This window comes from Delphinus delphis, chromosome 7, assembly GCF_949987515.2.
Source record: "Delphinus delphis chromosome 7, mDelDel1.2, whole genome shotgun sequence".
Lineage (NCBI taxonomy): Eukaryota > Metazoa > Chordata > Mammalia > Artiodactyla > Delphinidae > Delphinus > Delphinus delphis.
In genome coordinates this window covers 35,606,105-35,750,283 of record NC_082689.1, presented here as the reverse complement: position 1 = coordinate 35,750,283, position 144,179 = coordinate 35,606,105, and the positions used below count along the sequence as shown (strand labels likewise).

General features: G+C 40.3%; 1 protein-coding gene across 4 annotated transcripts; it reads right to left on the bottom strand.

Moving 5' to 3' along the window:
• Window positions 1-79,682: 79,682 nt before the first annotated feature.
• Window positions 79,683-143,782, bottom strand: FTCDNL1 (formiminotransferase cyclodeaminase N-terminal like). 4 transcript variants are annotated; one of them, XM_060016356.1, is made up of 7 exons: window positions 143,715-143,782; window positions 141,461-141,587; window positions 141,220-141,324; window positions 138,701-138,796; window positions 137,010-137,162; window positions 107,604-107,789; window positions 79,683-91,635 (listed from the first exon to the last, which is right to left on the bottom strand). In XM_060016356.1, exons 2-7 carry the CDS (start codon window positions 141,573-141,575, stop codon window positions 91,370-91,372), a joined length of 921 nt encoding a protein of 306 aa, XP_059872339.1. In that variant the 5' UTR covers window positions 141,576-141,587; window positions 143,715-143,782; the 3' UTR covers window positions 79,683-91,369. The 4 variants fall into 4 exon arrangements, with proteins under 4 accessions (XP_059872339.1, XP_059872336.1, XP_059872337.1 ...); XM_060016353.1 differs by lacking the exon at window positions 79,683-91,635 and adding an exon at window positions 91,729-97,081; XM_060016357.1 differs by lacking the exon at window positions 79,683-91,635 and adding an exon at window positions 96,972-97,081 and having other exon boundaries at window positions 107,597-107,789.
• Between the last annotated feature and the right edge of the window lie 397 nt (window positions 143,783-144,179).

The window sequence follows — 144,179 nt, the reverse complement described above, 5'->3', positions numbered from 1 at the left end:
AGTTAATAACTGAAACCTAGTGTGGAGTAGGCCAGAATAGCTGGGGAGGTATCCCAAACTTCCTGCAAATCCCAAAGGCAGGCGGTGGGCTATCTCCACTGCTCATCAGGAGTGTGAACAGATATATGATCATGCTGGTAAAAACCAATTGGTTTTCTAAAAGGAAACTCCTGGTAGTCAAATTTATTTTTCTTTGTCATGCGCCATGAATAAAATGATACTCACACCACTGCATAGTTTAAATTATTTCCTGGAGTGCAGTGGGCTTTGGAACTCAGTGATCCCAATTTTAAACTAACTCTTGGGGGGCAAAAGGAGTTGGCACTGCACAGTGAAGTATTTCATCACCTACACTCCCTTACCCCCTGCCCCCCCCCAAATTCTTTATATTTTAGGTACAAAAATTCCATTACTTTAGCTTGAGATCGAGTTTCCTCATGCCATAGGTTCAGTCAACACACTCCAAATGAAAGAATCCAAACAGACACTTGATAAGCTATCTATCATGTATCAAGTTCATGCCAGTTGATTAGAAGAATATATTCTGAAATGATTGACAGTTCTTTGACAATACCAATTTATTACCTGTCAAGCTGCAAGGTATGCTTTTGATATACAGAAGTGAAATAATATGGAAATAAAGCTAACTCTAAGTTAAAACAGGAGTTATGCTACTCCAAATGGATCCCAGATGACTATGAAAACCATATTTGTCTGGATAATAACAATTATATAAGTGATACATGGTTATTACATTGATGACAAACTTCAATGCAGTATACTATGTAAGTGCTCCTACACTATTAAAATAACAATACTGAACGCAATAACTTGAATGGAACTGGAATTTGGAATTATCAATTTAGACAGCAATATATGGCAAAAGTTTGGTCATTAGTATTAAGGACATGACTTATTTCCTATAAGTCAGTGGGCTTACCTCTGGGCTTCAGACCCATACATTAGAGGAAATGTGTTATAATTGGTTCACTTTGGGTTAAATGATTGATATTTTTAACATATGAAACCTGTTATTTTGTAGCTGAAGTTTACCCTGTTTTCCCATAGCTTCACAAACTTTCCATTTTAAATTATAGAACTTCCATGCTAATTATAAACTTTTATCTTTAAAAGTGGTTCTGCCTTTTAATCATTTTCTGTAGTTGAATTTTTTTTTTCTAAAACCTTATAGAAGATGGCACTGTTCTTAATTTTGACCAAGGAAGATTTTACTTATCTAGCAGAAGCTCAAGGTTTTATTAGTACTCCAAGAAGTTTTGGTCAAAGGCACAACTTAACGCAAGGCCAAATGTTTAAACAAGAATTTATACTTAAAACATACAAATGTTTATCTACGTTAGCAAAGGAAATAAAAGTTCTTATTTTTTCCTTACCTGTGGAATATATTGAGTGCTATTTCTCCCTTTTCAAAATTAGCCACAGCCAGGTTGGCTCAGGTGGTAAAGCTAGAGTCCGCTCCTGGGCAAGCTGGTTAGCACGATTCTCTTCTCTATCGTCATTGTCTGTGCTGTAACCTTGGAACTCTGTGCCCTGGAGGTGGAAGGTGGAGCGGTAAGTGCAAATGTATCTCAAGAGGTCCCTAAACTGCTAAATATATGTGGCCCAGGGATGGTCATTCAGTAGCCTTAACCTCAAGTGATAAAGAAACCCAGGAATGGGAGGGGCCGTGGGAGGTGCCTTAACTCTGGTCATTAAAGTACCAGTAAGTGTAAATAATAATAACAATAAGAACTATGATTTATTTAGTGTTCCTTCAGACCAGGCATGGTGCTATGTACTTCCTTCTCTGCATGATGTAAGTGTTTTCATCTACATTTTACAGAGGCTCAAAGAGTTTATATAGCTTACGCAATAATTAGTGATGGAGCTATGATTCGAAACAGGCATAGCTCATCCCAAAGCCCACGCTTATAATCCAGATGTTTTCAAACCTTGATCTCTACAACATGAGAGTCACCTGAGAAGTTTCTTAAGAGCCTATTTCCTGGCTCCAGGAGTCAAAGAATTTGATTCTGTGAACCCGGGAGCAGCCTGAGAATCTGGTGCCTTTTTTTTTTTTTAACATTTCCCCCAAGTGATGCTGACCCTGACCCAGATTTAGAAACCATCGCTCCAACCAGTGCTTCCTAGTCCTGTTCACATCGAGTTGCATAGATAACGATACTATGTGCATGGTTCACAGGGAAGTAGACAAAGCTGCTCCCGGGCAGAAGTGATGGGTCTGGAGCCTCCAGCCAGCCCTGGTCTTACTCAAGCCTGAGGGGTCAACACCCCAGCATACAGGTAAGCCAGTCCCAGAACATTAGTGGGATTGGTATTGCCTCAGTTAGAACTCCCCGATCTGATATCCTAAGCTGGACTGTGAGAGCCCTACATGCTCAGTGTTTTGATACTGTTACATAGAGAAACACTCGTATGAGACACTGAAAGGACCGAACTTCTGAAATGGCTTCACACAGTTTCTGAATCCCCAGCGGGCTCCTGTACTAAGAGGTATCTTACTCATTGGTCACAATACTGGCCAAGAAGCAAATTACCTTTTGGGCAGAACATAAGGAGCTCAGGCTTAGAAGTGGAAGGTTGGAGAGGAGAAGAAGGGAGAGAACTTTTCTTCCTTTGGTCCATGAAGGTGATTTTTCTAATCTTGATAATAGAATTAGCCCATAAGCTAGCAAATACTCAACAGATGTTTGGGTTTCTTTGTTGTGGGGATGACAGAAAAATCAACTTATAACTATAGTGGGAGGGGCATGCAGCATGGAGCCACTTGAAGGCAGCCCAAAGGGCATCACCTCAGAGGACTGGGGCAGGGGAGGCAGGGAAAGCTCCTCCTCCCAGAAGGTGAACTCTGAAGGGTCAGTTGGAGTTTGCCAGTCACCGAAAGGCAGGGGGGATCCCAGCGAGAGGGCCCAGCATGAGCAAAGACACAATACGGTGTCTGCAAAAGCAGGGACCAGATCTTGGTCTCCCCTGAATCAAGCACTGAAGCAGGAACATTATAGAGAGTCCAAAAATATGTGTCGGAATGAAACAAATGACAGAAATTGAAAAGAGGAATTTCAGCTTCCCATGCATTTTAGGTAGTTATGCTTCAAGCTCTCAGCCTACTTTATCTACTTTACTCTAGGTTCTGAAATCTTGGACCCAATGAAACTTGCATGCCCAAACTGTACAAGCTTAAGCACCTTTCAAAGTAGCTAATTTCCATCAGATGAACTTCTTAAAACAGTAAAATGATCCACATATACAATGTCAAGAAATAAAAAAGAATAGTTTCATTGCTATGAATAAAATGGTTTTGAGGTTTATATAAAGAAAAAAGTGTGGTATTTGTTATGGTGCATTGGTTTTAGTTAAATGTTTTGGTAAAAAATAAATATGGCCAATTTTATCAATGCTAAATAATTACAGTTGACATAATAGCCACACTTTTTAGGATGATATTTTTCTATGTAAATACTTTCCTCCTAAACTAAAAATTACTTTAGTCATGCCAATATTACAGATGGTAAAGTAAGTCCAAGAATATCGTGAAACTGTAAATTTGCTTTTAGTTTGATCCCTTTATGAGAATTTCTCAAATTTGGGTTTGAAATATCATTTGCATTTACAAAACTGTTTTATGCTGTTCTTTTGTCACATTATTATAATGTAGATGGTTCTGCCTTGAATGCAAATTATATTTAGGGTCACTCATTATCATTTTAACATATAGCTCTGTGTTTTCAAGTTTCTCTCTCTTTTTATAAAAAAAAATTTATTTATTTATTTTGGCTGTGCCAGCTCTTAGCTGTGGCACACGGGATCTTCGATGCAGCATGAGGGATCTTTTAGTTGCAGCATGCAGGCTTCTTAGTTGTGGCATGCAAACTCCTAGTTGCAGCACACATACGGGATATAGTTCCCAGACCAGAGATCGAACCCGGGCCCCCTACATTGGGAGCGTGGAGTCTTACCCACTGGACAACCAGGGAAGTCCCAAGTCTCTCTTCTTCTATACCACATGCGTACATAACTTTATGAGATTGGTATTTAATGGATAACTATCTCATAATTTTATAAGAGCAAATTATTAACCAATCAACAGCAGAGCAAGAGACAAAAAATGTTTTTATTAATGACATACTGGGCTGACTCAAAAATTTCTCCAGTCATGCATCTGTATTCTTGAAACAGCTTCTATTAAAATATAACAACACTCAAAAGGTACATTCTATGCTATTGCCTTAAAATTTAGGGCAAGCTAGTGAAGGCAACAGAAGAAAATGTGTGAGACCAAGAATGGCAAAAGATGACATTATCTAGATTTTTTTTGATGTAACAAAAATCAGACTAACTTCATTCTTCTAAGGCCTCAATGATACTCTACCAGGCATTAATTTGAAAGCCTCAAGCCACCTTGAGTCACTCAATAGAAACAAAAATCTAAGCAGGGGGCAGAGAAGACTAGTAATTTTTTAAAAAAGAAATGCAACTGGAGAAAATAAGATGTGTTTTGTTCCACTAGAAATATGACTCTTCACTTTCCCAATCTAACCAGGGCTTGTTCTTATACTATGAATAATATAGCTGTAACTCATCAGAATTGTCTACATTTTAATTTGAAAAATTGTTCCTATGTTAATCTTTAATAGCCTGTCTTCTGGAGCAACAGAAAGAGTTACAAAAGAACTCATTTACGGTGGCGTAATTAAGGCCTATGCGAAGCATATTTAGTAATGTGGTGCCGTTCCCCTTTTCATCCAATGGCCTCGCTGGTATATAGATCCACCATTTGATCAGTGTATCTGGCCCCAGGGGCTTCATGGTCTGCAAGCCACAACCTACTAATAAGCACCCTCCAGCTTGTTTGCTAAACAGATCAGTCCTGGCAGGCACCCAAAAACTCCAGCCCTTGAAACTTGGAGCTCTTTAACTCGCACGGCCTATTGTGTGGCAAGCGAGAGAATAAACTATGTACCTCATAAATGCAGAGCAATTATGGATCAGTTAGTAATACAGCTGGCTCAAAAGATTGCTTACCTAAACCAAATCGAGGCCTAATTTATTTTTGTATTGTCTTTGTTAAAAACCAAACAAACAGCTCTGCAGAACTTGTATACACAGTAAAGAAAATGGCTGTATTTTCACTGTAAACAAGATGGCAACCATTGGCTAAATGAAATCATCCTCAGTAGCTGAAGGTTTTCCTTTAGAACCAAGCCATGGCTTGTTGTAGATTCCTTACGTTGTTAAAGGAAACATGGTAGGTAGAATGCTTTCACTGATAGAAGTTCAATGTGCTCGGGGTAAAGGGGGTTGCACAGTGCCGTTCCTCGTTGTAGATACCAGATAAGATACCATCAACTTCAAGCATAGAGAAGTAAAAATGAAGTAACCTTCATTTACAAAGAAATGGTAAAGTAGCATGAGTTCGTGTGCATTAATGAGTCAACAATTATGATGTATGCAGATAAACCTCTTTGGAAAAGCCCTGCTATAATCAAATTAAAACTTGCCAACTTATAAATCCATATGATACAAAAAAACAAAACAAACAAACTAAAACACATTAGGTTCATAGAGCTATTAATATTAAAGTACCTGGAAATGGCTAGTGGAGCATCAGCACAGACTTTTTATTCCATAACTAATGTTTTTCCTACTGTTTGAGCATCTACAGTATGCTAAGTACATCAACTAACAAACCTTAGACCCTTGGGAAGGTGTTGTGAGAAGACAGTGATCTTCATTTTAGGAAATCTATAATTTTTAAAATGTCTACACAGATAATAATAGATAATAAAAACACAGTAAGGCTGGTTTGAAAGAGAGAGGATCTAGACTTGGTTTCACTATTTATTAACCATGTGACCTTAAGCAAGCAACATACCTTACTGAACCTCAGTCTTCTCATCTGTAAAATGGGGCATAACCTATTCTGCCTATCTTGGAGGGATGTTGAACAGAAGTAAGTTAATGGAGTGGAAGTACTTAATAATGTGCAGGCATCTAAAAATGTAAACTCGTTATTGTTGCTAAATAGAAACAAACTTAGAGAACTATCAGGTACATATTTGTGAACCACTGGACAGATTTCTTTGGGACCAACTTTTAATGACACTAATTACCTTGATTTAGAATATTGGAATATTGGTTTGGGATGTGTAGAGAATGTTATATGATCTCATCTTACCTTTTGATTTGCTATTTTTAAAAAAATTCCTGATTTTTGCTACAAGTGTGGATATTTGAGATAAATTGATGACTAGATGCTCCAGTTATTAGCCCCAACTCTTGGGATACCCAATCTGATATGCATAAGTTGGCATTTAGTGGACATTTTAGGACTTTTCCCTGACAGATGGTCAGTATTTGCTCTCCTGCTTCTATTTTAGGTAATGTATTAGTCAGCTACTGCTTCAATAATGCTATGTAACAAACCACTGCAAAAATCCAATGGCTTGAAACAGCAAGCAGTTATTTCCCACTCACAGATCTGCAGGTTGACTGCAACTTGGCCTGGCTAAGGTGGACTTCAGGCTCTGGGATCTGGTCCTTGGATTCCAGGATCTAGGCTGCAGGCTGGGTGTAGGTCTGTTCCACATGACTTTTATCTTCCTTGGATCAGTGACTACCCAGGAAATGTTCTTTTCATATCAAGGGAAGAGGCTTAAAGTATATTTCATTTCAATGGGATGAACTTCAAAATTACAGGGCAAGGGACTTCCCTGGTGGTGCAGTGGTTAAGGAGCCACCTGCCAATGCAGGGGACAACAGTTTGAGCCCTGGTCTGGGAAGATCCCACATGCCATGGAGCAACTAAGCCCGTGCACCACAACTACTGAGCCCATGAGCCACAGCTACTGAGCCCTTGTGCCACAGCTACTGAAGCCCTTGGGCCTAGAGTTCATGCTCTAAAACAAGAGAAGCGACCACAATGAGAAGCCCGTGCACTGCAACAAAGAGCAGCCACCACTCGCCACAACTAGAGAAAGCCTGCGCACAGCAACGAAGACCCAATGCAGCCAAAAATAAATTTATTTAGAAAAAAAATGACAGGGCAAGAGCCCTTGGTGAGTAGTTCTAATACAAGGGAAGCATGACAAATTGGAACAGTCCAATCTACTACACGTGTTTCTATAAGTGAGCTTATATTTTAGTTTTATATATTTTAAACATTACTAACTTTTGATTACACTCTTAAATCACCCATAACTTAACCCATGCGGCTATTTAGCACTTGGAATATGCCTATAGCCCAAACTAAGAGGTGCTAAAGTTGTAAAATACACATCAGATGTTGATGATTTTGCAAAAAAAAGTGTAAAATATCTCATAATAATCTTTGTACACAAAGGTATTTCCAGTGAACTCTTAAACCAGAATCAGAGCCATGACACGGCAACATAAATAAGCAAGAGGAAACACTGGCAAACCCTCTCCTCCCTGAAGAACTCTTGCTGCCTTTATTGGGACATGGGAATTCTATTCTAAACCAGCCCCCCAAAATAAAAAATATCAGAATGGAAATCCTCAACATACTCAATAGATACTTTCCCAAATGTTTATCTCAATTTTTGGTAAATGGATATTAGCAGATCACCAATAGTATGGATTCTGAAATGATCCTGAATCAGTCCTGATTTTATAGGACTCTTTTTCTCGTGGCCCCTCAGAGGTCAATTGAATCCTACCTCTAGCAGAATACAATTCTTCCTGGAAAGAACTTTTTATTCACAATGTTGCCCAAATTTTGAAAGGTGAGGAACTAAGAAATTCTATAACCGAGGTAATTGTTGCTGTGTCAGTTCATATCTCCCAACACATGCCTCCAAAAAATAATAGTAATAACAGAGAAAACTACATAAAAGCATGCCCTTGGCATGAATAAAAGACAGTGTCTAAACTTCAAATTATCGGAGGTAAAAAGGTAAACCCACATCCCAGCAAGCTACCCTCACGCTCCTGCTGCCCAAGTCTCCATGGGGAGAAGGGCAGTCTGGGGAAGACTGCAGGGAAGAGAGAAGCAGGAAAAGGCCATAGACTGATCTAAAATCACAGGAAGGGAAAGTCCACTCTACATGGAAAATGCCAGGAAAGAGTCTTTGTGGATCAGAGCAAGATGATGGAAGAGACTTAAAGTGTGTACAGGGGCTTCCCTGGTGGCGCAGTGGTTGAGAGTCCGCCTGCCGATGCAGGGGACACAGGTTCGTGCCCCGGTCCGGGAAGATCTCACATGCCGCGGAGCGGCTAGGCCCGTGAGCCATGGCCGCTGAGCCTGCGCGTCCAGAGCCTGTGCTGCACAACGGGAAGGGCCACAACAGTGAGAGGCCTGCGAACCCAAAGGAAAAAAAAAAAAAGTGTGTACAGGACTCTTGGTGGTGTCTTGAGAAGACAACTTTCCAGGCAAAGGAGAGGTGGCTTTAATGAGAATGGAAAAGTGCCTTTAGAAAACTGCACAGTGAGATTATGGATAAACACCCAGGCTGCTGGCTAAGGGCATCCAACTCTCTGCTTGGGATCTCAGCATCTCTCCCAACTCCAGGACATTGCTCCAGCACCTCTCCTCTCTCCTTCCTTTAGCATCAACTTCTTGGTCTCCCAGATCTTTCCTGCCTGCATGCAGAAATACAGGTGATTCTCCCATGTAAAAACAACTTACTCCCTCATACCCATTAGAATGGCAAATATAAAAAGAAAGAAAGAAAGAAAGAGAGAGGGAAGGAGGGAGGGAGGGAAGAAAGGAAGGAGGGAGGGAAAGAAAGAAAGAAAGGAAGGAAGGAAGGAAAAAGAGAAAAACAGGAAAAAGAAAGAGAAAGAAAGAAAAAAAAAAGGAAGGAAGGAAGCGTTGGTGAAGACATAGAGAAACTGGAACCCTTTTGCATTGCTAGTGGGAAAGTAAAATGGTGCAGATGCTATGGAATACAGTATGGTGGTTTCTCAGAGAAATTAAATATGGAATTGCCATATTAAAAAAAAGAAAACTGCACAGTGAAACGTAAAGAATGGACTTGAGGACACGGGGAGGGGGAAGGGTAGGCTGGGACAAAGTGAGAGAGTGGCATGGACTTAAATGTACTATCAAATGTAAAATAGATAGCTAGTGGGAAGCAGCCACATAGCACAGGGAGATCAGCTCGGTGCTTTGTGACCACCTAGTGGGGTGGGATAGGGAGGGTGGGAGAAAGACGCAAGATGGAGGGGATATGGGGATATATGTACACGTATAGCTGATTCACTTTGTTATACAGCAGAAACTAACACACCATTGTAAAGCAATTATACTCCAATAAAGATGTTAAGAAAAAAACAAGAAAGAAAACTGCACAGTGAAGGGGGAAAAAGCAAGAGAGGAAAGTTAGGATTCTTTAACATAATATTAAAAAAAAAAATTAAAGAACAACTTCCTCCCCTCAATGCCCTGAACACACACGCAGACACACACACAAATACACACAGTTAAAAAAAAAAAAAAAAAAAAAAAAACCCACACTATGCTACACTGACAACAGAGGGAGCTCTTGAACCAGGAATCTTGTAAACCACCCCAATCACCCCCTATCCACAGAAATGCAGAGACGCAGCAATCTTTATTTAAGCAAAAAATACTAAGACAAAGATTAAAACAATTATGCTGATGAAAATTACTACCTCCTCTCCCACTATTCCCTACCATGTCCTGGCAAGTCAGAGAACTGAGGTTCCATGGAGGCCTTTACTCAGGAGTCAGGACTGATCTGCTAGGACACCCTGCTCAGATAAATGTTTGCCTGTGAGGTCACAGCCACAGAAACAACAACAAATGCACAGAGGCCAATTAGAAGATCATGAAAGGGAGATAGTGATGGATTGCTCTAAGAAAGGTGGTTAAAGTAATAGGATTCTAGAAATATTTTAAGAGTATACCAGAATTGTTGATGGACTGAATATGTGGTGAGGAGGAGAAAAGTAAAGAATAGATCCTAGAGGGCTTCCCTGATGGTGCAGTGGTTGAGAGTCTGCCTGCCGATGCAGGGGACACGGGTTCATGCCCCGGTCCGGGAAGATCCCACATGCCACGGAGCGGCTGGGCCCGTGAGCCATGGCCGCTGAGCCTGCACGCCCGGAGCCTGTGCTCCACAACGGGAGAGGCCACAGCAGTGGGAGGGCCGCGTACCACAAAAAAAAAAAAAAAAGAATAGATCCTAGGACTTTGGTCTAGACAGCTAACAGAATGTAGGTACTATGGACTGAGATAGTACTGGGGGAAGTGAGTGAGAATTAAGAATTTGGTCATGTTAAGTTTCAAGTGACTTCTAAATACACATTTTTGAATTTCATGGGTTTTGATGCTATTATAAACTATACTGTTTTTTAATTGCAATTTCCCATTGTTTAGTTCTGTAATTTAGAATTCTACGTTAGCTTCATACATTGGCCTTGTATCCTACTACCTTGCTAAACTCACTAAATAGTTCTAGTAAGTTTTTTATAGATCCCTTAGGATTTTCTACATAGATAATCATGTATCTGTGAGTAAAAGCAGTTTTATTTTGTTCAGTCTAATAGGTATGCTTTCTATTTCTTTTTTCTTGCCTTATTGCTCTGCCTAGGACCTCCAAAATGATGTTGAATTGGAGTACTATGAGTGTACTTGCCTTGTTCCCTACCTTAAAGGGAGAGCATGCAGTGTAATATTGTAGCTACTGTGTAGATGCCCTCTGTCAGGTTTATCAAGTTCCCTTCTGTGTCAGTTTGGCTCCTCAAAGAAGTAGATGCCAAAGTGGGATTAGATGTGCAAGGGATTTACTGGAGGAAATTCCTGCAAAGGATAAAGGGGGAGGAAGTGAAGTATTCAGGAGAGACTTCATATCTGCTGCAGATCTGACACCTGTGAAAGGAGAGCAGAAAGTCTTGGTGGATAACCAGGTGGTATAAGCCTAACCTTTATACTTGAGGGGTCTGAGCTCATGGTAGTAAAACTCTCTTCAGGCTGGGATTGCTGCACATGTGCATTCACAGTTACAGCCGCGCAAATGAGTACTGGGGGATGGGGGTGCCCAAATGGATCACCTGGGTTCCACATGTTTTCTACCTGTCCCCATTGTATAACAGCTGCCCTAACTCCTCCTGTCGATTAGAGTCAATAGTCCCTGCTGAGAGAGTGATTCCTCTTCTTGTTTGTCATTCCCTGGACACAAAAGTGCCCTGAGGGTAACTGTAAGTCATAGTTCAATGTAATTTTGCTGTGTCCCCTGGTAAGAGTGCACCCTGTTTGAGTATCAGAACACTGCAGAACAAAGAGATGCAGGAATGGGAAACACAAAGTCCCAGTGGGTAAGTGAGGTTGGATGTTCAGAGGTGGGGGTAATTAGATTTGCCTTGGAAGTAGAAGTTCATGCTGGTGAGGTCATGGATAGCCTTCATCTCTGCCACTCTGGTACCCTGTTAATATTCCAAGCATGCCAGTTCAGTGGACACCAATATTGAAAACTGTTAATGACAACTGGCCAACCCATTTTATCTGCTGATTGAGACTTTTTGTTAATGTATGATATAAAAACCTTCATACTTACTGTCAACTCTCATATGTTCATTCAGATGCCTTCATCCTAGATCTCTTATTTTCCAATTTTTCCCTTCCAGGTCCCTGACAAGATGGCAAGGCCATTGACTACTGTCCTAGGATATTGATATATTCTCACCTTGGGCCATGTCTCTTTCCACAAAATGGATGACCAGGTGCACCACTCACAGATCTGTCCATTGAGAAGGTTTTGTCTTTTTATCGACCTTCAAGGCGACTCCTGAATGTGTCTAATGCAGTTTCTATCCATTTTTAACTTGTTCCCACATACTAAGCTGATCCATCTGAAAACCAAACTCAGGCTTTTCCCTCCTTCTTCACTTGATGTTATGGGACACCTCCATATGGCTACCGTTGCAAGCTTAAGGAAGGAGAGCTCTGAGCTAGGTGACATGGGGGTCTGGGCTACCTGCTCATGCCCAGCTTATTCATGCCCTCTGGTAATATTTGGGCTTTATCCTACATGAAACATTTCCATCTTAGTACAGGCTACCACTTCAAATAGTCAGAATTGATCACTTGGTACGTTCAATAAAACCCAGATGATAATGAACACATGGTTATCTGATGCCATGATCAAGTGTTTCTAGCACGTTACTAGATCCTAGTAGAGACAAAACACTCGACCATGGAGCAACAGGTTGGAATGTCCTCCGGCCTCCTCGATCTTCTGAAAGAATTTTTATGGTACTGGCAATTCCTTTTGAATGTTTGATAAAATTCGACAGTGAAGCCAACTGGGCCTGGCAATTTCATTCTTGTAAAGTTTTAAATTGTGAATTCAATTTCTTTCATAGAAATAGGACTATTTATATTTTCTACTTTTTCTTAAGTTTTTATAAATTTGTGTCTTTCAAAAAATTTGTCCATTTCATCTAAGTCATTGGATTTATTTGCACAAAGTTGGGCTTAATAGTCCCTTATCATTTTCCTAATGTTTGTCAGGTCTTTAGTGATGCTCGTTCTTTCATTCCCAACGTCAATAATTTGACTTTTTTATTTATGTTTTTTGCTCACTTTGTAAAGTTTTCCTCCCATTTTAAAATATCTTGTAGAGCAGTTCTTCTGGCAACAAATCATCTCAGCTTTTGTTTGACTGAAAGTTTTTATTTCTCCTTCATTTAAAAAAAAATTCCTAATTAAGGATAGAATTAGGTTGACAGTTTCTTTCAACACTTTACCGATACCCTCCCATTGTCTTTTGGCTTAGAGAGCATAAGAAAATAACTCTTAATACAGTAATTTTGATCTTTGTTTCTCTATATACGATGCATCTTTTTCCTCAATGCTTTAAAACTTTTATTTTTAGTTTTTAGAATTTTTGTTATGATGTATCTTGATGTGTTTTTCATTGTGTTTGTCCTGCTTGGGGTTTGTTGAGTATCTTGGATCTGTGGTTTTATAGTTTTTGTCAAATTTTGACAATGTTTGGACATTATTTCTTCAAATATTTTTTCTGTTTCTCTAGCTTCATGTATATTAGACTGTTTAATATTGTCCATAAATCACAGAGATTCTGGGGGATTTTTCAGTCTTTTTTTTTGTCTGTTTCATTTTGGATAAGTCTATTGTTTTATCTTCAGGTTCACTACTCTTTTCTTTTCCAATGTCTAATTTGATGTTAATTGCATCCAGAGAATTTTTCATTTGGATATTGTGATTTTCAACACCAGAAGTTCCACATGGTTCTTTTTCAGATCAATTGATTTCTTTCCTCACTATGTGCATTTTTCGATTAGTCATTTTAATATGCATGTCTGCTAATACCATCACTGCTATCATTTCTGGGCCTATTTCTATTGACAGCTATTTATCCTAGTATGGGTCACATTTTCTTGCTTCTTGGAATGTGTAATAATCTTTTATTGGGTGCTGGACATTGTGGATTTTATAATGTTGAGTGTCTGGATTTTATTGTCTTTAAAGAAAAATTAGGTTTTGTTTTAGTAGGCAGTTATGTTACTTATGGGTGAGGTCAATCTTTTCAAGGCTGGTTTTCAGTCTTTGTTGGGTGGGTCTATGTAGCCTTTATTCTAGGACAAAGTTAGCCTCACTATGAAGGCATAATTTTCTGCTGTCTTAATTTCTGACTTCTTGATGTATTCAACCAGGATTCTCCACTCTGGCTGGCAAAAGCTTCAACAGTTCTCAGAAGACTTCTGTGAGTTTGGAAACCGTTCAGTTGCCTGGTTTCCTCTTTGCTCAACCTCATGAAGTTTACTATTATGCAGGAGTGCCTTAGTATTTAGTAAGAACTCAATGGGATCCCTAAGTATATTTCTGGAGCTCTATTTTTGTGTGTGTAGTCCCTCCTCTCTGGAGCTCTGCTTTATGACTTCTAGGTGCCTCCATACCGTGAGCAGTAATCTGTCTCCAAGACTCAGAGAAACCAAAGCTGCCACCCTCTCCTTGGGATCTCCTCCTTGTTCCTCCCACTGAAAGGTGTGGTAATTGTAGTTTGTTTTTTTTCAAACACAGAGACTTTTATTTATTTATTTTTTATACAGCAGGTTCTTATTAGTTGCCTATTTTGTACATATTAGTGTATACATGTCAATCCCAATCTCCCAATTCATCCCACCACCACCACCACCCCCGCCACTTTCTCCCCTTGGTGTCCATACGTTTGTTCTCTACATCTGTATCTCTATTTCTGCCCTGCAAACCGGTTCATCTGTACGTAATTGTAGTTTTGACTACAATGGTTTCCCTTCTCTTGAGGATCACAGAATTGTACTTCCTATTGTTCCAAGTCTTAAAACATCTGCATCAAATCTTTTCTCCAGTATTCGTGTTGTTTAAAGTGGAAGGTAAATTCATGTTACTCCATTATGACTGGATACAGCATTTCCTAGGCAGTTGAACATCTGAATCTGACTCTGACACTCACAGAAGTCTAGTCTGAAGCTATAAATCTGGGAGTCATGTAGTACAAGTGTTTCTCCAGACTTGATTACGCTGTGTGGAGATAGTGCTCCTTTCAGCCCCTAAGGCAGCTGGGTGGTAAGTGCAGGCTGGGCTCAGCCCCTGGCTGCCACCCCAGTATGAAAAAACATTTAAATATATATTATTTCTACTTGCTCTACTTGAAATTAATATGGAGAATAGAGCAAAGGGTTAAGCTCTGGGCATTCTGAAACTTAGAGATGGGGGTAGGGGTTGGGAGAGGAATATCCATCAAGGAGATTGAGAAGTAGTGCTCATGGAGTAGGAGAAAACCACAAGAACATGCTGCATTGGAAGCGAAGTGAGAAGACCTTTCAAGAGGGCTGGAGTGATCAGATGGTGTTAGAGGTGAAGTAAGATGAAGAATGAGATTTGAACACTGGATTAGGCAAGATTATGAGTGTTGGTAATCTAGCAGGAGCATTTTCAGTGCAATGGGGAGGGAAGCAGACAGCTGTCATGACAAGGAGCAGAGAAGGTACCTTGAGCAAAATAAGGAAAGTAGGACAGAACTTTTTTTTAAAGACAAGTATCCTTTACAGAGAAATTCTATTTATTTCTATAATAAAATGTTCCAGTGTTGTCACAATATCTCTTTTGTATTCTAATTTGTCCCATTCATAGATTTGTTGGGGGTTGTTTTCTTTTTCTTCTTTTTTTTTTTTTTTCCGACTGTGCCACGTGGCTTGCAGGATCTACAAGAGACCCCGGGCCCCCTGCAGTGGCAGCGCAGAGTCCTAAGCACTGGGCAGCCAGGGAACTCCCCCATCCATAGATTTGTTAATCACCTTTTCCATATACAGTTGATCCTCATTATTGTGGATTTCATATTTTCAAATTCATCTAATCACTAAAATTTATCTGAAACCCCCAAATCAGTACTCGTGACCCTTTCGAGATCATTTGCAGACATCTGCGGGGTGATTTGACTTTGATTTGCTCCACATGCACATTCCTAGCTGAGGTGAAAAAGGCAGCACTCTGCCTCTGGTTTCAGCTCCGAAATTGTAAACAAGTATCTTTTTGTCATGGTCTATGTAGTGCCAATTTTTTCACATTTTTGTGCTTTTCTTTGGTGATTTCACTGTTTAAGATGTCCCTCAAGTGTAGTGCTGAAGTGCTGTCTAGTGTTCCCAAGAGAAAGAAGGTTGTGATGTACCTTATGGAGAAAGTATGTGTGGTAGATAAGCTTCATTCAGGCATGAGTTATAGTGCTGTTGGCCATGAGTTCAATGTTAATGAACCAACAATGTATATCACATAAAACTTCTTTAAACAGGAATACACATACAACAAGGTTGTGCATTGACCAGTGACAAAAATGTTGTGACCATAGGCTCACAGGACCCTAACCCTGTTTCACCCTAGGAGCAGTGGTTCAGTAGCTGCTATTCAGTCTTTGCAGTGACTTGATGGAACATAACTGTTGCAAATGAATGAGAATTGACTGTATAATGTTTTTCTTTAAAAAAAAAAACAAAAACGTAAGGCGTGGTACAAAAAGCACTAGACCAAGAATTCTGGGAACTTGTTTCTAGTTCTCATTCTTCCAATAACCAGTTGTGCATCCTTCAGTGAGCACTCCGGCCTCATTTGGTTTCTTCATCTATAAATGGAGCTGTTTCAATTAGATTATTGCTAAGGCCCCCAGAGCTCTAGCATTCTCTGACCTTGTATCATCACTAAGGGAAATTCCCAGCGATAGTCTCTTCCCAAGAAAGTCTCTTCTGCTTTATTTCACACCACCTCATTTCATAAGGGGGGTGAGGGAGGAAAGGATGATCTTACAATAAGACAAGTAAGCACCATGTTCTAGAGAGTGCCATAGAGATGAAATAAAATGCACTGATTTTTTTAAATCTGGGAAGTTTTCCCAGGAAAAGAGTTGCTTATGACTTTGGAAGTCATATCAAAATAACCCCCACATGTTAACAGTACATGTCACATTAAGAAATAGATATTAATGAGGGATTGTAAAAGAAAACAGCTACAGTAGGTTTAAATAGGGTATAGCCTTCTGATGACAACTTTGAATATAGAGTGCTAAAATGCAGGCATACTGAGTAAGGTGTGGGCACGTTATCAAAAATACAAGCAATACAGAGAGTACGGTCAGGTGGCAACCTGAATTCACACTCAGGGTTTTTAATATCAGAAGGAAGAAAGCCATTTGCAACTCTTTGCTAAAGGATGAAGCTCTGCCGAGTGTTAAGAATACAGGCCCACATGTGTAATGACAGAAGGTGAATATCTTATGGGGGGTGTGAGGGGGCAAGGAGGGGATTGAAAAATGAAATAAATTCTCCATGTAATTTGGCTTTTTTTCTTATTAGAAAAATATTAATAGTAACTTAAAAATGAGTCGAATTTTTTTTAATCCTTTTAATGTGTTGTTGGATTCTGTCTGCTAGTATTTTGTTGAGGATTTTTGCATCTATATTCAACAGTGATATTGGTCTGTAATTTTCTTTTTTTGTAGTATCTTTGTCTGGTTTTGGTATTAGGGTAATGGTGGCCACATAGAATGAGTTTGGGAGTGTTCCTTCCTCTGCAATTTTTTGGAAGAGTTTGAGAAGGGTGGGTGTTAGCTCGTCTCTAAATGTTTGATAGAATTCACCTGTGAAGCCATCTGGTCCTGGACTTTTGTTTGCTGGAAGATTTTTAATCACAGTTTCAATTTCATTACTTGTGATTGGTCTGTTCACATTTTCTATTTCTTCCTGGTTCAGTCATGGAAGGTTATACCTTTCTAAGAATTTGTCCATTTCTTCCAGGTTGTCCACTTTATTGGCATAGAGTTGCTTGTAGTAGCCTCTTAGGATGCTTTGTATTTCTGCAGTGTCTGTTTTAACTTCTCCTTTTTCATTTCTAATTTTATTGATTTGAGTCCTCTCCCTCTTTTTTCTTGATGAGTTTGGCTAATGGTTTATCAATTTTGTTTATCTTCTCAAAGAACCAGCCATTAGTTTTATTCATCTTTGCTATTGTTTTCTTTGTTTCTATTTCATTTATTTCTGCTCTGATCTTTATGATTTCTTTCCTTCTACTAACTTGGGTTTTGTTTGTTCTTCTTTCTCTAGTTCCCTTAGGTGTAAGGTTAGATTGTTTACTTGAGATTTTTCTTGTTTCTTGAGGTAGGCTTGTATTGCTATAAACTTCCCTCTTAGAACTGCTTTTGCTGCATCTCATAGGTTTTGAATTGTTGTGTTTTCATTGTCATTTGTCTCTAGGTATTTTTTGATTTCTTCAGGGATCTCTTGGTTATTTAGTAACGTATGGTTTAGCCTCCATGTGTTTGTGTTTTTTATGTTTTTTTCCCTGTAATTGTTTCTAATCTCATAGCATTGTGGTCAGAAAAATGCTTGATATGATTTCAATTTTCTTAAATTTACTGAGGCTTGATTTGTGACCCAAGATGTGATCTATCCTGGAGAATGTTCCATGTGCGCTTGAGAAGAAAGTGTAATCTGCTGGTTTTGGATGGAATGTCCTATAAATATCAATTAAATCTATCTGGTCTATTGTGTCATTTAAAGCTTGTGTTTCCTTATTAATTTTCTGTTTGGATGATCTGTCCCTTGGTGAAAGTGGGGTGTTAAAGTCCCCCACTATTATTGTTTTACTGTTGATTTCCTCTTTTATAGCTGTTAGCAGTTGCCTTATGTATTGAGGAGCTCTTATGTTGGGTGCACATATATTTATAATTGTTATATCTTCTTCTTGGATTGATCCCTTGATCATTATGTAGTGTCCTTCCTTGTCTCTTGTAACATTCTTTATTTTAAAGTCTATTTTATCTGATATGAGTATTGTTACTCCAGCTTTCTTTTGATTTCCATTTGCATGGAATATCTTTTTCCATCCCCTCACTTTCAGTCTGTATGTGTCCCTGGGTCTGAAGTGGGTCTCTTGTAGACAGTATATATATGGGTCTTGTTTTTGTATCCATTCAGCGAGCCTGTGTCTTTTGGTTAGAGCATTTAATTCATTCACATTTAAGGTAATTATCGATATGTATGTTCCTACTAAAATTTTCTTTTCTTTTTTTTTTTTTTTTTTGCGGAATGCAGGCCTCTCACTGTTGTGGCCTCTCCCGTTGCGGAGCACAGGCTCCGGGCGCACAGACTCAGCAGCCATGGCTCACGGGCCCAGCCACTCTGCAGCACGTGGGATCTTCCTGGACCGGGGCACGAACCCGTGTCCCCTGCATCAGCAGGTGGACTCAACCACTATGCCACCAGGGAAGCCCTACTATTTTCTTAATTGTTGTGGGTTTGTTTTTGTAGGACCTTTTCTTCTCCTGTGTTTCCCACTTAGAGAAGTTCCATTAGCGTTTGTTGTAGAGCTGGCTTGGTGGTGCTGAATTCTCTTAGCTTTTGCTTGCCTGTAAAGCTTTTCATTTCTCCATTGAATCTGAATGAGATCCTTGCCGGGTAGAGTAATCTTGGTCATAGGTTCTTCCCTTTCATCACTTTAAATATATCATGTCACTCCCTTCTGCCTTGTAGAGTTTCTGCTGAGAAATCAGCTGTTAACCTTATGGGAGTTCCCTTGTATGTTATTTGTCGTTTTTCCCTTGTTGCTTTCAATAATTTTTCTTTGTCTTTAATTTTTGCCAATTTGATTACTATGTGTCTCAGTGTGTTTCTCCTTGGGTTTATCCTGCCTGGGACTCTCTGTGCTTCCTGGACCTGGGTGGCTATTTCCGTTCCTATGTTAGGGAAGTTTTCAACTATAATCTCTTCAAATCTTTTCTCAGTTCCTTTCTCTCTCTCTTCTCCTTCTGGGACCACTATAATGCGAATGTTGTTGTGTTTAATGTTGTCCCAGAGGTCTCTTAGGCTGTCTTCATTTCTTTTCATTCTTTTCTCTTTATTCTCTTCTGTGGCAGTGAATTCCACCATTCTGTCTTCCAGGTTACTTAACCGTTCTTCTGCCTCAGTTATTCTGCTATTGATTCCTTCTAGTGTATTTTTCATTTCAGTTATTGTTCATCTCTGTTTGTTTGTTCTTTAACTCTTCTAGGTGTTTGTTCTTTAATTCTTCTAGATCTTTGTTAAACACTTCTTGCATCTTCTTGATCTTTGCCTCCATTCTTTTTCCGAGGTCCTGGATCATCTTCACTATCATTCTGAATTCTTTTTCTGGAAGGTTTCCTATCTGCACTTCATTTATTATTATTTTCTGGGGTTTTACCTTGTTCCTTCATCTGGTACATAGCCCTCTGCCTTTTCATCTTGTCTATCTTTCTGTGAATGTTGTTTTTGCTCCACAGGCTGCAGGATTGTAGTTCTTCTTGCTTCTGCTGTCTGCCCTCTGGTCAGAAGCCGAATTTTTAAAATAGTTTTTCCCTGAGTAGTCTTTGGTGCTTCACATGGACTTTGATGCTGGGTGGTTGGAGAGCTACATCCCATCACGGGTCTTTGGTTGTACAGGATTATGTCATTTTGCAGCACTGGAAGGGAGGTTTACCAACTGGTCTGTGTCAATCAGAATCCTAGCAGGAAATCGGTGGCAAAAATCAAATTGGGACAATCCCAGGAGGGTTTTTAAAGGAACCTTTTAAACAATGGCATAGGGAAACCAAAAGGAACAGGGCAGTCCCCTAGGACTAGTAACGGTGGAGCTGTTACCATCCCTGTCTGGAAGGGATGAGAGAAGGGATAGGTTTCCAGATCCTAGGTTTCCAACCTTGGAATTAGAGAGTCGTGATGAGGAGTTCACCTGGAGAGGAGCGGTGACATTTTCAATCATCAGTCAGCCCAAGTCTACAGGAAGGGAACTAAACAAATAACGACCTCAGTCTTACCCACCTCCCATCTCCTGATGGCTTGTCTCTGTTCCTCACTGCACAACCAGAAGCCAATGAGTAAGAGGCCCTGATGGTGTTGCCCAGACAGGAGGATCCAAAAAGATTCCAAACAGAAGTAGTAGATTACTTTCAAGGTAGAAGTACTCTGCATACACAATTGGTCCAAAATTTTTTAAATGACCAAGAATGAAAATCTGTATCCAACCAAAGCTAAAAATCATCACCATCGAGTGAAACTTAGGGATGCAAAAATAAAACTGAAATTTTATTCAAAATTACTTAATGTTCAAATTTTGTATTGATCAAATTTTAATAGGACAAGATAAACAATTTTTCAGAACTCTTAGCTACTAACTTGCTCCTGCTGTCACCACACCATTTGGGGTATTAAATCAATTCACTTCAACTGGCACTTTTACTAATATCACTAATCTTTTATATGCAAAAAAGATATAGTTTGGAAGAATATTTTGAGAAGCACGTTTTCTAGAAGAAACTTATGCCTAGAATGTACTGTTATCCTTCATCTTCAAAAACTTAACAAATGGTTAGCAAACTATAGCAATTATTTCAATAACTTTAAAAAAAATTCATAGTTCCTATATTAGATTTCCAGGGTTGCCATAGCAAAGTACCACAGACTAGGTGGCTTAAAACAGCACAAATTTATTCAAGACACTGAATACCAGGCAACAAAGAACAATGACCATTAAGAGATGGAAAACAAAACGGGTGAGCCCTACAATTTATCCAGCTTAGAGCCTAGAGAGAGTTTCCAAGACCTCACATTTCCTAGATCTAAATATACATGTTACCATGTAGATTGTGGAAAAGATTTTAAAAGCCCCCTGGATCTCATTTTCAGTGTCCCTTATTTTAACCTCAAAATTTCCAAATATTTGCTAAATCTCTAAAACAGATCATTTGTAAAAATGCACAAGTAAACATTACTAAGCAGTTTGACCATCATTGTAAGCAACCTTTATGTCAGGAAGATCATCTCTTTGCCAAACACACTCACTATCAATTCCCAAATCTCACTTTTAAAGCAAAATTCTTGTGAACTGAGCAGTAAAAATACAAATCCAATAAGCCTATAAACCTTCCCTATCTAAGGGTAAATTGAATTCTCCTTCTTTCCAAATGGACAATTCAAAGTTGATAATGGGAAGAAAGTCCCCAGGTGAAAGAAAATTTGGCTGAGGAGCACTGGGCCACCCAAGTGGCACAGAAATGCTGGAGGGCCAAGGAGGATGTGACCATCAGAGGACAGGAAGGGCCACAGATACAGAAAGAGCCAGGCTCTGCTTGTACAGGGACAGTAGAACAGAAACACAGATGCCATTGAAGCTATCGTGCCTGCCCTGGGTACCTTCCTTCAACATTTTTTTTTTTTTTTTTTACCTAAATGAGAAATATATTTTACCTTGTTTGAGTCACCATTATTTTGCGTTGTATCACATGGGAAGCCAAACCTGCTCCTATATTATACATGAAAAATTATCTCATTTAATCATCCCAGCAACCCTTCGAGGTGTGTCATATCATTACCTTTACTTTATAGAGGAGCAAACGGAGACACAAAGAGGTTAAGTTACTTGCCCAGGGTAACATAATTGGTAAGAGGGTTTGCCAACAGGGCAAGGATAAAGGAAAAGAGTAGAAGAGGGCTGGCAACATGGCAATCAGAGTAAGGTCACAGTAAAGGGTCCTTAAACCAGTGGATTAATCCTTGCCCAAAAAGTGTTGTCTCTATATTTCATCCATGGGAATATTAGTCTTTAGAATTACCTGAAGTCTTTAGAAATTTATACCACACATAAAATGGGATTCTTAACTGTAGAGACTCTACTAAAAAAAAAAAAAGTAAGAAACACACATAAGAGAATTTAGAGCAGAGATGTAGCAGCCTTGAGACGTTCTGGATAATTGACAGCTCTCTTTTGATTCAAGATTGAGCAGAAAATGCTCTGTTTTCATTCTCCTTTCAAAAATTGATCAATTAATTCTTCTTCTTTACTAAATGTAATGAAGATAGTGGAACTTTCATTTGACAAGTGATGATCTAGAAACTGCTGTAAGCCGTTGTACCAAATCAAACAACCATTTTGGGTATTGAGGCTTGCGTTCTAGTCCATCTCGGCCCCTGATGAGCTCCTGGTTTGAAACATTGCGACTGACATCCTGGCTCCCTGTTTCCTCATTTATTCAAAAAAGATGGCCTTAGAAGAAGATCACATTTTCTAAGGCCTTTTGTAGTCATAATTCTCAATGATTCTGAATATGACTATATCACATACAAATGAAGAAAATACAGAAGGTGTGTTCTATATTTATTTCTATAAAATATAGAAAATATAGAAGGTGTGTCCTAGAAGGTTTTTTTCTCTTTGTAACTCCCTGTGATGAAGTTATTTAATTGACTCTGTTACCCGACCCCAGCTCCTCCAAAACAACAGAGTGCAGTAAGAACACTTCAGATTGACAGAGGCCCCTGATTATCTAGGAGCTGCTTTAGTAGGACTTGACTGTAATACTATTTACCATGAGGCCTGAGAAAATTGGTGGGATTCGAGTTACAGCCCTAATAATTTGCCTTTATAGATTTAACCTGAAATAACAGGCTGAAGGGACAAATAAAATTAGCAGTTTCCTAGATAATTCCTGGATAAATGTAAGTATAAAATCCTGTTTGAAGGAAAGCAACAAGTAGGTAGCTATGGTTCAAAAGAGGCAGAAAAGAGAAATGGCTAAGGTCACTCTGACCCTAATTAAGGGCTCTGCAAAGTTCTGGCTCCTGTAGTTTGCTGTGCCTTGGAACAGCTCTGCTCTTTCTCTGGCGTGAGGTGTCAGAGGGACGAGTGTCTTTTCTTGTGGGCAATCTTCCTTGTGTGGAAACTTGCCAGGAATCCAGAAATAAGCGAAAAGGAAAGGAAGGAAGGAAGGGAGGGAGGGAGGGAAGGAAGGAAGGAAGGATGGAAGGGAGGGAGGAAGGAAGGGAGGGAGGGAGGGAGGAAAGGAAGGGAGGGAGGGAAGGAAGGAAGGGAGGGAGGAAGGGAGGGAAAGACGGGAGGGAGGGAAAGAAAGAAGGGAGGGAGGGAGGGAGGGAAAGAAGGAAGGAAGAACAAACCTCTTAGCACAAAGAGCAACAGAGAATATAAATTTAGTTTGTGTCCTTAATATCAATACATTCTCATTCATTCATTCATCCACTCATTCGTTCAAGTGCCTCATTAGTCTAGGGGCTGTGGAACACAAAATGATTTAGAAGCTATAGAAGAAACTATCTCAGTTATCAAAGAAATGACAATCTGTATCACAAATATTTCAACTTCCCATTGACAGGAAGGTGTTTTTATAAAGTTGTTTTTGTATATCCTGTACCTTTGCTTCCCAAACTTCTATCCTTATGGGTTTGTTTTTTTTTTCTCATCTTTATCCAATATTTCTTTAGAATTGTTCAAAAGCCATAGACTCTCCGAAGAGCAAATGGTCACATTACAAGGAGAGATGTTTTTGCTTCCTTGGACATGCCAAAGCCTTTGCTGTTTTCATCGAAAAATATTACAACCAACAAAGACTACTTCCAAGTCTTCATAAAAGCACATTTCTACTAAGAGAAAATTTAAATTTCAGGGGGAATGCAGGCACAACTGATTAGCAGAGCTCCTTCCTATGAGATAATGAGGGCAAGGAGGACAAGACTTGATTTAGAGCTATTCAAAGAGGAACCTGTACTTCCACGGCCTGACGAATTACACCGTCTTTATTCCTTCCAGCACTTGTCATCATCAGCGCATAAATACCTCTGTCCAATCATTTTCAAAGAACAAGATCCCAGTTACAAATGCAGCCCAGAAGATCCACGACTTGCTTCTCCTATGTTCCTCTGCCAACTCTGCCATGGGAAATAGGCGGGCGACAAAGGCTGCGACAACACCATCATCCCTGCATTCATTGCTCAAAACATTCTCTTAGGGGCTTCCCTGGCTTTAGTGGTTAAGAATTCGCCTACCAATGCAGGGGACATGGGTTTGAGCCCTGATCCGGGAAGATCCCACATGCCGCAGAGCAACTAAGCCCGTGAGCCACAACTACTGAGCCTGCGCTCTAGAGCCCGCGAGCCACAACTACGGGGCCCGCATGCCACAACTACTGAAGCCCACGCGCCTAGAGCCCATGCTCGCAACAAGAGAAGCCACCGCAATGAGAAGCCCGCGCACCGCAACAAAGAGTAGCCCCCGCTCGCCGCAACTAGAGAAAGCCTGCGTGCAGCAACGAAGACCCAATGCAGTCAAAAATAAATTAATTTAAAAAAATTTCTCTTAATTCTCCTGCAAAAATGGCCTAACGTTTCCAAGGAATTGTTGAGTTATGTGATGCCAGTGAAGCTGTCCTTGAGTACTTGATTCCTTTGCAGGAAAAATTAGGCAAGATTGATGAGGAGGAGAACTTTATAGGACAATACAAAATTGAATCTAGTTGGTGACTTACTATGGGTATTAGTTTCCTAGGGCTGCCATAACAAATTACCACAAACTGTGTGGCTTAATACAGCAGAAATTTATTCTCTTATTATCCTGGAGGGGAGCAATCCAAAAGAAAGGTGTTGGCAGAGCTGCAATCCCTCCAAAGACTCTAGGGGAGAATCCTCCTTTGCCTCTTCTACTTCTGGTGGCTCCAGGTGCTTCACAGCTTGTGGTGGCATCCCTCCAATCTCTACTTCTGTCTTCACATGGCTTCTCCTCTGTATCTTTCCCCATCTCTCCTCATATGTCATTGGATTTAGGATCCAATGTAATTTAGGTTGATCTCATCTTGAGATTGCTAACTTAGTTACATCTGCAAAGACCCTTTTTCTAAACAAGGTTATATTTATGGCTTCAGGTAGATATATCTTTTGGGGGGTGGTGGTCACGACTCAACGGCATACACTATGTTATTCCTTTAATTGGATCTTATCTATTTCAGAAAGCTTTGTACTACGTAGTATAAACAATTGTAACCTGGATTGAAGTCTTCCTGTTCTTTAAGATAAAGATATAATTTGCTAGAATCCCAATTCCATGTCCTGGGGAATCCAATCCCTCCTCAGGGCTTCTGCAAATTCTTAGAATGGGGTGAGAGAGCTGGGTAAGCTGCACTGAATTAATTCAGTTCATGAATTCTCACTGCTTGTTCTTTCCCTTATACCTTGTGGATCCAGAAACAAAATTTGGCCTAGTTCTTCAATCAAAAACAATCACTCTCACAAAGTTCTAACATAAGTAACAGATTTTATTGGATTATCAATAATGGTGGGGGTGGCGTTGAACATAGGAGGGAAATTCCTTTAAATTGAATATGAGAAATTCTTTTTCTCTCTTTTTTTAAATTGGGATATAGCTGTTTTTCAGTGTTGTGTTAGTTTCTACTGCACAGCGAAGTGGAGTTCCCTGTGCTATACAGCAGGTTCTTATTAGTTATCTATTTTGTACATATTGGTGTATATATGTCAATCCCAATCTCCCAATTCATCCCACCAGCCCCCTTTTCCCCCCTTGGTGTCCATATGTTTGTTCTCTACATCTGTGTCTCCAGAGAAATTCCTTTTCTTAAATTCTTCAGCCACATTCTCATGTGGCTTGGCCATCATATCTCTCTTTTCCCTTTAATACCTTCTCATTCCTATTTTTTCTTAGTAGGACAGTTTCATTATCTACTTTCCTCCTTCAGCAAGCCCTGCCCTTAGGGGCTTACCTTTTACCCTGGAATCTTATTTAAACTAGTTTCCTTTTGGGGATAGTCTCAACCTGAGAAGAATTCTCACGTCAACTATCAAGATTCTAATCCCCTCTTCCCTGCTTACTATAAACCATTTACAATCTATTAGAAAAGATCTTTAAGATAATTTTTTTTTAAGTTGCATAACAACCAAGAATCAAAACCTTTGTGGTAACATTGCTTCTAAGGGAAAAGTCATAAAGAACTTTACTACTTTTATCTATAAAATGTGTTCCAGGCTGCTATTTAAACAATAAAAACGGGAGAGGGAAAGCACACAAGAAGAGTAGGTATTAGAGACACGAGGAATTACTGCCATGATCATGATTGAATCTGATCTATAATTTGATCACGTTGAAGGTGTACTGAACCCCTCATTTAATAATATGGAGCCACAAGTCGCTTTCTACTGCAAAAGAAAATTTAAGCCTGAATCATAACTTATCAGTTTTAATACTCAGGGTGACAATAAATGAACAGCAGGACATGACTGATTAATGTGTTCTGATTTCCCAGTTTCTAACAGCCCTACACTAACAATTGCTAAAAGTACAAACCCTAGCATTCAGTTTGTCTCTTCAGATGATCAGGGAAGGACTAAAAAGAGAAAGGCGTTAAGAAGCAGCTATTGTTAAAAAGGAGGGTAGATTTTACAACACTGACGGCTAAGGCGACCAGTCAAGGCCACTGAGGAAACAAGCTTCACTTCTGCCTAGTCAGCTACTCTGGGTTGAAATGATGCAATACGTGGTGTTTGGAAAATGAAAATTTGAATATACAGGGAATAACTTAAATGATCCTATTAAAGGACACAGGTCTGACACATGAATATGTATTTCCAGAATTAGGTCTACATTCAAAGTCCATCCATGACTCAGTTCATGATCTACTGACGCTGATGGAATTGTAGCCTAAATGAAGATGAAAGACTTAAAAGGCAAACTTCAACCACCAACCTACCTGAAAGAATTTATTTCCAGAGAAAGACAATTAAAAGGTGAAGGAAAAAATGTTAGGAACAATGCAATTAAATAGATGACTTGGACCCTCACATTTTCCCCAGTCATTAACCCAAAAATAGTGCCCCCTAGGAATTTTGAATTTGCTAAACCAATTATAATAGCATAAGCTAAGGGCTTAAAGATAATTATTAACTTAGTTCTCCATCAGGAAATATCCTGACAAGTCATCTATTCCAGCCCCTTGCTATTAGACAAGACCACTGCCATACTCTTCCTAGAGAGGAGAAACAGATTGCTCTCACAAGTCTCCAGGAGGGGGAATCTACTTATCCTGATCTAAGAATTCTCATGCTAAATCAGCTTAACGTGTTCACAGTCCTCTCCTGCTTCTGTCTTTGTAGCGAGGGAACAATGATCTTCACGTAGGAAGACTATTCTCAAGTTCACTGTCAGCCTCATTTTAGCCTTTCTTCCTCGCCCTTATTTTCTACTTCTCTAATCTTCATTAGCTTTATTGAAACCCTCCTTTACGTTTTTCACATTTCACCCTAATTGTGAAGTCCAAATATGAATTGTCCTCAAGGAAATTCCTTTAGCCTGCCTCAAGTGGTTATTATTCCTAATCTCTTAAATGAAATGTTAACAGGTCAAAGGAATTTAGGAACTCCTCGGTTTGGTCAATTCCACAAATATTTATCAAGTACTCACATGTGCAAGGCACTGTGCTAGGTTCTAGAAAAGAGAGTCACAGGTATTTGTAATAACAGAAAAGTAAACATCCATTCCTATTATGCTGTGGGGCAGTTACCAAGTGAGATAGATCTCTGGGTACTGACATGACTGGGCCTCCAAGACAGATTACTGAATGAAAAGGACAAACCACAGAGCAAAAGTAATAACAGCTAACACTTAACATAGGTCTTGGCATGTACACAAAAAATAAAGCTACTGCAACTGTCATATAATATCTAAATACATAAAAAATTGAAAGGTCTTAAAAAAGGCACTCCAAATGACCAAACACATGATCATGGTTACCCAAGAAACTGAGTAGGTATTAAGGGAAAATTAACCGTCTTCATGATGGTTGACCTTTTATTTTTGTGGCAAAGGGAATTTATGTGTTACTCAGTAATTGATAACTTTTTAATTTAGAAGATTAAGAAGGCCTGGCCCTCACTTCAAATTGTCCATAATTGTGTTAGGGTTGGGGAGAGCAGAGGGAAGTTGTTCAATCTAATCCACAAAACTGTGCTGGGCAAAACAGTATCTGTGTCAGGTGAGGGGTATAGGCTGTCCACAGGGAAGGACAGAGCACACCCACCAGCAATGGCATCTCGGGGAAGATGGTGTTTGGTGTAAGCTTGGAAAGATGGGCAGGATGCAAGTGTCAGGATTTTGGAGCTGGGGGCTATTTTAAGCTAAGAGGGCAGCTTGAGAAGAGGCTAAAAGGCAGGAAAGAGTAAGACAGGCAGTGTTTAATTTGACAAACAACAGGGAGCCTTAGAAGGTTTGTGAGCAAGGGATTGATCTTATTAAGGATGTAGCTGAGGAATGAGTGTGAAGGGGACCTTAGACTGTACAGAGGCTGGTAATGGTCTGAGAAGGAGACCTGCCCAGGAGGGTAGCCATAGGAAGAGAGAAGAGAAAAGAGATGTCTCAGAAGTAAAAGTCATGGGAACGAGATAAGGGAAATGGCAGAATCAAAGAGGTTGCCAAAGCATGAAGCCAAAAGATCATCACTGAAAATTTTAATGTGAAATACTGCTCAGAAATATGTCTGGTAAATGGAGCAACTTTACCTAGGAAAGCAGGAAGAGAAGTTGTAATTCAAAACCACAACATGACATGAAGTTAGGAACCATCACTGTTGGGTGCTGAAAGAAGCACGCCCCTAGAACAATAATGACAGGCAGATTCTCCCTGCTCTGTTTGCCAAAGCACAGATACTCTAAGTGTGGTCCATGGACCAATGCTAGGCTATGAGCTGTTTGTTACCCCATGTGATGAGATAGGAATTGAAATCAAGAGAAAGAATTTAGAAAGTTTTATACCAATTTAACAAGAGTAATTTTCTGTTTATGGGGCAAATATTTCTTACGATTGTGCTTATATTTTTCTATGTCTTTTTTATTTCATTTACTTTTATACCAGTTTAATAGAGTAATTATATGTTTATTGGATCTAGTAGTTCTTACAATTGCACTTATATTTTTGCATGGTTTTTTTTTTTTTTTTTTTTTTTTTTTTTGCGGTACGCGGGCCTCTTACTCTTGTGACCTCTCCCGTTGCGGAGCACAGGCTCTGGAAGCGCAGGCTCAGCGGCCATGGCTCACGGGCCCAGCTGCTCTGCGGCATGTGGGATCTTCTCAGACCGGGGCACGAACCCATGCCCCCTGCCTCAGCAGGCGGACTCTCAACCACTGCGCCACCAGGGAAGCCCTTGCATGGTTTTTATTTCACTTTTCTAGCAATTCATTTTTATTGTATTTTATAAAAGTTTCAACCCACAATGGACTGAAGGAAAAAAACTGTCTTTCACCAAGAATAGTTTAAGTACCATTGTAGAGTATGCTTCATATTTAAAGATTTTAAAGTACTTCTTATTTATTATTTCATTTTATCCTGAAAAATATCTTCAAATAAGTAGTGCAAGCCTGGTTCCCAGGCTTGTGTAAATGTGCAATTTTACACGGGGAAACCCAATTCTAGAGGAGTTTTATATATTTAAAAAAAACTTTATGGAGGCATATTTGACATATAACATTATATTGGTTTCAGGAGTACAAAGTAATGATTCAATATTTGTATATATTGTGAAATGATCAGCACAATAAGTCTAGGTAACATCCATCACCCTACACCGTTTCCCTTCTAGAGGGGTTTTACAAATTATCCCCAAATCACACAAAGATGTTGGGGGTCGGGGGTGGAGAAGCATGTGTGGAAAGCCAGGTTTCTTATTCAAAGCCAAAGAGTCTCCAGTAGCTCTTACTGGTGCATGCTGAAATTGCTTTTTAGGACTCAGATTAGCAATTTTGCTTCCTTAAAACATGCAACATTTACTGCAGAGGTTCTCAGAAGCAAATTTAAGGTACCCTTAGATAGAGGCAAAAAGCTTCCAAATTTTTAATTCCTTTAACTCTAGGATTCAAATGAATCACAAATGATTCCAGCTAGACTGGCATCAACCAATATTTTTAATCAATTACTAATGATTATATATTAGGTGGGATATTGGAGAGTATCACACTTCCCCAAATATCCCTTTTCAGAAAATCTCCTTTTAGAGTTGATACTTGTCTTAAAAGTTACCTTATCCTAAAATCAAATTATTTTTCTTATTTTTACTCTGAGCCCAACAAAGTTAGATGACACACCATCATCAAAGGCTGTGAATACATTGGTATTTCAAACAGCACCCAGAATGATTGGTTCCTGAGAATACAGAATTGTAAAGTTCAAATTTTGCTTATTCTCAGAAATTGTGACAGAAAAAGAGATAGAGTTTGCTGGAGGATTCACCAACCTCCTAGATAATGAAAGATCTCCAGTAAAATAACATTCTGATGACCTAAGTGTAAATGAACCAGCGATATGTAGATTAAATTTCTTTTGAAATACACATGGTTTTTAAAAATTATGGGGAAAGTACTTGGCAAAATGTACTAAAAGAATTTGCCAAACCCCAAATGTTTGATAGACAGCTGGAGAAATGAGGCCAATACAAAATCTCTGCCTGGTCATTCATCCTCTCCAGGTACTAAGTACAAAGGTGTCTTAGACTTCCATCAAGGCTAACAAGCAACTGGAATGTTCTTAAACTTAGTTAAATAGTCAATTACACAAAACCACTAACTTTTGAAAAACGGATTACTTCTCAGGGAAATCAGTCCTACATATGAGATTATCCTAGTGGTTAGCAACACAGAAACTCTAAGAAAAGCTTGACTTTTAAAGGACAATTGGCTCAAGGGATGAAAAACGTAATCCCAACTTTGACCTGTCAATCCATCGAACGTTGGGAAAGGTGTGGAGGAAACCCACGTGCCGCATCAATTACGCTGTGCTTTGGTGCAAGCCCGCCAACATTCACGAAATAGACTAAGTGTTCAGCTTTATGAGATCCTTTGTACACAAACGTATTTTACAGAGTAAACGGTTGGTTTGACTTATCCAACAGTGAATGTGACTCTGCTTTTTTTTTTTAAACGTGTGTACAACAAATTAATGATTACAGCTTAATTATAGGAGCCTATTCCATGCTTCCTTGGTTTTTCCCTAAAAAACACATCTTCCCTAAAAGACACATCTTTAGTGATGCGCAGGAAGCATTTGCATCTGCCCCTCAGGTAAAAGCTTCTTTCATAGAAATGGGCTAAGAACATTGAAAATTTACAAGTGAAAGGGTTCTTGTTTGTTAGTGAAAATGTATGTATCCAGATACCATATTTGTGTGTTCTTCTCTTACCAAAATTGAAGCTTTGTGTAGGCACCATTCTTGTCTGCCACATTCACAGCTTCATTGTGGTTCCTAGCATAGCTCTAGACAGAAAGAAGGCACTCAATAAATATCTGTTTCATATTTATGAATGAATAAAGCAACCTCGGAATAACTGGCATCTATTTTTCTCTCAAACAGAGACTCACCTGTGACAGTGGACAAATCTATTATTTGACTATGCACACTACCTTCTAACAGCCTTTCCTTTCACAGCTTTGAATTCATTCAGAATGAATGGTCTAAGATTTCCTGCCCAGCAAAATCATTGGAATAGCCAGCGCCAACCCGGAAGAGCTTTGAGACTATTGGGAAGCAAATGGGACAGATGGCATTTTCATCCTTCCACCAGCTCCAGTGTTAACTGCCTTTTAAAAAGTGATTTTTGATAAGTAAAGCTCCCCAAGCCCGCAGGCACTCAAACATTGATCTGTAAATATTTAACAGTGATAAAGAGATACATGCATGTAAGTGAAATCATCCTGCAGATCTTTACAGAGCAAGGAGACTATCCACCCGACACTTAAAAACATTCCTCAGGTTTTCAGTGTTCTGCTATGCTTCCATGAGCCTCCTTGGGTCATTTACCTGCCTTAGTCAACCTTAAACAAATACCAGCTTGCCCTCTGGCCTCCAACTTGTTCTTCCAGAACCGTGCGGGATACCTGATTTGCTCACTGGCTTTAGAATTTACAAATGTGGATACTAAGCTTGACTTTCTAAATAGAAGAAAATCTTTCCAGTATTATCAGCAGCATTCTTCCATAAAGGTATAAACAGCAGTATGCCTTTTGTTCTTTATTTTGTCTTTACCTCTGTTTTACTAATTCAGTCCATTATTTAATCCATCTAGCTGCCTTCACAGAGGAATAACAACATTTTTACTTGCTTAGATTTGATTAGGAAAGAAGCAAATGCCCTTTCCACAGAGTCAAGCCCGGTAATGTTGATTTTTACAGGAAGAACTTGACTAGTGTCACTCAGCATCACAGCAGTGGCATCACTTCAATCAAAGGTTGTGTCTACACTGCCCCAAAAGACTCAGCTGCCCATTCACCCAATTCAGACAACCAATCAACCAAGTCAAATAAACAGTCAGTGAAATTGGTTATTTGACTAAGTTGAATCATTGTTTGATTAAATTGATTATTTCAGTTCAGTCGTCCTAGGGGCCCTGTGTTGTCTGCCTGTACAGCCCTACAGTGGAACGAATGCTCACCACCGTGGACACAGAGAAATAGGACTGCCTGGCAGAAGGTAATTGGCTGCAGGATTGCGGAAGCACAGTGCCTGAATTGTCATGGAACAAACTTCCAAAACAGTAACTTCACTCTCCATGTCCTCCACTCCACTCCACTCCAAGAGCTGTGATATAGTGGTTAAGGGTATGGACTTTGGAAACATGAAATCGCAGCTCTGTCACTTACCATCTTTGTGACCTAGAGTGAGCTACTTAACTGCTCTCTGTCACCAATCCAAAATTTGGACATAATACTACCCATCTTAAGGGGTGGCTTGTTTGGTGGAGTAATGGATGAATATATGTAAAGCACCTAGTAATCACTCAAAGAATATTTGCCATCATTATTTTGTTACTACGACTTAACAGAAAGACACTTCAGATAGGAGCCTTCATGGTACGACCAGAAGTTCCCAGTGCCCCAGATGCTTTTAAATTTGAAACAATATATCTCCCAGCAAAGACATTTTCATTTGTCAATGAATATTTTATTTTTCCAGAGCTCTCCAAATACTCACAGTTTATACTAGATATAACATCAAAAGGAAGGTTATCTGGAATTATCCTATCGAAAATTCCATATTGGTTCTACAATGACCAGACTTCTTGTACTGACTAAAACATATTACCTCCTAGGGAGATGGACAATGTAAGAGAAATAAATTCTGTGTGGAGGACAAGGGACTATTGTCTGCCCGGTGCAGAGGCAGCTTCATGAAGGTCAACCTGGGCAGTTTCACGGGCCTCACACTTACATGGTTTTATGCTCTGTTGTCATCTTCTTGAAATTCTTAATAACTTTTGAACAAAGGGTCCCGAGTTTTCATTTTTCCATGGGCCCTGTAAAGCAAAGCCTGGGTGTGACCTATTACCAGTAGCTAAGATCCTAGGGTAAGGCACGTTCCACAGACTGGAGCCTTTCTGTTAGAAGATTTTAATAAAATGTTGATTAGCTCAGCTGGCATGATACTTGTAACTGAAACAGAAGTTTTCCTGTGCTTATGGTCCATGAAGGAGTTGCCTCAGAAGGCAGCAGCTGCCTCAGAATACAGACTCACAGGACGGGCCACAGGCCGGCTCCACTTAGCACCTCCCTCGATCTCATAGGTCAGGGGGATATGATGAGCAAGGGAGATTCGGAGCTGTTTCCCTCATCCGTGATTCCACTGATGTCGGCTCCTTAGTCAAAAACATATTTTGAATAATCTTAAGAGCCTGAAAGTATCTTGATTCCAAACACTGAAATAAGGATTTGGAGTCTTCTGTTCTCCGTCCCAGCCTTCTTTAGTTCACGTCTCATTCTTAAGCCCTTGACATGGTCTCTATTGTTTTTCTACAGCAGGAGATAAAAACCACTATTTTACTTGTTTGATTTTTACTGTGTGATTAGTCTAGGCATGATGGAGAGAAAAGCACGTGAAGCACTATTTTATTTGAAAGCCAGAAGCACATAATGTTTATTAATAAAGAGCCTGGTTTACATAGATTTTATTATTATTGAGCATAAAATGGTTTATATTATGGGCAAGGGTGAAATTACTAATTAGCCTGTGAAGATCGTGTTTAATGGAATATATAAATCTAGGGTGTTGCTTTTTTTGTAAACCTTAAGGGTCTTATTCATTAAACATGTACATATGCAGCCTTTATGCTGAAACAGGGGATTGTCATGTATAATTCAAGGTCAAATGATTCAATCTGTGTTTCTCAAAGTCCAAAAATCTCAGAGCTTTAAATTCCTTAACTCTTATGGAAATTGGTTTCAACACACAGCTGCCTTAGTGTACACATTGAGTTCAACTATAAATGATGGCAACTGAGAAAAGCAAAAGTGAAGAATTGAAGGGCTAAATTCTCTGTCTGTCTGTCTGTCTGTCTCTCTCTCTCTGGATACTGTAGCTTAAAACCCACTTAACTCTTCCAAAGGAACTTTGTTTCTATTAATTTAGAGGATTGCACAGTCTTTGTAAACACACCCTTCTCAACGGGTTTGCATGGCAGAAATAGAGACACAGATGTAGAGAACAAACGTATGGACACCAAGTGGGGAAAGCTGTGGGGGCGTGGTGGTGGTGGGATGAATTGGGAGACAGGGATTGACATGTATACACTGATGGGTATAGAATGGATAACTAATATAAAAAAATAAAATTCAAAATTTTATAAAAAATTTTGCTGTATAAAAAATAAAATTCAAGCAACAACAACAAAAACACACCATTCTCATATATCTCAGTTAAATTTTGTAATAGCACCATAAAATGTGTCAGGCATTGCAATAAACTATCAGTCACAGGAAGCACAAATTGTATGAGAAAATTACTAGAAGCCATGTCTTAGAAGGTAGAAAAAAGCAAAATTCTTCAAGACCTTGGAAAAATAATCCTTAATGTTTCCTTAAAATGTGTGTTTCTTCTTTAAATAAAAATAGAGACTATGTGTTTTAAGTAAGGTATCGGGATTTGAAGCAGTGTGGCTACTTTAACCCTTTGACTTCACCCACCTTCTTCAACGCTAGTTCCTCAAGGCCACTAGAGAGCAGATAAGCTTCCCTCTTTACCTACCCCCTACCACTTCGGAGTCGCAGAGTTATCAGGGGCTAAAGCAGGGAGAGGCAGACATATGCATGCTGCCAGTTTTTACTTTCAGAGGAGGTTTTATGGGCAAGACTTTTATTGGGTTTGTCATATATTATATAATTGGTTGAAAGTTGACTTGCAACTATCCTGATTCTAGTCCTTTCATTCAAAATCCAAGTTACCGCAGGTGATCGATTCACTTCTGCTCTGAGACACTAGAATATGCTTCTTTGCAAGAATAAAGAGGCCTCAGCTGAGGGCTTGGACTGGCTGAACGGTAGCAAGTTGTTTCGTTTGTCTCTTGCTTATTTGAACAGCCTCGGGGTGACTACAATAAACAAAATCAAGCCCAAACAGAAAACCCAGTTTAGCTACCACGGTAATACTAGAATGATTTTCAGTTACTCTGGGACCATCTCAACAACTCCAAATGATGAAAATATTATTCACAATGGATAAGGCTGCATGTTGTCATAAAGGCTTTGACGTTCCGTTTTATGGAAGTGCTTTTGTTTTAATCTCAGAACTCAGAATGAATCTAGACCTACCAAACCATAAGATTTGTATTTAGGAAATTTGTGTTTGGGAAGAACCTCGAATGTTTGCTCTGGAGGGCGTGGAATTCTTGGACACGGGGGTTTGAGGGCTCTGAGGGCTGGGCTGGCCATGAACACATCATTTAAAGATGAACACTGCCCCCTGCTGGGCAGAGACCACATTACCTCCCGAAGGTACGTCTGAGGGTGGAAAAACCACTGCTATATAAGAGGGAAATGCATTTTGATTCTTTCACTTTTTTTTTTCACTTCTTAGCTTGACAGCTAAGTTCAGAAATATTATAACTGCCAAGCATCACTATTGCATTTCAAGACAACTTGGTTTATTTTATTATTCTCAGCCCATTATTATGACCTACCGCCCCTGGCAGAAATCCATCTAAATGAAAAGATAAGAGAAACAAAGGCAGCCACTGTGGTGACTGGGGGGCTTTTGAGATGGAACAGGGCATGGAAAAGAGAAAACTCTGTAAAAGGTTTTGATAGTTTATAATTCGACCATAGCCAGTCACAACATCAAACGTTAGAGAGAGAACTCGAGCTTACAGTGCTCGGGGAGCTTGTAAAAGCATCTGAATCATCTGATTTTCTGTCCATACCTTTTCCCCTAAACTGATCACCACGACAGAGCTGCCCAGAGAAGGTCATGGAGACCAGGGCTGGGGACCCAGACCCCTTCTTCTAGCCTCAAGAAGGGGTTAGAGCACTACAAAGACACTCCAAGGTGTGCCCTCACCCCAACTTCCTTCCTGCCTCCTAGGGTGAACTGCAGTTAAGGTGAACTCCAAGAGCAAGGGCTCTTTTCATGAGGAGAATTTGTGGGCAGGTTGCTGAGGGAACCCCTGGAAGCACAGGTCAGATTGCGTTACTAGTGCCCACTGTGCACCATCTTCCTACAGTGTTTACTAATTATTCACATAGATTGTCCTTTTAACACTGTCCTATCAACACAACAACTTCCTGAGGAAGGAATTACCCCAGTCCTCTACAAGTTAGGAAATTTGGAATTAAAAAAGATAAAATAGCTCGTTCATGGCCATGCAGTTAGTAGGTGGAACAGACCCTGTGCTCATCCTGCCTTATACATCTTTAGAGTTGACATGAAGCTCTGCTTTCCAAAGTTGCTCTATCAACCTGTATAAATATGTATAGCAATGGGCTGCATGGGGTAATCAAAGAATTCTATTAAATATTCATCCACTTCATTGATGAATTTCCTACAGGAAGTAATTCTGGCCTCCAAAGCACCACCATGCTTTATAAATAAGAATTAATTCAGTATTAAGTGACATATTGTTGTGCCCAACATCAGAATAATTATATACTTAAAGAACAAATTATATATTCCCTCAAAACACCTTCCCCCCTCATAGATACTAACCCTAGATGAAATATGATCACATGTCACTCCCCTCCTCAAAATTCTTCATTGTTCTCTGAAACTGGATATTAATAGTTGCTCAGTATGAAAAGTATTCTAAAATCAAATCAGTTTAGAGAAAGCTTCATTTTATGTCCTCCTATGGGTATACCAATAGCTCTAGAAAATCCTACTGTAAGAAAAACTGTTTAATGTTTTTGGACCAAACATTTCTCCAACTTATTGGGCCAAAGAATTGTATTAATGGAATATCTATTAACAGATCGAGGAATCTGGGGAATGGAGTTTAGGGAATATTGGCTTACATGGTAAAATCTAGACTCTTCAGCTTGGCAATAAGCCTTTCATAAACCAATTCTTGCCCAACACCTCCAGCTTCATTTCTAACAGTTCTCCTCCATGCAGCCTAAAATTGAACCAAATATTTGCTGTTTCCTGATTTTATCTTGTTATTTCATGCCTGCATGTCTTTAAACACACTGGTCCTTCTGCTGGAGCATCCTTGGACCTCCTTATCCACCTGGCCACCTCCTAACCATTCTTTCAAACCTCAAGTCAGCTCTTTCCCTGTGAAAACGCTTCCTTCCCTAACTTCCTCCAGGAAGGTTTAGCCACTGCTCCATCTATATCTGGGTATATCTTTCCACTTAACACATCATTGTGTATTTTCTTCCCTTCTCTTTCTGCATTAGCTCTTCCAGAAACCCAAAGTATCCCTATTCCCCAGGATTTATTGATGCCTGGAGTGTTCATGGATCAATGACTGGGGAATTTGTCCTGAGATTTCTTTCCTTAACTTCCTTCTTTATTCAAAGCAGTCCTATACAAAGTAATTTCATCTCCTCCTAAAAATCTTGATAATACTAATAATGATGATAATGGCTAATATTTGAGTGCATCCTATGTGCCAGGCTCCGCACTATTTTTCACAGACTAGCTTGTTCACTCTTCATAACCAAATGATACAAATATATGATTGTTTCCATTTTACAGATAGGGAAATAAAGGCACATGGAAGTCAAGTAATTTGTTCAAGTTCACAGAACAGGTGAATGCAGACCTAGGATTTGTATCCAAGGATCCTCTATGTATTCTCTATATTGTCCCATAACATTGTAATATAGGAGCTCTATTATAATATTCAAACATGAAAAAAGTTCATTACAATAGAAATAGAAAAACAAGGTATAAGCTTTCTCCCAATACACCAAGGAAGGGGAAGAATTAGATATTTATGGTGCAGTGTAGGAGGATCACAGAAGAACCACAAACAGGTCTTGAAAAAAATCCACCTGTCAAGTTCTCGGGGAAAATAAGAGCATTATAAAGAAGGCTGGAAATGTTCGTTACTCCTCAGTAATGAACCGGCCTTCTGAGGTTACCTGGAGGGCCCGATGGAGGCTAACCTCTGAGTAAAGCTTCGGCTGTGCTGTCACTGGGGGCAGTGGGCTATCAGTGGCAGATGTGGTTCCAGCTGCAGTCACGTGGTCACCACAGCCACAGCGACTCCCACAGCTGAAATGCATCTGTCCCTCGCCCTGCAGCTTCCTCTTTACAGATGGGAAACTGAGGCTCTGTAAGACCAGTGACTGCTCCAGCTTACCCAGTTAGTAACAAAGTTGAGCTCAACTCCAGATCTCACCCCGGAGGCCCTCCAAAGACTCCCCGGAAAGGAAGCCGTCTTTAAACTACCATATGACCCAGCAATCCCACTACTGGGTATATACCCTGAGAAAACCATAATTCAAAAAGAGTCATGTACCGAAATGTTCACTGCAGCTCTATTTACAATAGCCAGGACATGGAAGCAACCTAAGTGTCCATCTTCAGATGAATGGATAAAGAAGATGTGGCACATATATACAATGGAATATTACTCAGCCATAAAAAGAAATGAAATTGAGTTATTTGTAGTGAGGTGGATGGACCTAGAGTCTGTAATACAGAGTGAAGTAAGTCAGAAAGAGAAAGACAAATACCATATGCTAACACATATATATGGAATCTAAGAAAAAAAAAATCATGAAGAACCTAGGGGTAAGATGGGAATAAAGACACGACCTACTAGAGAATGGACTTGAGGATATGGGGAGGGGGAAGGGTAAGCTGGGACAAAGTGAGAGAGTGGCATGGACATATATACACTACCAAACGTAAGGTAGATAGCTAGTGGGAAGCAGCCGCACAGCACAGGGAGATCAGCTCGGTGCTTTGTGACCACCTAGAGGGGTGGGATAGGGAGGGTGGGAGGGAGGGAGATGCAAAAGGGAAGAGATATGGGAACATATGTATATGTATAACTGATTTACTTTGTTATAAAGCAGAAACTAACACACCATTATAAAGCAATTATACTCCAATAAAGATGTAAAAAAAAAGCCCATTAGCATTTTAGTTGCTTCTGTGAAATTTGTATTTGCTCTTGTATTTTCTTCTTGAATTTTAGTCTGGTCATCCAAAACCAGATTGGATATATCTTGAGACAGACTGTTATGCTTTTGTCTGTTGCAGTGGAGTGCAAAGTACATCTTCATTGAACACTTGTCCACCGATTAATTAAATGAGGCCCAAGACCAAATGTGCAGGTCAAATGGGTGGACATTTTCCATGACTCTCAGGCAGCTGCCAAAGTCAGCCCATCAGAAGGCTGCAGACGTTTTTACATCACTACATGCGGAACCCAGCCGCTCTGCCTCTCACTAGCTGCAAACCATTCATTAAGTCTCTTGATTTCTCTGTGTCTGCAGTGCCTCATTAATAAAAATGAGGATATAGATTTCTCTGAGGGTCCGTCTAGCTCTAAATTTCTAGGGTGAGATTTTCAACATTGAAGAGAGTGGAAATTCCCCCAAGAATGCTGACATTACTGGTAAATAATTTGCATTTGCGTGGTTTGCAGAAAAATTTGAAAGCCTAAGTACTATGTTTCCAGTATATAGCTTGCCTTTAAAAATAAATGAATAGGGCTTCCCTGGTGGCGCGGTGGTTGAGAGTCTGCCTGCCGATGCAGGGGACATGGGTTTGTGCCCCGGTCCGGGAAGATCCCACATGCCGTGGAGCAGCTGGGCCCGTGAGCCATGGCGGCTGAGCCTGCGTGTCCGGAGCCTGTGCTCCACAACAGGAGAGGCCACAACAGTGAGAGGCCCGCGTACCGCAAAAATAAAAAATAAAAAAAATAAATGAATAAAGAAATAGACGGGCTCTTTTCCTAGTTCACATCCTCTTGCCTAGGCTTTCCAACCATAAAGCAAGACGTAGGCTTTACATATATTTTGTGGTATGGCCGATGCCACAATTCAGTAGTAGTAACGGTGCTTCAAATAGGAGCCAGAGATCATAGCACATGCCTTGCATTGCCACCGCATTAACGCATGGGAAAATCCTTACTTTTCATGACTCTGGCTGCTTTACGAAAATGGTTGGGAGGACCTCAGAGGTGCCCCTGGCTGCTGGCACCTCCACTTTAACCTGAGAATGGACTCTGTTATGGAGTGAATTTTGTCCCCCCAAATTTAGACATTGAAACCCTAATTTCCAATGTGACTGTACTTGAGGCAGAGCCTTTGGCAGGGAGCGGGGGTTAATTAAGGTTAAATGAGGTCATAAGGGTGAGGCTCTCATTCAATAGAACTGATGTCCTCATGAGAAGAGGAAGAGACGCACCAGAGATCTCTCTCTCTCTCTCCACCAATACAGAGGAAAGGTCATGTGAGGACACAGTGAGAAGGTGACCATCTGAAAGCCAGGAAGAAAGGCCACAGAAGAAACCAAACTTGCCAACACCTTGATCTTGGACCTCCAGCCTCCAGAACTGTAAGAAAATAAATTTCTGTTGTTTAAGCCACATGGTCTGTGGTACTTTGTTATGACAGCCCTAGCAAAATAATACACCCCCTAAAACCAACGTTATGATAGCCCCTAAATTAACTTTTTTATTTAGTGACTAAATCGCAGCCTCTGAGACTTAGCCAAAGGCCACAGGCCAAGAGATGGGAAAATGCCACACAAGGGCCTCTCCATTTTGTCCTTAGAGAACTGGTGACTTCATGCCTGCCTCTCAGCTCGCAGCATGGAAGCATGGCCACCCAGGGTAGCAAGTTCCAGGATTTTGTACTATTCTATCTGCCATGTTCGCCACCTGTCAGTCTACTGCTTTGCTTGAGGACAAAAAAAGAATGCAGGCCATCACTCCCCTGCTGTGCTAGTTTTACTAATATTCATCCATCCATTCTGTCATTCAACAAATATTTATTGAATGCCTACAATATGCCAGGCACTGTTTCAGGGACTTGGGATATTGCAGTGAGAAAAATAAGTAAAAATTCCCATCTTCATGGAACTTACATTCTAATGAAATAACTTCTAATGGAGCATGAATTCTTGTTTTTTTTTTTTCTCTGATTTTAACACTGCTCTTTATTTTCCACAAGTTACCTTATCCTACACTACAACAGGTTTCCATCTTTAACCATTTTCTTGATCTGCTTTCCCATGTCCTTAAGAAAGTGAATAACATTACCTTTAGTCCATTTTACCAATAGGGACGTTGAAGGGCAAAAGGTAATTGAGACTACTTTTTCCTAAAGCACTGACACACCTCATATCAGTGCAAGGGTTGGAAACTGGGATTTCTCAAGTCTGGAGTACAGATTAACCATCAGAAAGCAAAGCACAAGTGCTTCATATTCTTAGTTTCCACTAAAGCCCTGTACTGGCAGTAAAAATACAAACAAAATTCCCCATAACTTCTCCATGGGGACCCTTCTTGGCTGATTTCTTGTAACTCCATTGCACTGGTTCAGACAAAATCAACCAAGGTCGTGACAGTGAAATTCATATTGCACGCTGATCCGAGAATTTGGATAGGAGTTACAAGCATGAACTCAAAGCCAGAATACAGAATTTACCCTGTAATTATTTTATTTTTGACTATAGCAAGTCTCAATCAAATGGCTATCCTGGGTTCAAAGCACTGTTTTTTGAAAACATCTAAAAGCCAACTTATACTTATGTGTAAAATGTACACATTAAATATAAATGATTCAGCAACGTGGGTCAGATTTTACACAGTATAAAAATCTCTTCTTTAAAGCCAGCCACTCCAGAAATTAGCTTTATCGTATTTATAAATCTGTTTGAAGATTAAATCTTTTTTCCCCTTTACCAAAATCAGTAAACAATTACCAGCGTCCCAAGGTTTTATGTTAAAGCACGAGAATTTCTCTAGGTTGTGGTTAACCACCCTTTGTATCTTGTGTTTTTTTTTTTCTTAATTCCTTTGACAGTTTTGTCACACTGGAAGCTCATCCTCTCCAAAATTAAGACAGTGACCACAGTACTACTGGCGAGTAGGGTATGGGGGAGGATGTGTTTGGGTCAAAAAAATAGAATGGGGTTTCATTCCAGGAAACTTATCTTAGGGAAGCTGCCTAGACTTGACCTTCTGCCATAGGGGAACAAGTTAGAAATCAGCTCTTGGAATGGTTGTATAGAGTCAAGGCAATCTGATCATCAAGGCAAAGCTTAATAACCATGCCACAGATCACCAGGGAAATCCAAGTCCTTGCCCTCGGACCGCTATGAGGAAGTCAGCATCTAATGTACAGATGAAGCCGAGCCTGCGAGACATTAAAAAAAATAGGCGTTGCTTAAAATCACTGGTATTTGGCCACCATACATCAAGCTGGTTTTGAAAATAAATTATAATCTTTCTACTCAGGGCACGGATCTTCTTAAGACCAGCAGAAGCCCTGAACCCTCATGACAGAGAAGGGAAAACAACCTCCATCGAGAATCACAAACAGATGATTACGACCTCCCCTGGACAAGGTGTTCTCTGCATTTATTTTTCTTTGGGAAATTAAATAAAAAGACCCCACTGCCTGGGCCTGGGTTCAATCCCTGGTCAGGGAACTGAGATCCCACAAGCCGCGGGCTTCTCGTTACGGTGGCTTCTCTTGTTGCGGAGCACGGGCTCTGGGTGTGCGGGCTTCAGTAGTTGTGGCTCATGGGCTCTAGAGCGCAGGCTCAGTAGTTGTGGCGCATGGGCTTAGTTGTTCCGCGGCATGTGGAATCTTCCCGGACCAGGGCTCAAACCCGTGTCCCCTGCATTGGCAGGCGGATTCTTAACCACTGCGCCACCAGGGAAGTCCCGAGAGTGTGTTCCTTGTGTTCTGCCAAACCGAGGTCTTTCTTAACTCCTCTTCCCTCCCTCACCTCCACTAACCTCCAACCTGTCAGGTCACGAGGTCAGCTTCAGACTGACGTTCTTCTGCATTTTGTCGTCAGTGTTGGCATAAGCAACATCCTGTTTCAAATAAGAAGGTTTAAAAAAAACCCTCATAAAGCTCCTTGGACATCAAATGACTCTTACACAACAACAATTTGATAAATTAAGTGTAAATGAATCAGAAACATGTGGATCAAGTTTCCCTCAGAATACGCATGGGCTTAAGTATTCAGAGGGAAAGCGCTCGGGAAAATGCATTCTGAACGCAGAATGTTTGAACAATAAGCTCAGACTTACTTGACAGTTTCCCCACCCCGGGTCAACCCGAGTGATAAATATGCGTGTGTAGGTACGGCGCAGGGTCACGGGGTGCTTGCAGCCCTGCCGCCCCACTAATAACTATGGTATATGGAGTGAGCCGTGAAGAGGGGCTGCGAGGCTGAGGCCTCAGGCTCATCTGTGCTCCCACTTACCCAGGGTTTGTTTTTGTTTGGTTTTTCATATGAGAGCAGAACGTTGTAATGATTTCCACTGCCACTCACCCACCCCCTCCCCATCATTTTATTCCCATCGCAGAAACCCTCGGGGAGAATCTACTGTGTGTGACAAAGAAATATGTCTTTTCTCTGTGTTACAGACCTTGGATCGCATCCAGGGCCCCCCTTTTCCCCGGAGGCCAGCTCTGCTCGTTTATGATTTGCATTTCATTGCTGTACACTGAACCCAGCGAGAAGTTGTCTGAACCAGCAGAATGGTGAGAGCTAAAAGTAGCAAGCAAGAAGCCTCCATTCTCCCGCTCATTCTGCACAGAGTCTGCGCTGCCAGAAATCCAAAGCCAAATTTGATCTAAAATTTATACAAGCAAAGAACGTCAACATGAGTACACTCAGTCTCTCTTCTCTTCCCCTTTCCCAAGACCCTTCTTGGCCTGGGAACCTCTATTTTATGTTTAATTTAATTTTGGATTGCTAATTATTATCTTTGTCTCTTCCCCCACTTTTTCTGATCTTGTCATTCACTTTCACAAGGTCCTTATTTTATTTTCTTAAACTATTTTACCCATGAATCTTTAATTTGCAGAACTGAACAAAGTCAACTTTTGGAATACGAACAATATGAACTTGAAAGAGGAAGGAGTAGCCTCAAGAAGAGGAGTCTAATATTTGGAGGGGAAAATTCAATTAAGAAGGCATTAAAATATACAGAATATACTCTATATAGGGAAAGAAGATCCATTCATCCTGTCCTGTACATTAGCATTTTATAAATGCTAACGAAAGAGTTATAGGAAAGTTTTTTTTTTTTTAATGAAGTCATCTCTGATATTCAGATTAGTTTGCTGGGACTACAAAACAAAAGTACTGATTTTAAGACAGAGCTCTGTCCTAAACTACACACCCAATTTTTGGAAGTGATATTGAAATGTATTCATGAGGAAGTCTTACCAGCACCTCAAAATAACAAGTAAACTGCTTCCCCTTCTGTATCCCTACCTTTGTTAAGGATAAAGGATGAAGCTACCTCTTCTCACACTCCATGTCCAAGAGGCCATAAAGAGTGATTATTTTCTAAATGCTTCCAATTTCATTCACACCTGAGCCCCTGTGTCAGTCCATCACCCACACTGCAATCCTAGTGATTTTCTAGTATGCACCCCTGAGTGTGACCCTTCCCTGCTGAAATCCTTCTATGTCTTCCATTCCTGGGGAAGGTGGTTCTCAAGGGTCAAGGGATGGAGGGAAGAGAACTGACTCAAATCTCCCCAGGGAGCTTTTATACTCTGCACCATTTCTACAATAACTGCCCTTCCTCGCTCTTGACTGGGACATGTGCAAGGGTTTGAAGGGGAACTGGAAAGGAGTCTGGTTCATTGTGAGATAGTCTCTCTTCCCCTCCCTGCTCACCTCCCCTTCTCCTCCACCCCTCAAAACCTTCTGGTCTTGAAGATGAAGTCTAAACTCCCCAGGGCATAGGAGGCCTTGCAGAAGCAGGGACCAGGAACCCTTCCCTGCCCCCTGCCCTGCATATATGCTACTTGACCATCCAGACTCTCCCTTTCCATATTGGTAGTGCCTGTTTTTTTCTCAGTCTGAAATGCCCTTTCTTTCCTGGCTAACTCCACTTCTCCATCAAGCCTCAACTCAAACATTTCTTCCTAATCACCTGGGGCACACTGGGCCCTTCACACAAGGACCTGGTATGTGTTACCTGTCTGTCTCTTTCCCAGCGCAGGACTTCCTGAGGGATGAAGCCAGATTTTATGAGTCTTTGTTCCCCCTAGAAGATGCTTAATGGTTTTTGAATGACTAGATGCAGTCATGTGTAAATAAATAAATGGGTGAAAGAAATCACAGTGGTCAGGTCTATATGAGCTGACTCGTATATGTTTTGCAAACAGTTTGTAGTAATATCTTATTATTACACAATTTATCCAATCTGGCCACTAAGCTACGAGCAATAACCAGACTATGGTACAGGTGAACTAGTTATTTTGGTCATCTTAACATGCAAATGAGACTTAGCCATTTGCTGATCGACTCACATATGAAATAAACTTTCCCCCTAAAAAAGAGTATATAGCAACTCTTACGAATTTTAAAATGCTAACGTTTATTTCTTGAGTACTTACTATGTACCAGGCAGTGACTTACATGTTTTATGTGCATCGATTCATTTAGTCCTCACAGAAACTCTAGAAAGAACATGCCTTTATGGTGCCCACTTTACAGATGAGAAAGATACCCACAGGCACCAGCAGAACACGCACAGCCCATGTTCTCACCCAGTAGGTTATCCTGTCTCTCAGGAAACAAATGGGCAATGTATGGTTTCTACTAGAAACAGCAAACAATATTTTCCAAAGGAGAACCATAATTAAACTATATACAGCTTCCATCTTATATTCAGATCAAAAAGGCACCACAAATCCCAGTTGTTCTTGTAGTTAGATCCTGTCACTTCTGTTGGTCAATTCATTCATGATACGTAACACACCAGAAGTCGGGGAGGTAAAGTTTTTTCTGACTTTACTGAACTGATTTTTGCCCCCTTCCCCATAAAACTGGTTCTGAGATGACTTTAACTTAACCATTCCCTGGAGAGCAAAAAATATGGGTGCCCTGCAGTTTCTAGGACACTGGATTCCAGAAAGGGCCAAAGAAGTGTAAACCAGGGGAGGGGACACAGAAGCCAGAGTGACCATGAGAGGCAGGGAGGGGCTCAAGGTCTCTGAAGTGGATGCCGTTCCACATGGCTGACTGTCCACATGGCCTGCTCTCCTCTCAAGATTCTGAACTTTTAAATAAAAGCAACCACAGTACTTGCCTGTCAATACTCTGTTTATCCAAGACAGGAAACGAGGCTTAATTAAAGAAGGTGAAAAACATACTTGTAGCCATGTCATCTTTCACTATATCCTTTTGTAATCCTGTGCTATAATTACTATAAAATAACAATAAAAATTAAATCAATAATGGTTCCTCTTTCATAAAAGGTAGGCAGGAGGCTCTGACTCCCCATCCTCACCTCCACAGCCCCTTCCCACTTCCCAGAGAACCACAGCTGAGACTTCTGGTCTACCAGGAGTTCCCGTAACCTTGTGTACCTGACACTGAATTCTGTGCCCAGCTCCTCAGTGGAAAGCAGACCATTTAACCTCCCTTCGCCTCTATCTCTCCATCTGTAAAAGGTCTGAAAAAATGCAGGCCACCTGCTTTCTTCACAGGAGAGTGACGAGAATTAATGATATTAGGTTAATGCTGTCAGCTTCCTGAAGGGCTCAGGGAATTTGGAATGAGAGACCCTGTATGGATATCAGATATGATTCCCTAATCAAAGGACTTTGGGCTGTCCATATATCTTTAGAACCAGGGGCACTGGAACGCCAGCTTTTCTATTTGTTATTTGAAATGGTACCCAAAAGAGAAGAGGACAAGACATGACTGAAGGATATGACTGAGACAACCCTTCTGGTGACCGTCCATTCAACATCTGTCCGAGGGGAGGTGATTACGGGCCTCAGATTGCCAAGTCCATTATCATTAGCACATTATTTGGTGCTGAACGCATTGAAAGGACAGGTCGGGCCACAAATGTCTTTGTTAAATGCAGAGCAACCACCCTCCTCCTGCCCACTCCAGGCCTGTGTAAAGTGAGCCGTGGGGTGCCTTTCTCCCCTCCCCACTACCCTGCCTGCACTACCACCCCACCCCTGGACCCCACCCCTCATTTAAGAGTTCACAAACTGCTCCTGCCAGTTTAAGCAAAAAATGTTCCAAGAGGTAACAGGGCCACGGTAATTAATTTTGCTCCTTGACTGGAAGGTGAAAAGCTTTTTATTATGTAAATTATAAATGTCCTGAAGGGAAATTTTATCTCCCTCTCACCAATGAGCCCATCAGGCTGCCTGAATCAGGATTTTTTTTTTATGTTTATTAGTCTAGGGGGGCCAGTTAGGACGTTTCATATCTTCTAAGTGCTGACATTTATCTATTGCTTCCAAATAAGCTTAGTGGCAGGGAGCCACAGGCAGACCACTAAGTAGGGAGGGGTGGGGGGAGTCTGTCTACAAACAGGCAGAGCACAAAGGGAGCAACCCCTGGGCGTGAAAGATGGGTGGAAGCCCACTGTTCCCCATGTTGATGGCTTTTGTCTCTCCCTCGTGTTCCCCCTTCAGCCCATCTTCCTCCCCTGTGATTCCTTCTCACCTGTCTCATCTCTGCCTTGGCTAATGATACCTTGGGGCTCTGGGCACAGCAAACCCTCCCTGGGGCTGAGGATGCTCTGCTCCTCCCTCCACAGCCATCAGCATTCCCAGCCATACTCTTTGGGCTCTTCCTCGGGGGAACTCCTTGCTCTCAAAAGAACATTAGTGTTTTTTCTTCCCTCAGAGGAGCAAGCTTATACGCTATGATGCTTGCATTTTATATATCACCTTGACTGGGCCCCAGTGCCCAGATATGTGGGCAAATGTTTTTCTGAATGTTTCTGTGTTTTTGGATGAGATTAAAATTTAAATTGGTGGACTCTGAGTAAAGCAGATTGTTCTTCATAATGTCGGTGGGCCTCATCTAATCAGTAGAAGGCCGGAATAGAGCAAAAGACTGACCTCCCCTAAGCAAGAGGGGATTCTGCAGCAGACAATTTTGGACTTGAATTGCAACATCCACGCTTCCCTGGGTCTCCAGCCTGATGACTCACCCTACAGGTTCAGGGCTTGCAGCCTACATAATTGCAGAAGCCAATTCCTTAAAATCTTTCTCTATAGATATAGATATTGATATATCCTATTGGTTCTGTTTCTCTGGAGAACGTTAATACATACGCCACTGAGAATATAGACTACAAACACCACTCTACTCCAAAAGGTTAGGATATATGATAGTGACTGGGACCTAACAAACCTTGAGAAAGGGTAAGCTTTGGTGTTCTTATTTTACACAATAACATCTCTTTTTCTTTTTTTTTTCAACATCTTTATTGGAGTATAATTGCTTTACAATGGTGTGTTAGTTTCTGCTTTATAAGAAAGTGAATCAGCTATACATATACATATGTTCCCATATCTCTTCCCTTTTGCGTCTCCCTCCCTCCCACCCTCCCTATCCCACCCCTCTAGGTGGTCACAAAGCACCGAGCTGATCTCCCTGTGCTATGCGGCTGCTTCCCACTAGCTATCTATTTTACGTTTGGTAGTGTATATATGTCCATGCCACTCTCTCACTTCGTCCCAGCTTACCCTTCCCCCTCCCCGTGTCCTCAAATAGGGAAGGGGGAAGGGTAATCCTACCAGAGGATTCTCTAGCAGGTCTGTGTCTTTATTCCCATCCTGCCCCTAGGTTCTTCATAACCATTTTTTTTTTAGATTCCATACATATGTGTTAGCATATGGTATTTGTTTTTCTCTTTCTGACTTACTTCACTCTGTATGACAGACTCTAGGTCCATCCACCTCACTACAAATAACTCAATTTCATTTCTTTTTATGGCTGAGTAATATTCCATTGTATATATGTGCCACATCTTCTTTATCCATTCATCTGTTAATGGACACTTAGGTTGCTTCCATGTCCTGGCTATTGTAAATAGAGCTGCAAGGAACACTGTGGTATATGACTCTTTTTGAATTATGGTTTTCTCAGGGTATATGCCCAGTAGTGGGATTGCTGGGTCGTATGGTAGTTCTATTTTTAGTTTTTTAAGGAACCTCCATACTGTTCTCCATAGTGGCTGTATCAATTTACATTCCCACCAACAGTGCAAGAGGGTTCCCTTTTCTCCACACCCTCTCCAGCATTTATTGTTTGTAGATTTTTTGATGATAGCCATTCTGACTGGTGTGAGATGGTATCTCATTGTAGTTTTGATCTGCATTTCTCTAATGATTAATGATGTTGAGCATTCTTTCGTGTTACACAATAACATCTCTTGATCTGTAGCTGGGCTGTTGGGTAACACGTCCTAGGCTTCAGAATAGAGCAGAAAGCTGATGGAAAAGAAGCAGGGAGAGGTGAGATGAGTGTTCCTAACCAGCCCAGATTTGAGGGCAGCCTCTGCATCCTCTGTTTAAAAAGTAATAAATCATAGCCAGGACATGGAAGCAACCTAAATGTCCATCAACAGAGGAAAGGATAAAGAAGATGTGGTACATATATATACAATGGAATATTACTCAGCCATAGAAAGGAACAAAATTGTGCCATTTGCAGAGACATGGATGGGCCTAGAGACTGTCATACAGAGTGAAGTAAGCCAGAAAGAGAAAAATAGATATTGTATAATATCGTTTATATGTGGAATCTAGAAAATTGATACAAATGAACTTATTTGCAAAGCAGAAATAGAGACTCTGACGCAGAGAACAAACATATGGATACCAAGGGGCGAAGGAGGATGGGATGAATTGGGAGATTGGGATTGACTTGTATACACTACTATGTATAAGATAGACAACTAATGAGAACCTACTGTATAGCACAGGGACCTCTACTCAGTGCTCTGTGGTGACCTAAATGGGAAGGAAATCCAAAAAAGAGGGGATATATGTATATGTATAGCTGATTCACTTTGCTGTACAGCAGAAACTAACACAACATTGTAAAGCAACTATACTCCAATAAAAATTAGTTTAAAAAAAAGTAATAGGGCTTCCTTGGTGGCACAGTGGTTGAGAGTCCGCCTGCCGATGCAGGGGACACGGGTTCGTGGCCCGGTCCGGGAAGATCCCACATGCCGCGGAGCAGCTAGGCCCATGCGCCATGGCCGCTGAGCCTGCGCGTCCAGAGCCTGTGTCCCGCAACGGGAGAGGCCACAACAGTGAGAGGCCCGCGTACAGCAAAAAAAAAAAAAAAAAAAAAAGTAATAAATCTATCTCATTGATGGACAGATGGCACAATTTCATAAGAAGCTTATAGGGAGAATTTCATCCTCCAATACTACAAAGCCCTGGGTACATGGTGGGGGTGAAACAGTGCCTTGTTTTCCTGGAACTTATAATCTAGTGAAGGATTCAGGTATTAAACAGATAAAGTCACATATAAATGCATGTCATGATACCTGCTGAATCCCATTAGAGGAAATAAACCTGTTCTGTTATAGACTGAAAGGTTAGGAAAGGCATCTCTGAAGAGACAACAGTTTAGAGAAACTGAAAAACAAATAGGAGTTGCCCAAGTTGGGGGAGAGCATTTCAAGTGAGGCAGTAGCAGGTGTGGAGCTTTTAGGCAGCAAAGATCTTGATGAAAAGCAAAGGGGAGGGGGCCTGGAGTGAGGAAGGGTAGGCACAGCCATGCACACAGGAGCCTGTCTGCCCTGCAGAGGAAGCTGTGTCTTTTCCAAGTATAGTGAGAAGCTAGTGAAGTATTTTAAGCAGAGGAGTGACATTATCCTAATTTATATTTGTAAAAATTATTTTGGCTACCTCTGTGTGGAAAATGGATTGGAGAATACATATTGCAAGACCAACATGATGGGCATTCTCTTTTTACTCTCCTCTCCAACTGGACAAGGAAAAACCTGTATTGACTATTCCTCCCTTGGCTTGTTACCTTTCAAGTGGAGAGATTCTTGTTTACATGGGGATTGAAATATATAATTGAAAAATGGAGCAATGAGAGAGAGAGAAAGAGAAAACCCATCTGGGGTTAAATATCCAGAGGGGTTTTTATTTTTGACGTGGGTGAGGGAGGGGTTGGAGGGAAGGAGTTGTAGTAAATAAGAAGCTTATTTGAGGTGTCCTTCTTTTTCTGGCAGAAACTTTCAAGTATAGAAAACCAGGGGGAAGGGAAAGGGAAATTTAATCTGTTACTGTGGATTATGATGAGATCTTTCTATATCTATCAAGAAAAGTAAGTTAAGGATAGGAGTCCTTTATTAATTGCTATTGGTTGTTAGATGGTGCTTCCTTGGATCTTCCACTGCTCCACGACTGGAGTATGTAGGTTTTGTTTGTTTGTTTTTGTGGTACGCGGGCCTCTCACTGTTGTGGCCTCTCCCATTGCGGAGTACAGGCTCCGGACGTGCAGGCCCAGCGGCCATGGCTCACGGGCCCAGCCGCTCCGTGGCATGTGGGATCTTCCCGGACCGGGGCACGAACCCGTATCCCCTGCATCAGCAGGCGGACTCTCAACCACTGCGCCACCAGGGAAGCCCAATATGTAGGTTTTTACAAAAGGGTTTCACTTTACAAAAGGGATGCTCAAACACCCAAAAGACAAGAGCAATGGACTTGGCTGTGATAGAGCAGGGCCTCGGGACCTTCCTGAGGTGGTGGAGGCATAAACAGAAGAGCAAGCAGAGCTGATACTGTCCCCCAATATCTCTCTCCTCTTCTTCCCTTCTTCCACAGTAAAAACATTTAATCTCAGCATTTAGACACCCAGAGTACAGACTCTAATTCCCAGCCTCTTTTGGAGTTGAATATGAATGACCTTGTGGTCACATTATGGCTAATGGGATGAGTGCAATTTCCAGAACATGCCCCCAGAAGAAAGTGTTGTCCCCTCTCCCAGCCCCTTTTCTCCATTTCCAGGGGCTGGACTGTGGTGTGTGGTAAGGCATCTTGGATGACAGGGCAAAGGCAGCATACCGGGGGCGGTGGAGCTCAAGATGGAAGGCTCCTGGGGCTTTGACACCTTACAGTCCCCACACCCCACCAGGTCAGGATGGCTAACGCCTGGACTCATATGTAAGGAAGAAATAACCTTATTTAAGCCATTATTTTAACCATATCCTAACTAATACAAGTTATTTCCTAGAGGGCCTCCAGTGCTTTCCAAAATTTCCCTCTCTTTCCCACTAGAGATATGGAGGTAAAAAACAAGGGTAGAATCTTCCCACTACCCTGTTCATAGACTCGGGGACTCAGGAATCTCATGACTGTACCCTGAAGTTTAGATAAGCAGAGATTTACAAACTGAATCAATGCTGTTCTGTAACCACTTCCTTAGCTGTGGTTAATTAAAAATTTAAACACACAACTGAAAAAAATTTTTTCCCAGTATTTCTTTTAAAAAAAAACAGTTTCAACACTTAGAGTGGTAGAAAGTTCCAGTCAGGCTTTGGAAATCTCTGCAAAAGACATTCCCACATAGTCGAAACTGTGAAATCCATCATATAGAACATGAAATCTGAGTAAAAGACTCTAGTTTTACTATCAGCCCCACAAGTGACATCACAGGCAGGCTGCCTGAGCACTTTAATGCTCTGTACCTCTATTTTACATTTCAGAAAGAGCAGCTCTCCTGAAGAAATATTGTGAGGATTAGCATCATAGAGACTCAGGGTGAAAGAGGACATCCCTGGGCACCTGGTTGAAATACCCATCCAATGCCTGTTTCCCTGTCATTACTTCCTTGATAAGAAGACTGCCATCCATTCTGCTCACGGTCTATGTTTCCAGGTGATAAAGACCTCACTAGTATTCAACTTTGTATAGTTGAATCATAAAGCAGTGAACATTTGCTAAAAACACCACTTACAGGAGTTCCCTGGTGGTCCAGTGGTTAGGACTTGGTGCTTTCACTGCCAGGGCCTAGGTTCAATCCCTGGTCAGGGAACTAAGATCTCGCAAGCCGCGCAGCATGGCCAAAAATAAAAATAAAAAATAAAACACCACTTTTACTTTGTTATACTGCTTTTTTGTAGAGACGACACAAAAAGGAAAGAGCAGGGAGGACAGGCTCTGAAGTCAGACGGATCTGGCCTTAAACTCAGTTCACCATTTATGTGACCTGGGGCAAATCACTTAATGTCTTTAAGCTTCAGCTTCCTAAGTTATTGTAATACATATTTTAGGGACCACAAATGGTGAAATATAAAGTGATACATAATTCCTGTACATAGCAATTACTTAATAATTACGTGGTTGTTGTTTTGCTGTTATTATTTTTATAATTATCAGTCTTATAGTCATTCTAGGAATGGTCCCAGCTTTGCCACTCACCAACTGTGTGACCTTGGGTAAGGTTCTTAATTTTTCTGTGCCTCCATTTCCCCATCTGTAAATGAGGAGTGATAGTAATACATCACAAGTTTGCTGTGAGGGTTAAGTGTGTAAAAGAATACAAAGCGCTTTGAACAGAGCTTTAGTAATTGTAAGCATTATAGAATATAAATGTCAGCTTCTGTAATTATTAAGGAGTAAAACTCTTAACTGTATGGTAAAATGAAAAGATCATGAATGGGATATTTTGGAACAGTGCCTAAAAGAAAAACCTCTTAGGGGACTTCCCTGGTGGCGCAGTGGATAAGACTCCGAGCTCCCAATGCAGGGGGCCCGGGTTCGATCCCTGATCAGGGAACTAGATCCCACGTGCATGCCGCAACTGAGGAGCCCACCTGCCGCAACTAAGGAGCCCACATGCTGCAACTAAGGAGCCAGTGAGCCACAACTAAGATGTGGTGCAACCAAATAAATAAATAAATAAATATTTTTTTTAAAAGAAGAAAAACCTCTTATATTTGTCCTTTATAGTAAATTTGCTTCTCTAAATATGCTTTTCATTTTGATAATATTAAGTGTTCTCAACGTGAAGCAGTAAGTAGTACAGGGAATAGGAAACAATCTGGGGTTTAAAGCAGGCAGATGGAAGTCTAATACGTTTAAAGTTTTCAGAAATATTTTAAAAATGACAGAAAATTTGCATTTGAGACCCTTCTCTTATCTTATTCCCAGCACTAGCTGAGCTGAAAAACTCAGGAGAAAGCACGGTTGACAGAGCATGGGAGTAGCCTGGCTTCTTCCGGGCTGGGCCAGGTCTTTCCACCAACCAGCTGGCTGACATACAGTGTTGTCACTTAACATCTCTGAGCCTCAATTTCCTTATGCAAAATGAGAGGCCTAATTAGAAGAGCTCTAAGATGCTTGCAATTTCTCACAGTCTAAGATCCCATGTGAACCTGGTCAGATACACATTAGCAGGCAAGCAGCCCTGCCTGGTTTTAGGGATAACTTTCCTAGATGTCTTATTCCGTGTTCTACTAAGTAATCTCAACATGTTAGAGTGGTTTTTTTTGCTTTGTTTTTTTGTTTTTTGTAGAGACCTACAAATGAAATGGTATTGTTATCAGTCACAGTAGGTTAGGTTAGGTTATGCTGCATGGCTTTCAATAACTCAGTTTTGTTTTTACTAATGCTACATGTCCGTCAAGGGTCAGCTGTTGCACTGCTCTACGTCTTCATTCCAGGACCTAGGCTGAAGGAGCAGTCTCTATCTGGGTGTTGCTGTTCTTCTGGCAAAGGGGAAAGAGACATTTCAAACAACCAGTTGGCTCTTAAAACTGCTGCATGTAAGTTATACACATCACTTTTGCCTATATTTTATTGGCCAAAGCAAATCACATGGTTTCTCCTGACCTCAGCAAAGAGGGGATGAAAAATCAATCCACTCATGGGAAAAAACACAATGGGGGAAGAAAATAGAATATTTGGTGAACACTAGTACAATCTACTACAGATGTCAATGGAGAAGGAAGAAGGAAGGAAGGAAGGAAGAAGAACTCTCTCTTTGTTGAGGGGAAACATCCGTACAGGAGTGTTTGCAACCCAAGATCATAAATGTAAGAACACTTCTAGGAAAACTACTAGCAGAGGAAACAGTTTCTTTTTGCTACTTTGTGAGAAAATAAATGCCAAACAAATAAGGGGGGGAAACAAGGAAAGGGGTGCTGTTAGGGATGGGGAGAGAGAAGAGGAGCTGGGGAAACCCAGCCTTGGAGAGATGACACCATTTTCTGCAGCTCCAGGCAGCTCCAGCTAATGACTGTGTGCAAGCAGAATGTGAATGCTAAGGGTGCCAGCAAGTACATAAAAGGCAGAGGAAGAAGGATCAACATGTTTTGCTGCCATTTCCAGGAAAGGGATGGTGTCCCCAGCAGCCTCCCACAGTAGATGACCAGAAAAAAAAGCAAACACAAATAACAACTCATTGAAAATCCGAGTCGTGACTACTGTGTTTCACAGCACATCCTCCCTCAAATCCTGGCTGCAAACCAGCCCAGCCACTTAAAGCAGCGCTGGCAGCTTGCTCTCTCTTGGCACCGGGTATGCATGGCAGCTGGATGGCTTGTAGTCAGTGCAGTTTTGCAGCTGGTGGTGGTAGCAGTTGGCAAAAACTAACTGTCCAGATGGGCATTAAATTTTCTTTAATGTTTATAATATGTCAAAAGAGAATAATCCTATGTCAAAGTGGCTTAGAAGAACTTTTACTCAGGAGCTTACAGAAATTCCTTTTTGACAAGATGGAGGTTGCTTTATTTCAACTACATATGTGAGTCTTACTCCCTTAAATTAGGTCGAGGCGCTCCTCCGCAATGGAATCTCCTTTAGTTAAAAGGGCTTGGAGAGTCTCCAACCTATTCTCTTTCTCAGGTTCTCCACAATTTGTTGATCATTAGCCAGCATTTAGCAGTATGGTCACAGGATTTGAACTGAGGACCCAAAAGGAAAATAATGTTTGATTCTGGAATTGTTATGTTCCTCAGAGGGACCAGTACCATTCAGGTAATGTTATAAAATTAGGAGTAAAGTAATAACCATGTTGTATAGAAAAAAGAGCATTGCGCAAAACATCTTCAGACACATAAAACAGGCAAGGAATTAATATCTGAAATATATATTTTAAAATCACTATAAATCTATGAGAAAAACAAACCAACAACAACCTATTTTAAAAATGTGCTTACGGTACAGTATGCAACTCACAGAAGAGGAGATTATGATGGCTTGTATTGAACGCATTATGAAATGGTGATCAGCCTCATTAGTTTAGTGATCAGGGACAAGCAAGATGCCATTCTCACCAAACGTACTGAGGACGAACTAAAGATTGTTTACAGGAAACGTCGTGAGTTTGTGAGGAAACAAGTGCCCTCGTACTTCATGCACTGCTGGGGGGTACAGCCAAGTAGACAAAGCAGCGTGACCACTTTGGAGGATAACTTCTCAGTATCTATAGAATGTAAATGCAAACGTCCTATGTCCCAGCAATCCCTTCCTCACATCTATCTCCTTCTCCCACCCTCATGCAACAACATTCACAAGTGTGCACAGGAAGTCTATGCATTGATATTCATTACAGCAGTGTAACTCAAAGGATGGTCCTTGGACCACCAGCATCAGAATTCCCTGAGAATGTTTACGTTAGCATTTCTAATCGTTTTTAGAAATGGGACCATTATTCCATCCCAGAACTACTGAATCAGAGTATGTGTGGGTAAGGCCAGGAGTGTATTTTAACAAGCCCCTCTGGTGATTCTGACGCTAACTAAACTTTCAGCAGCACTGTGTCGTAACATTGTTTGTAATGGAGGAAAAATGGAAACAATCTAAGTGCCCATCATACACTTATTAATATTTTAGAAAAGTAGCCAGCAGTTTAAAAGAAGAGGTAGATATGTGCTGATCTAGGAAAATATCCGAGACAGACAATATTGTAGAACCGAATGTAAAGTATAATAGTAGCTATGGTTTTTAAAAGTTACAGAACAATATCATATATCTCTATACACACATTTGTACATATATGTGTACGTTGTATGTATACATGTAAACATTCAGCAAAACGTCTGGAGGATACATATCAATTGATAACAGTGGTTATTCTGGAAAGGATTTGGTATTACAACAGCAGTCAAGAGAGACTGTAGCTTTTGGGGAACTACACTCAACATCTTGTAATAACCTATAATGGAAAATAATCTAAAAAAGAATATATATATATATACACATACATGTATGTATGTATCACTGAATCACTCTGCTGTATACCTGAAACTAACACATTACAACACTGTAAATCAACTATATTTCAATAAAAATCTTTTTAAAAAAAGAAAGACTGTAGCTTTTTGTTTGTCATTTCGTATTTTGGCAAGAGCTTATATGTGTACTATTTGTAAAACTGTATTTTTACCTGGAGATCTGGGTTCTAGACCCAACCTGGGCTCCATCCAGCTGCGTCACCTTGAGCACAGGCCAGCTTCCCTAGACTTCAGCTTCCTAACCTGCCAAACCAGGAATTAGACCAGTCAAGCCCAGAGTCATTTTACCCAGCTTTATCTTGCTACAATTTTTGCCAGAATTGTTTATGAAAATTAGGTTGTGTAATAAATCTGACCAAAGAAATAAAGAGAAACATGCATATCTATCTATGCCCCTTGAGGAACTCATTAATAATTACTTCCACATGTCATCTTAAGACAAATGACTTACATGAGACTTCCTGTGTTTAAATATCACTGTGGCTATATGAAGCTTTTTATATTTAAAGTTTAGAGACCTGATAAAACAAATTTCTCCTCAAACTTTTTCCAAGGGCTTGAATATAAGTGAATCTTTAGGACCCTGGTTCCAATAGCATCACGTGTGAAAATAAATAATGACTGGCCTGTCCTAGCAGAACACATTTGCTCAGAGAATAATCACTCATGTGGTGAGCATATAATTACTTTAGAACACATAGATGGTGTCAGATTGAAGAGCTGCAGTGATAGTATCATGCTTTCATTCTAACAGAAAAACTAGAGATTTGTTTTCTATTTCTTCAATTTTATATAGCATCTTTTAAAAATTAAGAAAGAGAAGCAGCTTGTATCATGTATGAATCTAGATCGGTTTTGACTAAGATATAAAGAAATCTGAATAAACCAGAATTCCCTTGGGGACAGATAGAAGAACCTTGATTAAATAAGAATTAAAAAGAAAATAATATTTATACTAGAAAGCGAAGAGTAAGGCAAAAAAGCTAAGTACAAAGTTCAGTCAACTCTGCCCCATAAGAGGAAGTCCTGCTTTCCTGATCAAATGCAGTATTTAAACACAGCAGTGAGCCAGAAGGAGCCTTACAGACCATTAACCACCACCCCATTATTTTATAACCAATTAATGATAAATTTGAGACTAGAATCCAGCCTTCCTGTCTTTTAGACCAGGGCTTCTTTCTGAGTGTTAATAGGACAAACGCAAATGCCTTTAGCACCTTGAATACGAGTGGATGAGTCAGCCCAATTTTATAAAGAAATTATTTTTGAAAATAGAGTTAAACGCTTTTCATCATATATATATATATATATATATATTTTTTTTTTGGCGGTACGCGGGCCTCTCACTGCTGTGGCCTCTCCCGTTGCGGAGCACAGGCTCCGGACGCGCAGGCTCAGCGGCCATGGCTCACGGGCCCAGCCGCTTCGCGGCATGTGGGATCTTCCCGGACCAGGTCACGAACCCGCGTCCCCTGCATCGGCAGGCGGACTCTCAACCACTGCGCCACCAGAGAAGCCCCATCATATATCTTTAAAGTGAATTTAAAGAATATTTATGGGGGAAGCCTTTTATAAATGTAAATACAGTATACCTTTTATTAGAGTTTAGTAATTCTGGATATGGAGTCATTTCTACTAATCTTTTTTAAAAAAGAATGAAATTTTAACAGTGAGTCGGTTATTTTCTATGTGCCACCCCAGATCCATTCTCCAACTTTCCCAGCCCTGCTCTGGCTCCTGGAAGCTGATTTCCACATTGGGCTCCTTGCCTCCAGCCTTCTGCTGAGTTTGTCCAGTGGGAAATAAGGCAGAGATTAGTATTTGGAGGAGAAAGTGAGGTTAGGGCATTATCCCTCTGCACCCCAGTGCCCATTCCTGTGCTGTCTCCTCACTGCCTTGCTGGCAGTGGCTAGCTGGCAATCCCCCTCCCAAGCCTCTGAGCTCTCTCTGGTCACAGTGGTCCCTGAGTCCCTCATCACCTTTTACTGGTGTCCTTGACCTAGCTCCACACCTCTGTAACTAGTCCCTTCACGAAACCCTTTTCTGGTTAGTCCCATAAGTGTACCATCAATTTCCTGCCAGGACCCTAACTGCTTACTACACAGAGTAATCAAAAGCCTATAGGTATCTGTGAATACTGGTGTAAAGCCAGCAACCGGTAAATGAAGTCTCAAGCCATCCCTGAATAAATCCCGGCCAGGACCAGATCCAGTCCTGTACAACTGGAGTCTGCACGCTCCACCCTCCTGTTAGGAGAGGCCACCTGCCGTAGACCTGAGCATCGTGTGAGTTCTCACTCAGTGTGCTGAGAGTGCAAGGCCCAGGCTGCTCTCCACCCAGGTAGTTGGATGAGATGATGTCTCTTTCCAGGACAAAGAGCAGTCTTGCTTACCACTTGCTGTAAATAAAGCAGTAGGTTCCCAAGCTCAGTGCTCCTTGGCTGGACACAAACCCACTGAGCATGCAGCAGCCACCCGGCCCATCTATAACGCCCTCGTGGGTCTCCAGGAACAAAGGGAACTGACACAAACATGATGTTCCTACTGCTGGTTGTGCTGAGTCTGACCTGGAACCCACATGTCTTCTTCATCCATGACATAGGAACAGGCTAATTTATGAGCTTGTAAGTGGGGTAAAATCTCAGACTCCAGCATCTTCAGCCTCTGACTCTAGCCACTCTGGCCTCTTCCTTCGCCAGGCACACAGCTGAGTCCAGTCTTTAGGATCCTGCACTTTCTCTTCCCTTCAGGTGGAATGCTCAGTCCCAAGGTCTTCACACAGCCAATTGCAACTGTTCTCAAGCCTCAGATCCCTGTGTGTCATCTCCTCAGAGAGGCCTTCTGTCACCATCCCAATCAACAGTCACTCTCTCCCATCACGCATTTTATTTTCTTCTTAACATTTTTTACTCTCATATTATCTCAGTTGTTTGTTTAATGCTTCTTTCCCCCACTAAAATGTAAGCTCCAGGAGAAGTGGAGTCTTTGGGGTCTTGGTCTCTGTCTCCCCAGAACTTAGAATAGTTCCTGCCCAGTGAAGTAGCACAATGGATATTTGATGAATAGATGAATAACCAAATGAATGAATGAGTTTTTACAACGCTACCCTTTACTGTGTGATATTATATACTCATTGAATTTCAGGTACCTCGTCTGTATAATAAAAGTAAGAAAATAATCTGCCTTGTGGCAGATATGTATTATATTGTATTATATTATATTATAATTGTATTTGCATATAGTTATAAATGTCATCTTATATGTTATATATAACAATAAAATAACACGATATTCTGAAAACTGTAAAGTACAATATCATTCCTGTAAAATGCAAGGCTCAGTTTTAATATAAAAGTACACACTTGAGGTCAATCTTAATATTTTCTGCTTTGTCATAATATCATTTAGAGAGGTCACATAATAGTCACTAGATGCATGTTCAATGCATGCTTAATTCATTCCACTCAAAAAGGGGCTGTTAGAAAGTGCAGGAGTGAGAGGCATTTTTCAACACATCTAGTCCTAAGTAATAACACGTCAGCGTCTTCCAACCAAAAAGCACTGCTAAGAGCCTATCCAGTTCTATGTCAGCACAGTTATGGAGACCTCATGCAGAGATGACAACACTCCAGTGATTTCCAGGGCTTCACCCTCACTCATTAGGTGGATTCCACCAACCCTACAGGAAAACCAGGCTCATTGCTGGGTGCTCCAGCTGGGGTTTGGAATGTTCACACTCTCCTCTCCCCCAGCATGACTTACAGTTTGTAGTGAGTTTAGCAGTGCCTCCTGCAAGGTCGTTGATTTGCAACCTTATGCTACAAAATAAGTCTGATACAATATTACAAGGCAGTGGGGGGACAGGAGGCTCCTTGCTTTACCTATTTTTAGGTAGCATCCTCCAACTGAAGATTCACTGGAGATCTTTATAGAAGAAATAATGGTGCCTTCCTCAGCCTCATTCCAGCTCCCTCCTTGCCTTTCCCCAGCCCTCCACTTGTCCACTTCTGTTCCCTGTCTGCTGTCATTGATCTTATTCAGGGATGGGGCAACCTGTGGATTTGAACAGAGAGACCACTCCATAGGAAAGAACCTCATGCAATGCTGAGAAGTAATTAGAAAAATCTCAAAATTTCTGACACCAGTGACTTCATGAATACAAGGTATTATGGTCAGACTGGAGAAATCTCTTCGAAAATTTGAAGTAAATTATGTCTAAGAGAATTTCCTCATGTGTGAAATGACAAGGTTGGAGTATTTATTTAACATACACTGCCAGAGTACACACTATATACCACGCAATGTCCAATAGGATCGCCACTACTAAAACACTGCTAAATTACTAAAACATTACTTTGTTTAACCCTCACAAAAACCCTTTGAGGCAAGCACTCTTATTATCCCCATTCTACAGATGAAAAAGTTGAGGCACGCAGAAGTTAAGTAAACTGCCCAAAGTCACGCAGACGACAAAGCAGCAGAGCCGGGTTCTGATCCCGGGCAGCCTGGCCTTAGAGGCCATCTCTCAGCCATGGTTGCCACGATAGCACTTAGATTCTCACCAAAGTCTTGTACTGTGCTAATGCTCGTGATTCTATTCTCTCAGGGCCTAGTTTCCAACACATTCTAACATGTCTAATATTCATATGATAGATGGATTATTTGGCCAGAATTTCTATCTTATAAGCCATCTTATAAGATGGTGAGGGATTTCTACTGCCATTCGGTATTCAGAGGTATTGAAAGCTACTTCTTTCTAGGGCCCAGAGAAGCCAGCCTGCCCTTTATTTTACTGGAGTAGAACTTATACTATGGATGCCGTAAAGAAAGTGTCCTCAGTGGACCCAGGCATGTGAAACCTGGAATCTAGATGTGCCTTCTGTCGTAACAGCTCTGACCTGGATACACTGACCCTGTGACGCTCTCTCATGTCATCTAAGTATCTTGAGTCATCTCAGACCATCTAAGTGGGTGGTCTGAGGCCCAACAATATGCCTCTGTGTTCTTCATGGTTAAACAGCCCACACCGAGAACCTGAATACGTCTAGGTCTTCTTTCTCCTGTCTCGACACCCAGATCAGCAAGATTCAGTCCCGCAATACTCAACAGCAAAAGCAGTGAGTAGTAACATGAGTGATGAATAGGCAGAGCACAGAGGATGTTTAGGGCCGTGAAATGACTCTGAATAATATGTATAATACCATAAGGCTGGATACCTGACATCACATACTTGTCCAAACCCGTAGGATATATAGGACCAAGAGTAAACCCTAATGTAGAGTATGGACGCTGGGGGACAGGGTCGTGTCCGTGGGGGTTAACTGACTGTCACAAAGGTACCCCTCTGGTGGGGGATGTTCAGAGTCAGGGAGGCTGTGGGTCTGCTGGGGCAGGGGGTATATGGGAACTCTGTGCTTTCCACTCAATTTGGCCGTGAACCTAAAACTTTTCTTAAAAAATAAAATCTATAATAACATGAGTTTTTACCTCAGTCTCTTGAAACGGAGACAAAAAGGAAATCCCACCCTGGAACCGCACCCATATGGCATCTCTCTTCTGTCTTCCCTGAGACTTCAGCTGCTGCGGTTATCCCGCCTCGCCCTTGGGTCTCTTCCTCATTCTCTATCCCTCCCCATTTACTTCTCTTTCTACTTACAGGTCCACACAACGTAAGCACACATACACCACTCACATGCACACACACACGCACACACACACAGCAGCCGAACTTTTCTCATGTAAGTTAAGTTAGCTTCCCTCGCTGCCATTCTCCTCCTGCCCTTAGCCCCATCACTCACCTGCCAGGGCCTACATGGAAACCCCCATACATTGTCCAGTACGTGGAAATGCTGTTAACGCAATAAGGTAGTATTGTAAGTACAAACTTAAAACTGCATGCAATACAAAATTATGTGATTTTGAAACAGCACAATTTTAACAATATTAAGAGCTTTATGCACGAATTTTGAAATGTGTATCTCCCACAAATAAACATTTGTACAGACGACGCAACTTAAAGCTGACAAGCTGAATAAACTGTAAACGGAATTTAGCCGTTACCACGGCCTTACCACATTAGCCTGTGAACAGAAACCCTCACCATAGTTCGCTTGTCACAAACTATGGCCTTGAACTCAGGCAGATTAGAACTCCATAAGGACTTCAGGGTGTATCTTTTGATTAAATGAGAAGGAGTGTCATTACACTTTAATAATTTTGTTTCTGCTATATAATTTAGGTAAATATGTAGATAATGACAACGTACTAAACTGTAGGTTTAATAGGAATTTTCTGCATAAAGCGTTAAGCATTTTCCAAAGAAAGATAATGTATTCATATATAAAACAGTGCTTTTTCAGCATATGTGGCCCTGAACTGGAGCACTGACTTGATGGTTAATGATGCATCTGCTAAGTGTGCAGATTGTAAAGAAAGTACTTTCTATTGTTCAATAATATGCCCTATTTAATTGCTCTATTATTGAATAAAAATCCCTAAAGAATTTTCACTTCCAGCAATGGTTTCTGACTTTCTTTTGGTGTCTAGACAATAATGATTTACTGAAATGTGTGGGGAGCAACATAAGAAAAGGCCTTAAAATATTTAATATTTGTAGTTATTGGAGTAGGGGGAGGGGAGAAAAGACAAAGCAATATTACAGGTTACTACTAAGTTTCCAGATCAAAACAGTTTTGATATAACTATTGAAAAATTTTAATGATCCAAAACCTCAATGTAAAATAGAAGGGGTGAGTGATGTAAGAGCTTGTCCCTCCAAAAAGAGAAGGTCGGAATGGCTGGGCATGGTGAGCACTCTCACGGCGGCCAGGAGATGCTCAGAAGTGTTCTCCCAGCTCTTTCACACCCCCCCAAACTCTTCGAGCAAGTCTACAGTGGTCCTGCACTCAAGGGACGGACACTGCTCAGTGGCCATATGTGTGCAATTCCCTTCCTGCCTTCCAAGACTTTTGATGGATGGAGAGTTCTCCACCATGCCTTTTGCTTTCTACTTGTGCATCTGGGAGTGTTCATGGTCTCCTGCTCTGCTGATATCTTCTATTTGCTTCTATAGATCGACTTTTCATCCTTTCCCACCTGTGCCCCAGGAGGCTGAACTTCATCAATCTTCCAGTTGAATTTAGCCAGGCACAGCCTCCAGAAGGAAACTGAAGGCAGGAGGAGAATGAGATTTGGGTATCTTCCCCCACCCCCAGCTCCTGCTGGCAGAGTTGCAATGGGTTGGCTTCCATCAGCCCCTCTACTGAAGGCTTTCCTTCCTCTCAGACACGCATGTCCTGTTATGACGACCACTCCAAACTCTTGCTCCTTCAGGTCTAGAGTGGTAACGGCTCCTTTCTTTTGCCAGCCCGGGACATTGCATCATCTCCAGTCGTTTACCTAAGCCTTGGCTACACCTGTGTAAATGTCCTCTTTATTAAACTCTTCTCAATTACCCAATTTGATTGAGTCATCTATTTCCTGCCAGGAGCATGACTTCACCCTCAAACCAGGAATGACCTATTAGCCCTTCTCCACCTACCCCAATCCTTCCCATCCTTTAGAGCCCAGCTCCCATTTTAGTTCAAATCTCACTTCCTTACTTGTGCATTCTACATTGATATCTTTCATCTGAGGTGCCTTAGACTTATCATCCACAGCACGCAATGTGTCCCCTGTTTCAGTCTCTTTTTTATCTCCTCAGCATCGCCAGTACAGCTGATAACGTTCTTGGCTTATATCCTTACAACTCAGTACTGTGTTGGCTGAGTATTAAGTACTCAGTAAAAGTCTTTCTTGGGCTGTAGAGGTCATTCCCTCCTTTAAAGGACTGCATGTTCATCCAAAATCTTCAGAGCATGTCACAGGATCATAGATGGAGTAAGAAGGAACTAGGGAGATAATTTGGCCCAATCTCCCCATTGTGGTGATGAGAAAACTGAGTCTCGGAGAGGTGACCTAACAGTCCAACATCTCAGAATCGGGAGGTGGCAAGCTGGAGGGGAGCCCAAAGCAGAATTTTTCTATCATTCTTTGCCACTCAGATACTAGTTTTAGTGTCTCTGTCTTATTACCAAAAAAGTCACCTCTTCATACCTGGATCCTTAGTATATTCCTTCCCTTTCAAAGACAGCATACATTTGTTTCTCCTAGTGAAATACCATTTCCTGAGTCCCCCAGAGCTGTTATCTATTCATGCATTATCCCTGCACCTACCACTTTAAAAATTCACCACCCAGACAAAGGCTGGATTCTATTCTTCCCTGCATATCTGGGAAGGGGAGAATAGAGAGCCCTTTGGCACTTTACTTCAATATTCTCAGATAAATTCAGGCTAGCACAAAGAGGATTCTGGCCATTGTCTGCAGCTTCACTCACAGCTACATGCTGAATAGGAAAGGGATCAACTACCCACATTTAAAATATTCATAATTACACACTCTGTCCTCCAAGGGGCATCTGCCTGCCGGCGGACGCGCACACACACGGAGACCTGCACAGGGCTGGGAGCTCTCACTCTGCCGCAGAATCCAGCCCCTTTAGAGGCGGAACGCTGCAGTTCTGAATATTCAGACCAAGTGCAAGCTGGCAGCGCTTCCTCTCAATCCTCTGATTGCCATGTGCTGGGGATCCTGGACACGCGGGGGGCGACTTTACTCCCCGCTCTGATGGAGAATGGGAGGCATGTGCATCAGCCACCTGACGTTTAACTGGACTCGAATGTCGAGACTAGCACTTTATTACACCATTCCGTTTAGTCACCCAAGTCAACTTCAGCAGAGAAGATGAGAACAATGGGCGGTGGCCCACGGCGTGACCCGGAACATCCCAGCGTGGGTCTCAGACAATGGGCGTGCCACTTTTCCCGTGTTAGACGTATCATTTAGTGCAACACTTTTATCACGTTAAAGGAGGTTCCACATAAAAATGTCAGCAGCGTCCAGTTGACTCATGGAATTGAGAACTGTGCATTAGCTGCCGATTTAAATTGATTTTGCTTCTTGAACCATGGAAAATCATTCTTTGAACAAGAATTCATGATAAATACACATGTGTAAAAGGCCTTTAATCATAGTTATTTTAAATACATAAAACATGATTTAAGCTTCTCAGCCTCATTAATTTCTTATGGTATAAAAGAACAAAAACAACCGGTAAATGAGAAAAGTATAAGTCATAATTTAAATGTGTTATGCATGGTCATTTAGCTCATTAAATGAAAAGATTCTTTGTAAACTCTGGGCCATAGAACATTTCTGTGTTACCCAATGATGGAAGCAATGTTACAAATTTTTTTTGCAGAGAACAAATTTTTTTTATCATTTAGGTCTTAAAAGAATATCACCAACAATTAAAACAGCAGAATTAGGATAATGAAATCATCTTGTAACACCGTGGAAACCCTCTTTTAGAGCACTTAACTCTTGTTTTCCCTGCAGAGGACTAAAGAGCAGGGGTCACATTCTCAAGGTTTGGCACATAGTAAGGGCTTAGTAAACATCAACTGGACTGACTCCGTGCTGGGCAGTATGCTCTATATTTATACAAGTGTACCCAAATCTTCCCCACGACCCCATGATCCGAATCATGGTAGGGTTTAATCTTCCATTCTCTGCAGCACACGTGTCTTCCCAAGGCTTCCAATACACCTGCCACTTCTGGTCATCCAATCTGATTAGCATGTCTTCATTAATATGGTGGGCCAATAAGATGTTCTTCAGGACATCCAGATGACCCAGGTCCCTTCAGACTAGATTGTGACAGAGGGTGGGATTGTGACAGAGGGTGGGACAGTTAACATAGCCCTGAGGTAAGACCTTAAATGTACACTGTTGTCTGTTCCACCTGAGTGTAAACTGCTTCTGCTCCCACTTCCTGACAAAGATGGGACAGAACACATGTGCCAGATCTGTGGCTGCACACCACGTAGTAATAATCGCCGTGTCAATCTGCTAGGTAAAAGACTAACCTGGCTCAGTAACTGCAATCGGGGCTACGACGTGGCTGAGTTTGGAGAAGTCCACTGTCATCCTCTAAGATCTGTTTGGTTTTTGAAGGGGACAGAAACAGATTCATTTAATGGGGATGTGATTCACTACCCCTGAGTCCTTTAGGTCTTAAGGATGGCACTAATTCCCGCCATTTTCCTTAGATACAATGTTGTTTTTTATTTATTATTTGGTTGTGATGGGGGTGGGGGGAGTTTCAAACGCTTCCACTTGAAAGCGTTTGAAACTTCCCCACTACGATAGCTCTTAACACTCAAGCCCACTACTCAACGTAGGGGTTTTGCTAACTACCAAGTATGAATATTCCAATTATGAATTTGAGCACCAGAAAATGACCATTGGGTGGTGAGTTCACGGACCCAGTAGAACCATCATGAACTGGGCCTAAGCCAAGATACCATTTTATTACCAGTCCTCAAGGGCCCCCCAGTCTAACCAGGGGCCCGGATAACAATTTCACTCCCCAAGAATCAGTGCTCCTGTGGGCCCTGCATCCAGCAGCACTCACAAATGTCTGAGTACTACCCAGTCCCCAGTGTATAGTTACCTGAGTAAATGGTCATAGGTCCCTTTGGGAAAAATACGGATAAGCCATTGTATTGTATATACTGCTATGTATACCTGTCACAGTGATGTGGGCCGTTCCCCCTAGAGACCTGGCCTTTCCTTCTAGATCTGAGAACTGGCTAAAGTCCAGACACCGGTTTGGGATTGTGACTTTTTTTTTTTTGCAGGGGAGGAGAGGCCTGCTTTTAGCCTACTTGATCTCTTTCCCATTGTACAGACTGAGAGATTCCCTTGCTGAGATTTCCTTGCTGTGTTTTATTAACCATCTCCGTGGCCCTATGTGTGTCACATCACTCTGACTATTACCATGACCTTGTTGCTATGATAAATGCATCACACCTTGCTTCTGATGTTTAAAACCACCACCTGGCCTCTACTATTTTGGGATCCCATCATCCTCGTGGCAGTGAGGGAGCCCAGTTCTCTAATAGCATGTCCCTGGCTTACAGAGGACACCATTGCTCTTCTTAGTGTTGCTGGTCCCTCTCTGACCAGTGAATTCCTTATTACTTTTGTTGGTGGAATGGCCTCTGGGTTGTCCTTGGAATGTAGTCAGCTGGTGGCTTTTCTAGTCTTATACAATATATCCATTCTTGCATGTCCTCATGTCTGAGCCTTTTGGTCCTTCCACCATCTGTCCCACCAGTTCGGGCTTTTCTACATCACTTAGTGTGGGTCATAACCTTTTCCAGTCATCCAGGAGCCAGCTTATCATTGTGTTATCTTGTGTAAATATAACCAGTGCCCATTTCAGAGTGTTACATTCTATAGACTAGGACAGTGCTTCATTATCAATATACTCTCCCTTACCCAACTTCACGTTCTGCCCTTATAAATCCAGCATCTTCAGGATCCAGTCCCATATATTTTCTCCCAGATTGTGTAGCCAACTCTTCCAGCTTTTTTGTTGTTTTGTCCCTTTCCTCCCTCTGCAGGCCCAGCAATTCCCTGGATAGGTTACTTGGACTCGACTCTCTGTTTGCCTAGAGGCCAGAGGACTGGTGGGGGTAGATCCTGAAGGGTACATATTGTCTTGCAAAGCACAGGCCTCTGCAGTTTTCCATCCAGGAAGGGGCAATGCTAGCCTTTAATAGGGAGAAGTAGACCACATTTGCCAACTAAGAGATTTCAAGGGAATGGGGGCAGGGTGTTAAGGTTTTTTTAGGGCATCAATTCATATATCCCCTTTTTTAGACTCAGGGCTCAATTCTTTCCCAACCAGGGCCCTAGTCTTGATATAACACACTTTCTGGAGCTGAAAATCCAACCTTCTCTGGGGCTCTGCTGGCCTTAGAATTATGGCTTAGAAATGACCCTCAGGTTCTTCTGTCCTTGATCATAGGAGATAAGAGTTTCTTTATATGTTCCCAAAGAGTTCCTCTGACATGCACAATACCTCTTACATTGGTGATTAATCACTCAAACCCTTCCACTGTCTTTATCCAATGCATGCGATAGCTCTCAACAACAGCCGTTCCATTCCATCATCCTTACTACCTCCCTCAGAATCTCACAAACTCTTGAGATATTTGAGTGCCTTCCCTCCTACCATTATTCTATCCCTGTTCACAATGGATAAAACTGAAACAATTGCAATTGCTCAACTTTGCACCAGCAATAGTTTCTCACTGCCAGCTGGCCAGAGAGTAAGGCAGCTCCAAAATCACATTTCATCGTCTGCTTTCTTAAACCACTCCTGACACCAACTGCCTTAGGTCCAATTCTCCAAGAAATAGATTCTAAGGTTACGTTTCCTGTTGTGGACAAAGTGTTTTGGAGCATGCTCTCAGGAATGACACACAGAAGAGAGTAAAGAAAGTAAAATTAAGCAGAAGGAAGGGTTGAAGGCAATGGTGCTGCAACAAAGAACTGAGCTGATCCCCCAGGGAGTTCTTGAGACGAAATGCCCCTTCAGAGTTGGCCCAGAACTGGTCTTTGTTTCCTTGCATTGACCAGTCATTTCCCTGGTAATGGATGTAAACTTGAGTGAGGTAATTCCATTAAGGCCAAGAGCAATTCCAGTAGGGACTTCATTGCAAGCTCTCAGTAACCAACACTTCTTGGCACCATGGGAACTGAATGACTTGATTTTGAACCAACCACAGAGTCCTTTATTTCCCCATTTTGAAGATCAGAAAACGGAGACAGAGAGTAAAATTAATTTTCCCATAGACACACAGCCCTAGGGCAAGTTTAAGTCCAAATATTTGAATGCAGGTGTATATAGGTCTAAATCCTAAACCATAACTAAACCATAACTTCCACTAAACCAAAAACAGTACAGCTATGTCTCTGATTGTTCTCCCACCAATTCTGGGGTAACTTCAGCTTTGCGCACATTCTTCCCAAAGAGTTATCAAAGTTCCTGGTTGGGGGAAAGAGTGGAGGTGGTATCCAAACAGCAGACGCTAGTGGACACGTCTTGCTTTTCTGCTCCAGACAGCTGCACTCATGTGTCTGGTTGCTGCCAATAATGATAGCACTGAGTAAAATCTCTCCATCCTCCATTTCTCCCCCTCTTCCCACAATCTACTTTAGAAAATAAAGAAAGGAACTGAAGAAGGAAAGGTGGGCAGGAAAGAAGGAAGAGAAAGCAAATGAAACTAATATGCCTTGAGAACCTAATATGTACCAGGCTCGGTACTAATTTCTTTAGTTTGTTTCCCGATTTGCCCCTCACAACAATCCAATGAAACAAGGATAGCTTCCAGTTTATAACGAAACCAAGGCTCAGAGTAGATTATTACAGTAGCAGTGTCCCTTTTTAAGTGGCCATGACTCCTTGGAATCATGATATAATGTAGGAAATCCAGAAACTGATCTTGCCCAAAGAATCTTAGATTTTTAGGGCTATATCTGTCATGTAATGAGAGCGGTCTGTCACCCAGCTCTAATGAGCATCTACTAACCAAAGCTTACATTTGTCACAAAACATCTCACAACATCCTTCTCAGTTTTAACCATGCTCCTCTACCTTACTCGCATTGCCAGCCCCATCATCCTAACAGCCTAAGTCCTGTGACAGATGGCAGGGACACTACCTGTTAGCCAATGACATATAATCCTGAGCACTGGAAGTTTCCCATGCAAGTATGGGATTTAATTAAACATCTTGGCCTCATGAGCGTCACTTTGGTCTCTCTCTGTGTCCCTCTCTGTGTCTCACGTTACCAAAACTGCACACAACCCAAGAGTCAACTGGGCAAGGTGAGGTTGGGAAATAAAAACAAAATATTCTACCATTAAAGATGTTGTGGACACTGTTGTAGATACAGGGTGAACCCCACCCACTATTTGGTTCAGATATTAAGATATTATAATGCCACACACACACCAAAAGTAAATGAAAAAGATTATTCACTGTATTAGGGTTCTCCAGAGAAATAGAACCAATAGGATGTGTGTGTGGGGGGGGGGGGAGGGTGTTTAGAGAGAGAGACAGACAGAGAGAGAGAGATTTATTTTAAGGATCAGACAATTATGGAGACTGGAAAGTCCAAAATCTGCAAGGTAGGCTGGCAGCTTGGAAACCCAGGGAAGAGCTGATGCTACAGTTCAAGTCTGAAGGTGGGTCCTGGCAGAATTCCCTCTTCTTCAAGAGAAGTCAGTCTTTTTCTGTTAAGACCTTCACCTGATTGGATGAGGCCCACCCACATTACAGAGGGTAATCTGATGAGGCCCACCCACATTACAGAGGGTAATCTGCTTTATTCAAAGTCTACTGATTTAAATATTAATCTCATTTTTAAAATACCTTCACAGAAACATCTGTAATAATGTTTGCCAAAATATCTGGATACTGTGGCCTAGCTATGTTGATGCAAAAAACAAAATAAAATGGCCATCGTACTCACAGGCTGTCTGGGGAGAGCAGGGCAACTCCAAAGCAGATCTGAAAATGGCTCAAGAGAATTTGGAAATGGGACTGGCTTGGGGTTTTTATGGTGGTGAGAGGCCAGGGTGAGGGTTCCCACAAAGGCAGGGGTTTGCATGTTTTGAACCTCCCTCCAGCAGCGAAGCATCTGGATGTGTAGATGTGGGGTGCAAGTGGGTGAAGGAGGATTGAGGCTTAAAAGTTGTCAGCAACCAAAGATCAAAAATTGGAGTCAGACTCTGTTGCAAAAGGGTATGCAGACTTTAGTCAGTTTAGTGGATATAAAAAAATATAATGATAGAACCAGTGAAGCAAGAAGAAGAAATATTAACCAAAGTAGGTATAAATCCTATTGGATTAAAATTGCTGACACCTGCACTTAAACAGGAAGTCCATTTGAAGTCATCACCATTCACAGTGGACACTGACCCAGGACAGCACAGCCAGCAACTGGAATGTGGCCAGCGGGTGCATTTCTAGGTCTAGAGAGGAGCTAGGCCTTATCTCCTAACACATGAATAATTCTTTTTCTCTCCATATTAAGAGCACATTTGAAGAAATTACCACCTGGAAGCCAGTATGTTTCTAGGTGGGGAGGAATAGAAAATTGGGAACACAGTAGAAATGCATAAAAATAGAGACACTCTCCATCAAGTGGGATGACCCAGAAAGTTCCCATAGAGTCTAACTTTGCAGAGAACCTTTCTGCACTGCACATTACTAACAGGAAAATACCAGTGTCAAAATTCAGTGCCCTCCATTCTGAGTGTCTAAGGGCATCTGAGAGCACTTTAGGCCCCTTTAAGCCATCATGAGACTTTAATTCCTCCTTCCAGGGAGCCAGGAGGGTGGTGAACTCAACAAGCTTATAAATTAAGTCCTGAGTCTTATTTTCCCAGCAAAGCAAGTTCAGAATGTACCATATAATTCTACAGGCTTGACATATCTCCATTAAAGGGGATGCCCACTGAGTGTGGGAGTACAAAAAAGAAATTACAGATTTTCTAATAAATGCCTCAAACTGCCAAGAAAATCTGGTTCTCAGGATATTTTTTTTCCTTTGTGGCTGAAAGTAAACATGTTCATTGCTTTATAGTTTCCTGAAATGATGACATTCTAGTGTAATTGCAAATTCCTGTGAGAGGCAAACAATTTCTACCAACTCCAGTGATCTATGAGTGCATTTCTAATGGCTAAGGAAGCCTCTATCACTGGACACACGTATCAAGTGATCAGCACGAGGCCTTTTTTTTTTTACCAAGAAGGAGCACTTGCTCAAGTACTTTTCCATCAGATTACAACTGAAACCTTCACTCATTCTTAAAAGGCACCTCTCCAAGTTCATGAGTACAAAGATTGACTGCAAAACAAAGATTTCACACAGCACTGCTTTCCTTAATTTAAGTAAAGAGAAAGCCAACTGAAATATCTCCTGCTATTTTCAAATCATAGTTACACAGAGAGTCAATTTTTTTGTAAGTTGGCTACATCATCTGAGCAAAAGACTTTATTAATGTCCGTTCAAGTAAAATTTCAAGACTAGAACTAGAAAGCTGAAGTGAAACATATTCTAGAAGGGTTATTTGGTATGCCAAGGAATCTAAACTTCTCAAATTTACTGGAAAATATTAGTGTTCTTGCCAATTATCTAGGCCTGGTGTAATCATTTCATAGAGAAAATCCATCCATTGCCCACATGCACACTCATAATTCCAATCTGTGTGTCTCTGTTGGACCAAACAGAGGCTGGAGCCCTAGGGCTCTGCTACATATTAGTGGAACAACTGCCCAAACACATGAACTGGGTCCTGCAGCACCTTCTGGATACAATTCCTCTCCTTCCTTAGCAGGTCTATCCATTCTCTAGCCAAGTTATACTGTAAATCACCGAGTTATTGGTCTGGTAGCCTGCAGGCAGGTTGGGTATATTCTGATTGAGGTGCATATTGTGCTGAAAAAAAGAAGACTTTGCAAACAAGGAAGGGAATGCCAGCCTTTGACAGGGAGGAGTGGGCCACTTCTGCAGACCTAAAGAGTTCAGATAAATCTGCAGATTCAAGATTTTCAAGGGTATCATCCCACGTGTCCCCATTGCAAGTCTCAGGGTCCCACTCCATCCCAACTGCGGCCTTAAATTCAATGTAGCCAAACTCTCAGGGTTGAGAATTAAATCGGTGTTGATGCTCCATTGCCCTTGTTTAGCCTTTTCTGCCTTCCAATGACTGGAAATGAGAATGTCATTATATGCTACCAAGTAGGCCCACTCGGTGAGTAACTACCCTCCAACTTGCCTTGCCCTGATCTATCAATGGTTGTCAGCAACAGCAGTCTGATTCCAAAATTCTTATAATTCCTACCCTCAAATGCCTGCAGTATTCCTCCATCAGGGCATTCCAGTCTACACATATCAATTCCCTGCTCACCACTAGGTAAAGTTTATGATTTGCACCCAAACTGTATGCCAGGGGCTACTGGCACTCCATCTAACACCAGGGATGGGAGTCCTCGCTGCCAGTCACTGGCATGTGATTCAGCTCCAAAATCCCCATTGTAGATTGTGTTGCTTGGGAAACAGACTCAGACCTGGGATTTGCATGCTAGAAGTTGATTGAGGGTACCTGTCAGGGGTAAAGGGAGCAGCATTAGGCCAAGGAAGTTTAAAGGCAATGCAGTTGCAATAGAGGCCTCAGCCAATCCACTGGGGGCCATTGGACCTGGGAAACTCCCTCAGAGTTGCTGAGATTGAGGCAAGGAGGCTGGGGCTCTGTACCACACATCAACCAGTTATGATGTAGGCTCTTTCCAGGGAGGAAGCGTGACTTGGGCAAGCCATCTCCCTTTGTCTGGGGGCAATTCCTGGGAGAAACTCATCTGTGAGCTGTCAGCAACCAACTGTCTCAGAAGCTGGGAACTGAGGGTTTTTGGAAAGAGGGATCTGAGTTGTTCAAAACAGCATCTACACCACCACTGAAGAGTGATTTGTAGCCAAAGAATAGTTAGAACACATGCCCAGCTAATTAGAAATGCTGGGCAAGTTTGATATTCATGTGAACAAAAATAAGAAGAGGAAGAATACTTGATGCTACTCATCTGAAGCTAAAAATTAGGATTTCCCAACCATATGATGAAGTGGAAATATCTGCTCTCACCACTATTTGTTCTTTCATCTTCCCTAACTTGACTTATCTATCCTGCTTCACTCACTGTTTGGTTAGAGCATATTCTTAAGTATTTTCACAGATCTCAAATGTGAGTGACCTGAATTATTATATAACATCAGATACTTTTCTTTCTATAAGGGTCTCTGAAACCTTACAGATTCTTAAACTGTAGTGCTTTTTACTCATAACCTGTAGATATTATTTCAAATTACATCTTTATAAAGTTTTAGCTATGACTGGCAGTAATTCACGATTGGATTTCACGCTGCTTAGTCACCAACAGAACAATAATGTTGTCCTAAACAATTTTGTGTCACACCCTTGATTGTGAGGTTGTTGCAATGACCACAGGCGTGAACATTGTCCCAATTCTTGTCTGGGACAATAGGTTGCCTCCAGAATTGTTTACAGTGTATAATGGGGGGGGGGGCTCCAGAACTTTAATTTAGAGCGTTACACTCAGCCCGTATCCCAGTTACCACATCACTTGATTAATTTACTCTTATTTTCTTGGCTCTTATAGTATCTACATATAACCCCACCTAGCCCTAAAGACCTTTAACTTGATGGAGTGCCACTTCTTTCCATATTTTTCTGATTTGGCAGCGACACAATTACCTCAGATATTAAAATGATGTCTAACTGGATTCTGAGTATCACAAGACCATCTTAAGTCCACAGTCACAATTGCTAAGATGACCCTTCCTATGACACCTGTTTAATATACATTTACCATATTTCATCAATTTCAAGGTACATATTTTTCACATTTTAATGTCTCAGGGTATGTTTTCAAATTGCCGTCAGCCAGGGGTCAGTGTTGAAATATTTTCATTGCTTGCACACTGTTTTAGTCTTCTATTGCTGCTCAACAAATCCACAAAAATAGTGCCTTAGAACAATACAAATTTATTATCTTACCATTCTGGGGTCCAGAAGTTTGAAATGGGTCTCACTGGGCTACAATCAAGGCGTCGGCAGGGCTGCGTTCCTTTAGGGAAGCTCTGGGGGAGTTCCGTGCCGTTCCCAGTCCTGAGACGCCGCCCTCTTTCCTTGGCTCACACACGGCCTTCTTCCTTCACCTTCAAGGCCAGTGATGGTGGGCCAAGTTCTTCTCACACTGCACCACTCTCACCTCCTATTCTGCCTCCCTCTTCCGCATTTAAGGATCTTTGTGATTAGGTCGGACGCACACAGATAATCAAGGATAATCTCAATATTTTTAAGGTTGGCAGATTGCCAACCTAATTCCAACTGCAACCTTAATTCCCTTTTGCCATGTAATCTAGTCGCAGCTTCCAGGGATTAGGATACAGATATCTTTGGGGGCCATTATTCTGCCTACCACATGCATTTTTTTAAAATTGATATATAGTTGATATAACAAATTGGCTTCAGGTGTACAACATGATGATTCATTATTTACCACATGCATGTTTACCAAAACTTGTAGAACTGGTGTCAGAGGTTTGGGAGGAAATCTCAGAGATAATAGTGAAGCATTCTTTTAAAATATTTTGCATCTTAATGTCATAGAGGATATTTTGTGATAAAAACATATATGACTATCAATGACTATGATTTCAAAGTGACTCAGAAAAGCCAGACTCTGAATGTGAAAGAAGTTTGGGGAATACTTCACCTAATTTATTCCACTTATACATTCAATTTTATCTATGCAAGAGTAATACATGATTAAAAATCAGTCTGTCATACTAAGTGAAATAAGTCAGAGAAAGACAAATATCATATGATATCACTTATATGTGGAATCTAAAAAATGATACAAATGAACTTATTTACAAAACAGAAACAGATTCACAGACAGAAAAGAAACTAGTGGTTACCAAAGGGGATAGTAGGGGGGTGAGGGGGAGAGATAAATCAGGAGTTTTGGATTAACAGATACACACCACTATATATAACACAGATAAACAACAAGGACCTAGTGTATATACAGAACAGGGAACTATATTCAATATCTTGTAATAACCTATAATGGAAAAGAATCTGGAAAAGAATATATATATATGTGTAACTGAATCACTTTGCTGTACACCTGAAACTAACACAACATTGTAGACCAACTATACTTCAATTAAAAAATTCTATGTCTAAAGAAGTCTAAAAGCAATCTTTAAGTACAAGATTTTAAGTGCTAAGAAGCATGAGTCATTGAGTTATCCAAGCAGCAGAAATTCTTCTTTCTCAATTGTAAAAAAAAAAAAAAAAATGATACGACCTAGAGTCAATGGATCTTAGATTTAATAAAACACAGTACATATTCACAGATAGCCAATTTTAATATTTTCATATTTAAATAAAAGTATAAATTATACAAATATGTATGAATACATATGTTTTCCAAGGACATAACTTTGTTCTGTATTCCTGTGGTGACGGTGCCATTACCACTAAATGCAAAATTGGAGTTGTAAGCATTGCATGTTTTTATTCCATGCAAGGAATTTGACTTCTGCATTAGAGAATAACAGCCAAAACGTTATGAATAGGTAATGAGAACAGGAGTGCTGAAGGGAAGGGAAAGAAAGGAATTCTATGGAAAAGGACTATTTTTAAGTAGAAATTTTAACAGGGCATACTCTATGATCACAATCTAATAATATTAAAAATAAATAATAAAAGGATGACCAAACTCATCACAGCAACTTGGAAATCTAAAAACACTCTTTTAAATAAACCCTGAAGACGAAGTAAAAAGAGAAATTATTAGATTACAGAAATGTTTAGATTTTAAAACTTAAAAAAGATACAGCAAGATCTTTGCAGAGGAAAATTTATGGCCTTAAATTATTTGTTTTTATAGAAAAAAGGCTAAAAATTAAAGAATTAAGTGCTGTCTCTCAAAAAACTGGGGAAATAACCACAAAATAAACCTAAAGAAACTAGGAAGCAAGAATTAATAATAACAAGAGATAAAAGTAATAAAATAGAACACACAAAAAAATGGAAAGGATAAATATATCATAAACAGTTAATCCTTTGAAAAGACCTATAAAGTTATTTTTAAAAAATACTCAAAAGCCTGATAGTGATAAAAGTGAAACAGGACGCATTTTAACCACAGATATAAAAGAGATTTAAAATTATGAAAATACTATATGTAACTTCATAGCAAACAATTTGAAAATCTAGAGGAAATGGATGATTTCCTAAGTGAATACAAATCACCAAAATCGACCTAAAAAGTAAAAAGTTAAATATGATAATTACCACAGAGAGAGCTATCATTTTGAAAAAGTCAACAGGGCAATATGGTTTTATCCCATCTTTCAACAATTAGAGTTGCAAACACACTTAAATTATTCCAGACTATAGCAAAAGATGGAAAGCTCTTGAATTTATTTCAAGCATAACTTTAATGTCAAAATCTACTAAAGATGGTAACACAAAAAAGAAAAAAAAATAGATCAATTTCACTATAAATATAGGTAAAATTCTAAACATAATATTAGCAAAAATAGAACCAATGTGCCAAAGGAGTAGTTAATACAACTAAGGGCAGTTTATTTAAGGAATGTAAAGTGGTTTAATGTCAGAAAATCTATCACATAATTACTTACAACCACACATGTAAGAAAAAAAATCACTGAAAATATTAATAAATGCCAAAATGATATTTGATATGATTCAGCAGGCATCTCCAATTATAAAAACTCTAAGAATAATAGCAACAGAAGAAAACAACCTACAATAGAATATTTACTAAAAATCAAGAGTATATATTATCCTAAATGGAAAAACATGGCAAGTATCTTAATTATAATTAGGAACTTAGCAGATATGCTCAGTATCTTCATTATTATTTAATCCTGTCTTGAGGATTTTTGAAGAAAATAAAACATCTAGTATAAAAATTAGAAAAGAAGATATAAAACTACGTATTTTCTGTCGGTAATATGAATGCATGACCAGGAAGCCTATGAGAAATGCAAGTTTAAAAAAAAACAAAACCGGGCTTCCCTGGTGGCACAGTGGTTGAGAGTCCGCCTGCCAATGCAGGGGACACAGGTCCGTGCTCCGGTCCGGGAAGATCCCACATGCCGCGGAGCGGCTGGGCCCGTGAGCCATGGCCGCTGAGCCTGCGCATCCAGAGCCTGTGCTCCGCAACGGGAGAGGCCACAACAGTGAGAGGCCTGCGTACCACAAAAAAAAAAAAAAAAAAAAAACTTTAGAATTAAAAATTGTTAAGATAGCTGGATATAAGATAAACATCTAAATATCAACATCTTTTCTCCATTTAGGTACCTATAAATGATAAATATATTTATAGTAGCAACAATAAAATACTTAGAATAAATTTTCCAAGAAAGATACAGGACCTTTTTGAAAAGGACCATAACACTATTGAAAAATGTCAAATAACATCTGGCTAGTGGAAGGACATACCAGGTTCTTGACTGAGAGGATGTAATTTCATAAAAATGTCAATTATTAAATGTAATGCCATTCCAATTAGAATTTCAACAGGATTTTGTTTTGGGGAGGTAGGAAAAGAATTAGATAATTTTATCTTAAAATACTTTTTGAAGGGCTATGTAAAAAACAAATTTTAGGGACTTCCCTGGCAGTCCAGTGGTTAAGACTGTGCTTCTACTGCAGGGGGCATGGGTTCGATCCCTGGTTGGGGAACTAAGATCCTGCATGCAGCGTGGTATGGGCAAAAGAAAAAAAATTTTTTTTAACTTATGTATTGCATAAAACATCTGCAAGGCAAGAAAGAAACAATAGATATAGAAAAAACATATTTGCATCAGAGATGATATACAAAGGGGTATGTTTGTAATATACAAAGAGATCTCACAATTTGATTTTTTTTAAAAGGTAGAATCTAATAAATGGGTGAGGATATGAATAGGCAATTCTTATATAGATACAATTTCTCAATAAACATATTCTTTAAACTCATCCAAATTGTCTGCCAACAAATTCACTAACACTCAGGAAGAGGCAAATTAAAGCAACAATAAAATTTTACTTTACACCTATCAGAGTAGCAAAAACTAAAGAGAATTATAACACTTATTGCGGTAGGGACAAAGAGAAAACATGCTCCCAGGTATTGCTAGGTATGAATATAACATATTACTGTCCTTTGGGAAAGTAACATGGTAACTTCTATGAAAATTTAAAATACATAATAAATTCCTTGACCCTGCAATCCCAACTTCTTGGACTCTAGCCCATAGAAATAAAAAAAACACCAGCAGTGAGGACAAATTACAATGATGTTTATTGAAGCATTATTTATAGTAGAAAAATAGAAATGAAGTGGTTAAATAAATTATGGCCTATTTACCACATGGAATATTAAGTAGCCATTAAAAGGAATAAATAGGAACTATTGTATATCAATTAATTTGGAAGGATTTCCATGAAATACTGCTTTATTTTTGTAAATGCATATATAGGTCTGTATACAGTTGTATGGAAACAGAGGGGAAAAATGAAAGGATACTTATCATTTGTTAACACTGCCTACTGGGGGAAGGAAGAAGAGAAGTGAGATGTGGGGACCCAGCAAAAAGAGGAAGAGAAAAAGGAGATTTTACTTTAAGTGTGTGAACATGATCAAATTATACATTTATGTAAAGTTATAAACCTATATGTGAGTATACAAAAAATATTTTTTTTGAATAGGAAAATCTAAACGTCACCTATTGGATTGTGATTGAAAAAACATGAAACTGAAGTAAGACCCAGGGGAAGGACAACACCATAAAGCACTACAATTTAGTCACTATGGTAACCTGCAAAGTATTTTTGCAGAGCTGCTCTCATAGTTCCCACGCGTACAATCAAAACAAATATGCTAAACATTAAAAGTTAAAGAGAATTGGTCATTTTATGTGTTGTATTAACACATTTAATAGTGTCATTGTACATAATGTGAAATTTATGTTAAATCCGTATAATATTATACAGTAAAGGCCATCTACTTTGTTTACTCTGATGACTGTGGTTTCCAAAGGACTAAGAGTATAAAGAAAAAATTTTGATGCTACAGTACAGGTGATGAGAGAGGCTACATGCAAATATAAGGTGTCCTTTTCAAACATATATATGCACGCAGGTATACCTATATACCTATTCATATATACTATATGCTACACTGTATTTGTATATGCTATCAGATTTGAAAATTCACATCACTTATGTGAGTTCATTTTCATAGTGGTACTAGAAGAACTAACTATATTACCCCCTTTAGAAGATAAAAACACATAGATAAATAATGTGGAGGGTTTTCCATTATGAATTTTGTCTTTTCTCTCCTTACAATTTTATGTATAAAAAACAATTCACTGTGAATTTTGTTAAAAAGAAAAAAACCTAAAAACCTAAAAAATGATGGAAGATGCAATTTGGGGAAAATTATAATTTTTCCATTATGCTTGATGAATTAACAATTTTCACAAATATGAAGTCCCAAAGCAATTGTGCAAGAAGGTCTCACAAAGTAGTAGGTCTTTCGTTAAATTTAGAAATAATTGATACTAGATTTTAAAGTGCATGGAAGATTGTTTCTCACTAGAGATCTCACTTCTATCCAACCAAATCTGGTATTCCTTTTGTTGAAAGTGCCTGTCCCGTTCTTCAAACTTTACTTCCTTCTTCAAGAAGCCTGCCCAGACTCCCTCCAGCAGCACAGGATTTTTTACTCTTACCATCTATTCTCACTTACTGTTGCTATATTAGGTGGCTTGCATACTCTTCTCCCTGCTGACTATGAGCTAGCTCCTTGAGGGCAAAAACCAAGGCCTGGGACTTTCTCGACCTTTAGTGTTGACCGCATACATGCCTACCACCAGCCCATTTAGGTACCGTTTATTTCCTATTTCTGTGCTCTTGCTTATGTTATCTCATTCTTCAATATTCTCACCCTTCTCAATAATTTGTGTTTCCTGAAAAACTGATTGAATTTCCTCTGATGATTTCTTATTTCTACAGGCCATTTATGCCCAGCATAGAGATTTATCTCCTTCTTGTGTCCATGCACTGCTTCAAACTGCTCTCTAATTACTCCATATGTGCATACTCTGTATCCAAAGCTAGATCCTAGACAAAAACCATGGGGACTGTTTTTTAAATTTTCAAACATCCTAGTACCAAGCACAAGTAATTTAATCATCAATTCTGGTTCAATTAAGGAAGACATCTTTTTTTCTCTCTCTAGATTCTCATTGTACTCTCAAATATGTTATTAAATTTAGAATTCTTTGATTTGTATTTAATGGATGGATTCAGGGGCACACACACAAACAGAGTGACCTCAAAATGCTTCTGGAATCACACAATGGCCAGAGGAGACCCTGGGAAAACGATGAAATGAGGCTTTCTTCATGTCCCTGAAAGAGGACTCAAGTTCCTTTCTCTTATTGGAGACAGGCCTTGATCCTAATCGCCACACTTGTACATGTGAAATTAACATCTCAAACTGCCTGCAAGTATCTCTCTGTCCAAAGTTCCCTCAGAAACATAATAAGACTGTTGGAAATGTAAATAACACATGAGGTTGAAAAGTAATAATAAATTAGGTGAGATAGGAATAAAGGACATATAACCCAAGGCATCGTTCTTGTCTGGTTTTCCATATAAACCCTCTGGAGGTTAATGCAAGTTGCCTGGGAATAGATTGAGGAGGGGGATATTTACTTGAGAAGCAACTGACAGAAACATAAAACATATATGAACTTTCATCGTCCATTTAAAAAGTAATAAAATTACCAAAAACAAACTAGAGAACAAAGGAAGGGATAAAAGTATTTTTGAAGTTTGGTGAAGTACATTTATACAGTCATTTTGCCCTTGTGAATCTTTACCACAAAATCTTATCCATTCTTCAAAGCTAACCATGATTTGATTACAAAGACAGTTAAAACTCTAAGCCAATTTTTGATCTAGACCTTTTCGTTTAAAAAAAGCAGAATCCAGTATTAAAATAAATGCATAGCGTACATGAATGAAGAGAGGGTCTAAATGGCTGTTGGAGTGATATTTCCCCCTAAACATATGGCATTGACATCAAGAACACACAACCACTTGGGCCAAGACCTAAAACCAGCTGTAATGTGAATCTGCTAAAGAAGAAGAGAAAATTCCTGTGTTGCATTAAACTTCAGTTGCTTTCCAGAGCTATTATTTTAACAGATACTCATTATATGTGCAGTTCACTTTGCTATCATTGTTTTTTCTCTGCAAGGTTAGTACAAAGAGTAGGACCAAAACCTTACAGAAAGGAGAGGCATGAAGAGGAAAATCTGCATCGCTAATCGTCCCAGTTGAAGATCACTTTTCCATACACTGATGTTCAAATGAATCAGTACCCCACCTGACATGTCTTAGATGGACAGAAATCCCTAAACTTCATCACTGAAAATACAGATGCCCTAAAAAGTGTATAATTCCAGATGAATAGTAATGGATATTAATCTCATTAATATTATCTGTTTGAGTACAGACTGGTAGAAAAGGTGGGAGCTGGAAAATTTTTATTTTCTCATAGATTTTTTATATTTTCAAGTGTGCCTAAAGAAAATTTCCGACTTGGACTGTTGCAAAATGCCCGACCCAACACCTGCCACACAGGCATTCAATAAATAGTAGAGGGCAAAATTATTTTTCTAGAATGGTATTTACTGGAGAATCAGGGACCCTTTGACCTGAATACTCTTGTAAGTTGTCTCTTTCCCACTTGTGATGCTGTGTCAAACACGATCACTCAATACAAGGTAACTAGAGAGGAGGGTTTTGTCTGGTTTATTCCAGCTGTCCTACTGCCTTGCCTTTCCTCCATACAAGTACACTGTGTTCTTTCTGTCCTATCTCAGCGCAAAAGGCACCTATCAAATAGGCCTTCTCTGACCATCTTACAAAAATGCAAACGCACCCTAGACTCTCACATCCTCCTTATTCTGCTTTTTACTTCTATGTAGTAATTAGCATCATATGACAGCTTTTCTATTTACTTGCTTATTTGTAGACTATCACTAGAAAGCAAGTTCCCTGAGGGCAGGGGCCTTGTCTCATTCACAGCTCCATGTCCTAGAACAAACACTGCCTGATGCACAGAAGATCCTCAATAAGTAGTTATTGAATAAATTCTTTTCTGAGAAGAATAAGCTGCCACCTGCCAGGTAATGGCCCGAAAGCACCAATAGACTGGCACCTCTTCCAAACCCACTGCAGGATTTCCTTCAAGGAGGGGATCTCTGTGCTCACTTTCAGGTTGAAAACGACAATGCAGAGTTTGGGGAATGCTTGCCCCTCTGATTTGTCTATAGCATACACGGGCCTCTCACTGTTATGGCCTCTCGCGTTGCGAAGCACAGGCTCCGGATGCGCAGGCTCAGCGGCCATGGCTCACGGGCCCAGCCGCTCCGCGGTGTGTGGGATCTTCCCGGACGGGGGCACGAACCCCTGTCCCCTGCATCGGCAGGCGGACTCTCAACCACTGCGCCACCAGGGAAGCCCTCTGTCTCTCTTAATTTCAAGCTTTTAGGAAAAAGCACCGTGTCTATATTATTTTCTACCACCAATAACTTTTAGGTGCTTAGTAAATGCTGAGAGGTGATTTTTGCTTTGTGGAAAACATGCAGCCCTCTGAATTGTAGCTTATTAAAGACAATCTTTACATTCTAGAAATGGTACACTACATGTTGGGTGATATCGTCTATGTCTTCCAGAGATTTATGCTATAAAAAAGATACAATAGAACACATGACGTGACTGTGATTTTTAACATTTTAAACAGGATTAAAAATAATTTTTTACCTTTTTGTTACTGTCATTTAAAATTTGGTTTAAGTTCATCATGGTGACAATAAAAACAATGAATATACCAAATAATTCAGAAAAAGCATAATTTTACCTGAATTATTTAGAATGGCTGCTCCAAAGTGCTACTTTCCTAGGTATCATATTAAATAATGACTAAAAAAATATCAATAGTAAACAAAATATTCTCATTCAGTGAACTTATCCCTAACTGAAGTATCTTTCCCCAGCAAATAATATCATCATCAGAGTAAAAATATGTGAACTGTATTTATAAAAGTCACAAATTGTATGCTACCTAAAACTGACTTCATTGGATTACAATTAAGAGACTACTGACCTTCTGGATGTTGAGTGCACTTGGTTTTAACTTTAAACAAATCAACTCTAGGTCAGTCACTTCTTCAAGTCGATGTCCAGATTTTAATGGGTAACTGAAGATTTCAGATCACATACTCATAAGCTGATTAACTGTGATTGACACAGTCCCTGCTGCTAAAGTCTGGATCGATGGCAAATTTACTCATATTACAAAATTTGTTCATGTAGCGCTTTTCTTTTTTTAAGTGCTATTCTTTAAAAAAACAAAAGAAAACCAAACCGTTTACCCCAAAATGCCCCTTCTGGCTCAGAAAACAAGCAGTAAATATTTAATAGCCTTTTAAATGTCTAATCTTTTAAGAAGTAAACTGTATTAAATTGTAGGACTCAATGCTTTAAGCCACCTGGATCAACTCTACACTGGTGAGATCTAAATGTGAGCAGTAACACTCTCTCCTTTGCAGCTTCTCATGAAACTGACACTAAATATTCCAGAAAAAAAAGTAAAATATAAACGAATCCTACATTTTACTTTATTAAATATTAGAATCACAACTACAATTATAGCAATAGAGCATTATTGATAGGTAGTATGTTTGCTCATAAGCTATAGTAATCATTTCTAATGAGAAATATGATATTGAATAGTTATAAAAGATATACTTTCAATTTCATTTTCAATCTATGTTCATTAGCAACAGTGAAGGCTAAATCTTATTTAAGTAGAAATGAATTTCAATATGCAGGATGAATGAATCAATTTATACTGCAGTTGAAATTCCACAAGATAAACATATATTTAGTCTAAGTAAGTAAAAAGCTACATCTTCCACTGTCTGGGTAGGAATACCTGAAATTTCATGCTTTTGAGGGCTTTACTTCTTTTTTATTTACAAAAAAGTCACAAACTCAAAATGCTATTTTAAAATCAAAGAAATCTGTTCTGTATCTCATTTTACTGTTTAATAGAACAGCTGAAAAATGACTTAAAGATGTGGCCATATGGTGTGAAAATCCAGAATCAAGGAAAGAATGAGATACTGCAAACATGTAAAAAGCAATAAGAGAAGGCAGCTCTGAGCTCAGTTGAGAATGAAGCGCTGATGACGGAGACTGTCTTTTATTGATGACATTTGAGGACACTGACTCCCTGGTGTTTTCCAAAACATGAATTCTGCACTTCAAGTGTTTGAGAGATTTAGCTAAGTCTCCTTCCCTCAGCCTGCGGTTGTTTGCACAGAAAGACTCCATCGAATAAATTACTGAACCTTCCAGCACAGCTCAATTAACTGAATGAAGCAGGGAGAGAAAAGCTCCAATCTGGTAATCACAGAACAGAACCTGGCATCATTTTTGCTTAAAGAGTGTACAAGTGGATCACAGGGCATTTAAGAGACGGTCTGAATCTAAGAATAATGACAATACGAAGAGATGGGAGGCACTCAGACTAACACTTTGCCCTCTGCTGATCTTTCCGTGGGAAGTTAGAGTCAGGTGTTTGCATTCTGGAGTCACTTTATTGCCTGTCTTCATGAAGAATTCTGGTGTCTCCAACCCTGTTTCCCCAGCCTCACACATAAGCTGAGCCAAACTTTGTTCCCCGGAAGTTCCAAACGGTTCCTTCCCTTAAATGCAACGTCTCAATGTAACTCAACTTCATGCAACAAAATCTCGAGTCTGATGATGAACAATTAAGCCATCTATGCCTAAAGAGTTGACTAGTTCTGACCCACCCCAGTGTTCTGAATTCAGTTATTTGTCCATTAATTCATTCAACAAAGTTTTTCTCACACCAGGCACGGTATTACCAACGTGAATAAAACAGTCTCAAAGAGCTCACAGTCTAGGGAGGAAAACACCCTTGCAAACAAAATTTATAACAGATGAGTTAAATATGCCAGCCAAGGTACACACAGTTTCCAGAGGGGACTTCTGAATTGGGGAAATGCTACAGGTTCTGCTGAGTTATGGTTTACCCAAATCCACAGAGCAATTTTAGATTTAATTTCTTAGGAACATGTGGATGCTTTGAAGTCATCTGAGACATTTCCCTTGCCGCCTTGAGAGTAAAGTGTGGTCCTTCCTACCCAGCCCTTCCCCTTAATTCCAGCATGTGGGCAGGTGGCAGAGGAAGTTCCAAAGGGGACTACTCTGGGGTTGACTTGCAGACAAAGAACTTAAGACTCTGCTCCTTGGCTCTCCCAAACCACTTGGTAACAAGACAACAATAAAGAAGGAATAATGCTAACAATCGCAGGGTTTGCTTACACATTAAAAACTGACTACTGCCCTCAACCATACATGACCCCACAGTCAAATAAGTCAGTAGCTGTGGAAGTTGCGAAAACCACAGCTTAAAGGCTGAAAGACCCACATTGTACCAGTGGTGTTTCCTTAAAAACAGACAATATCCTCGTCAGTAGAAAGCGCTGAAAACACAAAGAATGACTGAAAGATAGGAGGGGTGGGCACGTGAGAAAGCAAAGAGATGTTTGCGAGAGCTGAGAGGAAATCCTGACACACCAACCTTACCCCCTCCCCACAAAATAACTAGGTCTCCTTTCAGCCCAAGGCTCCCTACTGCCTGGGGAATCTGGCCTCATTCCAACAGCAGTGCCCTCATGTGCTGAACTGAAAATAAAACAAAGGATGCCATTCATCATATTTTTCAACAACTGGTTTCTTTTCTTAGTTTGGAAGAAAAACTTGGCAATCATAAAGCTCAGTTTTTTATTTTTATATATTTTTTTCTTAGTGACAAAATAAACTGAAAAAGAAAAAAAAATGCCCAATGGTAAGAAAAGAAAAATATACAAGACCCTTCAGAGCTCAGTTGGCCACACACTGCCATTCGGCTGACACCAAAGCGTGGAATGCAACACTCTTAAGTTCTCCTAACCCAAAGGGCCAGCTGCCTTCTGCTTCTGTAAGATGTGGCTACTTAGGGAAATTCACATAGGCTCCCAGTGTTAACTATGCTGCATATTTACTTTAATCAAAGTGACATTTCCCAGATGGTGTCATCAGAAAAACTCATCTGAAATGAGGAGTATAAGAGAACTCAGTTGTATATTCTGGGGAAAATTGGATACAGGTGTTCCCCCATTTTAAGATGCCTCAGTTTACGAAAATATAAAACGATGAAACAGATACATTTATGACATGTGACCAGAACCCCCGCCCCCTTAGAAATGGGTACCTGGTACCTAGAATGGGCATCAGGCAGTCACATGAAGGTGAGAATGAATAAGTGATAACACCTCTCCATTACCAACTGCACCATCTCAACACTCTCCAGTGTTAACTCTGAGTCTAATGTTTTGTGGTTCCCAGGACCCCCTCAAACACCTCCACCCGGGGTGGGGAGAGGAGGAAAGGCGAGAAAGAAAGCGTTTGAAGCAAGAAGCCACTCAAAGGTACCTCTGAAAATTAGTAGACCTAAAGAATCTAATTCACTGACTATACATGCTGAGACCCTAAGCTGTAAACGAAACAGATGGCTTCCTCCATGGAGGGTGAAGCATAATGATGACATTTACTTTAGTAATTAAATTGTTGTGATGTGGGCTTTGAAAGAAAGGACAGGCATTATGAAGTCTATAACCTAACCTAGTGGTCTTAGAAGATGTTTCTGAGGAAATGACTCATTGCTCCAGAAATTAGACAGCAATGGGTAAAAAGCACAAACTTTAGAAAGGACAGACTAAATGGAAACCTGGTCTTGCAACTTAGCAGCTGTATGACCTTAAGGAAGTTACTTAACCTCTCTGAGCCTCAGTTTTTTGTTTTTCCTCCACAACTTACGCATTTCTGGTGCTGGGTACCAGAAGACATATTCATTTGTGACAACCTTTTGGTCCTGCTTTGTGTGTCACAACACTGGGTAAGCCATCGCAGTGGGAGAGAGGAGTATTCCTGGAAGCCATTCCCCCACTGGGAGAGTTGGCAGTAACTTAACTACGCGTGGAAGTGACTATGAACCACATAAATATATCACACTAAATCCTAATTATCCCCACTCAACCTCCCTTTATCTGGGTCCAAAAATGCCCATGGCCACTCCCAGAACCAGCTACATAATTTGTGGGGCTCAGTGCAAATGGAAAATTATTCAGAATTTCAGTGACAGCAGAGCACTGAACAAGCACAGGACCCCGGGCTACTGCACAGGCTGTAAGTCCACGAGGCCGACCCTGGCCACTCCAATACCACCTGTCATGAGGAGAAGTTTAATAAAGTATAATTGGGAATATACATCAGTTTCAACAAGTTGTGGCTAAAATATCTTATGTTTGCAAGTTTTACAAAATCGTACAACACTACGAGCTTCTTACCAGGGCCTGTCCCGGGCTTCACACAAGTGAGGGCACTCGCAGCTTAAGCTTCCTCAGCATTGTGGTAAATCTGCCCCGCTAGAATACAGTAGGTGCTCAATAAACACTAGTGAATGAAGCCTTATCCTCAGAGGCTTTACAGTCTAGCCAGCAAGCCAAACAAGAGATCAATTAAAGCCCTGCCACAACTCAACAAATCAAGTCCAAAAAATATAACTGCATGAAATGTGGGGATGTGAATTCAGAGTAGAACAAATAACCCAAGTGACTCTAGGCGGTCTGCCAGCCAGGAGTTTCTGGGGTATTGACTGCACAATCCAGATGTGCCCTGGTGCTAGCTGCAGTTTTGGCACCATCTGGTGGCAACATCCTTCCCTTACTTAAACAGTGACGGGGACCATTCTGGGTCCTACAGACATCGTGGCTCTTTCAGGACTGTGAGAGTGATTCCAGGAATCTCCCAATTAATTGTAGCAAGTTTTGTGACTCAATCTGCAGAAATTCATCTGGGAGAAATCTGGGGATGTGGGGATTCATCCTCCACTTCCTCATTTGGTGAGGCATGGCTGTGCTTAGCAGCACTGAATCAGTCCTGCAGAGGAGACACTGACAGTCCAGGGGAGGAAGCTATGAAACTGGACGCTGATGGATCTTCCAGGTACAGGAAGGAATAAATGGGCAAGAACTCAGTATATGATAATTGTGTAAAAGACAGATCTCGAAGAGATTTTAAATGAGAAAAGAGTACAGAAGTACGGTCTGGAAGAAGTTTCAGGATTCTGAGGTGGGCCATCCTATGGAACTGCCATGGAAGGGGATGTTCAACCAACTGGATGTACAATTTCTCACTAGATCACAAGAAACTAGAGGCAAATGCTGACCAGGCCTAGGAGGAGAGGCCTGAAGTCCTGAGGATGTGGGTTCAAGGGCACTGTTTAGGGTTAGAGCAGTATAAATCTACAGAAGATGGGATACGGTGGGAGGGAACTCCTGACTGACCCAGTGGGCTAAAAAGAACTTGGGGAATTTTATTTCTTTACAGTCATCTACTCCAAAGGGTTGTTGTGAAAATCACATAACAGTACTTGACACTTAGTTGGAATTCAATGAAAGGTAGCCACGATTAATGATGCTAAAAGGGTTCACTGAAGACATCCTTCTGTATCTCGCTCTTTCATCTTGCTTTTATCCTTGTGAAATAGTGGAGTGGATATCATAAAGGAAGGTGAACTACTAAACACAATTGTAGGGTAGACAGAATAATACTTATCAATTACCAAAAATTCTTTATACTTACTAGAAACAATATAATTTTATAACACTTGGTCATTGCTAGACTACATCAATCATAATGATTACTTTTCCCAAAGCAGTTGGTCTTCATGAAGACAGAGGTACCTAAGAAGTTAGGAAACAGTAACTGGTTGCAGATGGGGTTTCCTAAGAAAAAGTTAATAGGATGGTACATAAAAGGCTTGGGAAAGATGTTTAGCTAGGAGCCTACCACCAGCTAAAAAGCATCATCTACCTGGCAGGTGAAGATGGCATGAAAGGAAAGACATACAACTATTAAAAGATTGAAAAGACTGGGCTTCCCTGATCGTGCAGTGGTTGAGAGTCCGCCTGCCGATGCAGGGGACACAGGTTCGTGCCCTGGTTCGGGAAGATCCCACATGCCGCGGAGCGACTGGGCCTGTGAGCCATGGCCACTGAGCCTGCGCGTCCAGAGCCTGTGCTCTGCAACGGGAGAGGCCACAACAGTGAGAAGCCCGCGTACTGCAAAAAAAAAAAAAAAAAAGATTGAAAAGACTTTAATTTTCTTTTCTTTTTAAATGAATTAATTTATTTGTTTATCTTTGGCTGCGCTGGGTCTCTGTCGCTGCGTGCAGGCTTTTTCTAGCTGCAGCAAGTGGGGGCTACTCTTCATTGCTGTGTGCAGGCTTCTCATTGTGGTGGCTTCTCTGTTGCAGAGCACCAGCTCTAGGCGCGTGGGCTACAGTAGTTGTGGCACTCAGGCTCAGTAGTTGTGGCTCATGGGCTCTAGAGTGCAGGCTCAGAAGTTGTGGTGCACAGGCTTAGTTGCTCCGTGGCATGTTGGATCTCCCCAGACCAGGGCTCGAACCCATGTACCCTTCATTGGCAGGTGGATTCTTAACCACTGACCATGAGGGAAATCCCAACTTTAATTTTTAAAATTATATTAGTCTATATTTTTAATGGTGGACTAAGCTACTACATGAAAGACATTCACTGGAAAACTCTATCCAATGATTTACCATGATATTTCCAATCCTTACCCCAATTCAACACTCAGACTCCCTATTAGATGAAAGAATAGCAAGACTGTCAAAGGGAACACAGAACGTGATGATAAGAAAACAATGAAATTCAGAGAATACAATGCGAATGAGAAGAAAAGGCAAGTAATCATCAACAAGCTGTTTTCATTAGGTTCTATAGATCCACACTGAATATTTTCTGCCTTTTTCTCCTTTCCTTCCATTTGGTCTGTTGATAGGTTTATTTCTGACAGGATCTAGTCAGAATTTATTTCTGACAGGATCTAAGTATTTCAAAAGAAATAACGTTGAAAATTTGGTCAACAGTTGTTGGAGAACCAAAAGAGCTAGGAGAGAACGTGGTGCCCAGAGATAAAAATAACTGCAGGAAGCACTATGCCCCAAGGCTGGAGGATCAAAGGGAGGGGGCAGGGTTCTCAGAGTCTAGAAGCCTAGAGAGGCCTCACAGAGCTGGGGTTCAGCCACTGCCGGTGCTTCTGAGCGCACATTGAGGCAGGTTCTCAAAGTGACAGGAGAAAAAAGCTGGAGCCTGGAACCAAGAGCCACTGTCAGGTCAAGAGCCACTGCTGCGGTGGGGCTGCCCGAAACGGGAAGGAACTTGAAACAGCAAGCCCCTCTCCTCCTTCAGCCCTGCAGCCTCCCTGTCCAGCTCCCCAGAGAGGCAGAGCCTAACGGCAGAGTCCTGGTGGCATAAAGCAGCATAGGTGAGGGTTGGTGTGGGGCTGAGAGACAAAAGCTGGACCATGCACACATTACACATTTAGAAAGAGCAATGCATCCCATATTTAGGTCTCTGTCGCTCATCTTAACTCACAACAAACTAATTAGCCGCAAAATACTGCAAATTGGGCAAAAGAAGTGACAGAGTAATCCAACGTCAGGCTGAGTTCAACCAGAGCCATGCTTCACCAGCACCTTTCCTTGTACCTTAGAGGAGCACTCTAAGGGATTGCTGTTAGCGGCCTAACTGTTCTTACCTATGAAAAATGGGCTCCTTCGAAGCCATGTGCGGGCCTGCTTAAAACAATAAGCTTTTCGAACCCCCAAGTGCGACATACTCCGGGAGCGTGGTCTGGATGCTTATCAAACAAGTTCCTGGGCCATTCTCTGAAGTTTCTGGGCAAGTACAAACAAAAGAGTCAAATAAAATGCCTTTTAAAAGCAAGGCAGTGGAGCACGTACCCTGTCAGTGAGATCCTCATATCCCCACAGAGTAAACAGTAACATGAGAATATTTATACTAAACAAAACTGTATATCAAGCCTGCTTTGGCTCAGCCAGAGGGAATGATAAATTCCTTGCAGATCTCTCATAGAGTGGTCCTTTGTGGTCCATGGATGCCACTTCCAAGATGGTACAAACCAATTACAGAGCAAGGCTTTTCATTATGTTGAGGAATGAAAATATCACCCCCCATTTTGTTTTATTTTACAGTTATATTTTACTTAGCCCTCCCCCTTATGTTAAAGATGTTTTAACTTGTGGAGTCAAGCCCAAGTTCAGGTTGGAAGCAAATGACAGCCCCTCCCCACCAACAACAAAAGCCCTTATCACCTCACAGCCTAGCTTTTTGCTTTCCTTGTCCCACTTCTAAGAAACTAAAACTTGAATTTAAAGTGGGGTGGAGTAAAAAACACTAAAGAGTTAATAAAATGTAAACTCTATTTGTCCACATCGATTTTGTCCCATTTACAATTGGCACAAGTCATGGGCAAAGTCATCTGGCAGGAGATGGAGGTTAAACAAGCTATGAAGCCACATTCCATACAATGTCCACTTTGAGGTCCAATGGAAAAAATACTGCAGAAACATTTGCACAAAGTGTTGGTCTGTTTCTAAGAGAGTAATATGAGAAAAGGTTAATATGAATCAGGGTATTTGTTAGTTTGGTCAGATTTTTCTCAACCCAATTTGATAATCCTTCTTATTGTTATAGATCCATCCTGGCTACTTCTGCCAGCTCATACATAGAGAGAGCTGATGATGCCACATCCGTCCAAAGGATAAACCTTCAGCAACTTACAGCTGTTTCAGATTTTCTAAAGAACCATGGTGGAGCAAGGGAGAAGGGGAAGAGAGAAAGACAATAGAAAAAAACAGCGAAATTAGAATATGAACAAGTGGTAAGAAGTGAGGTTGCGCTGGTTTTGAAAGTTGTTTATAACAAAAATAGTAAATTATTGTCTTAAATAGACAGCTGGGCTTCCCTGGTGGCGCAGTGGTTGAGAGTCCACCTGTCCATGCAGGGGACACGGGTTTGTGCCCCGGTCTGGGAATATCCCACATGCCGCGGAGCGGCTGGGCCCGTGGAGCCATGGCCGCTGAGCCTGCGCGTCCGGAGCCTGTGCTCCGCAACAGGAGAGGCGACAACAGTGAGAGGCCCGCATACCGCAAAACAAAGCAAAACAAAACAAAAGACAGCTGGATCAAATGCCAAATTTAATCAACTCCATTTTAAACCATTAACTAAGCCTCACATGTAGTGCCCAAGTCCATCATAATAGATTAAAAAGGGAAAAACAGATCTTATATGTTTGTACACTTTAATGGATATTAGAAATTTGACAAAATTTTATTTAGAAAGTGTGGGCTTAGTAAAATTGTCTTATTCACATGTTTGTTTTTTGTGTTTTTTTAAATTTTTATGAAATTAATATATAATTTTTAATAATTGTGGTAAAATATACATAAAATTTACCATTTTAACCATTTTTAAGTGTGTAGTTCAGTGGCATTAAGTATTCATATTATTGTACAACCATCACCACTATCCATCTCCAGAATTATTTTTTCATCTTCAAAAACTGAAACTCCGTACACCCATTAAATAGATGTTTGGTTATAAACAGGCCTTGCTCAAAACTGGCAGTCTAGAATGCAGTGATACGAATCTGGAGAGGTTAATCCAGGCAAGTGGCAAATGAATCAACTCCTACTACAACCCCTAATGACTCAGTGACAACCTGTGCTTTTACCCTCTCATGTGTTTAATACTGATGACCAAAACTGAAGCAAAGCTCTAGAAGAGATCTGGAAAAAGTGTTAATATATTTCATTTTTACATTACAGCTTACAAAGTACTTCCATTTATCCCCTAGCACACAATCTGAGTGGGAACTCTTTTCCCTGTTTTATAGGCAACGAAACTATGCCTACGGGGAAGGTAAGGGCAAGGACCAGAACCCAAGCCAGAATCCACTGTCCATCACTTATCCTACTAGGCCACATGGCCTCTGACAAAGCAAGAGAAAAAAGAGGCATGACAACTTCTCAGCTCTCCCGGACTCACTGGGTCTAACTGGAGAGCATTTGCTCTCTTCATCACAGCAACTAAACTTCCTTACGCCTGAAAACCACACCTGGTTCATCATTTCTCCATCTTTGCTGTATTTATATTAAACAGCAAAAAGAAAACACCCCCAAAAAAGCACAATTCTGAAACACAATTAATGCAATCACAGTCAAGAGTCAAATGTAAGTCAAAAAAATATACTAGGATAGATTACTGGATCCTATAAAAAGACTGAGTTCAACCTCTTTTTTATTTTTAATTACTTAAAATAAACTCACATTATGTGCTCTTATTAGACAAGACCATAATCTTTCTTGCTAAACAAAACCTATGGAAAAATTCATTTCTTTGTGCTTTATGAACAGAAAGCATCTTGTACCAAAGAATTATAAGCACTAAGGATTTACATAAAATTGCCAGAATCAGCAAGTGGTGGCTTCTTTCAGTTCACAGAGAGGCAACCTATTTTGATTTCTTTCAAATAACATTTTTCCACCAAAACCCTTCTCTTTGCTCAAGAGCAATAAATTCCCTAAACCTTCAGACTTCCCATTTAAATTCCAAAAAGAATAAATACAATCCCTTGAAGTCATGCCCAACACCATCATTCCACTTCTCCACATAAACATAAAAAAATTAGACAAATCTGGCTCCAGAATGAACAGTGGGTCATCCCAAACAAGGCAGGAAAGAACAATCATGCTTCGAAAGAGTAATTTTATTTTATAATTCTCCCCATTTTTTAGTTACTTAGTACTTGATTTTTAAAAGTGCACATTAAAAAAATGATTACTTAAAAAATGAGAGTTGAATACAGGACTCTGGAATAAAGAGGTCAGGAAAACCAAATAAATTGAGTCCGTTTTTAGTTTTGTTCATGATAATTAAAGACGATTTGGCAACGATGGCCATTTTACCCAGCTGATTCAGGAGGGCTTCTAGTACATGCAAGTGCATGAACTTGATACAGAGGAGGATTTCACGAAGTTTTAATGACGACTAGAAATATCATAAGGCGATTATGGACAATCTTTCAACACCTGTTGTTGTCACTGGACAGAGAATGCTTCCAGTTTTCCAATTCACAGCTGGAACCAAGCTCTTGGATCTTCCACTCGTCTTCACTGGCCAAAAGAAAACTTTGTAAGGGCTGATATTTTTTCCTTACAATTTCAATGAAGCCTTAGGTTGGATCACATGAAAATGCCTCTGCGTATCTTCCAGAACTCCCCAATACCTTCCTTAATAGCATATTCAGCACAGTTCTTGCACTCTTGGGGTGTAAATCCAATTAATGCTCTTCCTTTAATGCCAATTCCCTGATCACTTGCCAATTTTTTAACTTGAGCTTCTATGTAATGAGGAGATACATAATAAAAATGGTCCCCAAGGACACTGTAAGCCATGTATTGAGAGCCTTCTGAGGTTTCTGTAACTTCTTGATCTTCAAAACTCTCTACATTGCAAGCTATCTCAATTTTCCCTTCGTGAGGAAAAGCCATCGTTTGGACGCCCCTCAATCCATTCACATTTGAGCCCCGAATGGCACTAGCGATCTCTTTTCCCAGAGCCAAGTCTTGAGAATCTATGGTAACATTGCAGTTCATCACATATGGGCTAGCGCCAATGCCTAAATCATTAGAAAAGCATGTTAATCAAGCAAAGTGAAAGCCTCATTTTGAAGATTCTATTCTTTACCCAATTTTAATCCAAGGAGTTTCCTTTACTCGGTTTTACTTTTAAAATAATACACAAATATTCCTCATTATCAACTCCAGAATTGTCTAAAGGTCATACATATTTTTAATAACAGAGTTATTTGAGCTATAAGCAGATACTTTTATCTACTCTAAATGTATCTGGATGTTTTTTCTAGAATGGTTAAGAAAAGCCCAGACTTTCTAAAGTATCAACAGATATTTCAAAAGGCACATTTGAAAATTAAATATCAACAGCAGCAAAATGTCTTGGCCTCCCATTCATTTCGAAGGCCATCTCCACAGGGACTGGAATTCAGTGCCAGGACTACGGGTCTGGGAGACAGGAATAAATCACACTCTGTACCCATCCCTTCCACCCCAAACACAGACCCATCATCACTGAGCTAGGTTAAGATCGGATTCAAATGAACCTCAGCAACAGTCTTGGCTAGGAAAGGAGGTCACTAAAAAGTGACAAACAGTCTTGGAATTGGGAAGGACAAAGGGACTCTTGTGTCTCATGACCATGTGGGTTTGGCAGGGCAGGGTTTGGGGCACTATGTATACCTTCTTGGTATAACCAGTTGGAGGCATCTCTTTCTTCCATCCCCAGCTTCCCAAGGGACTGGGACTGCCATTGCTACTCCAGAGCCTGGTTACTCTAGAGCCCAGGGGCAACTGTCCTGCTTTTCCCTGCCTTGGGGAAGATGCAGCTCATGTTACATAAATAGCCCTGCTCTAATTATAGTTTACATTATAAGATGGACAACTTGGTTAAATTAGCATTGGTATAAAAAGCTTAGGTTTGCAGTTTCTTCATTTTGGGGGAACTTTACATTTCTAAATGCAAAGTGACTAGGGATTGATGAGGGATAAAAGGCTGACCTCACCTTCAGCATAAGACAATTCTTTAGTTACTATTCCAACATTATTTTACTGTCAATGCTTTTTCTTGCTACTTTCAAACTTATTGCTCATGGTGTCAGTATCCAGTGAGAGATCCTGCTGAATTCACTTTCCCCTAGACAGTCGTGGTTTGGGGGCTTTGCTGCCTAGCCTGGGTACTCTCATACTAATAGACGCTTTACAGAAAATCAGCACACGGAAACCACATTTCATCTTTTTCCCACACATGTACATAATGAAACATTTCAACTCCCGAGGCTGGGCCTCTTTCTACTGGGAATTCTGCAGGAATGAATCAGATTACAGTATTTCTCCATAATGCTTATTTCATAAAAATTAAATTTCCTAACAGTCAATACATATCTCTCTCAACCTCATATACCAATCACTTACTCTAAATATCTTTGAGAATTGTATCAGTTTTAACAGTTCACAGAGTACAACTGGAAATTTTTCTTGTCAATGCTAATGTCATTCATTAATGGAAAGCATCCAAGCATGGTTTCTCTCTCCTCTACCCCTCAACAGGTAATGTTACAAACAGCCCCATTTTTCTCATATCTGATATACACACCCTATTCTGACTCAAGAAGTGGCCTCATCTTTATCATTATTCAAACAAATAGCTAGATCACACTCAGATTTTGCTGAGAAGTATGTATACATATATTGGGTTATACTAAGTATTGATACTATTCAAAATACTTATTGGGCCTATTGTGCTTTGCTATACCAGAACTTTGATATGCCCAGTCAACATTCAGATATTCATATGTAAGTTATCAGCTTGGGGGAGCTAGTCACTTCCAAGGCAAGTTCGTTCATATGGACCCAGGGCTCTTCCTCCCCACAGTATGGTGGCATGGACCATTCCATCTCTAAAGACATGGGACTTTTTCTGAATCCCCCATCCAGCAGATTCCAAGGCACCTGTTACCACCATGTGCCCAATAACTGTACCTTCTGTCACAGAATTTCTAAAATTGATCATTCTTGCTAATAAATGAACTCATTACCTAAGATAAGTTATTAGATGTAGAATAAGCTTAGATGTTAAGTCCAGAGCACAAGAGTGCCATAAAGAATTCACTTGTCCCAACACCGATTCACTTAATTAAAATAAATCTCTACTTAAAAAATTCCTTCAAAAGCTAATTATTTCTTAGAAAAATAAAATTGAACATTAGAAGTAACTTTTATATTCTCTTCTAAATAAAATAAGAGTAATCACAAACAACACAGAATAATCATTTCTTTTGTGTATGCTCTTGTTATGTGTGTTTTAAATTCTTTTTTAAAATTTATTTATTTATTTTTGGCTGCATTGGGTCTTTGTTGCTGTGCATGGGCTGTCTCTAGTTGTGTTGAGCAGGGGCTACTCTTCGTTGAGGTGCGCGGGCTTCAGTAGTTGTGGCACGCGGGCTCAATAGTTGTGGCTCGCGGGCTCTAGAGCACAGGCTCAGTAGTTGTGGCGCACGGTCTTAGTTGCTCCATGTCATGTGGGATCTTCCTGGACCAGGGATCGAACCCGTGTCCCCTGCATTGGCAGGCGGATTCTTAACCACTGCACCTCCAGGGAAGTCCCTTAAATACTTCTATTAAACTTTAATTATATAATAATTAATTTTGTTTTATCATTATATCTTATTCAAGCAGTGAATAAACAGAGACAGTCAATGAAGCTGAGAAGTTTCTGGCCTAATCAGGTAGTAGTACCCTTCCTGAGGGGTTGTGAGGTCATGACCCATTTCTTAGAAGGAAAGAAAGGAAGAAAGGAAGAAAGGGAGAAAGAAAGGGAAAAAGAAAAGAAAAGAAGAAGAGGGCTTCCCTGGTGGCGCAGTGGTTGAGAGTCCACCTGCCGATGCAGGGGACATGGGTTCGTGCCCCAGTCCTGGAAGATCCCACATGCCGCGAAGCAGCTAGGCCCGTGAGCCATAGCTGCTGAGCCTGCGTGTCCGGAGCCTGTGCTCCGCAACGGGAGAGGCCACAACAGTGAGAGGCCCGCGTACCGCAAAAAAAAAAAGAAAAGAAGAAGAGAAACTGCTTTCTGCCCAAATGCACGCATTTCTAATTCCTCCATTTAATCCTTCCCATGTCCAACACCAATATGGTGACCCAATTCTAATGAATCAAATTCTGCATTTAAATCCAGCAGTCCCAGTGACCTTATATGAAATGCTGAATTTGATTTTTTTATGCTAGTTTAAACTTAGTAAAGATTCTTTAAATAAGGGAGGTAATTAATCCCAGAAAATCGTAATTCTAGTTAAATGTCATATAATTAAAGAAATTCCATTTTTTGCTCTAAAATTAGAAACCTGATGTGAAAGTTTGTTTCTCAGTTTGCGGTCTCGCCCCGCTCCTGCCTCCCGCAGATTGGCACTCGGCTGCTCTGGCGGCAGCATGAATCTCCTCACTGCAAAGCTGAAATTCCAATTTTATTCCAACGCAACTGTCACAACGCCCTGAAGCAAGCTAAAAACAAGGAAAAAAATCTTTGGTATGATTTCACTTTCCATGTGTTCTTTAATGAAAAATTTATCATTCTAAATATTGGTGTTTACTCCTAGTTATATACTTTTTTTATCAAAAAGAAAAAGAAACTGAGATTCAGTTGCTATTATTTCACAGGGAAATATAACAGGCCTGATGTTTTCCTGACAATTCTGTTATTTTCTTGTGTGGAAACACTGTATTTATCATATACTGTACGGCTGGTGATTCAGATATTGTAGAGACCTTATGGTGAACTGATATAGATGTAAACTCTTTATGCCAGATTGTTTAAGCATAAAAAAAACAAATGCACTTAATTAACATCTGATGTGTAGCTTTTGCAAACACAAATGCAATATTTGTGTTTGAGCACTGGCAGTAATGACTGTGAACTATGCTATTAATGTCTGGTTTAAAGATGCTTGCGGTAGGACCATGTCTGGAATAACACAAATAAAAAACTGCATTCAGACAAAACAATAGTGAAGAGGCCATTAGAAAAATGAAAAAGCAGCACTCAAAAGAAACACATGTATTTTTTTCCCCCTTTAGATCAAAACTATTCTCAAAAATAGTTCCAGGTGCCATCATCTTCAATCAATTAATGGTGAAAAGATTCTATATATTTTCCTCCACAGAAAGGATTTCATTTTAGGGAGTCAGAAGTTGCTAAGGGATGTATTTAGAAGTTCTATTTATCATATTAAGTTCCTCTTTGGCGGCTTAGTTTTAAAAGATGCATGAGGAGAGAGCCGAGGTGGTGCTTTGGGATATTTGGCATTTTTATATCTGAAGAGAGAACTGCAAATTTGTGGATTACATTACAGTTTGAATAAATAAAGAGATTCTCATGAACTAATGTGCGACTCCCTCATTAAATATGTTTTTACTGAAAACCTGCTGAGTTCCAGGAACCATGCAGGTTACTGGGTGTAAAAACATGAAAGTTAAAATAACATAAAACCTAGCCTAAATGTGGTCCTTGCTTCAGACTAACAAACAGAGCAAGAAAACAGACTTGGAACTCAGGTTCAAAAATATAAACAGCTGTTATTACACCAAAAGCAATTAGTCATCATTACGTATTGGTATTTTAAATTTTTTAGAACATGTACTAAAGAGAAACCACAGCTGAAACAGGACATTTGATGACTAAAGCCATAAAACTCAAACATAATTGCTAAGTCCAATACTCCCATGGCGGGAAGAATGCAGGACTCTTATGCATGTGGCCAAATCCACAGAAAAGAAAGCTGAGTGACACTGTGTGGCATAGGGCCGGCAGTGGCTCCCCGTGAGTCTGAATTCAAGTTCTACCTCTTCAGGGACACTGCCTCTGCTCAGCTGTCTTTCAGCAAAATGGCTATGACGTTTTCCCACTCTGCAAGGAATTGTGAGCCTCAATTTCTCAACTCTGAATCTTTCAGAGTAACAGTACTTCAGAGAGGAAATCACAGAGGTAGATACATGTTAATATCATAATGGAATGAAGCCAGTCCAGTTGAAAGGAACCTCAGGTGACCTGCCTGCTCCCAGGTTTTCTATAGAACAGTGCCTTTCACCAGCTCATGCAGAGACAAAAGCAAAGTCCTTCATGCTTCTATTACAGGTTACACACTTAATTACACATTGAGCCTTTCATTCCAACTAGATTTACAAGCAAATGTAGAAAATTATGAAAATAGGTTCCTCAAAACAGGACTCATTCTAAAACTAGAAATTATTTTTCAAAGACTAGGTAAAGTTTTGGGTGTGAAGTAAACGGCATTATTCAATGTCAAGAAAAGTGCCTGATGCTGCAACTTCTCATTTACTGAGACAGAACTAAGCAGGGACAGCTCTCACTAACCCATTGAAATAACTAAACAGAAGTCCTTGATTCCAAGATGTGCCAATTACCTCCATCTATGATTCTTAAGGCATCATATGAAACTACAGTTCAAAGAACTGTCCCTCTATTTTTAAACAATGATGCATATATGCAGGCCAGTCATATATCAGCCAGCGGTGTTTAAATTATCCTATAAATGTTTAGGGTTTTAAAATATATATGTATAAAGTATTTATTTATAGATCTAAAAGTATCAACTATTACTGCTTTGTCCTTATTTATGTTCCTCATGAGCTGGCCAACTACAAACTTTTAAAAGGAATTTGGTTTAAAAGATTTTGTGTGTTTGGCACTGACTATGGGTGTTAATCATTTCTGAGCTCACTTTTTTCTCTTCTGTTTATAATATTCTCAGGGAACTTCAAAACAGAAACCTGTTCCCTTATAGATTCTGCTTCCTCTTGGGTACTGTGTAGATTACTTTGTCACTGGAAAGTTAACTGTAAGTGTTCAGTTGATAGCACCAATCATTTCTATTTAATTTTTTTAGGAAAAGAAATAAATACGCAATGTGTTGAAGCTTTTCTGTTTTGATGGGAGGAGTGGAAAACTATGTTGAGAAACATTGATGTAAATAAAAAATGTTAGAAAAATATATAAAGCCATTAAATTTAAAAATAAGGAGGGAAATCGCCATAGTTAGGAACTAAATTCACTGAAAAATTAGATGAATAACATTTCTACCCTAATGACAGAGGTGCTAGAAATTCTCCTTCAGTAGATATTACTTTTAAAAATGAAAACATTTTACTCCTTCTTACGTGTTTCTTAAGAGATAATTCGTGCAAGTAAGGTAACCTAAGATTTCTGTTGATTATGTGTTTTAAACTCGAATTATAATCTTGTTCATGAAATATTAGAAACTGTTTATCCATATCCTTTATTCACTGTTCCTCTCTGAAACATTTTACTTTTCTATTAGAATCTGCTTTGAGCCTATTAAATGAGGTGTCTCTCGATGAATAACAGTCTACCTAGCCTTGGCAACTTATAATTTTCATGTTTTTTGCACAAACTGAGGATTCTGCCACTTAGGAGATATTAGCAAAAAAGACATACGGAGGGGAAAGTTGTGCTACTTTTCCCTTCTTTTCTTAAATCTTTCATCAGCAATCTGAATAAATGCAATGACACCCAGCTTTTATAAAACTGATCATTGATAAACCTCAATAATTAGCCTTTATGAAAGATGATGGAAAGTAATCACAAGATCAAATCAATTTAGAGAAATAATGAAAATAAGTTGAAAGCTTTAAGAATTTAAAAACACTTTTCTTACAAATATATAACATAAATAAAATAAATAGATGCATACATATATTTTACAATATTGAGATCATACTGTTTATACTACTTTATATCCTTTGGCCTTGACACTGGCTTTCTCTCTGCCTGAGACTACTGTCCACATCTCCACGTGGCTAACTGCCTCTCTCCCAGTCTTTGCTCCGACACTGCCTTCACTATGAGGCCTACTTTGGTTTATCCCATTTAAAAACTGTAGTTCAGGACCTCCCTGGTGGCGCAGTGGTTGAGAGTCCGCCTGCCGATGCAGGGGACACGGGTTCGTGCCCCGGTCCGGGAAGATCCCACGTGCCGCGTAGCGGCTGGGCCCATGAGCCATGGCCGCTGAGCCTGCGCGTCCGGAGCCTGTGCTCCGCAACAGGAGAGGCCACAGCGGTGAGAGGCCCGCGTACGGCAAAAAAAAAAAAAAAAAAAACTGAACAGGACAATGGGAATCATGTGTCTGGGATGGGAGTGAACTACAGTTTTGTTTGTTTTTTTGGCTGTAGCACTTATTTTCTAACATACTATATAATTCTTTATTTATTAAGCTTGTTATTTACTGTCGCTCTCTTCACCCCTTCCCCACTGGAATGTAAACTCTTTTTTTTTTGGCTGCGTTGAGTCTTCGTTGCTGCTCGCAGGTTTTCTCTAGTTGCGGCGAGCGGGGGCTACTCTTCGTTGCGGTGCGCGGGCTTCTCACTGCGGTGGCTCCTCTTGTTGCGGAGCACGGGCTCTAGGTGCACGGGCTTCAGTAGTTGTGGAACGTGGGCTCAGTAGTTGTGGCTCACGGGCTCTAGAGCGCAGGCTCAATAGTTGTGGCACACGGGCTTAGCTGCTCCGCAGCATGTGAGATCTTCCTGGACCAGGGCTTGAACCTGTGTCCCCTGCATTGGCAGGCAGATTCTTAACCGCTGCGCCACCAGGAAAATCCCTGGAATGTAAATTCTTTGAGGGCAAATAAATTCTATTTTCCCCACTGACGATAGTGCCTAGCACATACTAGGTACTTGATAAATATTTGTTGCAGGGACTTCCCTAGTGGTCTAGTGGCTAAGACTCCACGCTCCCAATGCAGGGGGCTCTGGGTTCGATCCCTGGTCAGGGAACTAGCTCCCATATGCTGCAACTAAGAGTTCGCATGCCACAGCTAAGACCCGGCGCAGCCAAATAAATAAAAATATTAAAAAAAAATATTTGTTGCATTAATTAATAAACTGCAAATTCTCTCTACATTGTATTGTATTTTTCAAGTCTCTAAAAATTCTTCCAAACCTTCACACTTAATTGCTTGCATAATAGTCTTTCACCTAGGTATAGCTTATTTAATAATCACTCTCAAATACTGAACATTTACATTGTTTCCCGTATTTACTATTATAAATAGTTCTTTGATAAACATACTTGTGCATAAGTACATGTACTTTTTATTATTTCCTCAGGAATAAATCTATTTCCTTAAGATAAATCTATCACTAGAACTAGAATTTCTGCAAAGCAGTTACATATATTCTTGGAGCTCTTAATACACATCACCAACTCACTTCCAAAAAGTTTATACCAATTGATGCTACCGTTAGCAGCATGAGTGCCTCTAACTAAATCTTTATCAGTATCAAATTTTACCTTTAAAATACCATCTTTAAACATTTTTGTGCCAATCTTGGCATTTTAAAGTAAACTTAGGATTTTCAGATGTTGATGAAATTCTCCATGTAAATCACAGATCTCCACATGGAGTAAAAATAGAGAAGAAATTAGAAATCCCAGTGGCTTGTCCATTCCAATCAAACAATGTAAAATGGGTGAGATTATCCCAACACCAGACAACCATTAGGTGAGATGGGGGAGCAGTGTTCACTTTGGTTTAGACAATTACAAACCAAGTTTGTACTTAGAAGATTGAATATGATTAGTGATAACATGAACATTTAGTCTTTAACTCAGATATGCTTTTTAGAGTCCTCTAAAGTTCTCCCTAAATACCAACCCATTCAGTCTCATAGCAATGCAGAAAGAGAATGAAGTTTTTCCAGGGACTGCCTAATCCAATACTAAAGCCAGTTCTGTTCTCTAGTACTAGGATCCCTGCTTCTAATTCCTGTTCACTGACTGTAATCCCAGTCACTGGGCACTGCGCTGACAAGGTTTGTGAAATAATCCTTTCAGTCTTTAGTAAGGCCCAAATTAGAAGCCAGGAAATAGCTGTCTGAAAATTTAGTCACAAACTTACACTTCTACATTTGTGAGACAAATCGTGGGAAAATATGTGAGGTTCAAATTGGCAGGGAGCAATCAGCTTCTTCCTTTTTCCATAAGTAAAGACTAACACACAATTTTTTATAAATCTTTTCTCTAAATGGAAGGAAAAAATGGCCCCTTAGTACTGTGTTCGGCACTTAATAGACATTATTTCAACTTCACAGTCTCATGAGGGAGATATAATTATTATGTCCATTTTATAGATATGGGAACTGAGGCTTAATGAGTTAAGGAACACTCTGAAGTCACACGGCCAATGAACAGCAAGGCCAGGATTCGAGCAGAGCCTCAAAGCCTGCACTGTTTTCATTGTACTGCTCTGCTTGATTATAGATATCATTGGTTTGAGAGCAGAATTCTGCACCAGGGATTAGTAACCAAAAGCCTATGGGTAACTGCACCATGGGGAAATGTGTTTCTTATGGTTGCCCACCTCTTGCTCCTTGGGGACCTAGTATCTTAGTAACGGCTAAAATATTAACTGACTATGAAAATGTTACTTAGCATGGTTTAATTTGTGATCCCTACAGAAGATACTTGAGGGTGAAAGAATTAAGACTCAAATAAATGGCACTAGGATGGTGAAGTGCAGTGAATGGGGATGGCATTTTGGATGGGGTGCTACTGCCTTTTCCGAAGGTAAGCTCTAAGCAAGGAGTGGGTCTGGAGTAGCAGAGAGAGGTAAGAGTTGGTGAGATCCAGGGGAAGGAAGAATACCATTCCCCATGTTTGTTCTCTCTGGCCTAGAGCCTGCTGTGTAGAAAAGCTTGTCTCCAGGGTGCCTCTAGAACTGACTTCCAGCTGTAAGCATCAACTTGGACACACTGGATGTTTAAGTGCTGAAAGACTTTCCTACCAGCTAAAAGTAAGCTCTACCCAAGTCCTGAGCCACCAAGTGTCCCCAGGATACACGCTCATGCCCAGCACAGCAGCGAGCCTCCAGGACCTGTCCTGGTGTCAACCATTCTCACCATCAGTGGCCACGCTGCAGGGCTCGTTATTTATCTTGAACATCACTCTTGGGGGCTCTCATGGAATATATGATGAGGGCTTCCAGCCTCTCTGGTCAGCTCATGAAGGCATGGGTAAGAAAGAGGCATGAGGAGACCTTCAACCAAGCCAAGAAGGAGCCCCAGCTAAAGCCCTCCTGTATTATGTGGGAGGGATCAAATGAAGGTGACCTCAGAATACTCAAGTTTAAAAACAAAAGCAGAGGGGCTTCCCTGGTGGCGCATGGTTAAGAATCTGCCTGCCAATGCAGGGGACATGGGTTCAAGCCCTGGTCCAGGAAGATCCCACATGCCGTGCAGCAACTAAGCCCGTGTGCCACAGCTACTGAGCCTGCACTCTAGAGCCCACAAGCCACAACTACTGAGCCCACAAGCCACAACTACTGAAGCCCGCGCGTCTAGAGCCCGTGCTCCACAACAAGAGAAGCCACTGCAATGAGAAGCCCGCACACCACAACAAAGAGTAGCCCCTGCTCGTTGCAACTAGAGAAAGCCTGTGTGTAGCAACGAAGACCCAATGCAGCCAAAAATAAATAAATTAAACAAATAAATTAAAAAACAACAACAACAACAAGAAAAGCAGAACAAAACCATACTGTGAACCTGTTAAACCACATCTTCGGGCAGGTGCAACTCCCAGGTCAGGTTTAAGAGCACTGAAATCCCTCCTTGTGAACCAGCCCAGTTGTTTCCTTCTCTGGACAAGAGTGCGCTTCTCAGGCAGGTCGGCCTCACCAAAGAAAAACACACTGCAGCCAGGAACATGCTGGACCAGATTCTCAGCAAGGTCTATGGACAGTGGGAAATTTTAACAAAATTAAATTAAAATCAGGCCTAATGAAAGAAAATAAAGCACATAATTTTCTTTATTTTATTGTGGTAAAATATATTTAACACAAAATTTACCATTTTAACCATTTCTAAGTGTACAGTTCAGTAGCATTAAGTGCGTTCCTATCGCTGTTATAACCATCACCACTAAAGCATATAATTCAAACAAATTTTAAAAATCAAAGTTTGAGCATAATTAATTTTCCTTGAAGTTAGTCTCATAATAAAAAGTTTGTCTATGTACAAGGAGGCTAGAATTTCTAAGCCATTATGAATCTAATTCCGTAAGGAAAATTCATCACTAAGATTAATAAAATTGGTACCTTCAATTTTTTAACTATTTTATAACAGCCCCAAATTATGTATACTGTTAGGAGAAAGAAAAAGTTAAGAATACAGGGGCCAGATCTGCATTGTCCAATATGGTAACCCTTAGCTACACATTCCATTAAATTTTAATTTTAATTAATTAAATGAAATGCAATAAAAGTTAGTTTTTTCAGTTGCATGAGCCACATTTCAAGTGCTCAATAACCACATGTGGCCAGTGGTCTTCCTATTGGACAGTGCAGATACAGAACATTTCCATCATCACAGAAAGTTCTACTGGATAGTATTGGGTCAGATATTCTGTAAGGAAGCCTAGTATTTAAATATAATTTTATGGAGGCTACTCTCTGAATGACGTTTATTCATTCTCTTCTGCCATTTTTATATCTAGATTCTGTCTCTGACCTTATCTTTTCAAGGCAGATTACAGAATTACCTTCCTGTTTTTTCTAGAGAACTGCTTTAGGGGACTGCTGTTTGCAGCTGACAGCATGTTTTCATGGCACTAATCACAGTCCCCTGTAAGCAAGGATAGAGATAGCATAAATTTTTTTCTGATGTATAGATGCAGGTATTTGGGAATTTGGGTACTGGCCTGGGACAGCAGGACTGTGGGCCTCCCCTATTTGGAGGCCCATCATGGAACATCAGAGGCTGAGATGGGGCCTTTAGCCCCATAAGCACAGGAAACCTCTCCAACTACAATTCTGAAGGTTGGTTATTTGTTTGTTTCTAATGTAGACTGCTATGCTGATGGGAGGGGTGAAATGTGGAGGGCATTAAAAAAATTTTGTACCTCTGGGTTGTATGAAGTCTAGGGAAATGTTCTTTTTTAAAAATATTTATTTATTTATTATTAATTTAGTTTGGCTGCACCAGGTCTTAGTTGCGGCCCACGGGATCTTCGTTGAGGCATGTGGGATCTTTAGTTGCAGCATGTGCACTCTTAGTTGCAGCACGCATGCGGGATCTAGTTCCCTGACCAGGGATCGAACCAGGCCCCCTGCATTGGGAGTGCAGTCTTACGCACTGGACCACCAGGGAAGTCCCAGAGAAACATTCTTTCTCTGAGTCAGGTAGAGACTCTAGCACTAGAAGCCCGTGATATGTAGACACCACAAAGCCAAGAAAATCTCCCAAATTTACTGAGTGAACTCTACTTCTTTAACACTACTTTAAGATACTAAAGGACCATGGGCTTCAGGGCGGGGGAGCAGGCAGATGCCAGTGACACAGTTAACAGAGGTTTAAGCATTGTAAAATAATGTTTAGGCAGTTACCTAAGTACTCCCCTCAAATCTGGAATGGCAGAGAGCAGGGGTGGCAGAAGAAAGGGAAAATGGTTTAGGAGACTTAGTTAAGACATCTTAACATCTGACAACTCTCCAAATTGTTTGGATCACCGTTATCTGCTCCAGCCATAACTTAGAGTGACTCACACTTTGGTTGTCACAGGAGCCTAAGACACAAACTGTGATGCTAAAGCCCCTCCTTCTAAATAGCAATAGTGTGACCTATTTCCTGGCTCTGCTCAGTTCTTGGCCTAGCCAGGCCAGCACCTCTATTTGGAACTACAGTTCTGGAGTATTGCATAAGTTTATAAAGCCCAGAATGCTGTAAAGGAGGATTCTTGGAGCCTGGTTCTTAAAGGGCAAAGCAGGGGGAGATATTTGCAGTAGCAACTCCCAGCTGTCAGCAGCTGGGGGGTTGAGGGCAGGGGTCCATTTTGGTTTAGTAGAATTAGCATATGCTTTTGAGGCCAGAAGATATTGGTTTGAACACCATTTCTGCTCCTTAATACCTGTTTGGGATCTTGAGCAATTTTTTTTGACATCTCTGAGCCTCAAGTTCTTTGTCTGTAAAGTGAAAATGAAAAAAAAAAAAAAAGCTTCCTCTAAAGCACCAACTCCTTATCTAGAAATCTGGCAATTAAAAGGAATAAAAATAAGCATTTATCCTGCCTTGCCTGTATAAACTGTATTTCAGGGTAGCCAGATAGCCTGAACTGATGAGGGAAAGATTTTTTAATAGAAAAAAATCTAACTAATAACTGTGGAAGAAATGATATGATTAGAAAATCACCATTTTGGAGACCCTAAGAAAATAACTGTTTCAGGCAAAGATCATCAATGGATAAAACCCTCATGAAAAGTCAATTAGGAACAAGGGCAATTCATCTTTGCATCACCAGATGTGAGATAATCAGACATTGTGGCTTCCTGATAGGACATGTATGAAGCTCACAGCCCACCTTTGAAGAAGTTTTGCCAAAAAAAAAAAAAAAAAGAACTTTAACCCGATCAAGGGGCTAACTTAAAGTCTGTATGAAATGAGAGGGATAAAGAAACAAATTAAATGACACCACAAGGGAGCAAACAGATGATCCAGAATGTGGAAATTCCATAGGACAACTGACCTAGTTTCTGCAACCAGTGAATTGGAGGAAAAAAGGGGGGCGGGGAACTGGGCTAGATCAAAAGAGAAAGAGATACAACAATCACCTCAATATGTGAACCATGTGTAGATCCAGATTCAGACAAGCCCATCATAGAAAGACGTTTGCTTGGGTTATACACTGGATATTAGATGGTACCAAAAAACGATCATTTTGTTGGGTGTGATAATGGCATTGTGGCGATATAAGAAAATGTCCACATTGCTTACAGATATTTTAAATATGCAGGGGTGAAATAATATGATTTTTGGAACTTGCTTTAAAAAACCTTTAATAAAACTAAAGGAAAAAAGAGGGAGATAAAAAGAGAGGAAAGGAGAAAAAATAAAGGAAGTAAAGAAAAAAGAGGAGAGGGGGGAAGATGGTGGAAGAGTAAGACGCGGAGATCACCTTCCTCCCCACAGATACATCAGAAATACATCTACACGTGGAACAACTCCTACAGAACACCTACTGAACGCTGGCAGAAGACTTCAGACCTCCCAAAAGGCAAGAAACTCCCCACGTACCTGGGTAGGGCAAAAGAAAAAAGAATAAACAGAGACAAAAGAATAGGGACTGGACCTGCACCAGTGGGAGGGAGCTGTGAAGGAGGAAAGGTTTCCACACACTAGGAAGCCCCTCCGCGGGAGGAGACTGCGGGTGTTGGAGGGGGGAAGCTTCGGAGCCACGGAGGAGAGCACAGCACAGCAACAGGGGTGCGGAGGGCAAAGCGGAGAGATTCCCACACAGAGGATCGGTGCCGACCCGCACTCACCAGCCACTCACCAGCCCGAGAGGCTTGTCTGCTCAACCGCCGGGGCGGGCGGGGCTGGGAGTTGAGGCTCGGGCTTTGGTCGGAGTGCCGGGAGAGGACTGGGGTTGCCGGCGTGAACACAGCCTGCAGGGGGTTAGTGTGCCACGGCTGGCCGGGAGGGAGTCCGGGGAAAAGTCGGGACCTGCCGAAGAGGCAAGAGACTTTTTCTTCCCTCTGTTTCCTAGTGCGCGATGAGAGGGGATTAAGAGCGCTGCTTAAAGGAGCTCCAGAGACGGGTGCGAGCCGCGGCTAACAGCGCAGACCCCAGAGCTGGGCCATGAGATGCTAAGGCTGCTGCTGCCGCCACCAAGAAGCCTGTGTGCGAGCACAGGTCACTATCCACACCCCACTTCCGGGGAGCCTGTGCAGCCCGCCACCGCCAGGGTCCCAGGATCCAGGGACAACTTCCCAGGGAGAACGCACAGCGTGCCTCAGGTTGGTGCAACGTCACGCCGGCCTCTGTGCTGCAGGCTCGCCCCGCACTCCGTGCCCCTCCCTCCCCCCGGCCTGAGTGAGCCAGAGCCCCCGAATCAGCTGCTCCTTTAACCCCGTCCTGTCTGAGCGAAGAACAGACTCCCTTAGGCGACCTACACGCAGAGGCTGGGCCAAATCCAAAGCTGAGCCCCGGGAGCTGTGAGAACAAAGAAGAGAAAGGGAAATCTCTCCCAGCAGCCTCAGAAGCAGCGGATTAAATCTCCACAATCAACTTGATGTACCCTGCATTTGTGGAATGCATGAAAAGACAACGAATCATCCCAAATTGAGGAGGTGGACTTAGCAAGATTTATGATTTTTTCCCCTTTTCCTCTTTTTGTGAGCGTGTATGTGTATGGTTCTGTGTGAGATTTTGTCTGTATAGCTTTGCTTTCACCATTTGTCCTACGGTTCTATCCGTCCGTTTTTTTGTTGTTGTTGTTTTTTTGGGGTTTTTTACTTAAAAAAATTTTTTTTCTTAAAAATTATTTTTTATTTTAATAAGTTTATTTTATTTTATCTTACTTTATTTTATTTTCTTTTATCCTCCTTCTTACTTTCTACTTTTGCTCTCTTTTATTCTGAGCTGCGTGGATGAAAGGCTCTTGGTGCTGCAGCCAGGAGTCAGTGCTGTGCCTCTGAGGTGGGAGAGCCAACTTCAGGACACTGGTCCACAAGAGACCTCCCAGCTCCACATAATATCAAACAGCAAAAATCTCCCAGAGATCTCCATCTCAACACCAGCACCCAGCTTCACTCAAAGACCAGCAAGCTACAGTGCTGGACACCCTATGCCAAACAACTAGCAAGACAGGAACACAACCCCACCCATTAGCAGAGAGGCTGCCTAAAATCATAATAAGTCCACAGACACCCCAAAACACACCACCAGACGTGGACTTGCCTACCAGAAAGACAAGATCCAGCCTCATCCACCAGAACACAGGCACTAGTCCCCTCCACCAGGAAGCATACACAAACCACTGAACCAACCTTAGCCACTGGAGACAGACACCAAAAACAATGGGAACTACGAACCTGCAGCCTGCAAAAAGGAGACCCCAAACACAGTAAGTTAAGCAAAATGAGAAGACAGAAAAACACACAGCAGATGAAGGAGCAAGATAAAAACCCACCAGACCTAACAAATGAAGAGGAAATAGGCAGTCTACCTGAAAAAGAATTCAGAATAATGATAGTAAAGATGATCCAAAATCCTGGATATAGAATAGAGAAAATGCATGAAACATTTAACAAGGACCTAGAAGAACTAAAGATGAAACAAGCAATGATGAACAACACAATAAATGAAATTAAAAACACTCTAGATGGGATCCATAGCAGAATAACTGAGGCAGAAGAACGGATAAGTGACCCGGAAGATAAAATAGTGGAAATAACTACTGCAGAGCAGAATAAAGAAAAAAGAATGAAAAGAACTGAGGACAGTCTCAGAGACCTCTGGGATAACATTAAATGCACCAATATTCGAATCACAGGGGTTCCAGAAGAAGAAGAGAAAAAGAAAGGGACTGAGAAAATATTTGAAGAGATTATAGTTGAAAACTTCCCTAATATGGGAAAGGAAATAGTTAATCAAGTCCAGGAAGCACAGAGAGTCCCATACAGGGTAAGTCCAAGGAGAAACACGCCAAGACACATATTAATCAAACTGTCAAAAATTAAATACAAAGAAAACATATTAAAAGCAGCAAGGGAAAAACAACAAATAGCACACAAGGGAATCCCCATAAGGTTAACAGCTGATCTTTCAGCAGAAACTCTGCTAGCCAGAAGGGGCTGGCAGGACATATTTAAAGTGATGAAGGAGAAAAACCTACAACCAAGATTACTCTACCCAGCAAGGATCTCACTCAGATTTAATGGAGAAATTAAAACCTTTACAGACAAGCAAAAGCTGAGAGAGTTCAGCACCACCAAACCAGCTTTACAACAAATGCTAAAGGATCTTCTCTAGGCAAGAAACACAAGAGAAGGAAAAGACCTACAATAACAAACCCCAAACAATTGACAAAATGGGAATAGAAACATACATATCGATAATTACCTCGAATGTAAATGGATTAAATGCTCCCACCAAAAGCCACAGACTGGCTGAATGAATACAAAAACAAGACCCATATATATGCTGTCTTCAAGAGACCCACTTCAGACCTAGAGACACATACACACTGAAAGTGAGGGGATGGAAAAAGATATTCCATACAAATGGAAACCAAAAGAAAGCTGGAGTAGCAATTATCATATCAGACAAAATAGAGTTTAAATAAAGACTATTAGAAGAGACAAAGGCGGACACTACATAATGATCAAGGGATCCATCCAAGAAGAAGATATAACAATTGTAAATATTTATGCATACAACATAAGAGCACCTCAATACATAAGGCAAATACTAACAGCCATAAAAGGGGAAATCGACAGTAACACATTCATAGTAGGGGACTTTAACACCCCACTTTAACCAATGGACAGATCATCCAAAATGAAAATAAATAAGGAAACACAAGCTTTCAATGATACATTAAACAAGATGGACTTAATTGATATAGGACATTTCATCCAACAACAACAGAATACACATTTTTCTCAAGTGCTCATGGAACATTCTCCAGGATAAATCATATCTTGGGTCACAAATCAAGCCTTGGTAAATTTAGAGGAAACGGAAATCGTATCAATATCTTTACTGATGACATTGCTATGAGACTAGATATCAATTATAGGAAAAGATCTATAAAAAATACAAACACATGGAGGCTAAACAATACACTACTTAATAACGAACTGATCACTGAAGAAATCAAAGAGGAAATCAAAAAATACCTAGAAACAAATGACAATGGAGACACGATGACCCAAAACCTATGGGATGCAGCAAAAGCAGTTCTAAGAGGAAAGTTTATAGCAATGCAATCCTACCTTAAGAAACAGGAAACATCTCGAATAAACAACCTAACCTTGCACCTAAAGCTATTAGAGAAAGAAGAATAAAAAACCCCCAAAGTTAGCAGAAGGAAAGAAATCATAAAGATCAGATCAGAAATAAATGAAAAAGAAATGAAGGAAACGATAGCAAAGATCAATAAAACTAAAGCTGGTTCTTTGAGAAGATAAACAAAATTGATAAACCATTAGCCAGACTCATCGAGAAAAAAAGGGAGAAGACTCAAATCGATAGAATTAGAAATGAAAAAGGAGAAGTAACAACTGACACTTCAGAAATACAAAAGATCATGAGAGATTACTACAAGCAACTCTATGTCAATAAAATGGACAAACTGGAAGAAATGCACAGATTCTTAGAAATGCACAACCTGCCAAGAGTGAATCAGGAAGAATTAGAAAATATGAATAGACCAATCACAAGCACTGAAATTGAAACTGTGATTAAAAATCTTCCAACAAACAAAAGCCCAGGAACAGATGGCTTCACAGGCGAATTCTACTAAACATTTAGATGAGGGCTAACACCTATCCTTCTCAAACTCTTCCAAAATATAGCAGAGGGAGGAACACTCCCAAACTCATTCTACGAGGCCACCATCACCCTGATACCAAAACCAGACAAGGATGTAACAAAGAAAGAAAACTACAGGCCAATATCACTGATGAACATAGATGCAAAAATCCTCAACAAAATACTAGCAAACAGAATCCAACAGACATTAAAAGCATCATACACCATGATCAAGTGGGGTTTATTCCAGGAATGCAAGGATTCTTCAATATACGCAAATCAATCAATGTGCTACACCATATTAACAAACTGAAGGAGAAAAACCATATGGTCATCTCAATAGATGCAGAGAAAGCTTTCCACAAAATTCAACACCCACTTATGATAAAAACTCTTCAGAAAGTAGGCATAGAGGGAACTTTCCTCAACATAATAAAGGCCATATATGACAAACCCACAGTCAACATGTCCTCAATGGTGAAAAACTGAAAGCATTTCCAGAAAGATCAGGAACAAGACAAGGTTGCCCACTCTCACCACTCTTATTCAAGATAGTTTTGGAACTTTTAGCCACAGCAATCAGAGAAGAAAAGAAAATAAAAGGAATCCAAATCAGAAAAGAAGTAAAGCTGTCACTGTTTGCAGATGACATGATACTATACACAGAGAATCCTAAAGAGGCTACCAGAAAACTACAAGGGCTAATCAATGAATTTGGTAAAGTAGCAGAATACAAAATTAATGCACAGAAATCTCTGGCGTTCCTATACACTAGTGATGAAAAATCTGAAAGTGAAATCAAGAAAACACTCCCATTTACCACTGCAAAAAAAAAGAATAAAATATCTAGGAATAAACCTACCTAAGGAGACAAAAGACCTGTATGCAGAAAATTATACGACACTGATGAAAGAAATTAAAGATGATACAAATAGATGGAGAGATATACCATGTTCTTGGATAGGAAGAATCAACATTGTGAAAATGACTCTACTACCCAGAGCAATCTATAGATTCACTGCAATCCCTATCAAACTACCAATGGCATTTTTCACAGAACTAGAACCAAAAATTTCACAATTTGTATGGAAACACAAAAGAACCCGAATAGCCAGAGCAATCTTGAGAACGAAAAATGGAGCTGGAGGAATCAGGCTCCCTGACTTCAGACTATACTACAAAGCTACAGTAATCAAGACAGTATGGTACTGGCACAAAAACAGAAATATAGACCAATGGAACAGGATAGAAAGCCCAGAGATAAACCCACGCACATATGGTCACCTTATCTTTGATAAAAGAGGCAGGAATGTATAGTGGAGAAAGGACAGCCTCTTCAATAAGTGGTGCTGGGAAAACTAGACAGGTACATGTAAAAGTATGAGATTAGATCACTCCCTAACACCATACACAAAAATAAGCTCAAAATGGATTAAAGACCTAAATGTAAGGCCAGAAACTATCAGACTCTTACAGGAAAACATAGGCAGAACACTCTATGACATAAATCACAGCAAGATTCTTTTTGACCCACCTCCTAGAGAAATGGAAATAAAAACAAAAATAAACAAATGGGACCTAATGAAACTTCAAAGCTTTTGCACAGCAAAGGAAACCATAAACAAGATGAAAAGACAACCCTCAGAATGGGAGAAAATATTTGCAAATGAAGCAACTGACAAAGGATTCATCTCCAAAATTTATAAGCAGCTCATGCAGCTCAATAACAAAAAAACAAACAACTCAATCCAAAAATGGGCAGAAGACCTAAATAGACATTTCTCCAAAGAAGATATAGAGACTGCCAACAAACACATGAAAGAATGCTCAACATCATTAATCATTAGAGAAATGCAAATCAAAACTACAATGAGATATCATCTCACACTGGTCAGAATGGCCATCATCAAAAAATCTAGAAACAATAAATGCTGGAGAGGGTGTGGAGAAAAGGGAACACTCTTGCACTGCTGGTAGGAATGTGAATTGGTACAGCCACTATGGAGAACAGTATGGAGGTTCCTTAAAAAACTACAAATAGAACTACCATATGACCCAGCAATCCCACTATTGGGCATATACCCTGAGAAAACCATAATTCAAAAAGAGTCATCTACCACAGTGTTCCTTGCAGCTCTATTTACAATAGCCAGGACATGGAAGCAACCTAAGTGTCCATCAACAGATGAATGGATAAAGAAGATGTGGCACATATATACAATGGAATATTACTCAGCCATAAAAAGAAACGAAATTGAGTTATTTGTAGTGAGGTGGATGGACCTAGAGTCTGTCATACAGAGTGAAGTAAGTCAGAAAGAGAAAGACAAATACCGTATGCTAACACATATATATGGAATCTAAGAAAAGAAAATGTCATGAAGAACCTAGGGATAGGACAGGAATAAAGGCACAGACCTACTAGAGCATGGACTTGAGGATATGGGGGGGGGAGGGTAAGCTGTGACAAAGTGAGAGAGTGGCATGGACATATATACACTACCAAACGTAAAACAGATAGCTAGTGGGAAGCAACCGCATAGCACAGGGAGATCAGCCCGGTGCTTTGTGACCACCTAGATGGGTGGGATAGGGAGGGTGGGAGGGAGGGAGATGCAAGAGGGAAGAGATATGGGAACATGTGTATATGTATAACTGATTCACTTTGTTATAAGCAGAAACTAACACACCATTATAAAGCAATTATACTCCAGTGAAGATGTAAAATAAAATAAAATAATAAATAAATAAATAATAAAAGAAAAAAGAAAGAAAAGAAACCACCTCATAGAATGGATACAGAGATTAAGATTAGATAAACTAAGAAAAGCATCTAGCACAATGCCTGGTGCACAGTAGCCAGGGTATGTTGCTTCCTTTCCCTTCTGTGAGCCTACACCACTGTTCTAAATTCTGAAAATTCTGAATACCTTCCTGGACTGGTGTGTCCCTACTTACTAGAAATCCCCATATATTTTAACAACACTTCTCTTCCATTATCTCTTCTATACCAATTCATGTCAGAAGGAATCAAATTTAATTTTTACTCTCCAATGAAGAAAAAAAGATATTTCATTATTCTCATACAATGAAAAGACCACCAAAGCCAAAATGATATTTAGCAATAGAGACAGCACATTATACTCTTCATACTCAAGGAAATATCTTTTATGTTTCTAATGATTGCAAGCCAAGGGCCCAAGGTAGGTATTTGTAATGTAGCTGAAGAGTAAAATTCAGATTGCCTGCATTTCAAAGAAATGTCTCAAATTTAGTCAGAAGAATAGTTACTAGCAAGCTATTTTATTTGTTATATAAATTGCATTCAAAAAACTGGTTTTAATTGTATCATTTTATTTTCACAATTAATCTATGTAAAAATTATCCCCTGTACTGTAATTTCAAATGCTCACATCATGCAAACAAACAGGCCTGTTAAAGGAGATAAAAATTTTGAATCTTCAAGGTCAAGTCTCACAGTTTTCTAATAAGTGACATTATTATTTAAAGCAACAGTTCTGTGTGCATTTCCCATAAAGCGACTGTTCCCCGCGACAGTGAAGTCAAGCATTTCCAGAGCAGGAACTTTTCACATTTTCAATGAGTCCCAAGAAACCAGAATTTCTGAGCTTATCCCTGCTTTGTTATTGTGCTCCCCCTCCACTGAAATTCATTTCTCCCTCTCATGTTCATGTAGTATTTTATAGCTTTTATGGATAGAATATCAAATCTAATCTACTTGTATTATATAGTTAATCATGGACTTTTGTTTCTCCACCTAGGTTTCAAACTCCTAAAACTATCAACATTTGTTAAGGTGAATGAATTGAATTTGGTTCCTAAGCACTTTGCAGATGCTGGACGCTGCAAACCTGAAAGAGCAGCATCCATTCCAAACCTACACAGGAGAGTAAGGGGTCACTATGCTAACAAAATGAGAACAGGGTTTAAGACCAGCAGGTGTACGACGTACCCCTAGTGAGAAACCGTGCAATCAATTTCCCATCACCGGCATCATGTTTTATGAGCTCTTCTCCAGCCCACAGCTGTCAGAGTCACCTGCAGCTGTGGTCTACCTGAGACAGTAAGTAATGTCAGACAGGAAAAATATGTGAATCACCTTGTGCTGACAGAGTATGATGTCATCATGCCGGCTTGAAACAGGTAAAGCAGCTTCCTAAATTGCTATTAAAGGACAAATATTTTCCAGTTTTTCTTCCATTCTTGACAAGTTTTCCCCACCACTATTATTAGCACTTCTGATCTTTCCATTTTCACGAGTCATATTCTAAAAAGGCTAATTTAATATTTTTTAATATAATTTAACCTTTATGGTTGGCTGATTACATGTACTTGAAAATGATTTTTAGTCATTTCTATGCATGTATATCTATCACTTTCAGCCTTAACTTTAGAGACTTCTATGAGTTTGCTTATTCCTCTTTGCAAAAGGAGGATCAGCACAATGAGACTGGAAAGTTCAAGCTTCATATCCTCAACACAAATGTTTGTTTCTGAGCCTGTAACAGACCCAACTATGGCCGAAATGTAGTATTATATTGAGAATGTACAATATTTAAGACAGTATTTAAGAATCTCCTTCATTAAATGTATTTGTCTGCCTTACGCTAACACGCACCTCATGTCTACAGAGGTATTTGATATCATTCTTTCCCCTTCTGCTTTTGTTTCTTTCAGAAGCATTTTAGGACTACTGGTATAAATGGAGTTGAGATTTAACTGTTAAACAGAATTGCATTTCAGCAGCTCAAGGAACATAACTGATATGCTTGGTTTTGTTACACTTTTGATAGCAGTCAAAATGCACAGCTAGGAAAAGCCTCAAGCCTGTCATTCCCTTTCCTCTAGGAATAAATTCTATTTCCCCTGGCCCGTGTAGCTTATTATTATTTTTTTTAAACCAGAACTCTAATGATACTCAAAAAAGTCTACTGACACATTCTCATAAGTGCATACATACCAATCAAAAAGGGTATTTTTCAACCCCATCACCTCATACTCAACAAAAAGCAAAGGGAAAAAAGCACAGAATCTAAAAATTAAACTGGGTGCTAGACTTGAAATCTTAGAAGCATCCTCTAGTTTTAGTATAGCTCTCTTAATATAGCCAAGTTTTTTGTTTAGTTGATTTTTTTATTTATGTATTTTTTAATGAAAAGGAAAAATAAGATCCTCTACCAGAAGCCATAAAAATCTCTCAGATGGTAACACAGATAGCCCTAAAAGTTTTTGCCTAAATTCATACACATACCTAAAATAAAACTGGCTGATTAATCTTGCTACAGTACTCTGAAAAGGAAGACATTTGAAAATACAGTGTAGTTGTGATGCTGCACTGCCTCTAATTAAGTGCAGACTAGGAAAAATTATTCTTAGTTTAGTCTATGGAAGGGAGGTGGTGGAAATTTCTCTTTGCAATTCAAAATTATTTTAAAGATGGAGTGTTTCTTTTCCAATGTCTTCATTAAACAGAGCTGTTAAGAATTGTCTCCCAACCATCCCCAAAGAGCACAAAGCTACCCAGTATTCACCCCATATGCTCGGCTTTGAAGTGTGAAGCTGTGACCATCCTACCAGACTCTTACGCCACCATCAAAGCCATCTCATTACGCCCAGCGCTGAGAGTTAAAGCACGGGGCCTTAACCACTCCAACACACACACTGCATTAACAAAGTAACCGCAATATTCCTCCCCCACATGGCTAGAACTTGAAGAAATTTTTACCATATGTACACATGCACGAGATACGAAAATTTATTGTGCTAGAACATCATTGAGAAGTACATTAAACATGCTGACTAGAACTGGATGTTATTCTAAGGCACTGGAAAAAAATAAAATGCAGCTGATCTTTATGATGAAAGAACAGAAACATTAGACTGAAAAACAAGATCAAGTGCAATTCCTAAATTGCATTTCTACTGACACATTCTGTTGCCTGTTCTTTCTTGAGGGAGCAGAAAACAATTTAGGGGGTAAAACAAAACTCTACTGCATATCACTGGATGCTACTGTTTACTCTATCACGTTTCATTTCTAAAGGACAAATAAACTTACAAATAATGCAATGCTGATAACAGCGTCTATAATTCGAAACGAACAGTACTTGCTAAGAGAAAGTAATTTTACTGTGTTTCTGAGCTGTCAATTTACCATTGGCATGGCAGTAAAAAATAAAATGCAAAGAAGAAACTTGTTATGTATTAATGGAAATGAGGTCAGGATAGGCATTTGATTAATTTTCATATAAAAATTAATCTGTAAAAATATTTTGAAATGTTTGTACCTAATGATCCATTCCTTTTTATTTGCTCTAGAGAAATCCTTACATTTGTATACAAGAAAGTATATTCAAGAGTGTTCACTGCTACACTATTTGTATTAGAAAAAATGAGAAACAATCTAAGTGTCTATAAATAGGGGAATAGAAAAAATGTAATATATGCATACTATGATAACCATACAGCAGTTAAAAGGAATGAGCTACATGTAACACCATGGATAAATTTCCAAGCTATCTTGCCGAATAAAAGTTATAGTATAAGAATCTGAAAAGAGAATGTGTGTGTGTATATATATATATATATATATATATATATATATAAATATAAAACTGAAGCACTTTGCTGTACACCTGAAACTAACACAACACTGTAAATCAGCTATACTTCAATAAAAAAATTAAATTAAATTAAAAAATTTAAAAAGTATAGTACAATAGCATTTATACTACAAACACGTACAAGAAATACTATATTGGATTTATGAGTACATACATAGGTATAAATAAAAGCATGGGGAAAATTCTGGATTGAGTGTGAGCATATGATAACCATAACTCAGAAGGGGTGGTTCAGGGAACCAGGAATATAGTTGATGGCCAGAGGTGAACTTTAACCTTACCTGTAATGTTTGAAATTCTGAAAAAGAGAATTAAAAGTTCCAGGCAAGGTCTGGCAAATAAACAGTTGTGAGGATCCTTTGTTCTGCTGCTGTCTAGATGGAAAACTATGAGTAAGTTTCTTAATATTTCTACGTCTGTTTTCTAGCTATAGAATGAAAAAATTGGACCTATCCTCTATCCTTATCAAAAACATAAGAATTATGTGCCCCCAAACCCTTAGTAAACCACACAATTTCATGGAGATATAGGTATCCATAAAAATATGGTATATTAGTAGTCTGGGACATATTTTACACATATGTCTTCCTTCCTTCCTTCCTCTCTCCCTCCCTCCCTCCCTTCCTTTCTTTCTATTTTTTTTTTTTGGCTGCACTGCATGGCTTGTGGGATCTCAGTTCCCCGACCAGGGACTGAACCCGGGCCATGGCAGTGAAAGCCCAGAATCCCAACCATCAGGCCACCAGGGAACTGCCCCACACTTATGTCTTTATATCCAAGAATCTTACTATTTCTTTGTATATAACGTATACTTTCATGGAGATGTGTATACAAAGAGCTTGTTATTCCTTTGCAGGGAATATGCTGATATAATTACCACTCTGTGAGGACACGATACTGTTTGTTTAAAGAATTACACTTTCTTGAGTGACCTCACATATGTAACTTACACTGTATCCAGTCACTTATTTTATTCTGTCCTATGGTGCTCTCAACTGTTTCAGGTACAGATTTCATGGTCCAGCTTTCTTGGGGGAAGGAACTCTATTATACTTCTCCTATAGTCACCATAGCATTTACTATGGTAAACGGAAACATAACAGGCACTCCAACACTGTTTGGATGTTCACAAATACCTCTCCATTTATCTTCATAACAGTTCTCTGAAATATGTGCTGAATACCATTTTGCAAATGAAGAACTGATATGCAAGAAGCTGTCTGCTCTAGGACTTAGAATTTTAGAGCTGAAAGCACTTCAGAGATCTCCTGCCCAAGTGGTTTTCAAACATCTTGTCGCGCAATCCCTTTCCTCAAAAGGTGACTTTATTTGGGATCTTGATAACATAAAACAGAGAAGAGACATCCACTCTCTTTATGGGGAGGGGGATAGCCTGGGTCCCCACTGCTCAGCAACCCTCTCCATAAGGCCACAGAGAATCACTAAAAATAGTGACAGCTCTTTACTGGTGGGAGGTAGGGGACCAGGGGCTTTACATGTGGGCATTATTTTCTATAACCATCCTGACAGAATGATATTATTCCCCATTGTATAGATACAAAACCAAAAAGACTAAAAGAGACTAAACAACTGTCCTAAAGTCAGCTAGCAAATAAGTAGGAGACCTGGGGTTTGAACTCAGGTTTATTCAGCTGCAAAATTCTTGTTCTGTCCACTTACCATCTGGCTTCCCTGTCTAGCCATTCAATGTGATGTAACTGTTTAGATCACACTGATCAAAAACTTATGGGCAGGGCTTCCCTGGTGGCGCAGTGGTTGAGAGTCCGCCTGCCGATGCAGGGGACGCGGGTTCGTGCCCTGGTCCGGGAAGATCCCACATGCCGCGGAGCTGGGCCCATGAGCCATGTCCACTGAGCCTGCGCGTCCGGAGCCTTGCTCCGCGACGGGAGAGGCCACAACAGTGAGAGGCCCTCATACCGCAAAAAAACAAACAAACAAACAAAAAACTATGGGCATGTGCATATATATATATGTATATATATATATATACACACACACACACACATACATACACATGTGTAAAGGGTGGGGGGCATTGGAATTGGCCTGTCGCTTCCATATAGTACACCCTCTTTGTAAGGACTTCTCATTCCCTTTCAGGCGGGATATTAAGAAGCTGGGACTGCCCCAAAGAGTAGTTCAGATGGGACATGACTAAGCTTTGGGGATGGTCAGGAATCCTTCTGCTGGCCAATGTATCAGCAATGTGTAAACAGCCTTCAGTATAAAGCCCACTCCCCACAGCAAGGAAGAGTTAAGGTGGCTCTTCCATCCAACTACAGCTCTCCAAATGCCAAACAAATAGTTCACATGAGGTAGCCTGGTCTCCTTGTATGTGTTTGGCTCCCCTACATCCTCCATCTTCCTGGCCACTGGCCACTGACACCACTCAACCACCTCTTAGTAGTCTCAAGCCTAGCCCTAATTCTTGCCGCTTGCCCCCAAAACAGGTCAAGTGCTCTGATCCCCATGCCCCCAAAACAGATCAAATCCTCCCACCCCCCTGCCCACAATCCCTCTCCTTTTTACCACCTCTCAGGGGATGCTCATTTCCACGTACCCATGCCCACCACATTAAATCTCCTTTTGAAGGAAAATGCTTCCTGCCCACTACTGATGTTTACTTCCACATGGAGAGAGTCCTGCTGGTCTCGCTGGCTGTTATGAGTTAAACTGTGCCCCCTGAAAAAATTCATCTGCTGAATTTATAGCCGCCAGGACGTGAGAATGTGACCTTATTTGGGAATAGGGTCATTGCAGATATAATTAGTTAACATGAGGTCATATACTGGAATGGAGTGGGGCCCTAATCCAATATGACTAGTGTCCTCATAAAAAGGGGAAATTTGGACACAGACAATATACATGGAGAATGCTATGTGAACATAAAGAGGGCCGTCCACAAGCCAAAATGGAACAGATCCTTCCCTCACAGGACTCAGAAAAAACCAACCCTGCCGACACCCTGATCTTGGACTTCTAGCCTCCAGAACTGTGAGACAATAAATTTCTGTTGTTTAAACCACCCAGTCTGTGGCACTTCTGTTACTGCAGCCTTAGAAAATTAAAACATCGGCCTTGCTTCCTTCCAACATCCATTCCCTGATGGGGAGTTTGGGAGAGAAGCTGGGTTTGCATAGGCCTACTCCCCTCTCCCCTCTTCCTTCTTAGGCGCTAGCTGTCAGCAGGAAACATACATTCCGCTCCACCCCCTCCTTGCCATTAGCTTGCCAGGGTCGGGCCTGTGCTGTCTAGTGCTGCCTGTTACTGGCTGCATGAGTCTGTCTAATTCTCCAGGTGGGGAAGCCTAGCTGTCATTTTAGTTTTAACAGTAGTAAAGTTAGTATTTCCACTTCTCATCTGCCTTTCTCTACTGTCGAATTGGTTCAAGATTTGGGAAAGGAAGAAGTGTACTATTTGTAATGCTCTCCTCCCAAATCCCACCCTGAGTCCTCATCTTCCTGGGAGCAGGGAGTGAGGTGGCCTTCCTTCTTTCTTTATTCTATTGTGATGGAATAAACTTTGTAACCTGCTTTTCCAAGCCCTCTCCTTTTGGTTGTCAAAAATTCAAACATGAACACTGTTACTTCTTCATTCTCACTATAACAATTCTATACCCCTCAAGGTAGCAAATAACTCAAGACTGTCCAGGAAACAGTCACGCATAAGCTATGGGGGAAAGAGAGGCACAACAATTATCATCTTGAGATATTATCCTACTATGTATTTCTTGGTTAATTAAAATTGGAGAGTGAGTTATTTAATATATGCAATTTTGAGTCACACAATAAATGAGAACCTAATTAAAAATAATGCTATAATCATTATAATAGCACATCATGATAACCATGTATTGTCGTTATTACTATTATCACATGCTCTGGGTCTCCTGAGAAGCACACCCTTACTTGCCCACTGGAGACCAGGTGGTGGGCGCATGAGGGTGTGCAGAGACTTGGGATGATGCACTTGATCTTATAGGTCCATCAAAGCCACTAGCATGACTATATTATTTCCTTAGAATTTTCTGATCCTAGTGGTCTTGACACTGGAAGTCACTGTATATGCTAGGAAGGAGAGACGGAAAGGAAAAGGAATTCAGGAAAAGCGTAGCCAAGGTTAGGAGTCTGGGCTGAAAAAGTTAGCATCATATCCATCATATGCTATAAATCCCCTATTAGGTCCCAATTCTCTAAAACACCGTCAGCAATAACATAAATTTAATCTCTGGGCGCTATATATATATATATACTGAAAATCAGAAAACTTAGAACCCCTAAACTTTTAACATCTCCCACAGTGACCCACAGCTTGATCCTGAGTATTCTAGGAGACCCCTTCCCTAGGTGAAGTGGTGGTGGGGGCAGTCTCCCAGTTTTAAACTATAGACCTATAGACTGGGGAAGAATTACAAGAAGTGTACAGTCAGACAGCAAAGGTTTCATGCACTCCACCTACTCATCCCAATTAGAAGATTCTTATGGTACATTTATTCCTGTCAAAATGTTCAATAAAGTCTATTCAGTATATACCAAGAGTAAAACAGGGAAGAAGGGAAAGCCAACACGAGGGTGTGTTATCAAGCTAGTCATCGCTACGAGCAACTGGGGCTTAGTCTTGCTGGAATGGGCCTTAGAATTGTCTGTCTACCAGCTCAGGTCTCCCACTGGCCAAGGGGTGCCTGTGGGGTATTAATTTACTTGGACTTCAGGTTGCTGCAGAGCCAAAGTGAGAGAAAGAGAGCAGCTTTTTCAAGTATGGATGTGTGCATCAGTAATTGCTGGTCATGGAAGAATAGGTTAGTTTATCCTAGTTCTCTCATTTGGTCTTTTCCTTTCTCATTAGTAGCTCTGTTTTACAGTGGTTGATATAATCCTGTTGCATTTATTAAGCTTGTAGCAATATGCATTTATGAACACCTGGTAACTCTCCTTCATAGTTAGAATGTACTCAAGTTGCTGGAAATCAATTTTGATATTTTATGTACTTTCCCAATGCGCAATCCCTTTTTTTTTTCAGCTTTTTATATGGTGGCAGTATCCTATAATTGTCAAAGTAAATGCTATGTCCTAAACTATGTTAACATATGCTTGTAAAATCAACCATTGCTTTTATGCTATGGCAATGAAGGTAGTACTAATGGTGGAGAGAACTATATCAGAACCCAACATCTAAACTGACTAATCTCAACAAAATTCAAGGCTGTTTTATGAGACAATCTCCATAGCAACTGGAGAATCAGAGTAGAAAATTCTTGAAGTGAAAAGTTGTTCCTGATTTGCCAGATCAGCCCATGTTTTGACAATCTGTAATAAGGTAATCGAAGGGTCTTAAGACTATCACACAAGTGTTGATGTTGTGTGAATCTGTCATGGCACATGTCCTCCAAGCCATGAAAATACTCAAAAAATCATCTAACAAGGCTGATAATTCTAATCAAATTCATTAATGTTGTATCTATTTTAAGATAAATCCAAAAAAACTCAATCATGTAAGAGCTAAATCTTTACTTATGTAACTTACTTAACTAGCATTTTATCTTTCCAATATTCTAAATAATGTCAATTTATAAAGCATTATATAAACCTTATTTCATTTGATTAATGACATAAAACAAAAAGCAAGTTTCCTTATGATTTACAAATTTTATAGCTATGGTCCAGACTTTTAAAGCTGAATATTATGGGGCTTCCCTGGTGGCGCAGTGGTTGAGAGTCCGTCTGCCAACGCAGGGGACACGGGTTCGTGCCCCGGTCCGGGAAGATCCCACATGCCGCGGAGCGGCTGGGTCTGTGAGCCATGGCCGCTGAGCCTGCGTGTCTGGAGCCTATGCTCCGCAACGGGAGAGGCCACAAGAGTGAGAGGCCCGCGTACCGCAAAAAAAAAAAAAAAAAAAAAGCTGAATATTATGAACCTACATGTTAGTTAAGCCCGTTTTCACCGGCAAATCATTGGGGGGATTTGCCTGAGCACCTTCTGCCCTGACCCCTCCCCTCCACCTTCACTCTGTCCTTCTCAGGAAGGTTTGTGTGTACATGAGAAACAAGCTCATGTTTCAGAGACGCTGGCTCCTGCAGGTGAACCATCGAGTAAGGAAGATGTGGAAAACATACAGGCAGCACGATAGCCCACAGTAATCCTTTGGAGAAATTGTCTATACAAAATTTATTGAAGCCCAGAAATTGAGACTAAATACCTTCAATATTGAGTTAGAAGTCAGAAAAAAGAATAATGTTACTGTAAATTTACCTTTGGTTCCAAATTAGGTGAATTCCCTGCTCTTGAAGGATCTAAGATAATCAAAATCACCAAGAGGAATTAGAGAAGTAGGGACTTCCAAGTAGAGATGGGAGCATAGATTCCTATGTTTACTTTCACTTCTTCCAAATATCCCAGGAAACAGATGGTAAAGAGGTCTATTTTTTAAAGCATTGATTCACTCAAACAAATAGAAATGGAAGAAGAAGCAATGGCGTTGGAACTTGGAGAGCAGATATGAGAAGAGCAGGAGATTCAGCAGACCCCAGACAGCAGAGAAGCAGCCTGACTTAGAGCACTGGTACCTGGAAATGGTCAGAACTGGTGACCTCACTCTGGGAGAGAAGGTAAAGGCATAGCTCAAAACAGGGAAAATGGTGGAAAGTCTGTTAAGCAGTGGTTAGATCCCAACCCCTCCACACAGACAGGCAACTGGCAGAAGACACAAGAGGTAAAAACACAAGGTGTCTGGGCTGCGGGATACAGCTGAGGGTAGGGGATTCATGAAAAGAGGGGAATTAAGGGAACATTTACACACTAAATGCGGTGACTCTTCTAGCCCTCTTCTGCAACTCAACTCCTAAATCATGGACAGCTGTGTGTATACTCCAGGCTGAAGACTGGAGAATCCTTCTCTAAGAAACTTGAACAGCCCAAGAGGAAAGACCCCAAAGATACTGAAATGGACTCTCCCTATAGAAACTACGCAGCCAGATCGGCCTACAGTTGACAAACCCCACCTAAATACTCAAATTATCCATTCAGTCCTTTAGTGTCCACTCTTAGAGTAAGCAGCCAACCAATGATGACCTGACATCTGAGGAAAGCCTTTAAAACAAACAGGAGAAAGCAACCTTGGTGGTGTGGATGCGGGGGGTGGGGCAAGTTGGGGAACAGACATCATGCAGAAAGAAGAAACTGTCAAAAATTATTCACTGACACTGTATTCATGAGACATGACCAGGACATTATTTAGAATAAAAAAATAAAATGAACATTCAGAGAGTAAAAGCACTTGGAAACTAATATAGAGGAAATGAAAAACTTATTGAAGGCTTGGGATATAAAGTAGAGGAAATTTGTAAGAAATTATTATCAAAATATAAAGTGATTTTAAAAAAGAGAAAGTAAGTGTAGAGAACCAATACAAGACTTCCAATATCCAAATATGGAGCTTCCAGAAAGAATTGAGAAAATGGAAGAAATATCAATGGCAACCTAACTTTGCACCTAAAGCAATTAGAGAAAGAAGAACAAAAAAACCCCAAAGTTAGCAGAAGGAAAGAAATCATAAAGATCAGATCAGAAATAAATGAAAAAGAAATGAAGGAAACAACAGCAAAGATCAGTAAAATTAAAAGCTGGTTCTTTGAGAAGATATACAAGACTGATAAACCATTAGCCAGACTCATCAAGAAAAAGGAAGAAGACTCAAATCAATAAAATTAGAAATGAAAAAAGAGAAGTAACAACTGACACTGCAGAAATACAAAGGATCATGAGAGATTACTACAAGCAACTATATGTCAATAAAATGGATAACCTGGAAGAAATGGACAAATTCTTAGAAACCTTCTGAGACTGAACCAGGAAGAAATAGAAAATATAAACAGACCAATCACAAGCACTGAAATTGAGACTGTAATTAAAAATCTTCCAACAAACAAGCCATCTGGCTTGTGATGGCTTCACAGGCGAATTCTATCAAACATTTAGAGAAGAGCTAGCACCTATCCTTCTCAAACTCTTCCAAAATATAGCAGAGGGAGGAGCACTCCCAAACTCATCCTACGAGGCCACCATCACCCTGATACCAAAATCAGAACAGATATTGCAAAGAAAGAAAACTACAGGCCAATATCACTGATGAACATAGATGCAAAAATCCTCAACAAAATACTAGCAAACAGAATCCAACGGCACATTAAAAGGATCATACACCACGATCAAGTGGGGTTTATCCCAGGAATGCAAGGATTCTTCAATATATGCAAATCAATCAATGTGATACACCATATTAACAAATTGAAGGAGAAAAATGATATGTTCATATCAACAGATGCAGAAAAAACTTTTGACAAAATTCAACACCAACTTATGATAAAAACCCTCCAGAAAGTAGGCATAGAGGGAACTTACCTCAACATAATAAAGGCCATATATGACAAACCCACAGTCAACATGTCCTCAATGGTGAAAAACTGAAACCATTTCCTCTAAGATGAGGAGCAAGACAACGCTGTCCACTCTCACCACTATTATTCAACATAGTTTTGGAAGTTTTAGCCATGGCAATCAGAGAAGTAAAAGAAAGAAAAGGAATCCAAATTGGAAAAGAAGTAAAACTGTCACTGTTTGCAGATGACATGATACTACACAGAGAATCCTAAAGATGCTACCAGAAAACTACTAGAGCTAAACAATGAATTTTGTAAAGTAGCAGGATACAAAATTAATGTGCAGAAATCTCTTGCATTCCTATACACTAATGATGAAAAATCTGAAAGAGAAATTAAGGAAACACTCCCATTTACCACTGCAACAAAAAGAATAAAATACCTAGGATAAACCTACCTAAGGAGACAAAAGACCTGTATGCAGAAAACTATAAGACACTGATGAAAGAAATTAAAGATGATGTAAACAGATGAAGAGTTATACCATGTTTTTGGATTGGAAGAATCAACATTGTGAAAATGACTAAACTACCCAAAGCAATCTACAGATTCAATGCAATCCCTACCAAACTACCAATGGCATTTTTCACAGAACTAGAACAAAAATTTCACAGTTTGTATGGAAACACAAAAGACCGCGAATAGCCAAAGCAATCTTGAGAAAGAAAAACAGAGCTGGAGGAATCGGGTTCCCAGACTTCATACTATACTGCAAAGCTACAGTAATCAAAACAGGATGGTACTGGCACAAAAACAGAAATATACATCAATGGAACAGGATAGAAAGCCCAGAGATAAACCCACGCACATATGATCACCTTATTTTTGATAAAGGAGGCAAGAATATACAGTGGAGAAAAGACAGCCTCTTCAATAAGTTGTGCCAGGAAAACTGGACACCTACATGTAAAAGAATGAAATTAGAACACTCCCTAACACCATACACAAATAGAAACTCAAAATGGATTAAAGACCTAAATGTAAGGCCAGACACTATCAAATTCTTAGAGGAAAATGTAGGCAGAACACTCTCTGACATAAATCACAGCAAGATCCTTTTGGACCCACCTCCTAGAGAAATGGAAACAAAAATAAACAAATGGGACCTAATGAAACTTCAAAGCTTTTGCACAGCAAAAGAAACCATAAACAAGATGAAAAGACAACCCTCAGAATGGGAGAAAATTTTTGCAAATGAAGCAACTGACAAAGGATTCATCTCCAAAATTTATGAGCAGCTCATGCAGCTCAATATCCTAAAAACAAACAACCCAATCCAAAAATGGGCAGAAGACCTAAATAGACATTTCTCCAAGGAAGATATACAGATTGACAACAAACACATGAAAGGATGCTCAACATCACTAATCATTAGAGAAATGCAAACCAAAATTACAATGAGGTATCACCTCACACCAGTTAGAATGGGCATCATCAGAAAATCTACAAACAACAAATGCTGGAGAGGGTGTGGAGAAAAGGGAACCCTCTTGCACTGTTGGTGGGAATGTAAACTGATAGAGCCACTATGGAGAACAGTATGGAGGTTCCTCAAAAAACTAAAAACAGGACTACCATACGACCCAGCAATCCCACTACTGGGCATATACCCTGAGAAAACCATAATTCAAAAAGAGCCATGTACCACAATGTTCATTGCAGCTCTATTTACAACAGCCAGGACATGGAAGCAACCTAAGTGTCCATCATCAGATGAATGGATAAAGAAGATGTGGCACATATATACAATGGAATATTACTCAGCCATAAAAAGAAACAAAATTGAGTTATTTGTAGTGAAGTGGATGGACCTAGAGACTGTCATGCAGAGTGAAGTAAGTCAGAAAGAGAAAAATAAATACCGTATGCTAACACATATATATGGAATCTAAAAAAAAAAAAAATGGTTCTGAAGAACCTAGGGGCAGGACAGGAATAAAGAGGCAGATGTAGAGAATGGACTTGAGGACACAAGGAGGGGGAAGGGTAAGCTGGGACAAAGTGAGAAAGTGGCATGGACTTATATATACACTACCAAATGTAAAATAGATAGCTAGTGGGAAGCAGCCGCATAGCACAGGGAGATCAGCTTGGTGCTTTGTGACCACCTAGAGGGGTGGGATAGGGAGGGTGGGAGGGAGATGCAAGAGGGAGGAGAAATGGGGATATATGTATATGTATAGCTGCTTCACTTTGTTATAAAGCAGAAACTAACACACCATTTTAAAGCAATTATACTCCAATGAAGATGTTAAAAAAATATATCAATGGAATAACTCAAGAGAACTTCCAGCACTGGGGAACAAGTTTCAAGAATTCAAAGGGTCTACCAGTTATCCAGCATAATGAATGAAAACAGACGTATACAAAGGCACATCACAGAAATTCCAGAACACTAGGAACAAAGTGAAGATCTTACAAGCTTCCAGTGAGAAGTGACAGGTCACATACAAAGATCAGGAATCATAATGCTTCAAAAGTCTCAATAGCAACATGGAAATGAGAATTGATACAACATCATCAAAATAAAGGAAAATTATTTGTAACCTATTATTCTATACCTAGCTAAACTAAAAATTAAGTGTGAAGGTAGAATAATGGCATTTTCAGACATGTAAGTTCTCAAAAATGTACTCTCCCTGCCCCCACCCCACTGTTTTTTGGAAAGCTAGTAGAGGATATGTTCCACCAAAACAAGGACATAAAAGAAGGGGGAAAAAAAGAGAAGATATGGGATTCAGGAACCAGGGGATCCAAAATAGAGAAAGATGAAGGGAACACCCAGGATAAAAGTAATGGGAGATGCCATGATGACAGTCATCCTCAACAAATTGAGAGTAAATCGTCCTAACTGAACCAGATCAGAGAGTTCTAGAAGAAAGTTGGGGGTTTTTTTGGCCACACTGTGCGGCTTGTGGGATCTTAGTTCCCCAATTAGGGATCGAACCCAGGCCCTCAGCAGTGAGATCGCAGAGTCCTAACCACTGGACCACCAGGGAATTCCCCTAAAAGATAGTTTTTGTTTTCTTTTAAGAAGATGAAATTTATAGAACAGTCAATACATGGTGTGTTCTATCTGAATGCATGGAGAGATGTCATTAGTGACAGAGTGTGGGGTTAAACCAGTGGTAAGTATATAAAAAAGTAAGCAAACAATCAAAAAGATAATGATCAATTGCAGCAAAAAGAAAAGGTTGTACAGAAAGGGTAAAATAATAACGTTGTAAATACTTCATTGTAAATAATGTTTACACAGTTATAATAATGTGACCACTAAATACTGTTCCAAGATATAACTATATGGTGAGGAAGGAGAATTCGGAAGTAAGTGGGAAACGTGTGTGTGTGTGTGTGTGTGTGTGTGTGCGCGCGCGCGCACGTGCTGGGGGTGAGAGGTGGGTGAAAGGAAGCTAAATTCTCATCTTCTGAAGTGAGAAGTCGACAGATAATGCCTAAAACTTAAAAAAACAAGAAGTACCAATACAGATATGATATTCAGATATCTGGATTTGAATCCTAAATAATAAAAGAGTTGAAAGTACTTGGCTCAGGGGAGAAGGAAACTGAAGTGTGTACAGAGTGAGGAGGAAAGGGAAGTTATGTAGGTCTAGAGTTTGGGGAACAAACCCTGTAGATTTGACTTTTAACCATGTTCATGTATCATTCTGATAACAACAAAAAGAAGCAAAGAGAGGAACGGAAGGAGGAAAGAAGGGAGAGAGAGAAGGATGGAATGGAGAAGGGAAAAAGGGAGGAGGAGAAAAATTTTAGAGACATAATACAGATAAAAATGAAATGGAGCCTAATAGATCAAATGTGGTTTTATAGAAAATGAAAACCAAAGTCCAAAACATTTTTTTAAATTATAAGCTTTAAATAAATATAGACTAGATCTATGTGTCACCTTTTTTTACATGGCAGCATCTGTAAGTGAAGACACTTTCATACCACTGCTCATATCCCAACCTCCTATGGAGTCTCCCCATTCTCTCCATTCTCTATTATCTTAGGCCACCATCACCTTTCCAGACTGATCTACCTGCTCATTGTCCATTCTCTATCGTACACACAAAGTTATCTTTCTAATGTTCAAAGCCAATCATAGACTTTCTTTCTTAAAACTCTTCCAACAGTTTCCACTGCGTTTAGGATAAAGTGTGAACTCCTTAACCTGGCATATAAGACTTCATGACCTTGCCTCTGATTACCTCTGGAGCTTCATTTCTTAACCTTCCCACCCCACCCCATCTCTAAGTTTCAGCCAGCAACACTGCAGTCCTTTCAGGTCCTTAAGCCCAGGCTGCTTCCACCTCTAGGACTCTGCATTGCTGTGCCCTTTATTCTAGAAGTTCTTAAACTAAAATTATATGCAAAATTATGAGTGTGTGTATCTATGTATGTATATACAAATGCACATCATAAAAACTTACAAGTGATTTTGACATTATTTATAAGTCCCCTGAACATGAACTTTGGACCTCACTTTAAGAATCCCTTCCTTAAGGAATAAGCAAGCTTCCAGCTGCTATCAAAAAGCTCTAAAATAGAGTTTCCCTGGTGGCGCAGTGGTTAAGAATCTGCCTGCCAATGCAGGGGACACAGGTTCTAGCCCTGGTCTGGGAAGATCCCACATGACGCAGATCAACTGGGCCCGTGAGCCACAACTACTGAGCCTGCGCGTCTGGAGCTTGCGCTCCGCAACAAGAGAGGCTGCGACAGTGAGAAGCCCGCGCACCGCGATGAGGAGTGGCCCCCGCTCGCCACAACTAGAGAAAGCCCTCACACAGAAACGAAGACCCAACACAGCCAAAAATAAATAAATAAATTTTTTTTTAAAAAAGCTCTAAAATATATATTATCCAGAATTTTTGCATATAAAACATACATGAATTACACATGTCAATATCAACTATCTTCTATGTCATTGGAATGTTCTCCATTGCCCTTCCTCCCAAAGAAAGTTAGTTAAATTATTATTTTAACATGGTTTCCCTGACAAGGGGTTACCCTAGTGAAAAACATCCTGTCACTGTTCTGAAAACAGTGAGATCCTAGAACACGAATACTTCTGCCTCATACGAATGCCTGAGCATGCTGTTACCAAAAAAACAAAAAAAACACAAACCAAAAAAAATTGGATGATATTAGACAAACAGCTGTGTAGAAAGGAGAATGTAAAAATAAAAACTGCATGTTGGAGCATCAAAATAGTAACCATGTACAGTATATGACTGGTTTTAATCAGATGAAGATTGAAGCTATTACATTTCAAATCGAATGTTATAAATTAGTTCAAGAATGCAGCTGAGCTCTCATTTAATTAGAAATGTCCATCTTTAAATCATGAGGTACAGTAGCTGCCAATGAAGCAAAAGGGCAAAGGAAGGGAGAAATACTGTGTCCAGACCCTCCTGTTGTCAACTGTCTCCTACTCTGGCCAAACATCTGGGGTGGACTAGTCCTGATGTAATGAAGAACTTCATGTACTAGCTAATTTGAGATTTAATGTAATTGAACATAATTTTTTTGAAGACATTAAAATCATTATTCTGGTCTGGACAATTCTGAACTCTTCATTTTTGTGTGAAATGCATTTTCCCCCATGCTGAATTTTAACTCTTTCTTAGATGAAAAGTAAAGCAAATTTTGGGCCATGATTTCTCTGGGAAATAATCCATCGATTGTCAGGTCATGTTAAAATGCAACACATGGAATGAGATACACCTTTGGAAACAAGTCTCATTTCATATTTCTAGCGCTTGATGGAGCTCAGCTAGAGTCCAAATCTACATCCCAAATGTTAGACATTTCCCTATTACCTAAAAGTGAGGCACCACCACAGAGGATTTCTGAGGTCATACAGAGAAGTTTGCAATCATCCTAAGGTGGACTTTTCCCCAAAGGTTAAAGTCTCTGCATCTCATAATTAACTAGCTAGACAGTCCAGGCAAAAGGTCTTTCTTTTCTCCCAATTTGCTTAATTCAAAAACACCTCAAGTGACATAGCTCAAATTTTCCAAATTAAACTTGCCCATGGGGCTGAAATCAAGCATGTGACAGTTCAGTTCTAAAGAAAACCTTAAAGAGCGTTGTGCACAAGGAAAAAAGAAAAAATAATCAGAGGAAAAAGGGGTAGGAGTTAACATTTAAGTGGGTTTTCAACCTCATCATTACTCCTGCTCAAGAAAATAGGACACAGATGGGTGAAACACACCATCGTCCTGCCCTGAAGAGTCTAAAGAACTCATTAGAGACTACTGCTGTCTCCTCATGGTCTATCGTGAATTTGTAAGGGTCACAATGGTTGATTTGCTGCATCCTACAGCATTTAGTGTTCCACAGCGTCATGGGGTAGAAAGTGGAAGGATGAGTCACAGCGACACAGTGTGCCACTGCAACCCATGGAAGCTTACTGTTGATACAATTCTTCAAGGTTGACTTTTCCCAGGGAACTGAGGAGTGATTATATTGTCACAACCTGTTCTGACTTGTAAAAATGGTTTCCATTAAGGAATAACACACTACCCCAAACTTTCTCTTACTTCTGGCCACAGCTCCACACTCTTCCACTCCAACACCAGAGAGAGGGTAAATGGGAATCAGGTCCACTGCTCCCAGGCAAGGATGGATCCCCTCTTGAACCTCCATATCAATTGACTGGAAGGCCTCCAGGCAGGCAGCCAGAACGGAATTGCCTTAAAAAAAAAAAAAAAAATCATTAAACTTTCAATCTCATCTAAAGAAGTAGCTATATTTATTACTGTCCCACCAGCTGTTTTTCTGTAATATGTAGAGAAGATTGTTTATCCATCCAAAATAAAGAAAAATGAAAGACCCAACATTTCCCCTCTCCCCACCTCCCAAGTGTAACAAAGTTTCACATTTCTTCTAACTCCTTACTCCCCAAAGTGGAGGAAGTATACAAAGTTTATCAGTCTTAAGAAACTTTGTATTGTATTTTTTTTTACAATTGGTTACTTTAAATTTTTTCAATTTTATCAGATTAATCTGATAAAATTCCTTGTTATTTTCAGAATATTTTATGAATTTATAATAAAATATACACACAAACATAAATTTTTAAAAGCGTATTTTAGTTCTGCTCTTATAATTAGATTTTTCATTAAATTATTCTATCTAAATACATATTATAGACACATCAGAGTGTTATGTTATTACCATGAGTTTTTATTTGCAGTGCAGTATGACCATTTGGCAAGAGAGCTAAACAATAAGGAAGGTAATCGGTCCTACATCTGCTGGGAACTATCTATCAGCTCTTTGTTTTCCAAACAAATATACCTTTTGAAAAATCTGCTAAGTTGAAGTCAAGTTTATTTGAAAATATTTTAGGACTTCCCTGGTGGCGCAGTGGTAAAGAATCCGCCTGCCAATGCAGCGGACACAGGTTTGAGGCCTGGTCCGGGAAGATCCTACATGCCGTGGAGCAACTAAGCCCGTGAGCCACAGCTACTGAGCCTGTGCTCTAGAGCCCACGAGCCACAACTACTGAAGCCCGCACACCTAGAGCCGGTGCTCCCCAACAAGAGAAGCCACCACAATGAGAAGCCCACACACCACAACAAAGAGTAGCCCCCGCTCTCAGCAACTAGAGAAAATGCACGCACAGCAACCAGGACCCAACGCAACCAAAAATTAATTAATTAATTAATTTTTTTTAAAAAAGAAAATATTTTAAACCCTTTACCAAGCAATACTAAAATAATACAGGTTTTTGTTTAAACAATTATGAACCTTCAAATTCAAGTTGTCCCACTAAACCTTACAACAGAAGACTTGAAACCCATTTCATTTCACCCAGTGGACCAACTCAAGATGTCAGGCTCCCAACCTAAAACACAACTGCTTAGCACGTTTCATTCCATGTCAACTTATCAGTGAAATCAAGGCTGACTTCAACACTATTACTTCACAGGTTAAAACATGAAGATATTTTTCTTAACCACAAAGGATATGTGATCATCTTCAAGGAAAGAATGTTATTAAATATTGGACCCCCCAAGGTTCATTTTAATGAAGAGGAAATGGGAAATGTTTGAGCGGTACATGTTCACAAAAATGATGAAATGCAGTTTTGAGGTAGACTCCCTATGTAATGGAGGGGAGTATCCAGATTAACACAGGCAATCAGTGATTAAAGGGCATTCAGGTGTACCTGAAGCTGACCCTTCACCAAAAGACATATGTAAAAAAATAGAAACTGAAATCTTACCTAACTCAGCAACAGAAGCTGCTATTGTAATGACTGATCTGTTGTACCCTTGATCAGAAAATACGTTGAGCACTGATACCTCAGGATGTTTCTGTCCTATAAAGAAAGCAACACATAAATGCAAGAATTTTCTTCTGTGATGAAATCTTAATACTTTATTTCTTCTGATATAATTAAATAGAAAGTGTTTAAGAGAAAAATTCTAGGGGGTGACCTCTGAAGTGACACTGACTAATCATGAAATTTGTAGACAGTAACATCCACTTCTTACAGTGCTTCCTATACAAGCAGATGGCTCAGCTCAGATACGAGGCTTTGGTGTCTATGAGAGAACTTTTCTGGCACTTGCTTCTGAACTTGCCAAAGTTCTCTTAACTCAGTTTAAGACAGTAGCTCTTCTTTCAATCGTCAAATCATATCACTCTAAATTCTGTTCCTTATCAATCTCATCTTCTAGGCCTTGTCAATTTTTCCTTCCAAACCCAGAAATCAAAATCTAACATCTGGAAAAACTAGGATAGGCCAATTAGTGCCTGGAGCAGAGGTTTCTGGGATACAGGCACCTGCCTATTAGAAACTGTTCTGACTCCACCATCTCCTTTTCAAAGGACACCAACAGCCTTCAGATGTTAATGACTTCCAGCCTTCAGCAGCTTGTGACTCACTTGAATGTGTAACCTGAAGGAGAAAGCTGCCATACCCTTGTATGGCAACCACACATAACCCTCTAGTTATTTTTGAAGTTTACAAGCCTGGTTCAGGCTCCTTAAAAGTTCCTCGTATGCCTACAAAAGCAAATTCAGAGTGAAGGACAAAAGTTTTCAGACGGTAATTAAAGCTTTCACTATGCCATTATATCTTTGTCGCCCTGTCCCCTGGCAGTTTAACAATTAATCTTTTCAGAGGAGAGGAAAAATAAGTTACCCGCAGCAACTACAGAGCTTACAGCAGCCCCGCACTATTAATTTTAATAACATGAAAAGATAAACTTATGTCACTCACTCATAGCCAAATGAGCATCTACAGAGACCTGCCCTAGTATAGGTCTAAAATTTATAATTCAGCTTTCTTTCCATAAGACCTTTTAGGTCATTTAAATGTTTTCACATTGCTTAATTGGAAAAAATATAGGTGATATAGTTTTATTCCACTCACTTAAAAATAAATGCCTTTAAAGTATCTGTAAAACAGCAGGTCATTTTCTTAACTAGTGCTACCTTCCCTGCATTTTTAAAACTATGAAAGATGGGTAGCAACACGATCATACAACCTCTTTTTATGTATTTTTTTCAACATATTTAAGCTTTTAGAAGAAATGATTTGATTTGATTTTTTCTTTCTAAATCTTCTTCTGAAAAGCTTTTATTCTCAGTTTCATATGATTCAATTGAATCAAATGCTGAAAGAATGAAACACTCTCTCCTGAAATTTCTTAAGCATGCATATAGAAAAAAAATTACTGTTGGCAGGAGGAGCTGTCAGTATGAACCTCAGCAGAAGTAAATTGTTTGGTATTTGTAATGTAGTGTAATAGCTATAATTCCGTTTGAGCTGCTGTCACTAATAAGCTGATAAAAACTGTGAGTTGAGACCCAGGCGTCCATCAGTGTGTGGCTTCCACAAATGTCTCTGCCCAGTCACTGAATCATGGAATATGTCTCTGCACATTCACCCAATCCCACTAGATGTACTATCTGACAATGAGGGGCCCAAGCTGGCTCTTACTGCAAAGAGAATGCAAAAGCACAGCTGCACACTGACTCCAGAGGAGCTTTCTTATTAGAAATTATCAGGAATTTTCACAGACATTTCCAGCTCCCTCAAAGTTGCAAGACAGTGACTTAAATGTGCTCAGCGTTAGCAACGGGCTGGGGGAAAACACTTCTCTCTCATGAAAAGCAATAACCAAATAAAAAATGACAATCAGAAATTAAAATCAACTGTCTCAAATGCTTTAGGGCTGTGACCCTAGCGTTCACCTGTTGCTGAAAAGCTGTTGATTTCAAATAACAAAGTTAAGTGATTGTAAGTCTGTAAATACACTATGTCCTGTGTATGTGTGAAAGTAAAAACAAATGTCTAGAACTGTATGTCATCACATGAACATTTTAACAAGGGTTAAAAAAAAAGAAAGAGTAGTATGTCTTATAGTAAATACTGGCCCAGGGAGTAAGGAGGCTTGAGTTTCAGTCTTCTGAATTGAATCGCAGAGTAATCATACACACATCACTTAAATGCAACTGCCTAAGAGTCTTTATGCGTAGAAAATGGAGTAGAAATATTAATGCTGCAATGACAGCATGGGCTTTGATGGCAGGAGTGCTTTTGAAGAGGACTTGGTATTTGGTAAGTTTATTTTTTATTTAACCTGCTGAATAAAAAGCATAATATACAATTATGCTCATTCTATTAATGATCACATAAATGGCCCATAAGGGAAACATTAAACCTTTATGTAAATATATCCTCCTCAGGAGCCTGCCAATATCCTGAATAATGTGCATTTCAGACACTCTCACCAATGTGAAGAAATATGCTGGGGACTGTATGCAGGCGTTTGGAGAAGAGCATATGTGCACATCTGAGTAAGTCGTCTATCTCAGTATCCTGGAGTCCTGCAGAAGCTGTAACAGCCCAAGAACAAGGGGGGAAATTCAGGAAGAAAGAAGAAGAGCGTTCTATAGACATTGTTAGCAGAGTACAAAAATTACTGTATTATCAAAACACTACATATTCACTTCAATTGCCTGTTGTTCCTACCATTTTTTTCCAGAAGAGCCGCTTTCGCTACATTCTCAACAATGTATTTTCTTCTGGCTTCTGAAATGTTTAATAAACAGACAGCCAAACGGAGCCCCAGTCTGGAAGAAGACATGGTAATTTTCTTCTAGAATAGGAGAAAAATAAGCCTTCATTTTGGTTTCTACAGTTCATTCATATTTTCATGTTCATTAAACTTTTTAAAAAAACCATAGCTTTTTGGAAACCAGGCAGTCATAATATGAATACTTCACTATTTCATTCCTCAGTAACACCTAAAGGATAAAATCCTCAGATTGACTCAACCAGGAAACCATGTATATGTGGTCATGCACATATGAACATATGAAGATAGCAACAACACTATAAAGTATCCATCAAGTTACTCAGTCTGAATTCTGTCCTGTGAAACTTCTTCATTAAAGTATGTTACTCCTTTTAAGAACTGTCTTCCACAGTTTAATCCTATTTTCAAAGAGGCATGATACTTTCGTTAAATGAGATTACTGGGGAAATGCAGAAAAGAGAAATGAGGCAGATTACTTAATATGCTGATTCTTACAAAAACTACTCTGACAGAGAGAAAGGGTGTCTCTACAGGCCATGCCATGGGCAGTATATGAACTAACAAAAGGGGCTCATTTGGGGGCTTTAAATGACAACTATATGACTAAATTTCTCTTGTACTTTGATCTCCATAGTCCCTATAACAGCTTAAAATCTTGTTTCACAGGACTCTGTACCTTGAACTGAAAGCTGACATGGACTACTCTGATATGTTACTCAATAATCAGCCAAAAATGTGACTGATTTTGTTGAAAATGGAATGATTCCACACAAGCTTTGGTGGTTGCTTTGATTCTCCTTAGTACTCTAGAATGGCATTTTCAACTAGTTAGCTTTCTATACCCCGAATGATACTATGAACTAAAGAAATTTCAATATCTCAAAACAAAAAGAAAATAATTCCCCTTTTTAAGATCAGGCCATCCTATTTCCGCCTCTTTTAAATATAGCTAAAAGTGAATGTGGCCCTCATGAACTCGATCAGCAAATGTTTGATGAGGGTCATTTTGTGCCACATAATGTTCTCCGTGTGGGGATACTGCCGGGAATGATGTCCAACTCTGAGACACACGTTAAGCTCGTAAGTTTAAGCTAACATGCTGTGGTGCCATTAACAGTGCTCTCCATGCATAAATCCACTGGCTTCTGTTCACTAGGATTGTTCGTTGGCCTGATCACTTTAACCTAAGAGGGGATACAGGGCTTCATGGTTAGTTCAAGTTTTCATATCGTGACCATCATCTCATGATTGAAAATTCATAAAAAATACGGTCATTAGGATTTTGTAGACATTAATAACACTGTTGTAATAAAGCAGCTCAGACATCTCTCGTTTTTATGTAAACAAAAAATTGCTTTACACAAGGGGTGTGGGCGTCTTCTGGCTTTCATTTGTTTTCAGTGTGTTTATGTAGCTTAATTGTCTCATCAGGCACTTTCCCAACATAATTATGCTTTTTAACAAATGGTGTTTATGGCAACCCCTAACAGTGCAAAAGAAAGGATTAGTTTCATCCTCTCATTCCACATTTTTATTCCCTGTGGACAGCTAAATCACACAAAGATGGTGTTAGAAAAATCCACCTTCACTGCAAAAGCTGAAACTAGGGGCGATATCAAGCTTTTGGCAAGCAGTCAGTCTTGCTAGTAAAAAGGGGAAGTCTTTCTCTACCTCCGCCTCTAAGAATGTGACCCCGAGCAAGACCCCAAACACTTTGTGGTTTGAGGGAGTGTGATCCTAGGCCTCCCACCACTTCGATCACCTTTGGGATTACTTCCGGCGAGAGACCTAAAACCTGCCTCCCCCGGAGGAACCGGCTGGGCCCCTGAGGAGCTGAGCAGTTCGCAACGGCTCTGCCACATCACCTGTGTCCTGCGCACGCACCACCGCCGGCACTTTTAGGGCGGCAGAGGCTCGCCGAGGAGGCCGTAGTGCGAGGTCTGGGGCAGACACCGTCGCTGGGACCCCCTGCGCGGTCCCGCCCAGGTTCTGGTGTGGGGTGGCCCAGAGCCACGTGGGCCGAAGGGTAACCCGAGGGACTCGCTGAGGGCCCCGGGAGACTCTAGCAGAGGTATCAGCGTCCGCGGGCGGCGGGCCCCGGAGCGAAGGGCGGCCGGCGGCAGCGCTGCCCCAGGCCCGCCTCGAACCTGCGACGACGCTGGCTGCTCCGCGGTTTGGGGGACCCACCTGCTGGCGCGGAGGGCGGCGGGGTAGGACGGCGCCAAACCAGAGTCGCCGCGCGTGACCGGCGCACAGCTTCCGTCGCTGGCCCCGCCTCCCGGGCGCCCGGGCGCGCTCCAGCCCCGCCGCCCGCCGGCTCGGCTCGGCAGCTCCTTCCCTGACCCCACCTGACCCCACCTGACCCCACCCGACCCCACAGGCCCCGACCGCGTGCCGGCGGCCCGGAGGGCTTAACGTTCTCTCTAGAAGTGCTTTCCCGCCCCACCTGCTTTAACCTGTAACTCTCCACAATTCTCTCGTAAATGAGTGACTTTTTAAAAGGGCATTAGAATCTAATGATGAGGTCATTCCCCACTGATCCTACACCAGCAGGGGGCTCTTTTCTCCGGTTTACGCACAAACGCATCTTTAATAAATTCCCTTCTGAGAAATACTGCCCGCGAGCGATTTCGAATATGATCTGGACCCACC

Excerpts from the sequence above, each read along its gene's own strand:
- FTCDNL1 (XM_060016353.1), bottom strand. The coding sequence starts at position 141,575 with ATGTCTTCTTCCAGACTGGGGCTCCGTTTGGCTGTCTGTTTATTAAAC. Across the intron at positions 137,163-138,700 it reads AGCTTCTGTTGCTGAGTTAG|GCAATTCCGTTCTGGCTGCC; the intron begins GTAAGATTTCAG and ends TTTTTTTTTAAG. Across the intron at positions 107,790-137,009 it reads GTGTGGAGCTGTGGCCAGAA|ACCTTGCTGAGAATCTGGTC; the intron begins GTAAGAGAAAGT and ends CACTGTCCATAG.